The 119,631-nt window shown below is 44.4% G+C and overlaps 1 protein-coding gene, 1 long non-coding RNA gene and 1 pseudogene across 3 annotated transcripts; 2 read left to right on the top strand and 1 right to left on the bottom strand.

Moving 5' to 3' along the window:
* Positions 1 to 33,665: 33,665 nt before the first annotated feature.
* On the top strand, positions 33,666 to 56,475 carry LOC311123174 (thyrotropin receptor-like). Its single transcript, XM_084197439.1, has 11 exons — positions 33,666 to 34,278; positions 36,537 to 36,608; positions 36,903 to 36,977; positions 38,294 to 38,368; positions 43,429 to 43,503; positions 46,856 to 46,933; positions 48,570 to 48,638; positions 49,182 to 49,259; positions 49,531 to 49,719; positions 52,979 to 54,254; positions 54,630 to 56,475. Exons 1-11 carry the CDS (start codon positions 34,106 to 34,108, stop codon positions 54,933 to 54,935), a joined length of 2,466 nt encoding a protein of 821 aa, XP_084053565.1. The 5' UTR covers positions 33,666 to 34,105; the 3' UTR covers positions 54,936 to 56,475.
* A 1,100-nt stretch (positions 56,476 to 57,575) lies between these two features.
* Positions 57,576 to 90,972, bottom strand: LOC311123175 (stonin-2-like; annotated as a pseudogene). The gene is made up of 10 exons: positions 90,959 to 90,972; positions 87,462 to 87,507; positions 87,178 to 87,301; positions 84,989 to 85,009; positions 84,618 to 84,809; positions 67,917 to 69,324; positions 67,335 to 67,667; positions 67,009 to 67,232; positions 64,755 to 64,957; positions 57,576 to 57,665 (listed from the first exon to the last, which is right to left on the bottom strand). The product of its transcript is annotated as a stonin-2-like (transcript).
* Positions 90,973 to 109,328: 18,356 nt separating this feature from the next.
* On the top strand, positions 109,329 to 109,676 carry LOC311123178. The gene is made up of 2 exons (XR_014612568.1): positions 109,329 to 109,413; positions 109,502 to 109,676. It is a non-coding gene; the product is annotated as an uncharacterized lncRNA (long non-coding RNA).
* The last annotated feature ends 9,955 nt before the right edge of the window (positions 109,677 to 119,631 follow it).

The raw sequence follows: 119,631 nt of genomic DNA on the forward strand, positions 1-119,631 counted from the left end.
AGAAATGCTCACTAACAGGGATGTAAACAAATTTGTGCACAACATTTTCGAGAAATAAGCTTTTTGTGTGTATGGAACATTTCTGGGATCTTTCATTTCAGGTCATGAAACATGGGACCAAGACTTCACATGTTGCGTTTATATTTTTGTTCAGTGTAGAATTTCAACCCAGGTCTGGCATGGATGGAGAGCACCAGAGAGTCATCAGACAGAGTTATATCTGGCTATGGCTCTGGCATCACATAGTGATGGATCACGGCATATTCACGTTATAGGTTATGCAAGGGAATGTGTTATTGGCGAGCAGCCTTCTTAGTAACAATACAAACACAACAGATACAAACAGTGAAATGAGTGGTTGTTTTGGATTAATGTCAACAAATGATGTATCCACTTTCGTAACGTATTTGGATAGGAGATGGATGAAGATGGCGGCCCCCATGCACTTACCACAAATTGCTAGTTTTTCTAGTTCGCCGTATTGTACATTGCTCTCTGTTACTATTTTTTGTGTGGTAATTAGCACAGTAAACATGATCCCAACTTTAGCTTCAAGACACTTTGCATGTTGTGTTTATAGTTTTGTTCAGATAGCTAGCTGTACAGTGTATGTTACATATTTTTTCAACTGACTGTTCAGCATTTATCCTTTTCTAGCCACTGCATCCCTCTTCTTCATCCCCCTTCTTCATCCCTCTTCTTCATCCCTCTTCTTCATCCCTCTTCGTCATCCCTCTTTTTCATCCCTCTTCTTCATCCCTCTTCTACTTCATCCCTCTTCTTCATCCCTCTTCTTCTTCACCCCTCTCCTTCTTCATCCCTCTTCTTCATCCCTCTTCTTCATCCCTCTTCTTCATCCCTCTACTTCATCCCTCTACTTCATCCCTCTTCTTCATCCCTCTACTTCATCCCTCTTCTTCATCCCTCTTCTTCATCCGTCTACTTCATCCCTCTCCTTCATCCTTCTACTTCATCCCTCTTCTACTTCATCCCTCTTCTACTTCATCCCTCTTCTTCATCCCTCTTCTTCATCCCTCTACTTCATCCCTCCTCTTCATCCCTCTTCTTCTTCATCCCTCTTCTTCATCCCTCTTCTTCATTCCTCTATTTCATCCCTCTACTTCATCCCTCTTTGTCATCCCTCTTCTACTTCATCCCTCTTCTTCATCCCTCTTCTTCTTCATCCCTCTTCTTCTTCATCCCGCTACTTCATCCCTCTTTTCCATCCCTCTTCTTCTTCATCCCTCTTCTTCTTCATCCCTCTACTTCATCCCTCTTCTTCATCCCTCTTCTTCATCCCTCTACTTCATCCCTCTTCTTCATCCCTCTTCTACTTCATCCCTCTTCTACTTCATCCCTCTTCTTCGTCCCCCTTCTTCATCCCTCTTCTTCATCCCGCTACTTCATCCCTCTTCTTCATCCCTCTTCTTCTTCTTCATCCCTCTACTTCATCCCTCTTCTTCATCCCTCTACTTCATCCCTCTTCTTCATCCCTCTTCTTCATCCCTCTACTTCATCCCTCTTCTTCATCCCTCTTCTTCTTCATCATCCCTCTACTTCATCCCTCTTCTTCATCCCTCTTCTTCTTCATCCCTCTACTTCATCCCTCTTCTTCATCCTTCTTCTTCATCCCTCTACTTCATCCCTCTTCTTCATCCCTCTGCTACTTCATCCCTCTTCTACTTCATCCCTCTTCTTCGTCCCCCTTCTTCATCCCTCTTCTTCATCCCGCTACTTCATCCCTCTTCTTCATCCCTCTTCTTCTTCTTCATCCCTCTACTTCATCCCTCTTCTTCATCCCTCTACTTCATCCCTCTTCTTCATCCCTCTTCTTCATCCCTCTACTTCATCCCTCTTCTTCATCCCTCTTCTTCTTCTTCATCCCTCTACTTCATCCTTCTTCTTCATCCCTCTACTTCATCCCTCTTCTTCATCCCTCTTTTTCATCCCTCTACTTCATCCCTCTTCTTCATCCCTCTTCTTCATCCCTCTTCTTCATCCCTCTTCTTCTTCATCCCTCTACTTCATCCCTCTTCTTCATCCCTCTTCTTCATCCCTCTACTTCATCCCTCTTCTTCATCCCTCTTCTTCATCCCTCTACTTCATCCCTCTTCTTCATCCCTCTTCTTCATCCCTCTTCTTCTTCATCCCTCTTCTTCTTCATCCCTCTACTTCACTCCTCTTCTTCATCCCTCTAATTCATCCCTCTACTTCATCCCTCTTCTTCATCCCTCTTCTTCATCCCTCTTCTACTTCATCCCTTTTCTTCTTCATCACTCTTCTTCATCCCTCTTCTTCATCCCTCTTCTTCATCCCTCTTCTTCATTCCTCCCTTGAGGTGCTTGTGTTGTGGCCGTCCGCTTTGTGTCTAATGAAGAACAAGGAGAGCCTCGACCGCAGGCTGTGTGTGTGTGTGTGTGTGTGTGTGTGTGTGTGTGTGTGTGTGTGTGTGTGTGTGTGTGTGTGTGTGTTCCGATCTCATTGAGCTTGGACAGAATGTTTCAGACATATGAGATTATGTATAAACAGGCCCTTCAGGTCAAACACATGAATCCAGCTCATTCAGATCTGTGCCTAAAACACGGTCCATGTGTTTTCTCAATAAAGCATTCAGTCCACTTTTAATTCAATTTTAATCAGATCTGTGCAACAATTTATCCTTTTAATCCCACTTTTACAAACGGTCTGTCTCACTCGCAATATATCCTATTCCCTCTCCCCCCTCTGTCTGTTTCTCACTATAGTTTGTGACACTTTCTGGTCCACCAGAAGCTTAATTTTTACCACCTTTGTTTACAGCAACAGACAGCCACACAAAGAGACATTAATGGACACTCCTCCCCTCTCATCTTCCATCCGTCGCATCTCTATCCCTCACTCCACACCCCGGATAAAGAATGAGGGAGGACAAGATGGGATCATCTTGTTATTCAACATCAAATGGAATATGTATTCATCCTTCCTCTAAAGTACAAAGCACTCTGGGCCTGTGAGGTTCGTCGGAGCAGGAAGAGACAAGTGATTGTTACAATCCCCCTTTTGTCTCTGTCTCGGCCATGGGAATCGAATGATGAAAGCCGTTGCCAATGCCTCGCTCCAGCTATGAATCACCCACTTGTTCTGTCCCTGTTTTGTGTTAGATGTTATAATGAGAGTTGTTTTGGATGGACGGGGGGACGAGGGGGGGACGGGAGGGGGGGGGGGTGATGGGAGAAGTGGTGATGGGGAGGAGGGGAAGGTTTCTGCTCAATTTCTGGAGCACTTGTCGAGTCACCTCATGGTTCAAGTGGTTGAAATCTTTAGTAGAGAGAGGATTTTTTTGTTTGTTGTTGAGTCAATTCCATTTTGATTCCTGTCGCCATAGGAATTATCGCCATAGTAATTCCTGGAAACTAATAAGTCGCTTTGGATAAAATCGTCTGCTAAATGGCATATTCTACAGCAGGTTGGTCAAAACAATTATTGTGATTGGTTGAGACTCGTTCTAAGCTGGTCTAAAAAAAACAGTTTAGCACGGGTATGACGCAAAAATACTTGTTTACTGTTCCATCTGAAATACAACTGCGCTGTTCTTGATACCAGAGCAAAATACTAAAGACAACCAATAAGGATTTTATTAAACACATTACTTGCTTTGAGGCTAACATTTAGTTTGCAACAACAGGGGTTTGTACAAACGTTGCTGTTTGCCTCTCTGACCTTTGCAACATTGTCAGATTTTTTTTATGTGATCTCCGCTTTCCCATAGAGAATGAACGTGTCAGGACGAGACAGACAGTTTTTCTGATACTGATATTTTTATGGATATATACAAATAAATTTTAATAGAAATGTTAAAAAAATAAATGATGCTAGTTTGCTGTCTCTCCAGCTTCAGTTTGAAGTAATTGTTTGTTAGCTGTGTAGTTGGCTAGCTAGCAAGGGGGATGAGCCTGCAAAGCAACTACACTTGTTCGGCATGGCAACCTGGTAGTCAAACGGACGACCAGTCGGCTTGGCTGGCAACGATGCCATTCGAACAGACGACCAGTCAGCTAGACTGGCACCCTACATTTGTCGGGACTATATCCTTGTGGAAGGATGAAATAGTCTGAATACATTTATCAAACTAAGGTTTTTAAAGAAAATATGTGACTCATTGTTTTTAATATTATGTTTGTTAACCCGTTGCAGAAAAGCAATTGCACACTCAAGGTTGTGGTAAACTACTTTCTTAGCACGGCTGTGCTGTGGTCGTACGTAAGAGGCCCTCTTGAGTACAACTGCTTTATATTATAACACATAGTAAGAGTTTTACAATAAGCTTACCATGGCCAATGTGCACCCATAATACAAGGCAGCTTGGTTCCTTTCCAAACTGCAACCAAAGTAACACCCAAGTTGTAGCACGCTCTGCCCTGCCCTGGACTTGAACTAGCAGCCTTCTAGTTACTGCTCATCCTCTGCAACCTCTTGGTTACCCCAAGAGTGTTATTGAATTTTTGATAACACACCCTCGTCAACAAGTCTAATATCTACTACCTTAATGGCTTCCAAAATGGGACAAGATCTTTCAATGACGTATTAGTAGCTTAGCAACCTTTGTCGTGGTGGAATGTGGTGCAGTCTGGGTGAGTGAATGGCGTAGAATTGACCTAACATTATGTAATGTTACATAGCATGATGGTAAAAAACTGCCCAGTCTTATGTGGAACACTTTCTTTCACAGGATCAGGACAGGACTTGGATGGATTGTGGTTGCCAACCTCAGCTCTGGACCGTCCAAGGTTATGCTGACCTTGAACAATATAATCAGGGCCTGAGTTTTCCCTGTTCAGGGCCCATATCCACAAAGCGTCTCAGAGGAGGAGTGCTGGACCCGTATCCACAAAACAATTTCAGAAAAAGTAATAGGAATCTGGTATTAACCTGTTTTAAGACCCCAAAAAAGTAACACTTTACTTGACACCCAGCATCATAACACATTATTACATTTTAGTCATTTAGCAGACGCTCTTATCCAGAGCGACTTACAGTTAGTGAGTGCATACATTTGTTTTTGTTTTTCATACTGGCCCCCCGTGGGAATCGAACCCACAACCCTGGCGTTGCAAGCGCCATGCTCTACCAGCCGAGCTACACGGGACACAATCATAACCATGTCATAATATGTCTGTTGCTCTGTTGCTGATGACTGGGATGAATGCAGGAGCAGATTTCAGGAGCAGGACAAGACACCCTCTTTTTAACTGATGACTGACATAAGGGCCTGTACGCGATAGGCCTATCTGGGTTATATGATGGTCATAATGATTCTTGACAGAGTCACAAAGTGCATTATATTAGTCCAAGTAAAGTGACACAGGATGGTCATAATGCTTCATGACAGTGTCATAAAGTGTATTTTCTGCAAGTTATTTAAAATATGATGAAAGAAACCATGACTGTAAATAATTAATTACAACAACAACAAAGGACTTAAGAAACAAACTTTCAAACGAAAGGAAACTTATTGGCAGGGACAAAACACATTTTTTAAAATTCTTATGTAGGTGTCATACATAACCAGCCATAAAATAACGCAATATATGTCACAACAGGTGTAAATATATGGGTCATGACAGTGTTATAACCATATCATGACAGGTTATGACAAGTTATGTCAGCTGTTATGACATATTATGACATGGTTATGACCGTGTCATAGCATGTTATGACGCTAGCTGTCAAGTAAAGTGTTACCAAAGAAACTCCCAGCTTAGGTTAGAGGATGTTAAGACACTGCCCAGACAAACTCATAAAAGTTTATCTCAGCTGGTAATCATGACAGTTTGAGGTACCACAAAGCAAAGATGGTGATGACACTCATTGACATTGTTGCAAATGATAGATAATAACATTTACATTACATTTACGTCATTTAGCAGACGCTCTTATCCAGAGCGACTTACAGTTAGTGAATACATTTTTTTTATTTTATTTTTTATACTGGCCCCCGTGGGAATCGAACCCACAACCCTGGCGTTGCAAACGCCATGCTCTATCAACTGAGCTACATCCCTGCCGGCCATTCCCTCCCCTACCCTGGACAACGCTGGGCCAATTGTGCGCCGCCCATGAGTCTCCCGGTCGCGGCCGGCTGCGACAGAGCCTGGATTCGAACCAGGATCTCTAGTGGCACAGTTAGCACTGCGATGCAGTGCCTTAGACCACTGCGCCACTCATAGCCGCAGAAATAGTTTGGGGGTGCTGCGATTCTATTTTCTGGACAGATCTTTTTGCCCGTGCTGGCGCTGCAGAAGGCTATATCGGTCCCGTGCTGGTGCTGCAGGAGGCTATATCGGTCCCGTGCTGGTGCTGCAGAAGGCTGTATCGGTCCCGTGCTGGTGATGCAGAAGGCTATATCGGTCCCGTGCTGGCGCTGCAGAAGGCTATATCGGTCCCGTGCTGATGCTGCAGACGGCTATATCGGTCCCGTACTGGTGCTGCAGAAGGCTATATCGGTCCCGTGCTGGTGATGCAGAAGGCTGTATCGGTCCCGTGCTGGTGATGCAGAAGGCTATATCGGTCCCGTGCTGGCGCTGCAGAAGGCTATATCGGTCCCGTGCTGGTGATGCAGACGGCTATATCGGTCCCGTACTGGCGCTGCAGAAGGCTATATCGGTCCTTGCTGGCGCTGCAGAAGGCTATATATCGGTCCCGTGCTGATGCTGCAGACGGCTATATCGGTCCCGTGCTGGCGCTGCAGAAGGTTATATCGGTCCCGTGCTGGCGCTGCAGAAGGCTGTATCGGTCCCGTGCTGGTGATGCAGAAGGCTATATCGGTCTGCTAATACAGGACTATTAAAGGCCCAGTGCCCTACTTATGTGAGAAAAGTAATAATAAAATTGTTTTATTAATATATTTGTTCTATTCTGATTTTTCAGTGGGTGATGCAGCACTCTCAGCACCACTACTTCCTGCTGCTGTGGATAATAACCAATCGCAATGAGGCATCGCCAGCTGTAAACTCTATAAGCAACACGCTTCAGACAACCATGGTGAATGTGACTCTACATCAAGCTGTCATCAAGGCAAAGGGTGGCTATTTGAAGAATCTCAAATATAAAATATATTTTGATTTGTTAAAAAAAATGTTGGTCACTACATGATTCCATATGTGTTATTTCATAGTTCTGATGTCTTCACTATTATTCTACAATTTAGAAAATAGTAAAAATAAAGAAAAACCCTTGAATGAGTAGCTGTTCTAAAACTTTTGACCGGTAGTGTATATTTTAAAAAATTTGCATATTGCACTGAACAAACAGTATGATGGTTGTTAAAAGCGGAATTTTTATAATATTACCGTTATATCAACACACTCGTCACTTCCATTCAACAGCTCTAAATCGCTTTTGGCACAATAGACATCAATTCACTTGTGTCAAAATGTTTGAAAGATCATTAATCACTGAACACATAGGCATGCCCAATTAAGATATATTTTTTAAGAACATGATATTTAGCTCCAAAAGGATAACTTGAAATAACATGATGCAGGTTAACGAAACAATCTACAAATATGTGATTATGTATTGGCCTAGTATTTAGGCATATCACGTGAATTAGGCTTCATGTAAACTCATTGTGAAAAGCGCAAGAGATACCTACTTTTGCATGTGGGTCTAGATTATTTATGGGTTGATTGCAATTGCCTGTCTATGGTGTAGGAACCACTGACGTTTTCTATTTTGAAGACAACTGCTGGTAACTCTTAACTGGGTAGGACAGCTCATGAGGTCTCCTACATTTCTGTTGACTAGGTGGGACTGGTCTCTTGGTTAGAAACAACCACTGTCCTTCGCCAAAATGTAAGGCAGTAAGGATTGGTCTAAAGTGAGATGATTCAAGGCCTTTGCTGTGGGAGCATATTTTATCAATGTGGCAATGTTTGCGAATGCATCTGTCGCTAAGCAAATACCTAAAGAACTGGACATACTGTATGGAACATTGTGTGGGAGTGAACAGAAATAGAGAGTTAAAAAACATAAAGAGTGAAAAAAAGAGAGAGAGAAAGAAAGAGAAAGAGAGAGAGAGAAAGAGAGAGATAATTTCACTTGCTATGGCAATGTAAACATATGTTTCCCATGCCAATAAACCTCTTTGAATTGAATTAAATTGAACTGAATTGAATTGAATTGAGAGAGAGAGAGAGAGAGAGAGAGAGAGAGAGAGAGAGAGAGAGAGAGAGAGAGAGAGAGAGAGAGAGAGAGAGAGAGAGAGAGAGAGAGAGAGAGAGAGAGAGCTATAGTAGAGAGAAAACACAGCACTGATTGGATTAAAGAAGATTTTATTTTAATCTATTGATGCTTTTTTTTTTATGTTGTAATCTGTGCGTCATGCCTTTGGTATTGCAGTATCTCAAAAGCTGCTTTGTCTTATCTTTCAGTTAAGTCTACAATACTCCAGATTTAACCACAGGATCCTCTGTGACAATGAGAGATATAAACATTACCTCTGTGCTGCACTGTATCAGTACTCTCATATTCCAACTTCCTACTTCCTCCCTCCCTGTCAAACACTAAATTCAACGAATCAGACACCTGTGAACTGTCTATTTTACCCCATTTTCAACCATACAGAAATAGATGAAATGGGACATTTTGTTGGAACTTAAATTTTCTCCCTCTTATCCACAGCTATAGGTGAAAGGCTAAGTAATAAAATCAGGATTTCCATTTGTTTTGTCGGTGACTATGTGAGCAGCAGGGTAAGAGCAGATTATGGGGGTAGAGCAGATTATGATCTTTTGTCTGGGAGGGAGGGAGGGCCTGTAAAGGACATATTTGGGAATAGTTTTAGAGGATTTAGGCTTTTCATGGTAACCAATGAGGTTCTGAGAACTGTCAGGTGCAGAGTTAGGGATTAACATGATCATGTATCTGTGATGGGGATTAACACATTCACAGATGGACCTGTCACAGACAGATGGATGGACATAGAGACATGAAGGGACAGAGTAGTGTGAGAGAAGTCCAGAGTGAGTGAGTAAGTGAGTGAGTGAGTGAGTGAGTGAGTGAGTGAGTGAGTGAGTGAGTGAGTGAGTGAGTGAGTGAGTGAGTGAGTGAGTGAGTGAGTGAGTGAGTGAGTGAGTGAGTGAGTGAGTGAGTGAGTGAGTGAGTGAGTGAGTGAGTGAGTGAGTGAATGAGTGAGTGAATGAGTGACTAAGAGAGAGAGAGAGAGAGAGAGAGAGAGAGAGAGAGAGAGAGAGAGAGAGAGAGAGAGAGAGAGAGAGAGAGAGAGAGAGAGAGAGAGAGAGAGAGAGAGAGAGAGAGAGAAAAAGAGAGCGAGAGAGAGAGATAGAGATGGGACAAACACCAAATTGAGACTCTGCATGCAGAATTCTGCAAAACTATCCTCCGCGTACAACGCAAAACACCAAATAATGCATGCAGAGCAGAATTAGGCCAATACCCGCTAATTATCAAAATCCAGAAAAGAGCCGTTAAATTCTACAACCACCTCAAAAGGAAACGCTTCCCAAACCTTCCAAAACAAAGCCATCACCTACAGAGAGATGAACCTGGAGAAGAGTCCCCTAAGCAAGCTGGTCCTGGGGTTCTGTTCACAAACACAAACCCCACAGAACCCCAGGACAGCAACAAAATTAGACCCAACCAAATCATGAGAAAACAAAAAGAGAATTACTTGACACATTGGAAATAATTAACAAAAAAACTGAGCAAACTAGAATGCTATTTGGCCCTAAACAGAGAGTACACAGTTGCAGAATACCTGACCACTGTGACTGACCCAAAATTAAGGAAAGCTTTGACTATGTACAGACTCAGTGAGCATAGCCTTGCTATTGAGAAATGTCGCCGTAGGCAGACCTGGCTCTCAAGAGAAGACAGGCTATGTGCACACTGCCCACAAAATGAGGTGGAAACTGAGCTGCACTTCCTAACCTCCTGCCAAATGTATGACCATATTAGAGACACCTATTTCCCTCAAATTACAGAAACCCACAAAGAATTCGAAAACAAATCCAATTTTGATAAACTCCCATATCTACTGGGTGAAATACCACAGTGTGCAATCACAGCTGCAGGATTTGTGACCTGTTGCCACAAGGGCAACCAGTGAAGAACAAACACCATTGTAAATACAACCCATATTTATGTTTATTTATTGTCCTTTTTGTACTTTAACTATTTGCACATCGTTACAACACTGTATAAAGACATAATATTACATTAGAAATGTCTTTATTATTTTGGAACTTGTGTGAGTGTAATGTTTACTGTTCACTTTTTATTGTTTATTTCACTTTTGTTTATTATCTATTTCACTTGCTTTGGCAATGTAAATATATGTTTCCCATGCCAATAAAGCCCCTTGAATTGAATTAAATTAAAAGACAGAGAGAGACAGAGAGAGAGAGAGAGAGAGAGAGAGAGAGAGAGAGAGAGAGAGAGAGAGAGAGAGAGAGTAGCCTCCCTACTGTTATTTTATTTTACTGCTGCTCATTAATTATTTGCTATTTTTATTTTTTACTTATCTATTTTTTACTTAACACTTTTTTTATTTTCTTAAAACTGCATTGTTGGTTAAGGGCTTGTAAGTAAGCATTTCACTTTTGTATTCAGCGCATGTGGCAAATAACATTTGATTTTGATTTGAAAGTGAGAGAGAGAGAGAGAGAGAGAGAGAGAGAGAGAGAGAGAGAGAGAGAGAGAGAGAGAGAGAGAGAGAGAGAGAGAGAGAGAGAGAGTAAGGTACTAATCTAGATCATTTAGAAAAACGTCACATATTCTCTCAACATCTCAATTAGTCTCAGATGCACTCTATCACTTTCCCTTGAGAAGCTACCTAAAGATCCTATCAGATATCAGTCAATAGGACAGTTCCCATGCCTTATGAATGCAATCAGGTTGAAAGGGGAAATGTGAATCTATAGAAAGGAAACTAATGCTAATCAATGTGCTGTATAATTTGAAAGAGTAATTTTATAAATTATAGTTAATGAACTGTGCAGATGATATTTTATAAATTATAGTTAATGAACTGTGCAGATGATAAAGACGTACTTTATACAGAAATGGGTTCTCCTTGAGCTCATGCTAAAAACAAGATCTCTTTGAGATGTATATTGCATTAACATATTGATATCTTTTTTTCCCCATACAGTTTTGAAGACTGATATTATTAAATGTTTTTTTTTTTCTGTGCTTTTTTTCTATGCAGACTTGGACACTTTCAAGGTTAATTCATTAAAGTGTAATACAAAGGATACAATTAATGTGTCAGAACGCTGCGTGTGGATGTGGTGCAGGGAATCAAGCGCAGGAACCAGGGTGTTCGTCAACAGACTTTAGTATATCCAAAAACAGGAATGAGTCGCCAACCCAACCGGGTGGCACGAACAATTACGCACAACAACAACAGTGCGAAATACAAGAAAAAAGCGCACGCAGTGCGAACTCTCAAATACAAAGTTATGAGAGAGGAAACTCCTCAATGGCAACAGCTGACAATAATACTCACACATAACACCTGACCCAACACACGATAACTAAATAGGAAACAAAATCAAAGACTAACAAGGGACAGGTGTACAACCAGACAAAACCAAACAAACATGAAACATCGAACGGTGGTAGCTAGTACTCCGGGGACGACGACCGCCGAAGCCTGCCCGAACAAGGAGAAGGAGCAGCCTCGGCCGAAACCGTGACATAATGTTAATTCTAACAGTTGGGCTTAATGCCGTCTACTAAATGTTAATTCTAACAGTTGGGTTTAATGCTGTCTACTAAATGTTAATTCTAACAGTTGGGCTTACTAAATGTTAATTCTAACAGTTGGGCTTACTAAATGTTAATTCTAATAGTTGGGTTTACAGCCGTCTACTAAATGTTAATTCTAACAGTTGGGCTTACTAAATGTTAATTCTAACAGTTGGGCTTCCTAAATGTTAATTCTAACAGTTGGGCTTCCTAAATGTTAATTCTAACAGTTGGGCTTCCTAAATGTTAATTCTAACAGTTGGGCCTACTAAATGTTAATTCTAACAGTTGGGCTTCCTAAATGTTAATTCTAACAGTTGGGCCTACTAAATGCTTTAGACTTTGATCATCTTTGTGTTATATCAACTGAGATGGACTGAAATTGATAGGATCATTAGCTGAATCATGGGTATAGCTTTAGTGCTGGCTAGAACAGAGCCCCCGTCCATCCCTACTACTGTACGCTGAATGTAGTGTTTCCTTACCCCCGCGGGGGTGTCATCAGGTGAATTCAACAAGTGATGACAAAAACAGAGTCCTTTTCAAATAGTTACACACTATAATTGCACCACACGCACACACTCGCATAGACTCCAACTTGCAAGCATGCGTGCATTCACAAGCGCACACACGCACATACACACACAAAGACACACACACACAGACACACACACCTTAACAGTAAACTGCTTATAGCCAATGGGGTTAACTTAACATTGAGAGCGAGACTCTGTGACAGGGAACGGGTCAACAGGTCTGAAACAGGTCCAAAACATTTTTGTTTTGTGGGGTGGACGTTTTTAGAGAGGACGTGGGGTCCAGAATGGCTCTCCTCTCCTCTCCTCTCCTCTCCTCTCCTCTCCTCTCCTCTCCTCTCCTCTCCTCTCCTCTCCTCTCCTCTCCTCTCCTCTCCTCTCCTCTCCTCCTGTCTCCTCCTGACTCTCTGCCAGAGACAGATGATAATCTCTCCAAAATAGAAAGCAGGGTGTGTGTGTGTGTGTGTGTCTGCGGGTGCGTGAAGAGTTAGAGAAAGAGAATGAAAGTGGGCAAGAGAAACAGAAAGGGAAGAGGGTAAAGAAATCTCCACTTGGCCCGGTGGGCCTGCGGGTGGTCCTCTCTGTGAAAGGTTATGTGCCAAAAACAAAACAATGAATGACAAAAATGCAAGGTTTTAAAAGTTGTTTAAATAAAGTAATACGTTTTTAATGGTGAGCGAGCGTTTGGCCTTTTCCTTATTAATGATGATCTCATTTTTGGTTTGCACCCCGACTCATGTTGGTTGAGCGCCCTCCACTCCTTTCCAACCAACCCAGGGGGCATTCCACTGGCTGTCAGTAACAGTGCCAGCTTAGATGAGACATTAATAAAGTTAATATTAAACCTGGGTAGACATTGAGCGTGTTATCAGTCAGGCCTTTATAGAGGGTACGTCTGGCATGGGGGCAAGGGGGGCGGGGGGTTAGGGGGGTCGGGGGGAATGGGACATCCAGAGAACAGTGACAGTAATCGATGGAGGGACTCTGTCTGTCTGGAGGGCAAAGAAGGAGAAAAACAAGGGGTCAATGGAACTAGGCTTCTCTCTTTTCTATTCCTTTTCTCCTCTCTCACTTGTATATTATGGACATGAGTATTGTTCAGCACAAGCTTGTGTCCCGTACGTGTTGATCATCCAAAAAACAACCTGTTTACTTAAATCAGAAGTCAAACTCAAACATTGAGTCCAGTTCAAAAGTTGAATCTGAATTCAATTGTGTTGTCTAGGCCTCAATCTCAAGTGAATGAGAACATTTGGGATTCTGACAAACTGATGTTATTACAAATTATCTTGTTAAAGGGGAAATCTGCAGTTGCTGCAGGACATCAATTTTTTTAAACGTATAAATTAATGATACAGCATATACCCATTGATTTTTAAAGAATATAACTTATAAATGAGTTTAGTTCACCTGTCGTACCCCATCAGAACCCAAAATATAAGCTTGTTTTACTCCAATGTTTGTAAACAATGTAAATGTAAACAAACACTGTATAGCCTCAAAACATGGTGTAAAAATATAATGCTGATATCATGGATGGTATTTAGTATTTAGTATTTATTAGGATCCCCAATTAGCTGCTGCCGAGGCAGGGCTACTCTTCCTGAGGTCCAAACAGGAAACAGAACAAATCTAATACATAATATACATCAATATACACTTACATTATATTATTATTATTACTTACATCAATATACATGGCACTACATTTACATTACAATTTTCAGTAGACGCTCCCATCCAGAGCGACCCACAGCTAGTGCATTCATCTTAAGATAGCCATGCGAGACAAACACATATCACAGTCGGTGCTTGCATCCATAGCTCTGTCTATGAATTTGAGAGCGGTTACAATTCTCCAGGCCTATCCCTCAGCTTTTTACCAAAACCGAGGCGGGGTGAGTGATTTGTTATTGTTTCAACTGCGGATTGGCCCCATCAAAGGGTGACCCACTGTAGTTGTTGCAGAAGAAATGAGGATCTCTTTCACAGTTGAGATGTTACAGTAATATTGACCAAGAAAGACAGGTTTACTTTTGATAAGGGTAATGGTGGGGGGAAACTATTATGACTACTGTGACTAATGGTTAAAAAGGATAAAACACCAAACAACCGTTGCTGTTATACAAGTCATTAGACAATCTAGCTAGATCCAGTATCTCAATATGGAGCAGCATAACATAACACAGTAAATCAGAAATGAGAGCGAAAAACACCCAAGACTCCAAAAAAGGGTTTACAGCATCATATACCATCACAAAGCACTTCACAGCACTCTTTTAAAGTAAGTCTCTTCATATCAACAACTAACTCTGACTTTCATAACTGAGACATGCTAGAAAAGAAAAATACACAAGCTTGAGAATGCCTTCAAACTGAGACACAGACTTCTTCCTCTTCCTCTCCCTCTCCCTCTTCCTCTTCCTCTACCTCTCCCTCTTCCTCTCCCTCTTCCTCTCCCTCTCCCTCTCCCTCTCCCTCTCCCTCTCCCTATCCCTCTTCCTCTTCCTCCCTCCTGTCATTCCTTCCCTTTCCCTCTCATTCAGAGATGACCCCCTGACCTCCAGTGAAACGTTGGAGGTCTTCTTCAGATAACCTTTTCTCTACTTCCTGAAACTCAATCACCCAGCCTTTTGTCCAAGTCTTAGCCAGGAGACAGGGAACAGCCCAATCATTCCGCTCACAATAGACCCTGGAGGACCGAAGGAGGAGGACGGGAGGATAAGTAGACTGCAAGGTCTCGTCTGAAGCAAAGCGTGAACGCCTGATCGTACAATGGAGGTCTGGAACCTGGCTGCACTCAGCCAGCAGACAAGGTCACTTTCCTGTCTGTGAGATGAAATGACTGTTGTCTTTTAAAGGTCAAAGGTCACAAAGGATAGAAGGGGGGTTGGTGATGACAAGGGGGTGACTCTCCATTGTGTGAAGTCAAGATGGCTTTATAACAGTGGTGTGCACAACAAGGCAGGCTGTCTGACAGGTGCATGGATTAGATTAAACCACTTTATAGAATTGTATCATCATAAACATCATAAGAATGAACATGTATAAACATGAAGGCAGAGGTGAACTACTGTATCCTGAGACACACACTGCTGTAGCTAGCCAGTTGAAGGCCTGAAGGTCTGCCAATGGTTGGATAAATGTGTGGATATTTCTCTCTGTTCTGATGCTGAAGACTCTACCATACATCCCATATAGTCAGTCCCCTGATTCAACACAACAAGTTCATCTGGAACAACGGTGTGTGTGTGTGTGTGAGAGAGAAAGAGAGAGAGAGAGAGAGAGAGAGAGAGAGAGAGAGAGAGAGAGAGAGAGAGAGAGAGAGAGAGAGAGAGAGAGAGAGAGAGAGAGAGAGAGAGAGAGAGAGAGAGAGAGAGAGAGAGAGAGAGAGAGAGAGAGAGAGAGAGAGAGAGAGAGAGAGCGAGAGAGAGAGAGAGAACAGGAATGAAAGAGGTGGGAGGTAATGGATGGGTCACTGGGGTAAATATGGCTTAAACAAACCGTCAAAGAATATTGTTTTTTTGCAGACAAGCATTATTATTTGAATTAGAGTATTTGCACAAAGACCTTAGAATGTCGGAGGTTAAGAATCGGGCAACGTGGAGACCTCTAAAACAGATCCAGGGTCAGGTCCTACAGAGAGAGATTAGCCTGTAGCGTAGCCACAACAGACCCAGGGTCAGGTCCTATAGAGAGAGATTAGCCTGTAGCGTAGCCACAACAGACCCAGGGTCAGGTCCTACAGAGAGAGATTAGCCTGTAGCGTAGCCACAACAGACCCAGGGTCAGGTCCTACAGAGAGAGATTAGCCTGTAGCGTAGCCACAACAGACCCAGGGTCAGGTCCTACAGAGAGAGATTAGCCTGTAGCGTAGCCACAACAGACACAGGGTCAGGTCCTACAGAGAGAGATTAGCCTGTAGCGTAGCCACAACAGACCCAGGGTCAGGTCCTATAGAGAGAGATTAGCCTGTAGCGTAGCCACAACAGACCCAGGGTCAGGTCCTACAGAGAGAGATTAGCCTGTAGCATAGCCACAACAGACCCAGGGTCAGGTCCTATAGAGAGAGATTAGCCTGTAGCGTAGCCACAACAGACCCAGGGTCAGGTCCTATAGAGAGAGATTAGCCTGTAGCGTAGCCACAACAGACCCAGGGTCAGGTCCTATAGAGAGAGATTAGCCTGTAGCGTAGCCACAACAGACCCAGGGTCAGGTCCTATAGAGAGAGATTAGCCTGTAGCGTAGCCACAACAGACCCAGGGTCAGGTCCTACAGAGAGAGATTAGCCTGTAGCGTAGCCACAACAGGTCCAGGGTCAGGTTCTATAGAGAGAGATTAGCCTGTAGCGTAGCCACAACAGACCCAGGGTCAGGTCCTACAGAGAGAGATTAGCCTGTAGCGTAGCCACAACAGACCCAGGGTCAGGTCCTACAGAGAGAGATTAGCCTGTAGCGTAGCCACAACAGACCCATGGTCAGGTCCTACAGAGAGAGATTAGCCTGTAGCGTAGCCACAACAGACCCAGGGTCAGGTCCTACAGAGAGAGATTAGCCTGTAGCGTAGCCACAACAGACCCAGGGTCAGGTCCTACAGAGAGAGATTAGCTGAGCAGACGGTCAGTAACCAGCAGCAGAGTGACATTATTGACCAGACAGAGGATGACCTTACAAATACGACAAACATTACAAATATGAATTCTGTCCGTCTGCCCATCCAGTTCCACCAGACAGACTGCATGTGACACTTGGACACACATGGAGCAAACTCGGCTCTCTGTCTAGACATCTGTGCCATTAATAGTCAACGTGCTCCTGCCAACCAACGCAAGACCATACACCACAGGGTTCAATGACGCCAGCCTCCCCTGGCACTCCCTGCTGATGCCTCCCCCAACCCCCCTACCCACGCGCTACAGTAAATCAATGCCTCAACACACGTCATACTGCCAGGGTGAAGTGGTAAATCAATGCCTCAACACACGTCATACAAGTTCTCGTCAATGAGACGCCCAATAAAGGGAAGGGTGAGACACTGTGAGGCACAGATCTAGGATCAGTTAACCCTCTGTAGAGTGAGTGAGTCCCAAATGATTCCCTAGACCCTATGCCCTATGCACTTGTAGGGATGAGATAATTTGCCCTCTGATATGGTGGAAGTTACTGCTTATAGCAATCAAATCTGGTCAGATCTCCACAAGTGCATCGGGCGTAAGGTCTAGGGATCCGTTTGGGATTGGGCCGGTGAGTGACTGGAGCATGTGTCCCTAGTGGGGGTCTGTTTAGCCTAGTGGTGGTCTGCTTTAATGTAGTAGTGGATGTCTGTTAATGTAGTGGTGGTCTGTGGTAGTGTAGTGGTAGTCTGTGTTAGTGTATTGGTGGTCTGTGTTAGTGTAGTGGATGTCTGTTAATGTAGTGGTGGTCTGTGGTAGTGTAGTGGTAGTCTGTGTTAATGTAGTGGTGTTCTGTGTTAGTGTAGTGGTGGCCTGTGTTAGTGTAGTGGTGGTCTGTGTTAGTGTAGTGGTGGTCTGCTTTAATGTAGTAGTGGATGTCTGTTAATGTAGTGGTGGTCTGTGGTAGTGTAGTGGTAGTCTGTGTTAGTGTAGTGGTGGTCTGTGTTAGTGTAGTGGTGGCCTGTGTTAGTGTAGTGGTGGTCTGTGTTAGTGTAGTGGTGGTCTGTGTTAGTGTAGTGGTGGCCTGTGTTAGTGTAGTGGTGGTCTGTGTTAGTGTAGTGGTGGTCTGTGTTAGTGTAGTGGTGGTCTGTGTTAGTGTAGTGGTGGTCTGTGGTAGTGTAGTGGTAGTCTGTGTTAGTGTAGTGGTGGTCTGTGTTAGTGTAGTGGTGGTCTGTGTTAGTGTAGTGGTGGTCTGTGTTAGTGTAGTGGTGGTCTGTGTTAGTGTAGTGGTGGTCTGTGTTAATGTAGTGGTAGTCTGTCTTAATGTAGTGGTGGTCTGTGGTAGTGTAGTGGTGGTCTGTGTTAATTTAGTGTAGTGATGGTCTGTGTTAGTGTAGTCCCTCCCTGTTTGGATCCGTTTGGTTCTGTTTGGTTCCTAGTGAATATCAATCAACCTTGGTCATAGGAACAGCGCTAAGTCATCATAATTAGAGGGAGGATGATGAAGTTGCCTTTAGACATTAACGATGATCTAAGATCAGTTTGTGTTTCTCCATCTCGACCCAGTGGTTATGATGAGAATATGGGACAGTCAATTGATCCAAATCAATAGAATCCCCTGGAACGGAGAGAGCTATCTTATCATGGTACTGCACTATTAAGAATGGCCTAGGAGGTTTTACAAAGAGAGCAAAGCATTGGAGTCTAAATAATTCCCTGGTTGATATGGAGGTAATGGACAACTTTTTCTGTGGTCAGGTTTGGGAGATCATATAATAGGTCTACTGGGCTCGGTGAGTTCCTCACAGGACTGACCGTTTGCTTGCTGACAGTGCCCTCTAGTGGCCAGCGACTGCCATGACTGGGGGGGGACACTGGCAGACTGGTCCATAGGCTATGCATATTCCTCAAACCACTTTTGAGATTTAAAAATTGTTAACGTCAAATTTTTATTAGGCTACACAATAATAACCTGTGAGGATGAGCCCAACGTCCATAATGGATCCGCACATTGTTTATCTCACGCTGTTGCGTGTAGGCCTAGTTAAAGTTGCATTTTTAAACCTATGTGTTAGCAATAGCGCTGCTTTACATTCGTGTGTTAGACCGAGTCATTATGTTGCTTATTTTGCCTAAGAAACACTGTTTTAGTTTGCAACATTTCTACCGCAACTCCATGTTTGGTGTTTTAGGGAGCGGCCGCACATCTCGTGCACTGGTTTACCAGTACAGTGCGTGCACATTGTATGGGATAATCAGTCAATCAATCAAATGTATTTTATAAAGCCCTTTTTACATCAGCAGTTGTCACAAAGTGCTTATACAGATCCCCAGCATGAACCCCCAAAGAGCAAGCAACGCAGATGTAGAAGCACCGTGGCTAGGAAAAACTCCCTAGAAGGCAGGAACGTAAGAAGAAACCTAGAGAGGAACCAGGCTCTGAGGGGTGGTCCTCTTCTGGCTGTGCCGGGTGGAGATTTAAGGGTACATGTGGCCATTAAGGCCAGATTGTTATTCAAGACATTCAAACATTCATAGATGACCAGCAGAGTCACATAATAACCATGACGGCTATAGAGGGTGCAACAGTTCAACACCTCGGGAGTCAATGTCAGCTGGCTTTTCATAGCCAGGCATTCAGTTTCAATGTCGAAATAGAAGTTTCGAGACACAGAGAGAGAGAGAGAGAGAGAGAGAGAGAGAGAGAGAGAGAGAGAGAGAGAGAGCAATATCAGTTGCAGTGACATAACATTAAGCTATGTTTTCTAAGTAGCTGGTCGATAGGGCTGGTCGTATATAGACAACGTGCTGGTCGATAGGGCTGGTCGTACACTACCGTTCAAAAGTTTGGGGTCACCATGAAATGTCCTTGTTTTCGAAAGAAAAGCGATTTTTTTGTCCATTAAAATAACATCAAATTGATCAGAAATACAGTGTAGACATTGTTAATGTTGTAAATGGCTATTGCAGCTGGAAACAGCTGATTTTTTATGGAATATCTACATAGGCGTACAGAGGCCCATTATCAGCAACCATCAGTCCTGTGTTCCAATGGCACGTTGTGTTTGCTAATCCAAGTTTATCATTTTAAAAGGGTAATTGATCATTAGAAAACCCTTTTGCAATTATGTGAGCACAGCTGAAAACTGTTGTGCTGATTAAAGAAGCAATACAACTGGCCCTCTTGAGACTAGTTGAGTATCTGGAGCATCAGCAATTGTGGGTTCGATTACAGAATCAAAATTGCCAGAAACAAATAACTTTCTTCTGAAACTCGTCAGTCTATTCTTGTTCTGAGAAATGAAGGCTATTCCATGCGAGAAATTGCCAAGAAACTGAAGATCTCGTACAACGCTGTGTACTACTCCTTTCACAGAACAGTGCAAACTGGCTCTAACCAGAATAAAAAGAGGATTGGGAGGCCCCGGTGCACAACTGAGCAAGAGGGCAAATACATTAGAGTGTCTAGTTTGAGAAACAGATGCCTCACAGGTCCTCAACTGGCAGCTTCATTAAATAGGACCCGCAAAACACCAGTCTCAACGTCAACAGTGAAGAGGCGACACCGGGATGCTGACCTTCTAGGCAGAGTTGCAAAGAAAAAGCCATATCTCAGACTGGACAATAAAAATAAAAGATTAAGATGGACACTGGACAGAGGAAGATTGGGAAAAAAGTGTTATGGACAGACGAATCTAAGTTTGAGGTGTTCGGATCACAAAGAAGAACATTTGTGAGACGCAGACAAAATGAAAAGATGCTGGAGGAGTGCTTGATGCCATCTGTCAAGCATGGTGGAGGCAATGTGATGGTCTGGGGGTGCTTTGGTGGTGGTAAAGTGGGAGATTTGTACAGGGTAAAAGGGATCTTGAAGAAGGAAGGCTATCACTCCATTTTGCAACGCCATGTCATACCCTGTGGACGGATTTCCTCCTACAACAGGACAATGACCAAAAGCACAGCTCCAAACTATGCAAGAACTATTTAGGGAAGAAGCAGTCAGCTGGTATTCTGTCTATAATGGAGTGGCCAGCACAGTCACCGGATCTCAACCCTATTGAGCTGTTGTGGGAGCAGCTTGACCGTATGGTACGTAAGAAGTGCCCATCAAGCCAATCCAACTTGTGGGAGGTGCTTCAGGAAGCATGGGGTGAATTCTCTTCAGATTACCTCAACAAATTGACAACTAGAATGCCAAAGGTCTGCAAGGCTGTAATTGCTGCAAATGGAGGATTATTTGATGAAAGCAAAGTTTGAAGGACACAATTATTATTTCTATTAAAAATCATTATTTCTAACCTTGTCAATGACTACATATCCTATGCATTTTGCTATATTTCCTATTCAAACTAATTTCATGTATGTTTTCATGGAAAACAAGGACATTTCTAAGTGACCCCAAACTTTTGAACGGTACCATATACAGAAAAAGTGGTGGTCGATAGGGCTGGTCGATAGCGCTGGTCGTATATAGACAACGTGCTGGTCAATAGGGCTGGTCGTATATAGACAACGTGCTGGTCGATAGGGCTGGTCGATAGGGCTGGTTGTATATAGACAACGTGCTGGTCGATAGGGCTGGTTGTATATAGACAACGTGCTGGTCGATAGGGCTGGTTGTATATAGACAACGTGCTGGTCAATAGGGCTGGTCGTATATAGACAACGTGCTGGTCGATAGGGCTGGTCGATAGGGCTGGTTGTATATAGACAACGTGCTGGTCGATAGGGCTGGTTGTATATAGACAACGTGCTGGTCGATAGGGCTGGTTGTATATAGACAACGTGCTGGTCGATAGCGCTGGTCGTATATAGACAAGGTGCTGGTCAATAGGGCTGGTCGTATATAGACAACGTGCTGGTCAATAGGGCTGGTCGATAGGGCTGGTCGATAGGTCTGGTCGTATATAGACAACGTGCTGGTCGATAGGTCTGGTCGTATATAGACAACGTGCTGGTCGATAGGGCTGGTCGATAGGGCTGGTTGTATATAGACAACGTGCTGGTCGATAGGGCTGGTTGTATATAGACAACGTGCTGGTTGATAGGGCTGGTTGTATATAGACAACGTGCTGGTCGATAGGGCTGGAGGTATATAGACAACGTGCTGGTCGATAGGGCTGGTTGTATATAGACAACGTGCTGGTCGATAGGGCTGGTCGTATATAGACAACGTGCTGGTCAATAGGGCTGGTTGTATATAGACAACGTGCTGGTCGATAGGGCTGGTTGTATATAGACAACGTGCTGGTCGATAGGGCTGGTTGTATATAGACAACGTGCTGGTCGATAGGGCTGGTTGTATATAGACAACGTGCTGGTCGATAGGGCTGGTTGTATATAGACAACGTGCTGGTTGATAGGGCTGGTTGTATATAGACAACGTGCTGGTCGATAGGGCTGGTCGATAGGGCTGGTCGTATATAGACAACGTGCTGGTCAATAGGGCTGGTTGTATATAGACAACGTGCTGGTCGATAGGGCTGGTTGTATATAGACAACGTGCTGGTCGATAGGGCTGGTCGATAGGGCTGGTTGTATATAGACAACGTGCTGGTCGATAGGGCTGGTTGTATATAGACAACGTGCTGTTGCATTAGCTCTAATTGGTTATACTCAGTTATGTGTTTTTACAGTTTGGTCCCATGTCTGTATTGATGTTGTTTAGTTTCCCCTGTCCAGACGCTGTCCGTGGTTTGTTACATGTCTTTTATTTATTAAATCATCACCCTGTACTTGTTTCCCGTCTCCCGGCGTCTGTCAAACCGAGATCGTTACAGTCTCTTGCCAGGCCGTCATTGTAAATAAGGATTAATTGACCTGCCTGTTAAAAAATCTGAACAATGCGCCATCATTTCCCTAATGGTAGTAGATGAGTGTGTTATGTAAGTGGAGGAAATGGACAGAAAGAGATGTCACTCACTAACTGTAAGTGGCTCTGGATAAGAGCGTCTGCTAAATGACTAAACATTTTAAAAATGTAATCTCTATAATATACAAAAGTATATGGACACCCCTTCAAATTAGTGGATTTGGCTATTTCAGCCACACCCGTTGCTTGACAGGGGTATAAAATCAAGCACACAGCCATGCAATCTCCATAGACAAACAGGCAGTTTGGCAGTAGAATGGCCTTACTGACGAGCTCTGTGACTTTCAATGTGGCACCGTCAGTTTGTCAAATTTCTGCCCTGCTAGAGCTGCCACGGTCAACTGTGCTGTTGTGAAGTGGAAAAGTGTAGGAGCAAAAACGGCTCCTTCCAGTGGAGAGAAATCTTAACGCTACAGCAAACAATGAATTACATTCTAGACAATTCTGTGCTTCCAACTTTGTGGCAACAGTTTGGGGAAGGCCCTTCCCTATTTCAGCATGACAATGCCCATGTGCACAAAGCGAAGTCCATACAGAAATGGTTTGTCGAGATTGGTCTGGAAGAACTTGATTGGCCTGCACAGAGTCCTGACCTCAACATCGAACACCTTTGGGATGAATTGGAACGCTGAATGCAAGCCAGGCCTAATCACCTGACATCAGTGCCCGACCTCACTAATGCACTTGTGGCTGAATGGAAGAAAGTCGCCGCAGCAATGTTCCAACATCTAGTGGAAAGCCTTCCCAGAAGAGTGGAGGCTGTTATAGCAGAAAAGGGGGGGACCAACTCCATATTAAATGCCCATGATTTTGGAATGAAATGTTCGACGAGCAGGTGTCCACATACTTTTGGTCATGTTGTGTATCTACCTCCTCTGCTTCTCCTCCTGTCAAGAAACTCACCCCATCATGTCCCTGTTGAAAAACATGTCCCCAGTTATATAGTAGTGTTCATGTTAGGGGGGATGTGCATTACAATATGACAACACAGAAATAAGATTTAGTGAATGTGCCCTCGCATTCTGGCTTGAACTGGCTCTCCACTAGAACTGTAAAGCTCTATACTGTGGGGGAAAAAAAGGATTTAGTCAGCCACCAATTGTGCAAGTTCTCCCACTTAAAAAGATGAGAGAGGCCTGTAATTTTCATCATAGGTACACGTCAACTATGACAGACAAATTGAGGGGAAAAAATCCAGAAAATCACATTGTAGGATTTTTTATGAATTTATTTGCAAATTATGGTGGAAAATAAGTATTTGGTCACCTACAAACAAGCAAGATTTCTGGCTCTCACAGACCTGTAACTTCTTCTTTAAGAGGCTCCTCTGTCCTCCACTCGTTACCTGTATTAATGGCACCTGTTTGAACTTGTTATCAGTATAAAAGTATAAAAGACACCTGTCTACAACCTCAAACAGTCACACTCCAAACTCCACTATGGCCCAGACCAAAGAGCTGTCAAAGGACACCAGAAACAAAATTGTAGACCTGCACCAGGCTGGGAAGACTGAATCTGCAATAGGTAAGCAGCTTGGTTTGAAGAAATCAACTGTGGGAGCAATTATTAGGAATTGAAGACATACAAGACCACTGATAATCTCCCTCGATCTGGGGCTCCACGCAAGATCTCACCCCGTGGGGTCAAAATGATCACAAGAACGGTGAGCAAAAATCCCAGAACCACACGGGGGGACCTAGTGAATGACCTGCAGAGAGCTGGGACCAAAGTAACAAAGCCTACCATCAGTAACACACTACGCCGCCAGGGACTCAAATCCTGCAGTGCCAGACGTGTCCCCCTGCTTAAGCCAGTACATGTCCAGGCCCGTCTGAAGTTTGCTAGAGTGCATTTGGATGATCCAGAAGAGGATTGGGAGAATGTCATATGGTCAGATGAAACCAAAATAGAACCTTTTGGTAAAAACTCAACTCGTCGTGTTTGGAGGACAAAGAATGCTGAGTTGCATCCAAAGAACACCATACCTACTGTGAAGCATGGGGGTGGAAACATCATGCTTTGGGGCTGTTTTTCTGCGAAGGGACCAGGATGACTGATCCGTGTAAAGGAAAGAATGAATGGGGCCATGTTTCATGAGATTTTGAGTGAAAACCTCCTTCCATCAGCAAGGGCATTGAAGATGAAACGTGGCTGGGTCTTTCAGCATGACAATGATCCCAAACACACCACCCGGGCAACGAAGGAGTGGCTTCGTAAGAAGCATTTCAAGGTCCTGGAGTGGCCTAGCCAGTCTCCAGATCTCAACCCCATAGAAAATCTTTGGAGGGAGTTGAAAGTCCGTGTTGCCCAGCGACAGCCCCAAAACATCACTGCTCTAGAGGAGATCTGCATGGAGGAATGGGCCAAAATACCAGCAACAGTGTGTGAAAACCTTGTGAAGACTTACAGAAAACGTTTGACCTGTGTCATTGCCAACAAAGGGTATATAACAAAGTATTGAGAAACTTTTGTTGTTGACCAAATACTTATTTTCCACCATAATTTGCAAATAAATTCATTAAAAATCCTACAATGTGATTTTCTGGATTTTTATTCCTCATTTTGTCCGTCATAGTTGACTTGTACATATGATGAAAATTACAGGCCTCTCTCATCTTTTTAAGTGGGAGAACTTGCACAATAACAGCGCCGGAGAAGATGGCTGCCGTTTTACAGCCCTCTAACCATTTGTACTATTATGTGTGTTTTTCCGCGTTTTTTGTAATTTATTTTGTACATAATGTTTCTGCCATCGTCTCTTATAACCAAAAAGAGCTTCTGGAAATCAGGACAGCGATTACTCACCTCGTATTGGACGAAGAGATTTTCTTCAACGAGGCGGCCGCGAAGGATATCATACAGACACCCGACAAGGCCCAAATCCCCGTCATTCGCGTGAGGAAGAGGCAGAGATATCGTGGACGTAGATCGGGGTGCCTTGTAAGGATCCGACGGCGAGCGAGTAAACTGCCTCTTCCATCAATCCTATTAGCCAATCTTCAATCATTGGATAACAAATTGGATGACCTAAGATTACGGTTATCCTACCAACGGGACATTAAAAACTGTAATATCCAATGTTTCACCGAGTCGTGGCTGAACGACGACAATGATAACATACAGCTAGCGGGCTATACGCTACATCAGCAGGATAGAACGGCTGACTCTGGTAAGACAAGGGGTGGCGGTCTGTGTATATTTGTAAACAACAGCTGGTGCACAAAATCAAATACTAGGGAAGTCTCGAGGTTTTGCTCGCCTGAGGTAGAGTATCTTATGATAAGCTGTAGACCACACTATTTACCAAGAGAGTTTTCATCTATATTTTTCATAGCTGTCTATTTACCACCACAAACCAATGCTGGCATTAAGATTGCCCTGAATGAGTTGTACAAGGCCATAAATCAACAGGAAAACGCTCATCCAGATGCAGCGCTCCTAGTGGCCGGGGACTTTAATGCAGTGAAACTTAAATCCGTTCTACCTAATTTCTACCAGCATGTTAAATGTGCAACCAGAGGAAAAAAAACTCTAGACCACCTTTACTCCACACACAGAGACGCATACAAAGCTCTCCCTCGCCCTCCATTTGGCAAATCTGACCATAACTCTATCCTCCTGATTCCTGCTTATAAGCAAAAACTAAAGCAGGAAGCACCAGTGACTCGGTTAATAAAAAAGTGCATACCGCCCCAACAGATCCACAGATGATGCAATCTCTATTGCACTCCACACTGCCCTTTCCCACCTGGACAAGAGGAACACCTACGTGAGAATGCTATTCATTGACTACAGCTCAGCATTCAACACCATATTGCCCTCTAAGCTCATCACTAAGCTAAGGATCCTGGGACTAAACACCTCCCTCTGCAACTGGATCCTGGACTTCCTGACGGGCCGCCCCCAGGTGTTAAGGGTAGGTAACAACACATCTGCCACACTGATCCTCAACACGGGGGCCCCTCAGGGGTGTCTACATCTGGAGAGATCAGGGTAGTGTTGGTGGTGGGGGGGGGCTACTGTCTACATCTGGAGAGATCAGGATAGTGTTGGTGGTGGGGGGGGGGGGGACTACTGTCTACATCTGGAGAGATCAGGGTAGTGTTGGTGGGGGGGGGGGGGCTACTGTCTACATCTGGAGAGATCAGGGTAGTGTTAGTGGTGGGGGGGTTACTGTCTACATCTGGAGAGATCAGGGTAGTGTTAGTGGTGGTGGGGGGGGGGGGGGGCTACTGTCTACATCTGGAGAGATCAGGGTAGTGTTGGTGGTGGGGGGGTTACTGTCTACATCTGGAGAGATCAGGGTAGTGTTAGTGGTGGTGGGGGGGGGGGGGGGGGGGCTACTGTCTACATCTGGAGAGATCAGGGTAGTGTTGGTGGTGTGGGGGGGGGGGCTACTGTCTACATCTGGAGAGATCAGGGTAGTGTTGGTGGTGTGGGGGGGGGGGCTACTGTCTACATCTGGAGAGATCAGGGTAGTGTTGGTGGTGTTGGTGGTGGGGGGGGGCTACTGTCTACATCTGGAGAGATCAGGGTAGTGTTGGTGGTGGGGGGGGGGGCTACTGTCTACATCTGGAGAGATCTGTCATGATTTAACTGGATATGAACCCAAATGCAGACAACTACACCGACCCAGAGAAGGTTTAACAGGTTTATTACAAAGTAAAATTGTCCAGGTTTCCAAAAATAGGGGGGAAGAGCAAGTCCAGGTCTACAGGGAGGGTAACAGATCCAGGTTCTGAGCAGGAGTGGTACCGTAACGTCCTAGTGTCCGGGGTGAGTCCAAAAGGGAAGTCCAGTAGTGGTAAACGGGATGGTGGTGGCAGGAGTGAAGTGGAGGCAGGAGTCAGGTTCCAATAATATGGTTGTCTTGACTATGATCTGACGATGAGTGGCAAGTTTGACCGGGTCTTTAAGGCTGAGGTGATTATGGTGAATGAGCTGCAGCTGGAACCCTGACTCCCGCACACCAGACTTCACTCCTGCAATCAAGAACAGACAGAGGGGAGGGGGAGAGCAGAGAGAGAGCTACCTAGCAGCAGTAGGCCTAACAAGATCAGGGTAGTGTTGGTGGTGGGGGGGGGGCTACTGCCTACATCTTGAGAGATCAGGGTAGTGTTGGTGTTGGGGGGGGGGGCTACTGCCTACATCTGGAGAGATCAGGGTAGTGTTGGTGTTGGGGGGGCTACTGTCTACATCGGGGAGAGAACAGGGTAGTGTTGGTGGTGGGGGGAGCTCCATCAGCTACGACTAGACATCGGTTAATCAAATATTCCCATTCCTGCTCAATCTGGCATGCCTTCTCAAACAGCTACAACTATACGCATTCACGCATCAAGTCTTCTCTTGAGTTGGGCTCGGAGATGGAACATCTGAGATTGTGGTTGTGTGAGGGTGTTTGTGGGTGGAGATATATACAGTGCATTCGGAAAGTATTCAGACCCCTTGAACTTTCACACATTTTGTTACGTGACAGCCTTATTCTAAAATTGATTAAAGTGTTTTTTCCCCCCTCATCAATCTACACACAATACCCCATAATAACAAAGCCAAAACAGGTTTTTAGAAATGTTTGCACATTTCAAAAAAAAACATCAACTGAAATATCACATTTACATAAGTATTCAGACCATTTACTCAGTACTTTGTTGAAGCACCTATGGCAGCAATTACAGCCTCAAGTCTTCTTAGGTATGACACTACAAGCTTGGCACACCTGTATTTGGGGAGTTTCTCCCATTCTTCTCTGCAGATCCTCTCCAGCTCTGTCAGGTTAGATGGGTAGTATTACTGCACAGCTATTTTCGGTTCTCTCCAGAGATGTTCGATCGGGTTCAAGTCTGGGCTCTGGCTGGGCCACTCAAGGAAATTCAGAAACTTGTCGCAAAGCCACTTGTCCTGTTGGAAGGTGAACCTTCGTCCCAGTCTGAGGTCCTGAGTGCTCTGGAGCAGGTTTTCATCAAGGATCACTCTGCACTTTGCTCCGTTCATCTTTGCCTCAATCCTGACTAGTCTCCCAGTCCCTGCCGCTGAAAAACATCCCCACAGAATGATGCTGCCATCACCATGCTTCACCGTAGTGATAGTGCCAGGTTTCCTCCAGATGTGACGCTTGGCATTCAGGGCAAAGAGTTCAATCTTGGTTTCATCAGAGCAGAGAATCTAGTTTCTCATGGTCTGAGAGTCTTTAGGTGCCTTTTGGCAAACTCCAAGCAGGCTGTCATGTGCCTTTTACTGAGGAGTGGCTTCCGTCTGGCTACTCTACCATAAAAGCCTGATTGGTATAGAGCTGCAGAGATCGTTGTCCTTCTGGAGGTTCTCCCATCTCCACAGAGGAAGTCTAGAACTCTGTCAGAGTGACCATCGGGTTCTTGGTCTCCTCCCTGACCAAGGCCCTTCTCCCCCGATTGCTTAGTTTGGCCGGGCGGCCAGCTCCAGGAAGAGTCTTGGTGGTTCCACACGTCTTCCATTTAAGAATGATGGAGGCCACTGTGTTCTTGGAGACCTTCAATGCTGCGAAATTTTTTGGTACCCTTCCCCAGATCTGTGCCTCGACACAATCCTGTCTCAAAGCTCTACGGACAATTCCTTCGACCTCATGGCTTGGTTTTTGCTCTGACATGCACTGTCAACTGTGGGACCTTTATATAGACAGGTGTGTGCCTTTCCAAATCATGTCCAATCAATTGAATTTACCACAGGTGGACTCTAATCAAGTTGTAGAAACATTTCAAGGATGTTCAATGGAAACAGGATGCACCTGAGCTCAATTTCGAGTCTCATAGCAAAGGGTCTGAATACTTATGTAAATAAGGTATTTCATTTATTTATTTATTGTCATAAATTTGCTAACATTTCTAAAAACCTGTTTTCGCATTGTCATTATGGGGCTTTGTGTGTAGATTGCTGAGGACTTTTATTTATTTAATCCATTTTAGAATAAGGCTGTAATGTAGCAAAATGTGGAGAAGGTCAAGGGGTCTGAATACTTTCCGAAGGCACTGAGCAAATAGTGGATTTTGTGTTTATTCATAAACAGTAACGTATTCATTTTTTTTTTCTCCAACAACCGCGGAGAAGGCTGCCAGTTAAGTCTGACTGTTGTTAGCTTGATAGTGTAGTATTGGGTCTGTTCTAGCCATCATGCCCAGCGGTCCTCATTTACGTGAGATGGGGAGAACAGTGCTTCATTTGGGGAAGCAGTGGGGAGGGCGGGTTTCTGTGGGGAAGCAGTGGGGAGGGCGGGTTTCTCTGGGATCGGTTAATAATAATATAATAATATGCCATTTAGCAGACGCTTTTATCCAAAGCGACTTACAGTCATGTGCGCATACATTTTTACGTATGGGTGGTCCCGGGGATCGAACCCACTACCCTGGCGTTACAAGCGCCATGCTCTACCAATTGAGCTACAGAGGACCACAGTTACTGTGTTTTGGTTTTGGTTTCTGCTGCCAGACAAGTTTTATTTTAATTCGTACATGTTTAAGATGTTTTATTTGAAATGCCAGGAAATATTTGCCAGGAAACAATCATGGGAATCAGTCAGATGTTAAAGGTGTCACATTAGTCTCGTGGAATGTGCACTGTCTCGGGCATACGCGCAATAGGGGTATGGTATTTAAGCACTTGAAATCACTTGGTGCTGACATAATTTTCCTGCAAGAAAAGCACATAAAAGCCACGGAGCAGTGGAATCTGAGATCCAACTGGATTTCCCATGTGTATCAATCACCCTTCTCTTCCAAGGCTAGAGGTGTTGCTATTCTCTTTCGTAAAAACATACATCCCTTTTCAACTCTTGTCCATGTCTACAAACCCACACGGTAGGTACGTCATAGTATCAGGGAACATTAACTCTTTCCCTGTTACCCTATTGAACGTCTATGGCCCAAACATTGATGACCCACATTTCTTTCACAATGTTTTTTATTTACTCCCAGAACTTACTACCACTAATCTAATAATCAGAGACGATTTTAATTGTTACCTTGATCTGTATCTTGACAGACTGTCTACACGTAAAAGTTTGGAAACACCTACTCATTCAAGGGTTTTTCTTTATTTTTACTATTTTATAAGTTATATGGAGTGTCTGCGGTTCCGGATTTTTTGGAAACCCGATTTGCCGTGGCTAAAGATATGGAGATTTCTGCGCATTTACAGGATTTTATTTTTATGTAGCTGCTGCCCACTCTTCTGTCTAGGTAGCTGCTGTTCAGTGCTCCGCTGACGCTTCTCCGTCAAACTTCATGTTGTACACAAAGGCTATGGTCGACATGTTCCAATTACTGCATTCCATGCCTCAGTAGGTTATTAAGCATAAGCGCGATTTCATGTTCTTTTTTTCAGGAGGGGAGTAAGGCTACATGCAGTACACACTACACACGCTACATACATGCAGCTATTTACATGTTGTACACAAAAGACATGATCAACATGTTCATAGAAAATCGCAGATTGTCTTTTGCCCCAATGCAAAACGCAAGAGTTGGAGTGTGCCCCTGGCTATCCGTAAAAAAAATGTAAAACGAAAATGGTGCCATCTGGTTTGCTTAATATAAGGAATTTTAAATATTTTATACTTTTACTTTTTGATACTTAAGTATATTTTAGCAATTACATTTACTTTTGATACTTAAGTATGTTTAAAACCAAATACTTTTAGACTTTTACTCAAGTAGAATTTTACTGGGTGACTTTCACTTTTTAGTAATTTTCTATTAAGGTATCTTTACTTTTACTCAACTATGACAATTTAGTAATTTTTCCACCACCTCAGAAGAGGGTGAGTAAAGAGAGAAAAGTGAAGGGAGGTGAAATGTGAGCAGCAGCTTAGAAGAAAATGTCTGCCTAACATAACATGTGATCCATAGCTTTGAGAAAGGGGTTTCCAGGGGGGCGGGAGCGGTGCGAAATCTCAGTATTGGCAGCCATGGCCTTAGCTATATTCTTGAAGAATCAATGGGTGCATATAATGAATTATGAGTCCAAAAATCGATGTAGCTACTGCAGATTGCCCCTTTAAAGGAGACAATATTCTGATTATTGGCTGATCTCTACCAACCCAAAAACATACCCACTCAGTTGACTACTTTAAAATGGTGGAAGCCTTCAATGGCAAGGTCCATTCTAAAATGGCTTATATCCATCTAGAGGCCTCTTTCTACCTCTATGGGACAAACCTCTAGCAAAACAGAATGTCAGCTCGCGAGATCTGGTACCGGTTTCCCAAAAGCATCTTAATAAGTTAAGCAAAGTTGGAAGCACAGAATCGTCTAGAATATCATTGTACGCTGTAGCGTTAACATTTCGCTTCACTGGAACTAAGGGGCCTAGCCCAAACCATGAAAGACAGCCCCAGACCATTATTCCTCCTCGACCAAACTTTACAGTTGGCACTATGCATTCGGGCACGTAGCGTTCTCCTGGCATCTGCCAAACCCAGATTGATTCATCACTCCAGAGAACGCGTTTCCAATGCTCCAGAGTCCAATGGTAGCGAGCTTTACACCACTCCAGCCGACGCTTGGCATTGCGCATGGTGATCTTAGGCTTGTGTGCGGCTGCTCGGCCATGGAAACCCATTTCATGAAGCTCCCGACGAACAGTTATTGTGCTGTTGTTGCTTCCAGAGGCAGTTTGGAACTCAGTAGTGAGTGTTGCAACCGAGGACAGGCAATTTCTACGCGCTTCAGCACTCGGCGGTCCCGTTCTGTAAGCTTTTGTGGCCTACCACTTCGTGGCTGAGGCGTTGTTGCTGCTAGACGTTTCCACTTAACAATAACAGCACTTACAGTTGACCGGGGAAGCTCTAGCAGGGCAGACATTTGACGAACTGACTTGCTGGAAAGGTGGCATCCTATGACGGTGCCACGTTGAAAGTCACTGAGCTCTTCAGTAAGGCCATTATACTGCCAATGTTTGTCTATGGAGATTGCATGGCTGTGTACTCGATTTTATACACCTGTCAGCAACGGGTGTGGCGAAACAGCCGAATCCACTAATTTGAAGGGGTGTCCACATACTTTTGTATGTATTGTGTATATGCAATCGATAGACCTACCTAGTATTAAGCCATTTGGCTACATCTGAGCCACTTCAGTATTCATATCTATTAGGCCTATAGGCTACTATTATCTAAAAGCTCATGTATTTCACTGTAGCCTAACCAATAACCTAGAGGTCAACATATTAGGTCTCTGGCAACACTTGACTTGCTACTTCATGTTTAGTCATTTTTTATTATTTAATTGTAGAATATCTGTAGGACTACCGGAAGCTCAATTCCTGCCTGCGATTATGCTACACTGATTTGTCGAGCAATTACGAAAACCGTTGTCATCATATTCTATTTTTAGGTCACGTTGATATTTTCTATAGAGAACGAACGACTTTGACTTTATTCATTCTTGCTCACAGTTTACACAAACTGAAGAAATTCAGAGTTTACATAATCAAACATTGCATAGAAAATAGCACGACAAAATACTTAGAATACATAACACAAGGCAAACATATACTACTAACAAATACGTAATAGGCTACATAACATTTATTCTCCTGGTGGTAAAACTGTATTGTGTTAAAAAATAAATAAAGATAAAACAAAAATATAACTTTGAATAGCCATCTAAAGAGCTACAGCTTGCTCTTTAGCCTATATTCTGGAATCATTTTCAGCATTGGACAGCTCCTGTAAGGACACAGTTAAGTTTCAGTTTGTACGGAGTGCACTGCGTGGTGTTTGGGAAACGGGTGTGACGTCTTCGGCCGTTATTTTAACAATGCATGGTTAAAACACTCGTAAACCTAAAATCCATCGCTCTCCGGAAACTCTCCGGAAACTGGGCCCTGGATGGTTCGTTCGTATGAATTTACTAATCTCCTGGCCCCAGATCCTACAATCTGTCCTATATGAAAATATTCTTGGAACTATATATCCCCAATAAATTACCTACCATGCTTTCATTGAAAATCCCGAAAAGTCAGAATACAACATAGCAGGCTATGTAGCCTATAAAAATAACTCTCCTTCCCCATGCGTTGTGATTCAGCCATGTTCAACGCACGCAAGTTTCAGATGTAAGAAACGCCCCCGCACCGCATCAATATCAATTTTGACATCGACTTAACTTGGAGGGCTTCGAGGACATGTCTACATGAGACGCGCGATACGGGCGAATACACCTTTCATTTACCTCGACAGTGGAAATTCAACTTTAATATGCCGAATATGCGTTCATAAGCTTGACGCATGACCAAACAATGAAACTTGTCTAGCTCTGGCTTTTTACAAGTGAAGAGGATATCCATTGAATAATATATCTGAAAATGAATCTGATTATTCGTATGTTTATACTGTTCATCGCTTCAGCGGTCAATACAACTGACAATATCGACTTTTGCCCAACTTTTTGCGACTGCACCAAATGGGAAAGTACGAAAACAGTGTCATGCTTCGAAACTGACGTCCTACCTGCATTCCATCCCAGCACCAAAGAGTTGTAAGTACACACGTTTCCATATCTTTCTTCTCTTTCTTTTTATATGACATGTCAGTCAGTCGAAGTGATGCTGATTTAAAGGAATATCTCAGTAAAATAGAAGTTTACTTAATTGACATACAACGAATAATACATGCTAGTGGGGTTTAGTTTAAAGCTAGAGTCTGGGATTTAAAAAATATGTTAAATAGTGATTTCATTTGTTTCTATTTACCCATTGACTCTTGCCTCATGGGCTTAGCGCAACTAACTGTCATTATCATTACCCAACGTACATAGAAGGTATTTTCATCTTCTAAATGGGTATAATCTAATGGATCCAGCTTCTATTGGATACTACGTCGAGAGAACAATCTCTCTCTACAGATCTACACTGACCAGTAACCATCATCCCATAGCCCCAAAATATGTTTTTATTATCTATATAATGTCTACGGATTTGACAGGTCAGTCAATAGTTACTTTGGGTTAGCAATTAATACTTTGTAGTATTAATTTGTATTTGCAGATAACCAAATTAGATATGAAGTTGATTAAAAAAAAAAATACAGTACCAGTCGAAAGTTTGGATACACCTACTCATTCCAGGGATTTTCTTTATTTTTACTATTTTCTACATTGTAGAATAATAGTGAAGACATCAAAACTATGAACAAACACATATGGAATAATGTAGTAACCAAACAAGTGTTAAACAAATCAAAATATATTTTATATTTGAGATTCTTCAAATAGCCACCTTGCACACGCTTGGCATTCTCTCAACCAGCTTCACCTGGAATGCTTTTTCAACAAGTCTTGAAGGAGTTTTCACGTATGCTGGGCACTTGTTGGCTGCTTTTCCTTCACTCTGCGGTCCGACTCATCCCAAACCATCTCAATTGGGTTGAGGTCGGGGGATTGTGGAGACCAGGTCATCTGATGCAGCACTCCATCACTGTCCTTCTTGCTCTAATAGCCCTTACACAGCCTGGAGGTGTGTTGGGTCATTGTCCTGTTGAAAAACAAATTATAGTCCCACTAAGCCCAAACAAGATGGGATGGCATATCGCTGCAAAATGCTGTGGTAGCCATGCTGGTTAAGTGTGCCTTGAATTCGAAATAAATCACTGACAGTGTCACTAACAAAGCACCCCACACCATAACACCTCCTCCTCCATTCTTTACGGTGGGAACTACACATGCAGAGATCATCCGTTCACCCACACCGCGTCTCACAAAGCCACGGCGGTTGGAACCAAAAATCTCAAATTTGGACTCCAGACCAAAGGACACATTTCCACTAGTCTAATGTCCATTACTCGTGTTTCTTGGCCCAGGCAAGTCTCTTCTTATTATTGGTGTCATTTAGTAGTGGTTTCTTTGCAGAAATTCGACCATGAAGGCCTGATTCACACAGTCTCCTCTGAACAGTTGATGTTGAGATGTGTCTGTTACTTAAACTCTGTGAAGCATTTATTTGGCCTGCAATTTCTGAGGCTGGTAACTCTAATGAACTTATCCTCCGCAGCAGAGGTAACTCTGGGTGTTCCATTCCTGTGCCAGTCCTCATGAGAGCTAGTTTCATCATAACGCTTGATTGGTTTTGCGACTGCACTTGAAGAAACTTTCAAAGTTCTTGAAATGTTCCGTATTGACTGACCTTCATGTCTTAAAGCAATGATGGACTATTGATTCTCTTTGCTTATTTGAGCTGTTCTTCCCATAATATGCACTTGGTCTTATACCAAATAGGGCTATCTTCTGTATACCCCCCCCCCCCCCCCCCACCCCCACCTTGTCACAGCACAGCTGATTGGCTCAAACGCATTAAGAAGGAAATAAATTAACTTTTAAGAAGGCACACCTGTTAGTTGAAATGCATTCCGGGTGACTACCTCATGAAGCTGGTTGAGAGAATGCCAAGAGTGTGCAAAGCTGTCATCAAGGCAAAGGGTACCTGTTTGAAGAATCTCAAATATAAAATACATTTCGATTTGTTTAACACTCTTTGGTTACTACATGACTCCATATGTGTTATTTCATAGTTTTGATGTCTTCACTATTATTCTACAATGTAAAAAATAGTAAAAATAAAGAAAAACCCTTGAATGAGTAGGTGTGTCCAAACTTTTGACTGGTAGTGTATATAATAATGTGTTGCAGAGAGATTATGGAGATGTGAAAACTAGTATGGTTACATTTACACACACACACAACACAAATAAAATGAAAAGCACTATACAATGCAATGTATTATTGATGTATTATCACAACAGGTGGCTTGTGGAGACAAGACTGACCTCCATATCTCAGGATGCCTTCGCCAACTTGGTCAACATCTCTCACATGTAGGTTATTGTTTGTAACATATCCACATGCAAATAACTATGTTATATCTGTAGTGGTAAAGGTATAATATCATAGAACTGAACAGCCTGTCATTGATTTTATCACTTCCATACACTTCCATAGGGCCTACAGGGGAATAGCCAGGGATGGATTTACAGCTGGATCTAGGTTCTACTACAGTGTATTTGAGTTCTATGTGTGCACAGGACTGTACACAATCCCATCTGGTCTTGCAGTGAAAAGATTCTAAGTTTCCATTCCATATCCATCCATGTCCATATTTTTCCAATCAGTTACATCTCAGATGATGAAAGCCTGAGGAGTCTGGAGAGGCACTCGTTTCACAAGCTACCTAAGGCTATCCACATGTAAGTAGGGTAGGTGGCCCTGAACAGCGCCCCTTTTTTTCTTCAGAACCCTTCTCTCTCTTATCTCATACATCTATATACCTCAGCTCAGGGTTGCAGCTCATGTTGAGCCTCAAATCTACGAGCCAGAGTTTGTGTTTTAGCCCAACTGCAGCCCCGCCATGTGGTTTGGAATTGGAACAGGAGGTGGCTGAGTCAACAACCGCTGTTAAGCCTGAAAGGTTTAGACAGAGAAATATCAATTACACGACCAAACAAGAGACTGAATAAATATAGCAAAAAAACAAAACATGCATTTACATGAATTCTCAACGGCTGGCACAGAGGCAGGGCCGGATTACCGACCGGGCACGCAGGGCACATGCCCGGGGCCCCGACCTCCAGGGGGCATCCACAGACAGCATAATAAAAAGGCACAAGCCAAAATGTGTAAAACTGCAGGAAATATAAGCTTCAAAACTACACATTTTTCTCTCCGCCCGAAGGCTAAATGTGTAGAATTGCAGGAATGTAGTTTTTAAACAGCAAACATTTATTTCTGCCACCAAGAAGACGGGGTTCTAAAATGTTCTTGCCCAGGGCCCCAGATTTGGTTAGTCCGGCCCTGCACAGATGCTGTTTTTGTTGTGATTTGAATGGTTAGTCTCCCAAACAGCCACAGCAGACAGGGACAGACTCTGGGTTGTGGCTTAAGGGAAGGGAAAGGAAAGGGGGATATCTAATCAGTTGCACAACTGAATACATTCATCTGAAATGCGTCTTCTGAAGGGGCAATCTACAGTTGCTACATCAATTTTTTTTACTTATAAATTAATGATTCTTAATGAATATAACTTATAAATGCCACGAGCTTAGTTCACCTGTCGTACACAATCAGCACCCAAAATATAAGCTTGTTTTACTCCAATGTTTGTAACCAAAGTAAATGTAAACAAACACTATATAGCCTCAAAACATGATTAAAACTATAATTTGGGTATCACGGATGGTCATTCCTTGCATCCATAGTTCTGTCTATGAATTTGAGAGTGTTTGCATTTCTCCAGCCCCATCTCTCAGCTTTTTACTGAAACAGGGGCGGGGATAAACTGATCCAACCCAATCTTTTCTCTTCCTGGGTGATTATGCATAGTCTTGGAGCCTACGTTCCAGGATGGTAGAAATGTGTTTGGCACTGGTAACATGGTAGTAACATTATGGACATTTTGGACTGTGTGCTGTGATGTTGGTTGTTGTTCAAGTGTGTGGGCATCACATTAATTTTACTCTCTGTGTGTGTGTGTCTGTGTGTGTGTGTGTGTGTGTGTGTGTCACAGAGAGATAAGGAGTATCAGGAGCCTGTCATACATTCACCCAGAGGCCTTCAAGGACCTCACAAACTTAAAGTACCTGTAAGTAGGGGAAATTATTTCATTTAATTACCCTTATTTTACCAGGTAAGTTGACTAAGAACATATTTTGATGCAACCGTTAACTGTCATGGCAGCTTCAGACCTTACTCACACCAATTTTTTTAAACGTTCCTATTTTTTAATGGGGTCAGAATCAAAGTGCTCCCTTGAAACCAATGCATAAACCCTGCAGATCGAAAACCGCAACAATATTATTTGTATTTGGATACTCAGAAAAACATTGTAGTCTGTCCTGGTTTTAAAAAAGACCCAACCATTTATCAGCTACCCACACTAACTGTTTAGGGTAGAACGTTCTGCGGTGAAAAAGGTTGATTGTCCCGTTAAGAGAGCTGCAAACCAACTCTGCTTTGGCAGGTGCTACCATAGAAGTAAAGTTAAAACTCAAGAAAAGGAAGAAGCAAAGGACTGTGAAATGGTTTAAAGCATCAACTTCACTTAATTAATTTGATTCCCAGGAGCCCTTTCATAGATGAAGTGTTGTCATGTACATGTTGGTATTCTCCTGCCCTTTTAGAGGAAGATGCATTAGTTTCGGGCTTCACGTAGGCTACGTAATTTAGTATAATTTAATTTAATTATGCCATTTAGCAGACACTTTTATCCAAAACAACTTACAGTCATGTGCGCACCATGCTCCATCAACTGAGCTACCTGGTCCCGTGGTTGTTATGGCAGCACCGCTATGGGGAAAAAAAGTATTTAGTCAACCACCCATTGTGCAAGTTCTCCCACTTAAAAAGATGAGAGAGGCCTGTAATTTTCATCATAGGTAAACGTCAACTATGACAGACAAATTTAGAGAAAAAAATCCAGAAAATCACATTGTAGGATTTTTAATGAATTTATTTGCAAATTATGGTGGAAAATAAGTATTTGGTCACCTACAAACAAGCAAGATTTCTCGCTCTCACAGACCTGTATTAATGGCACAGACCTGTATTAATGGCACCTGTTTGAACTTGTTATCAGTATAAAAGACACCTGTCCACAACCTCAAACAGTCACACTCCAAACTCCACTATGGCCAAGACCAAAGAGCTATCAAAGGACACCAGAAACAAAATTGTAGACCTGCACCAGGCTGGGAAGTCTGAATCTGCAATAGGTAAGCAGCTTGGTTTGAAGAAATCAACTGTGGGAGCAATTATTAGGAAATGGAAGACATACAAGACCACTGATAATCTCCCTCGATCTGGGGCTCAACGCAAGATCTCACCCCGTGGGGTCAAAATGATCACAAGAACGGTGAGCAAAAATCCCAGAACCACACGGGGGGACCTAGTGAATGACCTGCTGAGAGCTGGGACCAAAGTAACAAAGCCTACCATCAGTAACACACTACACCGCCAGGGACTCAAATCCTGCAGTGCCAGACGTGTCCCCCTGCTTAAGCCAGTACATGTCCAGGCCCGTCTGAAGTTTGCTAGAGTGCATTTGGATGATCCAGAAGAGGATTGGGAGAATGTCATATGGTCAGATGAAACCAAAATAGAACTTTTTGGTAAAAACTCAACTCGTCGTGTTTGGAGGACAAAGAATGCTGAGTTGCATCCAAAGAACACCATACCTACTGTGAAGCATGGGGGTGGAAACATCATGCTTTGGGGCTGTTTTTCTGCAAAGGGACCAGGACGACTGATCCGTGTAAAGGAAAGAATGAATGGGGCCATGTATCGTGAGATTTTGAGTGAAAACCTCCTTCCATCAGCAAGGGCATTGAAGATGAAACGTGGCTGGGTCTTTCAGCATGACAATGATCCCAAACACACCGCCCGGGCAACGAAGGAGTGGCTTCGTAAGAAGCATTTAAAGGTCCTGGAGTGGCCTAGCCAGTCTCCAAATCTCAACCCCATAGAAAATCTTTGGAGGGAGTTGAAAGTCCGTGTTGCCCAGCGACAGCCCCAAAACATCACTGCTCTAGAGGAGATCTGCATGGAGGAATGGGCCAAAATACCAGCAACAGTGTGTGAAAACCTTGTGAAGACTTACAGAAAACGTTTGACCTGTGTCATTGCCAACAAAGGGTATATAACAAAGTATTGAGAAACTTTTGTTATTGACCAAATACTTATTTTCCACCATAATCTGCAAATAAATTCATTAAAAATCCTACAATGTGATTTTCTGGAGAAAAAAAATCTCATTTTGTCTGTCATAGTTGACGTGTACCTATGATGAAAATTACAGGCCTCTCTCATCTTTTTAAGTGGGAGAACTTGCACAATTGGTGGCTGACGAAATACTTTTTTTCCCCACTGTACATAAAGTTAATTATACTTTATCATATATAATTTACCGGTCAGTATAAGTGGCTGAATGACAACTTGTTGATTATAATGGTGTGCAGGAGTTCATGGAATGCTGCAGGTACTTCAGATTTTTGAGTTAAAGGGGCACATCGGTACTCCTGATGACATCATAGATATAACTTTTCTTAGGACCTTTTCTGCAAATCACATCAGATTGTATGTCACAGGCTTTGTAAACAAAAGGTGTAGACTAACAGTGAAATGCTTACTTACGGTTGCCTAGCTACCCAAACTCCTAGCCAAACGCTAAATGATGGCAGTCTCAGACTGAAGTATGTAGCGAATGATAGAACTGCAGAAGAATTCAGTTTGAATCGTCAGGCAATACGGGTCCCCTTCCAACAATGCAGAGTTAAAGATAATAAATATAAAATAAAAATAGAAACACAGTGAATAACAATAACCAGTCAAAATAACATGGCTATATACAGGAAGTACCAGGTAATAACATGGCTATATACAGGAAGTACCAGGTAATAACATGGCTATATACAGGAAATACCAGGTAATAACATGGTTATATACAGGAAGTACCAGGTAATAGCATGGCTATATACAGGAACTACCAGGTAATAACATGGCTATATAAAGGAAGTACCAGTTAATAACATGGCTATATACAGGAAGTACCAGGTAATAACATGGCTATATACAGGAAGTACCAGGTAATAACATGGCTATATACAGGAAGTACCAGGTAATAACATGGCTATATACAGGAAGTACCAGGTGATAACATGGCTATATACAGGGAGTACCATTACCGAGTCGATGTGCAGGGGTACGAGGTAATAACATGGCTATATACAGGGAGTACCATTACCGAGTCGATGTGCAGGGGTACGAGGTAATAACATGGCTATACACAGGGAGTACCAGTACCAAGTCGATGTGCAGGGGTACGAGGTAATAACATGGCTATACACAGGGAGTACCAGTACCGAGTCGATGTGCAGGGGTACGAGGTAATTGAGGTAGATATGTAAATATAGGTGACTAGGCAACATAATAGATAATAGACTGAGCTGTAGCAGCAGTATACTGTAGGTAGGGGTAAAGTGACTAGACAACAGGATAGATAATAGACAGTAGCAGCAGTATACTGTAGGTAGGGGTAAAGTGACTAGACAACAGGATAGATAATAGACAGTAGCAGCAGTATACTGTAGGTAGGGGTAAAGTGACTAGACAACAGGATAGATAATAGACTGAGCTGTAGCAGCAGTATACTGTAGGTAGGGGTAAAGTGACTAGACAACAGGATAGATAATAGACAGTAGCAGCAGTATACTGTAGGTAGGGGTAAAGTGACTAGGCAACAGGATAGATAATAGACTGAGCTGTAGCAGCAGTATACTGTAGGTAGGGGTAAAGTGACTAGACAACAGGATAGATAATAGACAGTAGCAGCAGTATACTGTAGGTAGGGGTAAAGTGACTAGACAACAGGATAGATAATAGACAGTAGCAGCAGTATACTGTAGGTAGGGGTAAAGGGACTAGACAACAGAATAGATAATAGACAGTAGCAGCAGTATACTGTAGGTAGGGGTAAAGTGACTAGACAACAGGATAGATAATAGACAGTAGCAGCAGTATACTGTAGGTAGGGGTAAAGTGACTAGACAACAGGATAGATAATAGACAGTAGCAGCAGTATACTGTAGGTAGGGGTAAAGTGACTAGGCAACAGGATAGATAATAGACAGTAGCAGCAGTATACTGTAGGTAGGGGTAAAGTGACTAGACAACAGGATAGATAATAGACAGTAGCAGCAGTATACTGTAGGTAGGGGTAAAGTGACTAGACAACAGGATAGATAATAGACAGTAGCAGCAGTATACTGTAGGTAGGGGTAAAGGGACTAGACAACAGGATAGATAATAGACAGTAGCAGCAGTATACTGTAGGTAGGGGTAAAGGGACTAGACAACAGGATAGATAATAGACTGAGCTGTAGCAGCAGTATATGTGGAGCAGTAGCAGCAATGTATGTTGTGAGTGTGTGTCGTCAATGTGCATGTGTGCGTATGTTATGTGTGTGTAGGCGTATGTACAAGTAATGTGTGTGTGTGTGTGTGTGTGTGTGTGTGTGTGTGTGTGTGTGTATTGGGGTGTCAGTGTAAGTATGTGTGAGTGTATGGGTAGAGACCAGTGTGTGTGCATAGAGTCAGTGCAAGAGAGTTAGTTCAAAAAAGGGTCAATGCAGGTAGTCCAGGAAGACATTTGATTAGCTATTTAGCAGCCTAGTTTAGTAGTCTTATGGCTTGGGGGTAGAAGCTGTTCAGGGTCCTGTTGGTTCCAGACTTGGTGCACCGGTACCACTTCTTCTTATTGTTTTGACTACAGAATGTAGAAAATCACTTTTTTTTTTATCAGTGGAGAAACTGGTACATGGTGCTGGAGATAATGAATGTGAAGTTATTAGCTTGAGCCTGCATGCCCAGTTAGGTGGAATTTAGCCAATCACAGATGTTGATCAATTAGCTCAGTTGGTAGGTCATTAGCAGAGCTAAGTGTGCATGATGCTCGTTTATAACTAGACCCTGCCGTGTCACTCCAAGACCATGGTTAAACTTGCAGGGTTGACTCTCAGAACACTAGATTGAACACTAGAATGGACATTGGCATCCTGGCGACTACACCACGGCCATCTTGGTTTATATTGTATCTCTATGGGTAACCTAACCCTGATGGAGACTGATGCAGTATTTGTTCCACTGCAGGGGGATCTTCAACACCGGCCTGCCCTCCTTCCCTGCTCTGGGCCAGATCCGCTCCAGCCGGGACGACTTCATCTTGTAAGTGTCCGCTTGTCGGTCCTTCTGGCTGGGCTTTAATATTATATCCCCCCCCTGCACACCACCACCACCACCACCCTTTCAGGAGAACATGTCTCAAATGTTCTGCCCTTGATAACATTAATCGACATTATCTACTCCGCTGAGCAAAACTGCTCAGTGTGTGTGTATATGTGTATGTGTGTGTATGTGTATGTGTGTGTATGTGTGTGTGTGTGTGTGTGTGTGTGTGTGTGTGTGTGTGTGTGTGTGTGTGTGTGTAAACCAGGAAGAGCGCTGCGATTGGACAAATGATGGGGATCATACAGATGAAAGGGTTATTTACTGTATAGGAATTGACAGTGGTGGAAAAAGTACCCAATTGTCATACTTGAGTAAAAGTAAAGATACCTTAATAGAAAATGACTCAAGTAAAAGTAAAAGTCACCCAGTAAAATTCTACTTGAGTAAAAGTCTAAAAGGATTTGGTTTAAAATATACTTAAGTATCAAAAGTAAAAGTAAAAGTATAAATCATTTCAAATTCCTTATATTAATCAAACCAATTTACGGATAGCCAGAGGCACACTCCAACATTCAGACATCATTTAAAAACGAAGCATGTGTGTTTAGTGAGTCCGCCAGATCAGAGGCAGTAGGGATGACCAGGGATGTTCTGTTGATAAGTGTGTGAATTGGACCATTTTCCTGTCCTGCTATGCATTCAAAATGTAACGAGTACTTTTGGGTGTCAAGGAAAATGTATGTAGTAAAAAGTACAATATTTTCTTAAGGAATGTAGTGAAGTAAAAGTAAAAGTAGTCAAGAATATAAATAGTAAAGTAAAGTACAGTTACCCCCAAAAACTGCTTAAGTAGTACTTTAAAGTATTTTTCCTTAAGTACTTTACACCACTGGGAATTGAATTATGAATAAAATGTATCTTGTTATTATACTCAAGTCTGAGTACCCTTCATCAGTATGGTCCCATCACCTAACAGTATGGTCCCATCACCTAACAGTATGGTCCCATCACCTAACAGTATGGTCCCCATCACCTAACAGTATGGGTGTAGAAATACTGTATGGAGGGTGTAGAAATACTGTATGGGGGGGGGGGGGGGGGGGGGGGGGGGGGTTGGGGGGGGGTGTAGAAATACTGGTGTAGAAATACTGTATGGGGGTTGTAGAAATACTGTATGGGGGGGGTGTAGAAATACTGGTGTAGAAATACTGTATGTCATGTGTAGAGCATTTCATGAAACAAATGAACTTTGTAGGCCTAATATAGTGGACTTAATAAAAATCTTTACAAATGTAATGGTCATTTCCACCCTCCTCTTCCGTTGACTCACTCTTGTGCGCCACGCTCCAGTTGTAGCCAGTCACTACTTTACCTCGGATGCACGAGGAGACGTACACAATTGCACATCATGAATTAATCTGACTCTGAATAAGTAGTTGTTATCAGCTGTGTGTGCAGGGCAGGCTACTGTCTGGTGAGTAGTGAGCAGCAGCCAAACGGAGCAGTTGCTATGGTTACTCACAGTGCTCTCAGGGCAGGTCTGCCGGTTTTGACTAGCTACTGCAGCCACTTAAAGCCAATCATAGACATGTACTGTAGAAGAAAGGCTGTGGTGCAGAGAGGCATACTCCTGATTTACTATGCAGGACAATAAAAGGAAGGCATGTGATGTATCAGAAATGGTGTAATAGAATTATTGTCAACTTAATATTGTCCTATAATATAAATCCAGTTTATACAGGTTTTATACCAATCTTCTGTATAAATAGCCTCTAAAATATATGTAAACAGAACATAAATGTCCCCAAAAAAAATATTTCTTGGAAAGCTGGGATTGCTTTTATATGATACAATATCAGTACTTGTTGCATTTACAACTTCTCTAAGTCCTATGATCAACTGATTTCAGCCAGTGTATGGCTGTGGATTAGGGTGACCCACCCACACACACAGAAATCTCCCTCCCGCTGCACCGAGCGAGCTAATTGAAGCGCAGGTAGCCTACTCTTTCGCCTCGCGCAATATTTGGCGATCAAGAAACGAGAGACCGCTTGTGAGGTTGTTTTATGAAAATCTGGGAATATTTGGCTAAGGAAACATTTCTGGTTGGTGTCAGTGAATGTGAACAGTTAGGAAGGGAGACCTTTAAAACGGCATTGAGAAAATATGTTGAATGAGCATGAAGAGCCTCACAAGTTTGATGAAATGACCTTATATATTTCAGTCTAATACGGCTATTTACTTACTTTTGTAGCTCTTCGTTAGACGCAGACTTTTTGTAAGTAAGCTAGTTAACTGTCCTCCAAGTTTAGATGGAATTTAGCCCGAAAGGATATGACAAATGTGATTGGTTGACGAAATGACATTGGCCTATATCTGCGCAGAATATCAGATCTCAGCAACGACTGGAGAAATGTTGAACATCCCCAGCACCACATCCTGATATAGCATCTTGTCATTAGCGCAACGTGACCGCAAAAGAGACAGGTTGGAATGTCATTTCTCATCAAATGAAAATGAAGTCTGACTGAAATACGAGACAAATCAACCTTTTTTTTTTTATAAATTAGTGGTGTTTTGATTTGTTGATAAAATGCTGGACATGATTGTTTGGTTGTGGGATGGGGACAAAGGGCCAAAATACAGGATTGTCCCGCACAACCCGGGACATGTGGTCACCCTACGGTGGATTGACTGCATTGTTTGAATGGAATGTTGACATATTGTCAGTTAATAAAAAAAATTAAGAAATTGGAATCATTCCTCTAAAACTGGCTGGCAAGCTAGCTAACAGATGAATTATTTAAATGAACTATTTTACACAATATCTTATCACAGCACTTGCAAACCATGGTTGACCAACTCCCTGACCAAAATGGCTGACCTTTATTTACACTTTTGTCATTTAGCAGATGTTCTTATCCAGAGCGACTTACAGGACATATTTTTTACCTAGTCGGCATGGGGATTCGAGACAGCGACCTGTCGTTTACTGGCCCAACGCTCTTAACCGCTAGGCTACCTGCCGCCACATTTATCCCATCATAAGAAGGTTGATGTCCATTCTAGTATTCTAATTCTAAGCTCCACCCCTTGTCTGTTCACCGTCACCATGGAATTTCTCCTCTTTGTGAAATAATAGGATCTGTAGTTGAGCCAGTGATATAAAACAATGTTTCCAGTCATTGCATCAACATTGTTGCATTACTAGCTCAATAAAGATTGGCCATTGGGACTGGTAGATAATGAACAGAACAGACATTCACCAACAGACATTAATTGTATGTCATTCAGTCCTCTATTTTTCTCTCACTCTCTCTCTCTCTCTCTCGCTCTCCCACTCTCACAGGGAAATTGTGGATAACCTCTTCATCAGAGAAATACCTGCCAACTCATTCAATGGGATCTCAGAGACTGAAATCACCCTGTAAGTGAATAGTGGATTGTTTCATTTGGTTCTGAGTCTGCTGTACGTCATATGTGTATGATTGGAGCTTGGCCTATTTGATGATCCATTTCCTCTGGTAGTTAACATACTAACTCAACAGCTCTGTCCTAATAGGTGGTATCACAAACATTCTCTCAGTGAATTACTATTACAGTGGCGTTTTTCCTATTTTGTTGCATTACAACCTGTAATTTAAATGGATGTTTATTTGGATTTCATGTAATGGACATACACAAAATAGTCCAAATTGGTGAAGTGAAATTTAAAAAATAACTTGTTTAAAAAAATTCTACTAAATAAATAATGGAAAAGTGGTGCGTGCATATGTATTCACCCCCTTTGCTATGAAGCCCCTAAACAAGATCTGGTGCAACCAATTACCTTCAAAAGTCACATAATTAGTGAAATAAAGTCCACCAGTGTGCAATTTAAGTGTCACATGATCTGTCACATGATCTCAGTATATATACACATGTTCTGAAAGGCCCCAGAGTCTGCAACACCACTAAGCAAGGGGCACCACCAAGCAAGTGGCACCATGAAGACCAAGGAGCTCTCCAACAAGGTCAGGGACAAAGTTGTGGAGAAGTACAGATCAGCGTTGGGTTATAAAAAAATATCAGAAACTTTGAACATCCCACGGAGCACCATTAAATCCAATATTAGAAAATTGAAAGAATATGGCACCACAACAAACCTGCCAAGAGAGGGCCGTCCACCAATACTCACAGACCAGGCAAGGAGGGCATTAATCAGAGAGGCAACAAAGATACCAAAGATAACCCTGAAGGAGCTGCAAAGATCCACAGCGGAGATTGGAGTATCTGTCCATAGGACCACTTTAAGCCGTACACTCCACGGAGCTGGGCTTTACGAAAGAGTGGCCAGAAAAAAGCCATTGCTTAAAGAAAGAAATAAGCAAACACGTTTGGTGTTCGCCAAAAGCCATATGGGAGACTTCCCAAACATATGGAAGAAGGTACTCTGGTCAGATGAGACTAAAATTGAGCTTTTTGGCCATCAAGGGAAACGCTATGTCTGGCGCAAACCCAACACCTCTCATCACCCGGTTTTTCCTAAGCATACTGCTAAAGCACCCATCCAACTTGAAGGAGCTGGAGCAGTTTTGCCTTGAAGAATAGGCAAAAATCCCAGTGGCTAGATGTGCCAAGCTTATATAGACATACCCCAAGAGACTTGCAGCTGTAATTGCTGCTAAAGGTGGCTCTACAAAGTATTGACTTTGGGGGGATGAATAGTTATGCATGCTCAAGTTCTGTTTTTTTGTCTTATTTCTTGTTTGTTTCACAAGAAAAAAATATTTAGCATCTTCAAAGTGGTAGGCATGTTGTGTAAATCAAATGATACAAACCCCCAATAAATCCATTTTTAATTCCAGGTTGTAAGGCAACAAAATAGGAAAAATGCCAAGGGGGTTGACTACTTTTGCAAGCCACTGTACATCACGTCAGGGTTTAACAGGTCAGGGCAACCCATCTAGCTACAGCAGATCTCTCTGGCCAGATGGCTGTGTAACAGAAGAAACTAGGAAGATGAGAAGACCATGCTGTAACTCTGTTTGAAACTCTAGTAAATCACCTGTGTTGTTTGGCAGGATGCTGAACAGCAATGGTCTGACGGACATCCAACCCTTTGCCTTCAACGGAACCAGACTGGAGGAAGTGTATGTAGTAATAGTATTGGATTTCTACCAGTAGCGCCTTTTTACCAACTGAGCTCTTTAAATAGTAAAGGGTGAAACTCACCTCATCCACCACCAATGCATGTCAACTATTCTTGTGCCAGAACGCTCACCACACATCACCCAGCATGGTGGCGAGTTGAGTAGCGACCATGTGATTTGACCAGACTATCTGGACGTCTCTTTAGACCATCTGCCTTCTTTTACTGGCAGAAACTCAGGAGGGGGTTATAAAGTATTATAACGGCAGGGGTTATAATGCATTATAACGGCAGGGGTTATAAAGCATTATAACGGCAGGCTTTAAGTAAAGTGTTACCCAACTGTTATACTCAACCTTCCTCTCACTGTCTTTGTGAAGCCGACATCAGTGTGCTAACTTAGCAGTATTAGCTTAGCATTATTAGCTTAGCATTATTAGCGTAGCAGAAGCTGTTCTCATCTCTGTTTCATTAATAACCCTTTCTTCCATTCTGCCCTCCTCTCCGCTCTCTCTTTCTCGTTCTGTCCATCTTTTCTATTTAGGTATCTCTATAGGAATGTGGATCTGGTGCGGTTGGACGAGAGGACATTTTCTGGCGTGATCAGCGGGCCAACTCTTCTGTGAGTTAAAGGCTTTTACTCTTGTTAAGACATCGGAAAGACGTTGGAAAGACATCAAGACATGCAACTGTGCAAAAGTCCACTAAACCCTTTCAGGAGCCTTTTTTAAATCAACTTTGTCTAAAAAGTTTTCCATTGAAAAGTGCAGGAAAACACAGGAGATTTCGCATTCAAACTCTAAACAACCAAAACACATCGTTGTTGTTGGGTTTTGTTGTGAGCTTAGAATAGAAAGTGAGTTCCGCTCCCCTCTTCTGTCCCCCCCCCCCAGAGACGTTTCCGAGTCGAGAGTGAGCTCCTTACCCACAATAGGTCTGGAGGCCGTTCAGAAACTGAAGGCTAAAAACACTTGGGCCCTCAAGAAACTACCCCCCCTGAGGGCCTTCCAGCATCTGCAGAGCGCCGAGCTCACCTACCCCAGTCACTGCTGTGGACTCAGCAAACTGAAGAGGAGGAGAGGGTAAGAAAGACAGAACTTTTACACAACAGACCGGTTTCCCACGCTCCTGTTTACCGCTTATTTCAACGGTGTGTGTGTGTGTGTGTCTGTGTGTGTGTTGGGGGGATGCTGAAGTGGGCTCTCAGAATAGGGAGAGCAAAATAACTTCACACACTACGATCTATAGATGATGTCAAGTGTGGTTTATGAAAACAACGTTAAAAAAAACTTTTTGAGCATGAGTCTCCGTGTGCAAAAGTCCTATTTTTTATATTTTTGCCGTACATATTATTTGACCTTTGAAGTCAGTGGATGTGTGGATATCATCTTTTGCTAGTTGCTTTAATTCAGGACTGCCCAACCCTGTTCCTGGAGAGCTGCGCTCCTGTAGATTTTCACTCCAACGTCAGTAATAACTAACATGGTTCAGCTTATCGACCAGTTAATTATTAGAATCAGGTGTGCTAGATTAGGGTTGGAGTGAAAACCTACAGGACAGTAGCTCTCCAGAAACAGGCCCTGCTCTAATTAAACATTAAGTCCCAGTGTCCATGTATTCATTATTTATCCCAGCCTTACATTATGCAGGAAGGTGTCATCAAGCAACACGTATCCAGCTCATTCACTACTATAGAGCCAGCCTCTCCATATCCGTATACCTCTCCTCTTTTCCTATACATTAAGAATGAGGAGTCATTACTCGTAAGTATCCAGCTCATTCACTACTATAGAGGCAGCCTTTCCATATTCAGATACTTTCTGCTTCCATAAGCTTAATGGTGTGCTCTGATAAAGCCAATAGAGAGAACCTATTTGGAGGTATTTTAGTAGGGCTTTGGTCTTCAGCTGTAATAGTTTGATTCCCCCTATTATGTCTACCAGAACATGCTCTTCCAATCATTCTCACATTTTCTGCCTATTAACATCAGGATCACTTTATTGGTCAATTGCATACAAGGTCCAACCAACATTTTACTTCCGCTTTTAACCCAACCCCTCCGAAAGACACATAGACAGGTTTTTTTCAGAGGTGCGGGGGGGCTGCCACACTGGGCACCCAGGCAGCTTTTTTTTGTGGGGGGGGGGGGGTTACGTGCCTTGCTCAAGGGCACAATAGTAGACAATGACAGCTAGGATTTGATACCAGCAATTCCTCCGGTTGCCAGCTCATTTCCTGCCAGATTTGGTGGCTCGCCTCTCTAACCGCTAGGCTATGAATAGATCATATGAAACGAGTCTAGTGGATGCAACAACAGCAGCCTCATCTCGCTGTGATATTCTCAGATAGATTTAGAGCTTTCAAGAGGAAAAAATACTAAATAATTTTCGTATTTTCGTATTTTCTCTTGGTCACAGATGGACAAAATCACTTTGTGCTTAAAGCTGAAGTTGTAACAAGTCTGCTGGTTAGAAATTATATATGATTTTTTTCATATTTTCTGAATATTTGTACTATTTATTTGAGCTTGCATGCTCAAAAGTGAGTACACCTCAGCTATTTTAACCAGAACATTGAGTTCCAGACCTTTCTAAAACTATGCAGCATTACCAGTTATTGTTTATGGCCATCTCATGAAAAATAATTACTTTTGGGCATGTCTATTTAGGCGGAAATTTAGATTTACCCAAGATCCGATTTGGACCAAAGCCACCCACAGACCCCCCAAACCTCACACCAAGCCCACCCCAATGGCAAGTATACAGTATCAGTTCTCTATGTTTAACAAGTAGTATGAATCTGCGGCTTGGAGTATTGTTTATTCATACAATGTAATGCATTCACAGTGAATTTGGTAATGTTTTTTTCCCCCTGTTCAGAGAAATTAGCCATTGAAGTCACTTGCATTTTCCCGCATAAATTAATATGTACTTACCAGATTTTGCCCACTAGATGCCGCTGTTCCTGCTGCTATTGACACACCCTTTCATCAATTTTGTTGGTCTCTTGTGTTTATTAAAAGGACCCTTTGCAATTTGGGTAGAAAACCAATAGCTTTTGCTCATGATGAAAATAAATAGTGTAGTCATCCTTACAATTCAAGCCAGTCCTCCATGAAAGCAATTCAAACAAATACAAACTGTCCTTCTCTTAGGCTTAATCTGTGTCTAGGAAATGGCCCCTGTGTTTGTAGTTTATTCACTTCAAAAAAGGTCTGGATTAGTTTGACCATTCCTGGTGAACAAGCAAACCATTAGGCTACAGCAGTTCTAATGGTTTCAAAGTTATGGTCTCTGAGGGTCTTCAAATGGTTAAAGTCCCAAATGCTGTATAGAGTTTTGCTGCTGGTAATGGTATTGGGTTGGGTTTAATGGTAAATGTCACTAATCAAACAACATATAGAGATGTTTTGTAACCATTTTATTGAAAAACGTAAGACTGCTGTGAAATGGTTTATAATTGTATTATTTTATTAGGGTTCTCAAGATTTTAGTCACTAGCCCATTTCTCCATCACATTTTTGGGCTTGTAGCAAAAGTCTTCCTATGAGAATTGCACCATAGGGATAGCCCTCTGAGAGCTGCCATTTGTTGGACTATTCGAGAAGAGTTGGGTTAAAGCATTGTGTTGCTAAGAGAAGGACAAATTGAATTGCTTTCATGGAGGACTGACTTGTAAGGATGACCAGTCAATTTATTTTCATCATGAGCATAAGCTATTGGTTTTCTACCCAAAGTTGGAAAACAATGTGTGATCCATTTAATAAACACAAGAGACCAGCAAAATGGATGAAAGAGTGTGACTGTAACAGCAAGAACAGCGGCATCTAGTGGCCAAAACCGAGTACTTTCACACTAATTCATGGGGGGAAATGCAAGAAACTTCAATGGCTAATTTCTCTGAACAGAAAAAAAAATACATCACAAAATGTACTGAGAATAATAGTATGAATAAATAATACTCCAAGCCACAGCTTCATACTACTTGTCAAACATAGAGAACTGATACTGTATACTGACCTTTGGGGTGGGGTTTGGGGGGTCCATGGGTGGCTTTTGACCATGAATCGCTGTTAAGAAAAGGTTTGGTCCAAATCGGATGTTGGGTACCATATTGAATAAGCTTAATTTCTCAGAGTTCAAATAATATTTTAACAAAATAATGTTTCAGGAATGTTAATCTTATCTGTTTCTACCTACAGAAACGATTTCAGAACAATCTGAGATGATGGGTGTCGGAATCCTCCTTGTTGTGCTTTTTGAGGTGGAATGATTCTATACTCATTTAACTTATTAGCTTTGTGGTATGGGACCATGCTCATGTAGAAATGTCATCTTCTAGACACGTCGAGTCCGTCATTTGCAACCTGACCAGCTCTACCAGACGACAGCGATCAACTAGGCCCTCTGGAACCCCCTCTGAGGCCTACGAAGGGCGCGAGCCCTCCCCCCGAGACCGCCAGCACCTGCATCCCACCAGCAGCAGCCCCTCCCCCCGAGACCGCCAGCACCTGCATCCCACCAGCAGCAGCCCCTCCCCCCGAGACCGCCAGCACCCGCATCCCACCAGCAGCAGCCCCTCCCCCCGAGACCGCCAGCACCCGCATCCCACCAGCAGCAGCCCCTCCCCCCGAGACCCCCAGCACCTCCATCCCACCAGAAGCAGCCCCTACCCCTACGACTACCAGTACTACTACGATAACTACAGATGTCCCCCATCCGGCGAGTGCTTCAGCGACGGTCCCTACATAGTGTTCCCTACGGAGGACCCAGACGAAGGCTTCGACTACACCCTGTGTGACGACAACCAGGAGGACCAGGGGGTCCCCTGCACCCCTCTGCCCGATGCCTTCAACCCCTGTGAGGACGTGATGAGCCTGGGCTTCCTGCGGGTGTCTGTTTGGCTGGTTAGCTTGCTAGCCGTCCTGGCTAACCTCTTGGTCCTGTTCATCCTGCTGACCAGCCACTGCAAACTGACCATCACCCGCTTCCTCCTGTGCAACCTGGCCTTGGCAGATCTCTTAATGGGCGTGTACCTCCTGCTCATCGCATCTGTGGACCTCCACACGCGCTCCCAGTACCACCGCTACGCCATCGACTGGCAGACTGGTGCTGGCTGCCAACTGGCCGGGGTGCTCACAGTGTTCGCCAGCGAGCTGTCGGTCTACACGCTGACCGCCATTACTCTCCAGCGCTGGCACGCCATCACCTTCGCCATGAGGCCCGAGAGGAAAGTGCGACTACGCCACGTAGCGGTGCTAATGCTAGCCGGATGGCTGCTGTGCCTGGTGTTAGCTGTGCTACCCCTAGCTGGCGTTAGCAGCTACCAGAGGGTTAGCATCTGCTTGCCCATGGACACAGACTCGACCGCGGCCATGGTCTACGTGGTCACCCTGCTGATGCTGAACGTGCTCGCATTCGTGGTGGTGTGCGTGTGCTATGTACACATCTACTGCATGGTGCACAACCCGCAGCACCCGTCGAGCCGAGGGGACGCCAGCATGGCCAAACGCATGGCTGTGCTTATCTTCACTAATTTCCTGTGTCTGGCACCCATCTCCTTCTATGGCCTGTCCGCTGTGCTGCACCGCCCACTCATCACCGTCACCGACTCCAAGGTCCTCCACATCACTCTTTTCATCCATTTATTCATCCTTATCCAATTTCATCATCCATCCTCTCATCATCATCATCATCCATCCTCTCATCACTTTAATCATCCATCCTCTCATCATTTTAATCATCCATCCTCATCATTTTAATCATCCATCATCTTCATCCATCCTCTCATCAATAACATCCTCATCATTTTAATCATCCATCCTCATCTACATCCATCCTCATCATTTTAATCATCCATCCTCATCATTTTAATCATCATCCATCTTCATCCATCCTCTCATCATCACCATCCATCTTCATCATCAACTTAATAAATCTGCTCATCATCCTCATTTATTTACTCATCTTTTTAATCTGTCTACCCCTTCCAGGTGCTGCTGGTACTGTTTTACCCTTTGAACTCGTGTGCCAACCCCTTCCTGTACGGTATCCTGACGCGGGCCTTCCACGGGGACGTCCTGATTCTGCTGAGCCGTGTGGGGCTGTGTCAACCCCAGGCCCAGTTCTACCGAGGAGCACAGCCCGACATGGGCAAGAGGAGCCAAGGGGTCCCCTGTCCTGGAGCCTACATACCCCAGATCCTGGAGCTCCGCAGAGGCAGAGACCGTAAAGACACCAAGGAGCAGGTCATCAAACAAGCTGGACCCAACGTGTTGCCAAGCACCAGGGAGAATTAGAACCACAGCTGGGAGAGACTGGATTTAGTTGGTTCTCCAGTTGAATGGTGGTTCTCAAACCTTTCATTCAGACAAAACCATGTTTCTGCTCCCAATTAAGGGCTGGATTAAATCCGTATCGCGGAAGTATCACGGAAGATCTGATTTCAAATGTAAAGGTCATTTCCGTATGAGCAGACATATGCAGTGTTTATTGTGAATGCAGTCTCTCCGCAAACACGGGAACATTGCCTTTACATTTCAACGCGTATCTTTCCCAATACTTCGGTGATACAGACTGAATTGAGCCCTTGATCCATGATCTAAGCTTGACTGGTCATGATGACCAACCAGTTAGGAATTGTGGAATCAGTTTGGACATGGAATGTAAATGCGCCTTTTAATTTATATATTGCGTATGTTTTTTTTTATTCATGTTGTATATTGCATTTCTGAGTTGACTAGAATGAAACACACAGCTTGTTTGAGGAACATTACAGAGAACAAACCAAGAGGAGAAACTGAATATGCAAGAACAGCTAAAGGTGTGTAGTAGAGAACCAGCGTGGATCCTCGGACTGTCGGAGTGTGTTAGATTGTTTTACAGGGGCTTTACAGTTTTATTTTACAATGATCATGTTCAATATTGGCCACTATCGGGAGCCACCTTCAGAATACCCACATACATTTATAACTGTCACTTTTCTTGAGAAACATATTCTATTGTTATTTACAATAAAAGTGACTGCAAATGACACAATACATTATTTACCAAGCATCACTATTGGGCACAAAATAATGTAAAACAAAACTGCATATGCATTCAAAAAGTGTGTAGTCACAAGCTTGATGTAGTCATTGCGTGCTAGGAATATGGAATCAAATACTAAAAACTTTTGACTACTGTATTTATACGAGTATTTAGGGGTGTCAATGTTGACCTCTACCTTTTTGAGAAATGTATTACTTGTTAAACAAAATCTCTTTATCTGAGCAATTATATTAGTATAAAAATTTATATAATTTCCCCCTGCTTTTGAACATACAATATAGCTCAGTATTGGAATTATTTATTTTATTAATTAGTGCTCATCTTTATTAAGGGTGCAAATAATTTCAGACCCCACTAAATATTAATACAACACCCACTCCTCCAAACAACTGGTGGAGAGTTTAAAACCCCCCCCCTGAAAAAGCAATACTTAAAATAGATTTTTCCAGTTTGAAGTATCAACAGGTTCATCAAATATACTGTACCCCTTTTAGCAGTCTTGAGTTCCGCAGTTGTATCTGTGGAGAGGAACAGATCGTAACTTAGTGTTGCATGGGGGGGGGATTATTATTGGAACAATTTACAGAGCTCTCTGGAATTAGATGTTCTGGCCCCCCTTGGTCAGTACAGAGTAATGGTCAGAGACCTCTATGTTGATAAAGGTGTCTGTTTTTCTTAATACATTTTGAAATTGTGTATATTGTGTATGTTTGATGTATTTATGAAGGGCTGGTCTGTAAAAGAGACTTTAGTCTCAATAATAATAATGTAAAAAATAATAATAAAATGTACAGGTTGCAGCTAGTGAAATAAACAGTTGCCACGTACAAAACCGCATGGATCATTTCTCAGAACAAGAATAGACTGACGAGTTTCAGAAGAAAGTTATTTGTTTCTGGCCATTTTGAGACTGTAATCGAACCCACAATTGATGATGCTCCAGATACTCAACTAGTCTCAAGAAGGCTAGTTTTATTGCTTCTTTAAAAATCAGCACAACAGTTTTCAGCTGTGCTAACATAATTGCAAAAAGGGTTTTCTAATGATCAATTAGCCTTTAAAAATGATCAACTTGGATGAGCAGACACAACGTGCCATTGGAACACAGGACTGATGGTTGCTGATAATGGGCCTCTGTACGCCTATGTAGATATTCCATTTTTTTTTTAATAGCCATTTACAACATAAAAAAAGTTTACACTGTATTTCTGATCAATTTGATGTTATTTTAAATGGACAAAAAATTTGCTTTTCTATCGAAAACAAGGACATTTCATGGTGACCCCAAACTTTTGAACGGTAGTGTATGTTCTCATTAGCGTATTACAACTCTGTCTGCATCGTAGCGCTGGGACAATAAACCAAAAATGATCGAGAACATACCAAATCACTTATTGCAGGCATTTTGCTGATATCGTTCATTATGGGAAGTAACCTACACTAGAGAAATGTGAAGTTTGAAATGAAATACGTTTTCTAATATGGGTCAAGCCCATCCACTCACAATAACTTATATAAAACTAATAAGAAAAAAAAAGGACAAAACAAGAAGTCAGAACCCCAAATAGCCATTAATCTGCCGAGTTCCATCAATTTAGTAATATCCAGTCTAGGACCAGTCTTTATCCAGTTTACATCTAGACATATCCAGTCTATAACCAGATTATATCCAGTCTTCATCCAGTCTATATCCAATCTACGACCAAAGTCCTGTCTATATTCAGTCTAGATCGAGTCTATGTCAAGTCTACAACCATTGTACGTCCAGTCTAGACCCAGACGTCGGCCAACTCGTCCTTCAGTTCTTCAAAGTGCAAAAAGTGTATTTTGTCCCTCGTCCTGTGAAAAAGGGCAGTCATCAATCCTTCCCTGCCTCAGTCTGTGTGTGTTCACTGCTGTGCACATTCGCCAGGCTGGTCCTGGTCCAGTGTAGGGCTGCTTCTCTCTGAGAGGCAGTCGGTCTTCTGTTCTATGGGCACCTGGGGGGACAGGAGAGGGGACATGGTCAGAGAGGCATGGGGGGACATGGTCAGACAGACCTGGGGGGACATGGTCAGACAGACCTGGGGGGACAGGAGAGGGGACATGGTCAGACAGACCTGGGGGGACAGGAGAGGGGACATGGTCAGAGAGGCATGGGGGGACAGGAGAGGGGACATCGTCAGACAGACCTGGGGGGACAGGAGAGGGGACATGGTCAGAGAGGCATGGGGGGACAGGAGAGGGGACATGGTCAGACAGACCTGGGGGGACATGGTCAGACAGACCTGGGGGGACAGGAGAGGGGACATGGTCAGACAGACCTGGGGGGACAGGAGAGGGGACATGGTCAGAGAGGCATGGGGGGACAGGAGAGGGGACATCGTCAGACAGACCTGGGGGGACAGGAGAGGGGACATGGTCAGAGAGGCATGGGGGGACAGGAGAGGGGACATCGTCAGACAGACCTGGGGGGACAGGAGAGGGGACATGGTCAGAGAGGCATGGGGGGACAGGAGAGGGGACATGGTCAGAGAGGCCTGGGGGGGACATGGTCAGACAGACCTGGGGGGACAGGAGAGGGGACATGGTCAGACAGACCTGGGGGGACAGGAGAGGGGACATGGTCAGAGAGGCATGGGGGGACAGGAGAGGGGACATCGTAAGACAGACCTGGGGGGACAGGAGAGGGGACATAGCTGCAGGAAGTAGGGGTGCTGAGGGTGCTGCATCACCCCCTGAAAAATCGGAATAAAAAAAATTATGTTTAAAACAAAAATAATAACTATTATTCACAAAAGTAGTGCACTGGGCCTTTATTAAACCTGAATTAGCTGACCGACATAACCATTTAGCGCAGGCACCCCAACATCTTCCCGCGGCTATGTAAATACACCTATTTCACTTTTGCATGTCAAAAACCGAATGACCACCACTGCATATGCTGCCACTGTTAGGAACAGATTAGATTATACCATTTAGAACGAGCAGCCAGCTCACAAACGGACGAGTGCACCAGGGAGAACGGAACACGCATGCAGATGCAATAAGTGAAAACACTTGATCTAACTGGGGATAGCTAGCTAACAAAGTCACAAAGCATGAAGCTCTAGCCAGGTAACTTTCATTCTGAAATAACTTCATATTTCCGAGTTACTCAGATATTAGTTTAAAAATACTTGAATTTGTCATGGGACCTAACTAGTATGCTACTTGCTAGATCTCATCAAAAGGTAGATAACTGGTTAATTTGACTCAAACAAATTGACCATACTACTACTCAACGTTTCTCAAAATTACTGTAGCTGGCTAATTAATTTGATCATGCTTTGTGATCCACCTGGTTTTATGTAGTTTTACTCCACACAACATGTCGCCCTGTCACCGGTAGAACCTGATGAATAACATGGAGGAAACAAAATTGGCTTTGCTTTCTGTCCTATCCAAGCAATGTTCACATGGCCCATGCGCCCACGGAGGAGGAGCTGCTGCTGGATGTCACTGAGGGGCAGAGTAGCAAGTAGATGAAAAGCTTGTTTTGAACAATATATTTTAGAAACAGGAAAATTTACACATTTACCACGCTTTTATGAGCATTTAAAAAACATAATCCATGAATTATATATATATATTTGTTTAAAAAAAATAAAAACAACCTAATGGGTGGCCACCGCTGGACAGGGGGGACAACATGGTCAGAAAGGCAAAGACAAGGACACCTACTGCTCAGAATTACTAAAGGTGATCTCTAAAGTCTACAGATCTGTTGTGGAGTCTGAAACCAAGAACGTCAATGAGAGAGATACTGACTACTGATCGTCTTTGGCCACAAGGTGGAGATCGTAGCCCATACTGTGAGATGGATCAGTCATAGGATAGATAAGTTATAGTCTACACTCCCACACACAACAATGGATCCACCTATGTGCCTTTACCTACTATCCATCTCTGTTTAGGGAAAAGAGACGTCGGGTAGTAGAGGGAGGAAAGTCTAAGCAGAGGTTAGTGTTGTTGTTCGTAATCAATCACATTTATTTATAAAGCCCTTTTTACATCAGCAGATGTTTCTGTATAGCACTTTGTGACATACAGAAACTCAGCCTAAAACCCCAAAACAGCAAGCAATGCAGATGTAGAAGCACGGTGGCTAGGAAAAACTCCCTAAAAAGGCAGGAACCTAGAGAGGAACCAGGCTCTGAGGGGTGGCCAGTCCTCTTCTGGCTGTGCCAGGTGGAGATTATAAGAGTACATGGCCGTTTAAGGCCAGATTGTTCTTCAAGATGATCAAGCGTTCATAGACGACCAGCAGGGTCAAATAATAATCACAGTGGTTGTAGAGGGTGCAACAGGTCAGTACCTCAGGACTAAATGTCAGTTGGCTTTTCATAGCCGAGCATTCAGAGGTCGAGACAGCAGGTGAGGTAGAGAGAGAGAGTGCCGAAAACAGCAGGTCCGGGACAGAGTAGCATGTCCGGTGAACAGGTCAGGGTTCCCTAGCCGCAGGCAGAACAGTTTAAACTGGTGCAGCAGCATGACCAGGTGGACTGGGGACAGCCAGGAGTCATCAGGTCAGGTAGTCCTGATCTTAGGGCTCAGGTCCTCCAGGAGGGGAGGGAGAGAGCGAGAATTAGAGGGAGCATATTTAAATTCACACAGAAAACCAGATAAGACAGGAGAATTACACCAGATATAACAGACTGACCCTAGCCCCCCGGCACATAGACTATTGCAACATAGATACTGGAGACTGAGACAGGGGTGGGTCGGGGGACAGTGGCCCTGTCCGACGATACCCCCGGACAGGGCCAACCAGGCAGGATATAACCCCACCCACTTTGCCAAAGCACAGCCCCCACACCACTAGAGGGATATCAACATACCACCAACTTACTACCCTGAGACAAGGCTGAGTATAGCCCACAAAGATCTCCACCGCACAAGCCCGAGGGGGCGCAAAACCGGACAGGAAGAACATGTCTGTGACTCAACTCACTCATGTGACGCACCCCTCCTAGGGACAGCATGAAAGAGTACTAGTAATCCAGTGACTCAGTCCCCGTAATAGCGTCAGAGGCAGAGAATCCCAGTGGAGAGAGGGGAGCCGGCCAGGAAGAGACAGCAAGGGTGGTTCGTCGCCCCAGTGCCTTGCCGTTCACCTTCGCACCCCTGGGCCAGACTACACTCAATCATAGGACCTACTGAAGAGATGAGTCTTCAGTAAAGACTTGAAGGTCGAGACCGAGTCTGCGTCTCTCACATGGATAGGCAGACCCTTCCATAAAAATCAAGCTCTATAGGAGAAAGCCCTGCCTCCAGCTGTTTGCTTAGAAATTCTTGGGACAATAAGGAGGCCTGCGTCTTGTGACCGTAGTGTACGTGTAGGTACAGTGGGGAGAACAAGTATTTGATACACTGCCGATTTTGCCGGTTTTCCTACTTATAAAGCATGTAGAGGTCTGTAATTTTTATCATAGGTACACTTCAACTGTGAGAGACGGAATCTAAAACAAAAATCCAGAAAATCACATTGTATGATTTTTAAGTAATTAATTTGCATTTTATTGCATGACATAAGTATTTGATCACCTACCAACCAGTAAGAATTCCGGCTCTCACAGACCTGTTAGTTTTTCTTTAAGAAGCCCTCCTGTTCTCCACTCATTACCTGTATTAACTGCACCTGTTTGAACTCGTTACCTGTATAAAAGACACCTGTCTACACACTCAATCAAACAGACTCCAACCTCTCCACAATGGCCAAGACCAGAGAGCTGTGTAAGGACATCAGGGATAAAATTGTAGACCTGCACAAGGCTGGGATGGGCTACAGGACAACAGGCAAGCAGCTTGGTGAGAAGGCAACAACTGTTGGCGCAATTATTAGAAAATGGAAGAAGTTCAAGATGACGGTCAATCACCCTCGGTCTGGGGCTCCATGCAAGATCTCACCTCGTGGGGCATCAATGATCATGAGGAAGGTGAGAGATCAGCCCAGAACTACACGGCAGGACCTGGTCAATGACCAGAAGAGAGCTGGGACCACAGTCTCAAAGAAAACCATTAGTAACACACTACGCCGTCATGGTTTAAAATCCTGCAGCGCACGCAAGGTCCCCCTGCTCAAGCAAGCGCATGTCCAGGCCCATCTGAAGTTTGCCAATGACCATCTGGATGATCCAGAGGAGGAATGGGAGAAGGTCATGTGGTCTGATGAGACAAAAATAGCTTTTTGGTCTAAACTCCACTCGCCGTGTTTGGAGGAAGAAGAAGGATGAGTACAACCCCAAGAACACCATCCCAACCGTGAAGCATGGAGGTGGAAACATCATTCTTTGGGGATGCTTTTCTGCAAAGGGGACAGGACGACTGCACCGTATTGAAGGGAGGATGGATGGGGCCATGTATCGCGAGATCTTGGCCAACAACCTCCTTCCCTCAGTAAGAGCATTGAAGATGGGTCGTGGCTGGGTCTTCCAGCATGACAACGACCCAAAACACACAGCCAGGGCAACTAAGGAGTGGCTCCGTAAGAAGCATCTCAAGGTCCTGGAGTGGCCTAGCCAGTCTCCAGACCTGAACCCAATAGAAAATCTTTGGAGGGAGCTGAAAGTCCGTATTGCCCAGCGACAGCCCCGAAACCTGAAGGATCTGGAGAAGGTCTGTATGGAGGAGTGGGCCAAAATCCCTGCTGCAGTGTGTGCAAACCTGGTCAAGACCTACAGGAAACGTATGATCTCTGTAATTGCAAACAAAGGTTTCTGTACCAAATATTAAGTTCTGCTTTTCTGATGTATCAAATACTTATGTCATGCAATAAAATGCACATTAATTCATTTTAAAATCATACAATGTGATTTTCTGGATTTTTGTTTTAGATTCCGTCTCTCACAGTTGAAGTGTACCTATGATAAAAATTACAGACCTCTACATGCTTTGTAAGTAGGAAAACCTGCAAAATCGGCAGTGTATCAAATACTTGTTCTCCCCACTGTATGTACGGCAGGACCAAATCTGAGTTAAGTAGGAGCAAGCCCATGTAGGTTAGCAGTAAAACCTTGAAATCAGCCCTAGCCTTAACAGGAAGCCAGTGTAGAAAGGCTAGCACTGGAGTAATATGATCACATTTTTTGGTTCTAGTCAGGATTCTAGCAGCCGTGTTTAGCACTAACTGAAGTGTATTTAGTGCTTTATCCGGGTAGCCGGAGAGTAGAGCATTGCAGTAGTCTAATCTAGAAGTGACAAAAGCATGGATGAGCGTTTCTGCATCATTTTTTTACAAAATATTTCTGATTTTTGCAATGACACAAAGATGGAAAAAAGCTGTCCTTGAAATATTCTTGATATGTTCGTCAAAAGAGAGATCAGGGTCCAGAGTAACGCCGAGGTCCTTCAGTTTTATTTGAGATGACTGTACAGCCATCAAGATTAATTGTCAGATCCAACAGCAGATCTCTTTGTTGCTTGGGACCTAGAACAAGCATCTCTGTTTTGTCCGAGTTTAAAAGTAAAACATTTGCCTCCATCCACTTCCTTATGTCTGAAACACATGCTTCCAGGGTAGGCAATTTTGAGGCTTCACCATGTTTCATCGAAATGTACAGCTGTCGTCCGCATAGCAGTGAAAGTTGACATTGTGTTTCCGAATGACATCACCAAGAAGTAGAATATATAGTGAAAACAATAGTGGTCCTAAAACAGAACCTTGAGGAACGGCAATTGATTTGTCAGAGGACAAACCATCCACAGAGACGAACTGATATCTTTCCGACAGATAAGATCTAAACCAGGCAAGAACTTGTCCGTGTAGACCAATTAGTGTTTCTAATCGCTCCAAAAGGATGTGGTGATCGATGGTGTCAAAAGCTGCACTAAGGTCTAAGAGCACAAGGATAGATGCAGAGCCTTGGTCTGACGCCATTAAAAGGTTATTTACCACCTTCACGAGTGCAGTCTCAGTGCTATGATGGGGTCTAAAACCAGACTGAAGCACTTCATATACATTATTTGTCTTCAGGAAGGCAGTGAGTTGCTGCGTAACAGCTTTCTCTAAAATGTTTGAGAGGAATGGGAGATCCGATATAGGCCGATACTTTTTTTACATTTTCTGGGTCACGGTTTGGCTTTTTCAGGAGAGGCTTTATTACTGCCACTTTTAGTGAGTTTGGTACACATCCGGTGGATAGGGAGCAATTTATTATGTTCAACATAGGAGGGCCAAGCACAGGAAGTAGCTCTTTCAGTAGTTTAGTTGGAATAGGGTCCAGTATGCAGCTGGAAGGTTTAGAGGCCATTACTATTTTTATGAACGTGTCTAGACATATAGGATTAAAAAACCTGAGTGTCTCCATTGATCCTAGGTCCTGTCAGTTCTGTGCAGACTCAGGACAACTGAGCTTTGGAGAAATACGCAGATTCAAAGTGGAGTCCGTAATTTGCTTTCTAATGATCACAATCTTTTCATCGAAGAAGATCATGAATTTATAATAACAAGGTTATCCTACTGTAACCTATTGTACTGTAGGGCTTTCTTACTGTACTGTTTGTGTTGCCTGGGACGCCATCCACATCAGTCTCAGAGTAGGAGTGCTGATGTAGGATCAGATTTTAGATCATGATGATTATGATGAAATGGACAGATCCTGGATTAGCAGTTCTACTGAGATGCTTTGTGGACCTGGTTAACTGTTGCGGTGTTTGTGGTGATCTGCAGCGACTGTGCTGACTACTGTGTTAGCATCTGTTAGTCAGTGGGAGGCAGAGGGGGTTGCTTATCATGTCTTATGACCGACTTATACACACACACACAGAGAGAGACAGAAACAGCTCCAGCAGCCGAGCTAGAAGGTTACTGAGGACACCCAGCGTGTGTGTTTGTTTGTTTGTTTGTTTGTTTGTTTGTTTGTGTCATTTTACCACGTCAGCCCATTCACAAAAGGCCAGAACAGACCACCCCCCCCACCTAACCCTTCCACCTCCCTGCTCCTCCTCCCTCCCCCTGCTCTCACATAGACCTAGATGGCAGGATAAAAAAACATCCTACAAAGAGAAGGGAGAGCGGTCACACACAGACACACACCCTGGTCCTTTACCTGGTAGGAGTAGTGTGACTTGTAGTTGACCCACTTCTTGACGTCGGTCCTGTCCTCTACAGAGAGGGAGCGGACGGTGGCTTTGGAGGCGGCGGCGGCAGGCATGTCAAACTCTACCTCTAGGTGGCTCTGCAGCGAGGCTGGTACCTCTCGGTCCGAACCCAGCTCCAGACGACAGAAGAAGGTGTGGGGGTGACCCAACGCTGCCAGGAGAAGACACGCATATATTAACTCACACATCAACACACACGTACGCAAACACAAACATTCAACAACGGCGATAACTTAGGGTTGAGTATGATTGTCCTGCTGGTTCATACACACACACACACACACACACACACACACACACACACACACACACACACACACACACACACAAACACACACACACACAGAGAGAAGAAAGCAGGGGGAGCAAACCCTTGCCCTTACCCCTAAACGCCTGTGTATACCTGAAAGCATTGGACAGAACAAGAACAACAGAACACAGGGAACGGGCAACCCAGAGGGGTCAAAACAGGAAGTGCCATGGGTGACATCAGTATGTCAGGGGTCAGAAATAGAGGTCAGAAAGGATATCCTCTGTTCTACACACTGTCTTTGGAGAAGAGGACTGTAGCAGTGAAATGTTAACCATCACACCACCACGGAGAAGAGGACTGTAACAGTGAAATGTTAACCATCACAGCACCATGGAGAAGAGGACTGTAACAGTGAAATGTTAACCATCACAGCACCATGGAGAAGAGGACTGTAACAGTGAAATGTTAACCATCACAGCACCATGGAGAAGAGGACTGTAACAGTGAAATGTTAACCATCACAGCACCATGGAGAAGAGGACTGTAACAGTGAAATGTTAACCATCACAGCACCATGGAGAAGAGGACTGTAACAGTGAAATGTTAACCATCACAGCACCATGGAGAAGAGGACTGTAACAGTGAAATGTTAACCATCACAGCACCATGGAGAAGAGGACTGTAACAGTGAAATGTTAACCATCACAGCACCATGGAGAAGAGGACTGTAACAGTGAAATGTTAACCATCACAGCACCATGGAGAAGAGGACTGTAACAGTGAAATGTTAACCATCACAGCACCATGGAGAAGAGGACTGTAACAGTGAAATGTTAACCATCACACCACCATGGAGAAGAGGACTGTAACAGTGAAATGTTAACCATCACAGCACCATGGAGAAGAGGACTGTAACAGTGAAATGTTAACCATCACAGCACCATGGAGAAGAGGACTGTAACAGTGAAATGTTAACCATCACAGCACCATGGAGAAGAGGACTGTAACAGTGAAATGTTAACCATCACAGCACCATGGAGAAGAGGACTGTAACAGTGAAATGTTAACCATCACAGCACCATGGAGAAGAGGACTGTAACAGTGAAATGTTAACCATCACAGCACCATGGAGAAGAGGACTGTAACAGTGAAATGTTAACCATCACAGCACCATGGAGAAGAGGACTGTAACAGTGAAATGTTAACCATCACAGCACCATGGAGAAGAGGACTGTAACAGTGAAATGTTAACCATCACAGCACCATGGAGAAGAGGACTGTAACAGTGAAATGTTAACCATCACAGCACCATGGAGAAGAGGACTGTAACAGTGAAATGTTAACCATCACAGCACCATGGAGAAGAGGACTGTAACAGTGAAATGTTAACCATCACACCACCACGGAGAAGAGGACTGTAACAGTGAAATGTTAACCATCACAGCACCATGGAGAAGAGGACTGTAACAGTGAAATGTTAACCATCACAGCACCATGGAGAAGAGGACTGTAACAGTGAAATGTTAACCATCACACCACCATGTTTCTCTCATTATTGGTGCAGGGAATTACAGCCCTCAGGATTGACATCGTGTGGACTAAGAGAATGATAGAATGGCTGAGCATGGAGAAAGAGAACACAAAGAGAAGTAGGAGAGAGACAAAGACAGGCCCAGTTGAGTAGAGGGGATGGAGAGAGAGAAAGACAGGCTTGGCCCAGTTGAGTAGAGATGGGGAGGACGGAGAGAGGGGAAAGTGGAAGAAAAGTGAGAGAGGCTGAGGGTAGACAGGAGAGAAAGAAGAAAGGGGGAGAGAAGGAGGGAAGAGAAATACTGTGGGTTTACTATAAAAGCCTGTGGGCTAACAATAGCTGAGTAATATTGTATTTATACAGTAATAACGAAATAGTTATCTGAGTACGACCCAGCAATAACGTCCCCTCTCCTTACCAGAGTTCTTGTCAGGCAGGCGGCTGAGCTTCCACACCACTGCTTTAAAGGCCTGTTCAAACTTGGCCGAGCCCAGGGTTACCCTCATCACCGGCTCTGACCCGGAAGTACTCGCCGTGCCGAAGCTGCCGCCCTTGTTGAAGCTGGCCTTCAGGTGACCTCTCCCCCAACACCCCATCCCGACGGAAGTTCTTGGCCCAGATCTCAGGGATGGAGTAGCGGATCTAGGGATATGCACGATAAGTCAATGTTAGCAAGTTATTGAGGGAAGTGAGGTTCAATAATACAACTGTTTGAGGCACGATATTCCATCATCATCATCTTACCGTCACATTCTCACACGGAATGAGGTTCAACATGTCCCGATTGGACGAGAAGCCCTGTGACATCAGCAGCCAGGACTGCAGGGTGACCTCGGCGCCGCGGACAGAGGTGATGGTGCGCAGCGAGAAGGGGAGGGTCTTCTCGGCGAAAGCCGTGCGGAAGGCGAACAGCTGAAAGCGGCGGCAGGGCGGTGGTGTGAAGACGATTTGGCGTGACGACAGGAACTCTAGTTTGTCTGCGTGTTGGTCGTGAAGCTGACAGTCCCGCAGGCGGATCCAGCGAGTGGTGGTGTTGGGGATGATGTCGTGTCTAGAGACCACCTCCTTACCTTTGACCTGGACGAAAAACATAGGGAGAGGCTTTAATACATTCATGTTTTGTTTACAAAATATAATTTTTACAATTGACACCTAGTCTGAATGAGTGCCTGAATAAGCAGACCATATTCTGATGTGTACACATCTCGCCACCCAAATTCACTATTTGAGCCCGGCCCCTACAGAAAACTCTTTCCCTCTCGCTCACACCTTTGAGCTAACTAGCATGAACCACCCTCCCCTCCCCTCCCCCTCTCCCTGTCGTACCTGGACATCGTTGAGTCCAAGGCGGCAGCCCGCAGACCCGGAAAGGAACGCCAGCACGTGCACACGCGTCACCAGCAGCTGCTTCAGAATCCTCCCATCTCCCGTGGCGACCGTCCCGTAGAACTCGTCCCTCACCTCCACCTGCTCCTCAGTCAACCCCACCCCTACTGGCAACCCCATCGGCCCTGGCAACGCACCGCCAGTCACCACCGGCAACCGCCTCAGCACCTCCAACAGCGCGTGGCGAAAACTCCGGTAGTCATGGTAACAGGTGGTGCCCAGCTTCACCAGCTGCTCGCAGATTGGCTGGTGTGTGACGGGCGACTTTGGCTGGATTCGCCTCTTCTCGGGGTATTGGACCAGTTCCACACTGAGGGTGTGGACGCGGCCGGCTTCATTGTAGTTCTGCAGGCGGTGTTCGGACGCCTCGTGACAAGGGTCAAGTTTTAGCGTCCTGAAGGTTTTTTGTCCAGACTTTTCTCGTAGAACATCTGGAGCACGCCGTCGTCAGACAGACGCACGTCCCCAGTGGCGTGACGACATGATGTTCTTCTTCTCTGGTATACGGAGCAACATGGCCCAGCCCTCCTGGGGGGGGTCATGTGATCTGGGAGGTAGGGGACACTCTCAACCTCTTCTTTCATCCCATCTTCCTCTGCCTCCTCCACTGAGTCATCAGGCAGAGTGGGGCTGCCTGGATCATCTGGGTCTGAGATCTGGAGGTTTCTCAGCTTATCCAGGTCTCGTCTGTCTAAGGTAGGTGTGACATGGCTGATCGTCTCTCCTCCTCCTCGCTCAAACTCAGGGTAGAAGAGGAGAACGGTGTCTTGTTTGGCCTCTTGGCTGTGGGAGCTGTGGGACTGGACGAAAGGAGAGCTAAAGGAGAAGGCACAGGGAGGGCTCTCCCGGTGGTGGGTGGAGCCGTTACTCTGGGTCGTCTGTGATGCCACTTTCTGTTTACTATCGAAGTAGGAAGTAAAGGGGTTGATGGGAGACGGCTGGATGTTGTTGAACTCTTCACACAGGAAAGGATTATTCTTGGTGTAGTGTGTAGTGCTGCCGGAGAGTAGAGGAGCGGTTCTTGGGTCGGTCAGCAGGGTTCTAGGTGGGTTTCTGTCTGGCGTCAGGTGCCGGCTGTTCTGGGTTTGGTTCCAAAGTAGGGGAGGAGAACCAATCAGGTTACTGTTGGTGTCCTGGTAGTGGCTGAGGTTGTCCAATCGGACGTGCGAGGGCCGCTCCAGGCAGTGGAGACGGGGCTGCTTGTTCTCCTGGTCATCGTCGAAGATTACCCAGGAAGTGAAGCATCCGGTAGAGGGGGTTTCTGATTTGCTGCTGGGGAGTTTGGTGTTGGAGGTCCAGCTGACTGAATCCATCTCTATACCTTCATCCTCTGGGAACACTGACGAATCTACACAGACATTTTAATGATATAAAAACTAATTACATTATAAAACCATATAATATGAACAATATACCTAGTATGGAACCATTTCTTGAAACTGAGTGAGACCAAAAATATCAGAGAATATCTAGTTAAAAAGTTAGACCTCTTTATTGACTACCTCATCTCCGTACCCCACACATACAATTATCTGTAATATCCCTCAATCGAGCAGTGAATTTCAAACACAGATTCAACCACAAAGACCAGGGAGGTTTTCCAATGCCTCTCAAAGGCCACCTATTGGTAGATGGATAATAATGAAAAAAAGCAGACATTAAATATCCCTTTGAGCATGGTGAAGTCATTAAGTACACTTTAGATGGTGTATCAATACACCCAGTCACTACAAAGATAAAGGCGTCCTTCCTAACTCAGTTACCGGAGAGGAAGTAAACCACTCCGTGATTTCACCATAAGGCCAATGGTGACTTCAAAACAGTTACAAAGTTGAATGGCTGTGACAGGAGAAAACTGAGGATGGATCAACAACATTGTAGTTACTCCACAATACTAACCTAAGAGTGAGACGAAGGAAGCCTGTACAGAATAAAAAATTATCCAAAATATGAATCCTGTTTGCAACAAGGCACTAAAGTAATACCGCAAAAAATGTTTCAAAGCAATTCACTTTTTTCCTGAATTCAAAGTGTTATGTTTGGGTCAAATCCAATGCAACACATTACTGAGTACCACTCTCCATATTTTTTAGCATAGTGGTGGCTGCATCATGTTATGGGTAGGCTTGTAATCGTTAAGGACTGGGGAGGTTTTCAGGATCGAAAATAAACGGAATGGAGCCAAGCACAGGCAAAATCCTGGAGGAAAATCTAGTTCAGTCTGCTTTCCACCAGACACTGGGAAATGAATTCACCTTTCAGCAGGACAATAACCTAAAACACAAGGCCAAATCTACACTGGAGTGTCTTACCAAGACGATGGTGAATGTTCCTGAGTGGCCTAGTTACAGTTTGACTTAAATCTGCTTGGAAATCTACGGCAAGACCTGAAAATGGTTGTTGAGCAATGATCAACAACCAATCTGACAGAGCTTAAATAATTTTAAAAAGTATCAATTGGCAAATATTGTACAATCCAGGTGTGTAAAGCGCTTAGAGACTTACCCAGAAAGACTCACAGCTGTAATTGCTGCCAAAGGTGATTCTAATATGTATTGACTCAGGGGTATGAATACTTACAGTGAGGGAAAAAAATATTTGATCCCCTGCTGATTTTGTACGTTTGCCCACTGACAAAGACATGATCAGTCTATAATTTTAATGGTAGGATTATTTGAACAGTGAGAGACAGAATAACAACAAAACAATCCAGAAAAACAAATGTCAAAAATGTTATAAATTGATTTGCATTTTAATGAGGGAAATAAGTATTTGACCCCTCTGCAAAACATGACTTAGTATTTGGTGGCAAAACCCTTGTTGGCAATCACAGAGGTCAGACATTTCTTGTAGTTGGCCACCAGGTTTGCACACATCTCAGGAGGGATTTTGTCCCACTCCTCTTTGCAGATCTTCTCCAAGTCATTAAGGTTTCGAGGCTGACGTTTGGCACCTCGAACCTTCAGATCCCTCCACAGATTTTCTATAGGATTAAGGTCTGGAGACTGGCTAGGCCACTGCAGGACCTTAATGTGCTTCTTCTTGAGCCACTCCTTTGTTGCCTTGGCCGTGTGTTTTGGGTTATTGTCATGATGGAATACCCATCCACGACCCATTTTCAATGCCCTGGCTGAGGGAAGGAGGTTCTCACCCAAGATTTGACGGTACATGGCCCCGTCCATCGTCCCTTTGATGGGGTGAAGTTGTCCTGTCCCCTTAGCAGAAAAACACCCCCAAAGCATAATGTTTCCACCTCCATGTTTGATGGTGGGGATGGTGTTCTTGGGGTCATAGGCAGCATTCCTCCTCCTCCAAACACGGTGAGTTGAGTTGATGCCAAAGAGCTCCATTTTGGTCTCATCTGACCACAACACTTTCACCCAGTTCTCCTCTGAATCATTCAGATGTTCATTGGCAAACTTCAGCCGGGCCTGTATATGTGCTTTCTTGAGTAGGGAGACCTTGCGGGCGCTGCAGGATTTTAGTCCTTCACGGCGTAGTGTTTTACCAATTGTTTTCTTGTTGACTATGGTCCCAGCTGTCTTGAGATCATTGACAAGAATCTCCTGTGTAGTTTTGGGCTGATTCCTCACCGTTGTCATGATCATTGCAACTCCACGAGGTGAGATCTTGCATGTAGCCCCAGGTCGAGGGAGATTGACAGTTCTTTTGTGTTTCTTCCATTTGCGAATAATCGCACCAACTGTTGTCACCTTCTCACCAAGCTGCTTGGCGATGGTCTTGTAGCCCATTCCAGCCTTGTGTAGGTCTACAATCTTGTCCCTGACATCCTTGGAGAGCTCTTTGGTCTTGGCCATGGTGGAGAGTTTGGAATCTGATTGATTGATTGCTTCTGTGGACAGGTGTCTTTTATACAGCGGCAGGTAGCTTAGTGGTTAAGAGCGTTGTGCCAGTAACCGAAAGGTCGCTAGTTCTAATCCCCGAGCCGACTAGGTGAAAAATCTGTCGATGTGCCCTTGAGCAAGGCACTTAACCCTAATTGCTCCTGTAAGTCGCTCTGGATAAGAGCGTCTGCTAAATGACCAATTATTTATTATTTATACAGGTAACAAACTGAGATTAGGAGCACTCTCTTTAAGAGTGTGCTCCTAATCTCAGCTCATTACCTGTATAAAAAAGACACCTGGGAGCCAGAAATCTTTCTGATTGAGAGGGGGTCAAATACTTATTTCCCTCATTAAAATACAAATCAATTTATAACATTTTTGACATGCGTTTTTCTGGATTTTTTTGTTGTTATTCTGTCTCTCACTGTTCAAATAAACCTACCATTAAAATTATAGACTGATCATTTCTTTGTGAGTGGGCAAACGTACAAAATCAGCAGGGGATCAAATACTTTTTTCCCCTCACTGTATGTAAATTAGATATTTCTGCATTTCATTTTCAAAAACTTTGCTAAAATTTCTCAAAACATGTTTTCACTTTGTCAGTATTGTGTGTAGATTAAATCAATTTAATCCATTTTGAGTTCAGCCTGTAACAACTAAATATGGAATGAATCCTTTGTGAAGGCACTGTACATAGTGATGTAATGGACGGAGCAAGGCTTTGACTGTGTGTTTATATAGTGTGTGGGAGATGGAGTGTGTGTGCGTGTTGTACAATCACAATAGGATCGCCGACTCATGGAGTTGTGTTTGGTTAAGTCTGTCTGTGTCGGAGGTCTCCATACTGTAGATCCAGGCTCTGTCGTAGCCGGCCGCGACCGGGAGACCCATGGGGCGGCGCACAATTGGCCCAGCGTCGTCCAGGGTATGGGAGGGAATGGCCGGCAGGGATGTAGCTCAGTTGTGGGTTCGATTCCCACGGGGGGCCAGTATGAAATAAAATGTAAAATAAAATAAATAATGTATGCACTCACTAACTGTAAGTCGCTCTGGATAAGAGCGTCTGCTAAATGGCTAAAATGTAAAAATGTAAATGTAGATTACAAACATGCCAAACAGTGGAGGAAAATCACACTTGACCTGATGGAAACCAACTGCTGTAAAAATTGTTAAGGAATTCCTGTAGACCTTTACTCTAGGGCCGTGTTTACACAGGCAGCCCAATTCAGATATTTTCCCCAATTGGCAAAAAAGAGCTGATCCGTTAAAAGTGAAAAACCATCAGAATTGGGCTGCCTGTGTAAACGCAGCCTAGAGTGACTCCAGTCACCCAAGTCATAGACACGTTGACTCGTTACCGCTACCACCTGTATATAGCCTCCTTATTGTTCTTTTATTGTGTTACTATTTTTTACTTTAGTTTATTTAGTAAATATTTTCATAACTCTATTTTCTTAAAACTGCATTGTTGGTTAAGGGCTTGTAAGTAAGCATTTCACTGTATTGTTGTATTCGGCGCATGTGACAAATACAATTTGATTTGAGGTCGACAGGAATTCCTTGACAATAATGCAGCCAAGGGTGAAAATAAATACCAATCGGCACACAGTGTGAAATATCTGTGTGGCCTAGGTTGTCTGTCTGTTTCTGTCTTTACTTTCAGTTTCTATAGATTAGTCTCAAGCCTCCTTGTGAGTGAATTGAATGTACTAGTTGAAATGTTGTTGACAGTTATTGAACACCTACTGAACATCTACAAACTATCTACTTGGGACTCTCCAAATGAAGTGTTACCCTACATTACCCATAATTCACTGCTGTTGGTCTCTCTACAGGAATCCCTGCAAGTACTACTCACTGTCCGCATTCTACTTCCGGTTTCTTAGAATTCTATGGATAAACAAAGGAAACTGGTGAAACAGAGAGTTGCTGAACCGTGATGGCTGTTATCAGGTATCTGTGAGTGGGAAGGAGGAGGAAGAAATGGGTGCCGACAGCACTGGGTGCCGACAGCACCGGACATCGACAGCACCGGAGAAGTATGTGAACTACTGTGGCAGTTGGGAGCTCTAAAGGACAAGTCTCCTCCTGTTGAGACAGAGAAACAGAGAGAAACACAGAGAGAGAGCGAGAGCGAGAAAGAGAGCGAGAGCGAAAGTGCGAAAGCAAGAGAGAAAGAGAGAGAAAGCGAGAGAGAAAGAGAGCGAAAGCGAGAGAGAAAGAGAGCGAAAGCGAGAGAGAAAGAGAGTGAACTACTGTAGATGTGGCTACTTCTGTGGCAGTCGGGAGCTCTGAAGGACAAGTCTCCTCATGTCGAGACAGAGAAACAGAGAGAGAGAAACACAGAGAAAGCGAGAGAGACAGAGCGAAAGAGAGCGAGAGAGAAAGAGAGCGAAAGAGAGCGAGAGAGAAAGAGAGAGAGAGCGAGAGAGAGCGAGAGAGAGAGCGAGAGAGAGCGAGAGCGAGAGAGAAAGAGAGCGAGAGAGAAAGAGAGCGAGAGAGAGAGCGAGAGAGAAAGAGAGCGAGAGCGAGAGAGAGAGAGAGAAAGAGCGAAGAGAGAGCGAAGAGAGAGAGCGGAGAGAGAAAGAGCTAGAGGAGGGAAAGAGAGCGAAAGCGAGAGCGAGAGCGAGAGAGAAAAACAGAAAGAAAAACAGAGCGACAGAGAAAAAAACAGTAAGAGAAATAAAGAAAGACAGAATGACAGAGGGAACCAGCCAGATAATAGATGGAGAGAGGAGAGTATTACTGGGAGAGTGGAAACTTACAGCATCTGACCGGCTGCCAAAATGGTACAGTTTACTAACACACCTCAATGATCGCACACACACACACACACACACACACACACACACACACACACACACACACACACAAACACAATTAAGACCCTGTGAAAAGACAGGCTCCTGTTGCTAAGCGCCAGCTATGTCTAGCCATATAAAGACCACTATGAAGAGGCTGAGGAAGGGGGGGAGAAAACTTCATCAGGACTGAGAAGAGCGGGACCTTAAAAAAAACAACTCTCAATTCAATTCAAAGGGCTTTATTGGCATGGGAAACATGTTAACATTGCCAAAGCAAGTGAAATAGATAAAAAAATTAACAGTAAACATGACACTCACAAAAGTTCCAAAAGAATAAAGACATTTCAAATGTCATATTATGTCTATATACAGTGTTGTAATGATGTGCAAATAGTTAAAAGTACAAAAGGGAAAATAAATATACATAAATATGGGTTGTATTTACAATGGTGTTTGTTCTTCACTGGTTGCCCTTTTCTTGTGGCAACAGGTCACAAATATTGCTGCTGTGATTGCACACTGTGGTATTTCACCCAATAGATATGGGAGTTTATCATGATTGGATTTGTTTGAATTCTTTGTGGTTCTGTGTAATCTGAGGGAAATATGTGTCTCTAATATGGTCATACATTTGGCAGGAAGTGCAGCTCAGTTTCCACCTCATTTTGTGGGCAGTGTGCACATAGCCCGTCTTCTCTTGAGAACCAGGTCTACCTACGGCAGCTTCTCTAAATAGCAAGGCCATACTCACTGAGTCTGTACATAATCAAAGCGTTCCTTAAATTTTGGGTCAGTCAGTGGTCAGGTATTCTGCCACTGTGTACTCTCTGTTTAACGCCAAATAGCATTCCTGTTTGCTCTGTTCTTTGGTAAATTCTTTCCAATGTGTCAAGTAATGATTTTTTTTTTTTCTCATGATTTGGTTGGGTCTAATTGTGTTGCTGTCCTGGGGCTCTGTGGGGTGTGTTTGTGAACAGAGCCCCAGGACCAGCTTGCTTAGGGGACTCTTCTCCAAGTCCATCTCTCTGTAGGTGATGGCTTTGTTATGGAAGGTTTGGGAATCGCTTCCTTTTAGGTGGTTGTAGAATTTAACGGCTCTTTTCTGGATTTTGATAATTAGCGGGTATCGCAATAATTCTGCTCTGCATGCATTATTTTGTGTTTTACGTTGTACACAGAGGATGTTTTTGCAGAACTCTGCATGCATGCAGTCTCAATTTGGTGTTTGTCCCATTTTGTGAATTGTTGGTTGGTGAGGGGACCCCAGAACTCACAACCATAGAGGGCAATGGGTTATATAACTGATTCAAGTATTTTTAGCCAGATCCTAATTGGTATGTCACATTTTATGTTCCTTTTGATGGTGTAGAAGGCCCTTCTTGCCTTGTCTCTCAGATTGTTCACAGCTTTGTGGAAGTTACCTGTGGTGCTGATGTTTAGTCCAAGTTAGAGTTTGTGTGCTCTAGGGCAACGGTGTCTAGATGGAATTTGTATTTGTAGTCCTGGCAACTGGACCTTTTTTAGAACACCATCATTTTTGTGTTCCTGAGATTTACTGTCAGGGCCCAGGTCTGACAGAATCTGTGCAGAAGATCTAGGTACTGCTGTAGGTCCTCCTTGGCTGGGGACAGAAGCACCAGATCATCAGCAAACAGTAGACGTTTGACTTCAGATTCTCTCTCGCTCCCCATCTCTCACTCACTCTCACTCGCCCAGTCTCACCCCATCTCTCTCACTTTCTCTCCCAGTCTCTCCCGCTGTTAGCTTCCTCAGAAGTCAGCAGATGTTGCAGCTAATATGATACAATAGACAAGTTTCTGTTATATCAGCATCACTCTGTCCCACACAACTAAAGTGTCAGATTAAAAAGACACAACAATGACAAGGCTTTTAAGAATGTAACTCAAGTCAAGGACATTTACACAGGAAAGCCTTCCCTGCTGGATCAGTCACTCCCACAGTGCAAACAAAGACAGCAAACCACCCAAAACACACACACACACACCTTGCAAAGACGCATCTAAAAAAAGAGAGATAAAATGTCACTCACCAGTAGTATCACAGTGAAGGAGTGGGTGGTGTGTATGTTGACAGTGAAGGAGTGGGTGGTGTGTATGTTGACAGTGACGGAGTGGGTGGTGTGTATGTTGTCAGTGAAGGAGTGTGTGGTGTGTATGTTGACAGTGAAGGAGTGGGTGGTGTGTATGTTGACAGTGAAGGAGTGGGTGGTGTGTATAGTGAAGGAGTGGGTGGTGTGTATGTTGTCAGTGAAGGAGTGGGTGGTGTGTATGTTGACAGTGAAGGAGTGTGTGGTGTGTATGTTGACAGTGAAGGAGTGTGTGGTGTGTATGTTGACAGTGAAGGAGTGTGTGGTGTGTATGTTGACAGTGAAGGAGTGTGTGGTGTGTATGTTGACAGTGAAGGAGTGGGTGGTGTGTATGTTGACAGTGAAGGAGTGGGTGGTGTGTATGTTGACAGTGAAGGAGTGGGTGGTGTGTATGTTGTCAGTGAAGGAGTGGGTGGTGTGTATGTTGACAGTGAAGGAGTGTGAGCAGGATGGAAGTCTAACTATGGGAGCATCGTTCCCTGGTGCTTCATAGTGCTGGCTGGTCATGTGACCACCAGCCACCCTGGCGCCTGTAGAACTCTCTCTCGTTACGTCTCAATTCACTTTCTCTCTGTCAAACTACCTTTCTTCACCATTTCCATTCCTTTCTCTCCCGCTCTACTTACTTGTTATCTGTTAAATCAGTCAGTCTTTTCATCTAGGCCTCCAGCCGCTGGTTGATGACCTGTGTAGTAGTTAATCTACCTGTTAGCTTTTCTGCCTGGCGCCTCCCACGTGTGTGTGTGTGTGTGTGTGTGTGTGTGTGTGTGTGTACGTGCATGTGTCTAGGCATGAATATATATGCGTGTGTGCACGTGCAAGTGTGTGCACAAGTGTGTGTACGGTAGCGTGCGTTAACCCATGCGGTCAGTTAGAACCATAAGGCTATGGGGTCATCCTAGGGATTTAGGCAGAGTAAGCAGCTTAGATGGTCGCTAGTTACCTTTTAACCGCTGCTACTTAAATCACACGAATGACTGCTAATGACCACAGCATGACCCCTCTACAGTGCACACACACAATAATAATCACACGCTCCGTTTTTGACTAGTACAGTAGGGCTTAGTGTATCCATCAAGTCCAAGATAACTAGAAGACATGTATTTCTCTTCAATTTAACTGAGACCCCCACTGCCCTACAGTTGACTGCTGTTAAATACAATGACTTGGGAGTGTGGTAACGGCGTGCCGTGCACTAAACTGGAGCATGCAGTTATCAGGAGCAAAATGAATGAGAACCTGTAGCGCACTTAGACTGCACTTATCAGCAGTTAACTGACTGTATCTAAATCATCAACTAGAGAAGCCATAAAGTACTTGCATGCCTACAGCCTCTTCTAAACCAGGGACAGGGGAAAGGGAGGTGGAGGTGGAAGAGGAAGGGGGAGAGGGAGGTGGAAGGGGGAGAGGGAGGTGGAAGAGGAAGGGGGAGAGGGAGGTGGAGGTGGAAGAGGAAGGGGGATAGGGGGAGAGGGAGGTGGAGGGGGGAGAGGGACGGGGTCTTTTCTCTTTGCGTCTCCACTGACCATAAACACAGCCTTTGACCCCTGGGCTGGTACTGAAACTCAGAGGTCAAAGGTCAGTCTTTAGAGTAGTGACCCCTTAGGAGGTGGGCCTCTGAGAACATTAGGACGTCCCATGGCTAATCTGTTAGTTCCTCTATAGTACTTCTCTCCACTATAATTATGTCACCCGCCACACACACTTATTGCAATGCATTGTTGAGGAGAAATAGCAAACAAGCATTTCACAGTACCGTGTGCACGTGACCAATAAAACATTGATTTTATTCTATTTAATTTGAAAGTCATGTTCAGGAAAGTGGCACATACTGATTGTGGCGAAAGAAATGTCATGAATACAACTGAAATGATTATTAACTCTACATCTCAGAAAGCTGTGTCTGTTCACCACATTGTGCCCCATTGAATGTGTCAGTGACAGACAGACATGTGCCATACCAAAACAGGTGACCTTGGGGTTGAGCGCAGGTCACCCCAAAGGAAGTGCCATGTTAGGTGTTTATTACAGCAGAGTGACCATTTGTCAACACACACACACACGATGGGTTAGGGTGGGGTAGCATGTTGGGTTAGGGTGGAGGTAGCATGATTGGTTAGGGTGGGGTAGCATGATGGGTTAGGGTGGAGGGTATCATGATTGGTTAGGGTGGAGGTAGCATGATGGGTTAGGGTGGAGGTAGCATGATGGGTTAGGGTGGAGGGTATCATGATGGGTTAGGGTGGAGGGTATCATGATGGGTTAGGGTGGAGGTAGCATGATGGTTAGGGTGGAGGTAGCATGATGGTTAGGGTGGAGGTAGCATGATGGGTTGGGGTGGAGGTAGCATGATGGGTTAGGGTGGAGGTAGCATGATGGGTTAGGGTGGAGGTAGCATGATGGGTTAGGGTGGAGGGTATCATGATGGGTTAGGGTGGAGGTAGCATGATGGGTTAGGGTGGAGGTAGCATGATGGTTAGGGTGGAGGTAGCATGATGGTTAGGGTGGAGGTAGCATGATGGGTTGGGTTGGAGGTAGCATGATGGGTTAGGGTGGAGGTAGCATGATGGTTAGGGTGGAGGTAGCATTATGGTTAGGGTGGAGGGTATCATGATGGGTTAGGGTGGAGGGTATCATGATGGGTTAGGGTGGAGGGTATCATGATGGGTTAGGGTGGAGGGTATCATGATGGGTTAGGGTGGAGGTAGCATGATGGTTAGGGTGGAGGTAGCATGATGGTTAGGGTGGAGGTAGCATGATGGTTAGGGTGGAGGTAGCATGATGGTTAGGGTGGAGGTAGCATGATGGTTAGGGTGGAGGTAGCATGATGGTTAGGGTGGAGGTAGCATGATGGTTAGGGTGGAGGTAGCATGATGGTTAGGGTGGAGGTAGCATGATGGGTTGGGGTGGAGGTAGCATGATGGGTTGGGTGGAGGTAGCATGATGGTTAGGGTGGAGGTAGCATGATGGGTTAGGGTGGAAGGTATCATGATGGGTTAGGGTGGAGGGTAGCATGATGGGTTAGGGTGGAGGTAGCATGATGGGTTAGGGTGGAGGTAGCATGATGGGTTAGGGTGGAGGTAGCATGATGGTTAGGGTGGAGGTAGCATGATGGGTTGGGGTGGAGGTAGCATGATGGGTTGGGGTGGAGGTAGCATGATGGTTAGGGTGGAGGTAGCATGATGGGTTGGGTGGAGGTAGCATGATGGTTAGGGTGGAGGTAGCATGATGGGTTAGGGTGGAGGTAGCATGATGGTTAGGGTGGAGGTAGCATGATGGGTTAGGGTGGAGGCTATCATGATGGGTTAGGGTGGAGGTAGCATGATGGGTTAGGGTGGAGGTAGCATGATGGGTTAGGGTGGAGGTAGCATGATGGTTAGGGTGGAGGTAGCATGATGGTTAGGGTGGAGGTAGCATGATGGGTTAGGGTGGAGGTAGCATGATGGTTAGGGTGGGGGGTATCATGATGGGTTGGGTGGAGGTAGCATGATGGGTTGGGGTGGAGGTAGCATGATGGTTAGGGTGGGGGGTATCATGATGGTTAGGGTGGGGGGTATCATGATGGTTAGGGTGGAGGTAGCATGATGGGTTAGGGTGGAGGTAGCATGATGGGTTAGGGTGGAGGTAGCATGATGGGTTGGGTGGAGGTAGCATTATGTTAGGTTGGAGGTAGCATGATGGGTTGGGTGGAGGTAGCATGATGGGTTAGGGTGGAGGTAGCATGATGGGTTAGGGTGGAGGTAGCATTATGGGTTGGGTGGAAGTAGCATGATGGTTAGGGTGGAGGTAGCATGATGGTTAGGGTGGAGGTAGCATGATGGGTTAGGGTGGAGGTAGCATGATGTTAGGGTGGGGGTATCATGATGGGTTAGGGTGGAGGTAGCATGATGGGTTAGGGTGGAGGGTATCATGATGGGTTGGGTGGAGGTAGCATGATGGGTTGGGTGGAGGTAGCATGATGGGTTGGGTGGAGGTAGCATGATGGTTAGGGTGGAGGTAGCATGATGGTTAGGGTGGGGGGTATCATGATGGGTTAGGGTGGAGGTAGCATGATGGTTAGGGTGGGGGGTATCATGATGGGTTAGGGTGGAGGTAGCATGATGGTTGGGTGGAGGTAGCATGATGGTTAGGGTGGAGGTAGCATGATGGGTTAGGGTGGAGGTAGCATGATGGTTAGGGTGGGGGGTATCATGATGGGTTAGGGTGGAGGTAGCATGATGGTTAGGTTGGGGGTATCATGATGGGTTAGGGTGGAGGTAGCATGATGGTTGGGTGGAGGTAGCATGATGGTTAGGGTGGAGGTAGCATGATGATTAGGGTGGAGGTAGCATGATGGGTTGGGTGGAGGTAGCATGATGGGTTAGGGTGGAGGTAGCATGATGGGTTAGGGTGGAGGTAGCATGATGGGTTGGGTGGAGGTAGCATGATGGGTTGGGTGGAGGTAGCATGATGGGTTGGGTGGAGGTAGCATGATGGTTAGGGTGGAGGTAGCATGATGGTTAGGGTGGGGGGTATCATGATGGGTTAGGGTGGAGGTAGCATGATGGTTAGGGTGGGGGGTATCATGATGGGTTAGGGTGGAGGTAGAATGATGGTTGGGTGGAGGTAGCATGATGGTTAGGGTGGAGGTAGCATGATGGGTTAGGGTGGAGGTAGCATGATGGTTAGGGTGGGGGGTATCATGATGGGTTAGGGTGGAGGTAGCATGATGGTTAGGGTGGGGGGTATCATGATGGGTTAGGGTGGAGGTAGCATGATGGTTGGGTGGAGGTAGCATGATGGTTAGGGTGGAGGTAGCATGATGGTTAGGGTGGAGGTAGCATGATGGGTTAGGGTGGAGGTAGCATGATGGGTTAGGGTGGAGGTAGCATGATGGGTTAGGGTGGAGGTAGCATGATGGGTTGGGTGGAGGTAGCATGATGGTTAGGGTGGAGGTAGCATGATGGTTAGGGTGGAGGTAGCATGATGGTTAGGGTGGAGGTAGCATGATGGGTTAGGGTGGAGGTAGCATGATGGGTTAGGGTGGAGGTAGCATGATGGGTTGGGTGGAGGTATCATGATGGTTAGGGTGGGGGGTATCATGATGGGTTAGGGTGGAGGTAGCATGATGGGTTGGGTGGAGGTAGCATGATAGTTAGGGTGGAGGTAGCATGATGGTTAGGGTGGGGGGTATCATGATGGGTTAGGGTGGAGGTAGCATGATGGTTAGGGTGGAGGTAGCATGATGGTTAGGGTGGAGGTAGCATGATGGGTTAGGGTGGAGGTAGCATGATGGGTTAGGGTGGAGGTAGCATGATGGGTTGGGTGGAGGTATCATGATGGTTAGGGTGGGGGGTATCATGATGGGTTAGGGTGGAGGTAGCATGATGGGTTGGGTGGAGGTAGCATGATGGTTAGGGTGGAGGTAGCATGATGGTTAGGGTGGGGGGTATCATGATGGGTTAGGGTGGAGGTAGCATGATGGTTAGGGTGGGGGGTATCATGATGGGTTGGGTGGAGGTAGCATGATGGGTTGGGTGGAGGTAGCATAATGGGTTAGGGTGGAGGTAGCATGATGGTTAGGGTGGAGGTAGCATGATGGTTAGGGTGGAGGTAGCATGATGTTAGGGTGGGGGGTATCATGATGGTTAGGGTGGAGGTAGCATGATGGGTTAGGGTGGGGGGTATCATGATGGGTTGGGTGGAGGTAGCATGATGGTTAGGGTGGAGGTAGCATGATGGGTTAGGGTGGAGGTAGCATGATGGGTTAGGGTGGAGGTAGCATGACGGTTAGGGTGGAGGTAGCATGACGGTTAGGGTGGAGGTAGCATGATGGTTACGGGGACAGCATGATGGTTAGGGTGGGGGTAGCATGATGGTTAAGGGGGTAGCATGATGGATATGTAACTTTCAAAATACAGAAATCATCCCCATAGGTTGCATTTAGCAAAATGCATGATGTGTGCGTGTGCCCCTCATATTTACATCTTAGTCATTTTAGCAGACGCTCTTATCCAGAGTGACTTACAGTTAGTGAGTGCATACATTTCATACTGGCCCCCCGTGGGAATCGAACCCACAACCCTGGCGTTGCAAGTGCCATGCTCTACCAACTGAGCTACACGGGGCTATTATTCATTCTCTTTCAGAGTCCTAAACCCTTAATACCTTTCCATATGTAGTAGCTAGCTCACCTGGTAATCAGAGCTCTCTTGCGCTGAAGTAGACTGCCCCCTGTAGGTAATGGGAGAGCAGCGCACCCTGGAAACCTAACACTGTCCACCTGGCCAGCTTGTCACTGCAGGAGAGACAGAGTGGGCTCCCTCTGACCAGGCTTCACATCACACTTGGACAGGCTTGTTGGTGGCAGTCTGGGCCACGTACATAGGCATATGGTACGAGGTCTTCCGATTGTAGGCCTGCCTAAGAGTAGAGCAAAACAACTGGCTAGGTACTGCTCTGTTTCAGCTGTTATGGGCAATCTAGCTGTGTTGAGGAGAAGGTACTGCTCTGTTTCAGCTATTATGGGCAATCTAGCTGTGTTGAGGAGAAGGTACTGCTCTGTTTCAGCTGTTATGGGCAACCTAGCTGTGTTGAGGAGAAGGTGCTGCTCTGTTTCAGCCGTTATGGGCAGCCTAGTGTCTTTGCATCAAAGACCTTTGAATCCTTTATGATGTAATGTGATTTGTGGATTTAAATAAAGTATTTAAAATGTGTGTGCTTCTCTTGTCTCCTACACTAGGACTACAGTAGGTTACTCCCAGTCAGAGACAGAAGATAAGGCAGTTTGTCCCATATAGAACCTCTAATTCAACATAGAGGCTGCATCTCAATAGTCTTAAGTGGCTTCCTCTCCTTGTCTCCTCTCCTATATATGTACTGATCTGGAAGCAGACATTTAGGAAGCCACTTAGAGTTCCAGGTGGATATACACCAATATCAGATGAACTCATTCATATCAACAGACACACCCACTTCCTGTTAACAACACTTCTTACTCATGGAAGGATGAATGAAAGAGGAGAGAGAGATTCAATACTTATCTTATGGTGAACACCCCAAATAGAGGACAGGAGAAAATACATTGTAATCAGTACCTCAGAACAGAAGTTCCCTGTGCTGCTCCGGCTCAGCTCTGAAGACAAGCCTATCTAACTCATCAAGAGAAACAACTGTGTCTCTAGAGACAGGCTCTGAAGACAAGCCCATTAATCTCCACAAGATAAATGTACAACTCGCCAAGCTTCTGTCCCTTCTAACCCCCATCTCCATGGAAATGCCTGTGTGTGTGTGTGTGTGTGTGTTCTATCAGTCTGATATTTCTCCCTCAGTCTCTCTCCTTTCAGCTGATCTACAGAATGCATGGACACAGCAAGAACAAACCACATCCTGGCCTTAACACAGCAAACATTCCTATTGGTTCCCATGCATGACTTGCTTCCCTTCTGTGGGACTTGCTGTAGGAAATCAATTCAACATGGACAGACAGACACTTCTATCCATGGCTGCTTTTCTCTGTCCCACCCAATACAAGTCATGTCCTCCTAATCCTTACTGCTTTCTAACTCCACGTCATCCTCAGGGAGAAAGCAGCTGGTCCCTGCTCTCCTCTCAATTATTCCCCCTCTCCTTCCATTTTTTTGTTCTCACCTCTCCCTTCCTCTCCTTTGTTTCTGAAGAAAGGAGTGTCTGAAACTAATTGATCGGAGTCACACACAGACAGAGAATGAGGGGGAAGGAGTGGTCTTGTACGATCAACGTACGCGCGTGTGGGTGTGTCTCACCTAATCATTTATGTGTAGGAAGCAATCTATGACTACCATAGCCCCTCTCAACCCCTCAAGTGGGCTAAGTAAGAGTGAAGGGATGGAGTGGTCTCAGTGTGTGTGTGTGTACTAACTGGGTGACTGGGGACGTGATGACGTGTCATTGGGTGGTTCCTCTGCAATTAGGGAGGGCAGATCACAATACGACTCCTCCATGGTCGAAGAGCTCTGCTCTGATTGGGTGGTCCAGACTGAGCCTGGTTCTGATTGGGTCCAGCTGCTCTCCGAGGGCGGGACAGCACTCCGGAAACTGGCTGTGGAACAGTCTGGTATAATAATAATAATAATAATAATAATAATAATAATAATAATATGCCATTTAGCAGACGCTTTTATCCAAAGCGACTTCCAGTCATGCGTGCATAAATGTTTGTGTATTGGTGGTCCCGGGGATCGAACCCACTACCCTGGCGTTACAAGCGCCGTGCTCTACCAGCTGAGCTACAGAGGACCACAGTGGTATTACCTGACAGGACACACAGGGAAACAGGGTTACACACGGTCACACAAACTCACACGCTATACTTTTTTACAAAACTACACACCAAATCAATGTATAAGAGTCTCATTCAACCTCCTTTGCTATCGATCGTTGGCTGTGGAGTTTTTAATTAACGCTTCATCTGCTCCACCTGAACCTACAATCTACCAGCATGCCTCAGAAATACAGATTCAGTCAGTGAGAAATGGGGGAAATAAATAAAAACTTCCCTTCAGTGTTCATAAAAACAGTTTGACCCTATGAATGTACAGTGAGGGAAACAAGTATTTGATCCCCTGCTGATTTTGTACGTTTGCCCACTGACAAAGAAATGATCAGTCTATATTGTTAATGGTAGGTTTATTTGAACAGTGAGAGACAGAATAACAACAACAAAAATCCAGAAAAACGCATGTCAAAAATGTTATAAATTGATTTGCATTTTAATGAGGGAAATAAGTATTTGACCCCGGCTCAATCAGAAAGATTTCTGGCTCCCAGGTGTCTTTTATACAGGTAATGAGCTGAGATTAGGAGCACACTCTTAAAGGGAGTGCTCCTAATCTCAGCTAGTTACCTGTATAAAAGACACCTGTCCACAGAAGCAATCAATCAGATTCCAAACTCTCCACCATGGCCAAGACCAAAGAGCTCTCCAAGGATGTCAGGGACAAGATTGTAGACCTACACAAGGCTGGAATGGGCTACAAGACCATCGCCAAGCAGCTAAGTTATCATCATCATTATTAATGTGAGAATCAGAACATCAGCCTGAGTTCTACAAATATAACTTTTCTAACAGAATAGAATTAGAAGGGGATTTCAAAACATGCACATTCTGTGCTGAGTATGTTTTTGTCCCTTAGCAACCAAGCCATCCTCAGAGCCGTGGTAGCTGCAATCTCACTGCAGAAACAGAGAGCTGCAGTCTGGAGCCAGCTACAACCTGTGCACAAGCTACATCCAATGACTCTTCGTGAGTGTAAGTAGAATGTAAAACTAAACTATCTATATGTTTCTAAACAATGACAACAAAGAAAGATTGATTGTGTTCTAGTCACTAACGTTACCCAAGACCTGTCCAAACTAGTATGGGGCACAGATACACCCATTAACAATGAAGGAAAGTCTCCGTTAGTTTAAATGCAGTTTTGGTAAGCAAGAATGTCTCCCATAAACAACCACTAAAACCCTTTGGTTTTGTTGAAAAGATGATTCTGTGAGTTTAACATTGGTCATATAGACTACGCAGCCACTCCAGCATTAAACAATGTTTTTCATTTTTCTAAAAAGAGAAGATCTTTTGAGATATCTATCAAAGATCGAGTTCCCTGATCCTTAACCCTTTACTCTGTCTCCAGGTGGGTACGTGTGGTATATTGGCTACTTCTCCGCCCTGATGGTGTGTGTGTTGGTGCTGACTGTGTCATGTGTGTTAGCGCACCGCTTCAGAGACCAGCAGAGAGTACGACACACACACTCCTGGGTGGATGCCATAGAGCAGGGCGCCGTTACCCAGCATCCTCTACTGCACTGGATAGACATCAACCGCCACTTGTCTCTGTCTGTCATTGTCAAGGGAGACGCCAGAGGGAAACAGGATGAAGAGAGAGAAGAGGGGGAACAGAGAGAAGAGGGGGAACAGAGAGAAGAGGGGGAACAGAGAGAAGAGGGGGAACAGAGAGAAGAGGGGGAAGGTAACGATAAAGACAGAGGACAAAGAAGAGTGAAAAGAGAGAGGGGTGAGGAGGAGGAGGAGGAGGGGGAAGAAGAGAAAGAAGTGAGGGAGATGGAGGAAGGTAGCAATAGAGACAAAGGAGAGGAAAGAGTGACCAGAGAGAGGGAGGTGGAAGAGATGGAAGAGGACGTTCGTGTTAAGAGGACTGGGATGATTGGTAGAACAAAACAATACGATGGAGGAGAGGGAAATGATAGAGGAGAGAAACATGTAGATGGAGAGAAGAGAGGGATGTCAAGGAAGAGAAAGAAGAGAAACAGAAGGAGGAGGAGGAGGTGACCAAGTCATCATGATAGGGAGAACCTGTGACCAAAACCTGTGCACTTTTAATAAATGTTATGTATACACAGTGAGTGTGCAATAGTTCCCTTTTTCAATATACGGTACTAGTGAGTGACAGTGGGTGTGTCGTTACCTTTTAACAGAGACTGCGGATTGGGCCAGGGCTTCTCCTCGAATAGGACCAGGCATTCTGCTGAGGGGGGAGGGGCTACCGGCTCCACCCTATGGGAGGTGCTCTGAGAAGGGGCAGGGCTTGGCTTCACAACACACACACATTCAAAAGGGTATCTGCCAAATTCACTCTGTGTTACTGACATCTCCTTGCCAGGTAGATGAGGTTCATCATATATATATATATAGACTTCAACGTCATACTACAGTATATGATTTAAATGCCTTTCACAATGTGATTCGTACCTGCTTGATGCTCGGTACCCAACCAGCTCTCCCAGAGCCCACTCTGCTGGTAGAGGGAGAGAAAAAATTAATTTAAAAAAACAAGAGAAATAAAAAATAACTAGTGAAAAATAACAAATATAATAAATAAATATAAAAAAGGAAAAAAGAAAGAAAGGAAAAAAGAAAGAAAGAGAAAAAGAGTGTGAACCATGAAATCCTTAGCCCAGGGCTACCTCAGGTATGACACCTAGGAGTCATAGCAGATATATTACTCAATCAAAACTTTGGTTAAAAACTCAAGATTACACACGCACACACACTTAGAGTTGTTGACAATACTGTGTCTTGTATGTCTATGGTGAGTGGAGAGAGTCGGTGTGCCTGATGTGCTCTGTGTCAGTGTAACGGTTTTGCTTCCGTCCCTCTCCTCACCCGTACCTGGGCTTGAACCAGGGACCCTCTGCACACATCGACAACAGTCACCCTCGAAGCACCGTTACCCGTCGCTCCACAAAAGCCGCGGCCCTTGCAGAGCAAGGGAAACAACTACTTCAAGGTCTCAGAGCGAGTGACGTCACCGATTGAAACGCTACTAGCGCGCACCGCTAACTAGCTAGCCATTTCACACCGGTTACAACAGGAACCAGATCATTGCAAAAGCCTCAGTTCTCCAGCCCTCGCTCCTAGTCCCACTCAGAGACCCCTGCCTTCCAGCCCCCAGCCCCCAGATCCCGAGTCTCAGCCTACAGAGATAACGTGACCATGATGCTGGACATAAAATAACTTTGTTTCCACAGTATCCTTGATACAAACCCTTGTTACCAGAGTGGGTGTTTCCTGCTTTTATAACCACTTCAGTTCCTATTGAGTTAAGATTCTTATTTTCCCATTGTAATAGACAGTGTTGGCTAGACAAGAGCAATCGCTTCCAAACTGTTACTGATGTGAAGCACCTAAAAGCTTTTCAAAAACATATCCATATCCTTGGCCCAGTAGGAACTGAACCCAACCCACCTGTGTGTCCTGACTCACAACCCCGTCCCGGTACCGGGGAAACACTGACCGTCACACAGGATATTAAATCATGTTTTCCTGAGAATCCCAAATGAAAATTCTCATTAACGAGAGAGTGGGAGTTTTCCTGCTCTTCAAGTACTAGAAGCCCACTTCATTGCCAATCCATTTCCCGTCATAGTGACAGACCAAGGATACAGATCTTTACCAGGACTCAGTCACAGAGCGTGAAGATCCACAGGGGCTATACACTGTATAGGTCACAGAAGTCTTTACAATGTCAGGAGAGGTCAGGGGTGAGGAAAAAAACATCCTCAACTCCGAACCATCACATTCCCTTATTCCACATCACATTGTGAAGGACAGAATAGAAGAGGAAGAGGAAGAGGATGAAGAGAAGAGAGAGGGGGAGGTAGCAGATATAAAAAGAGAGAAAGGGAGCGAGTAGGAGAACGACAGGGCGGAAGAGGGAGGACAGTAACAGGAAACAGTCTCTCTAACTGTCAGATAAACATTACGGACTTATTCTAGCCAGTTTTTTCTTCTTCTTTATTTTTTTCTCTGGAGGACGGCTTTCTGTGTCCTTCCATCTCTTCTGCCAATGTCTCGCTTTCTCACAGGGAGAGAAACTTCTCCAGCTCCCTCCTCCCTCCCTCTGGTGGATTCACTCCCTCTTTCTCTCCCTCTCCCAATCTCTCCATCCGTCTGCTATACAGACCAAGTGCACACCCACTGTCTCTAATGATAATTGACAGCGTATTGGCCATGAAAGAACATCGAAGCTTGCTTTCAAATCAAGCCCACACCCTCAAACTTCCTGTCTCTAAATCAACACTATGGTTCAAAAGATGACATGATTTTTGATGTGACAAGGAAGGTGTCATATCTGAGAAACTGAGGAGTAACAATTTCACACACACAAAGAGAGAGAGCGCGAGACACACAGATGAGTGAAGAGATCAAGATGAGGGTGAGCCTGCCACAGTGCTCTTTTACAGCTCTCGCAGCTCATTGGGCAGGTAGTGAAGCATTCAGATCTGCACTCATATCAACTGCTTGTATACTTCGTATTTTGGCAAATGTAGTACGACATCCGGGAACTTTTGACATACTAACTATATCCATACTATGACCAATAAGCATACTATATACTCAATTTACGTCACAAATAGTATGGTTAGTATGAGTTTTCAAAACACAGCTATTGTCTTCTTTAATTGAATATACTATGAAAGGCATGGGTAAATGACTTGAAGGATAGAGGAATGAGGGATATATGGATGGATAGAGATGTGAGTGAAAGTAGGAATAGAGGGGTGAGAGTATGACAGGATGTGTGAGGAGAGAGGGATAGATGGAGTGAGTAAATGAAGGGAGGAAGGAGAACAGAGGTGGATTGTTCTAGGCCTGGGCACACTCTAACCCCTGACTCAGTGCCTAGACACACACACACACACACACACACACACACACTAGTCCCACTCCCAGCAGTAACACTGTCTCGCAGCTGGGACAGCATTCGGCATAGCAGGGAGGGGTATGACATTTTTTGACTGTTCGAGTACTCGCATTATTATTTTTATTTGTACTGGAGTTCTCGAATGGGAAAGAAAATCTATTTTTTAGAAAACAAGGCATGCATATAAAGATGTTTTACAATTTTGCGCCAAATAGAAATTGTGTGAGCAATCATTGGACCAAAGTGTAATTGTAATTGTTTAAGGGATAAATCAGTGGAGACCACCTATTCCAGATCAATAGGATACACCATATTACATTGTTTAAGGGATATATCAGTGAAGACCACCTCTTCCAGATCAATAGGAGACACCATATTACATTGTTTAAGGGATAAATCAGTGGAGACCACCTCTTCCAGATCAATAGGATACACCATATTACATTGTTTAAGGGATATATCAGTGAAGACCACCTCTTCCAGGGCAATAGGAGACACCATATTACATTCTTTAAGGGATAAATCAGTGGAGACCACCTCTTCCAGATCAATAGGATACACCATATTACATTGTTTAAGGGATATATCAGTGAAGACCACCTCTTCCAGGGCAATAGGAGACACCATATTACATTGTTTAAGGGATAAATCAGTGGAGACCACCTCTTCCAGATCAATAGGATACACCATATTACATTGTTTAAGGGATATATCAGTGAAGACCACCTCTTCCAGGGCAATAGGAGACACCATATTACATTGTTTAAGGGATAAATCAGTGGAGACCACCTCTTCCAGATCAATAAGATACACCATATTACATTGTTTAAGGGATATATCAGTGAAGACCACCTCTTCCAGGGCATTAGGAGAACCCATATTTCTCTATATACTTAGCCAGGGGCAAAATGAGTCATGTCTAAACCAATTTAGGATGGGGCAAAATGCTTGAGCCTGGAAACACAATTTTAAAGTTTGGTACGGATAGTCCCCCTACGTCTTTCCCTCTGAAAACGTATTAATTTTATCCGGGATAGTTTACCTTGCCAGACACATTTTGAAACCGCACTATGAATTTTATCCCAATAGTGCCAGGAACAGTTCTTCTCAAAGAGTGCCAATTTGAAACAGGGCTCAACATGGAGAGATTTAAAAATAAAACAATCTGGGTTACGAACCAAAATCAGTCTTCTTTTCCATTCAATTTAGTTTATTATGCCTGTTTCTTTGGAATTTTCCAAATGGATGAACAATTCCACATTGAACACTGCGTCGTGAGTAAGCATACAGTGCATTCGGAAAGTATTCAGACACCTTTACTTTTTCAAACGTTTTGTTACGTTAATTTCCCCCCCCCTCATCAATCTACACACAATACCCCATAATGACAAAGCGAAAACTGTTTTTTTATAAATTTTTGCAAATGTATTAAAAATTTAAAACAGAAATACCTTATTTACGTAAGTATTCAGACCCTTTGCTATGAGACTTGATATTGAGCCCAGGTGCATCCTTTTTCCATTGATCATCCTTGAGTTGTTTCTACAACTTGATTGGAGTCCAATTGTGGTAAATTCAATTGATTGGACATGATTTGGAAAGGCACACACCTGTCTATATAACATCCCACAGTTGACAGTGCATGTCAGAGCAAAAACCAAGCCATGAGGTCAAAGGAATTGTCCGCAGAGCTCGGAGATAGAATTGTGCCGAGGCACATCTGGGGAAGGGTACCAAAACATTTATGCCGCATTGAAGGTCCCCAAGAACACAGTGGCCTCCATCATTCTTAAATGGAAGATGTTTGGAACCCCCAAGACTCTTCCTAGAGCTGGCCACCCGGCCAAACTGAGCAATCGGGGGAGAAGGGCCTTGTTCAGGAAGGTGACCAAGAACCCGATGGTCACTCTGACAGAGCTCCAGAGTTCCTCTGTGGAGATAGGAGAACCTTCCAGAAGGACAACCATCTCTGCAGCACTCCACCAATCAGGCCTTAATGGTAGAGTGGCCAGATGGAAGCCACTCTTCAGTAAAAGGCACATGAGAGCCAACTTGGAGTTTGCCAAAAGGCACCTAAAGGACTCTCAGACCATGAGAAACAAGATTCTCTGGTCTGTGATGAAACCAAGATTGAATTCTTTGGCCTGAATGCTAAGCGTCACGTCTGGAGGAAACCTAGCAACATCCCTACGGTGAAGCCTGGTGGTGGCAGCATCATGCTGTGGGCAGATCGAGGGAAATATGAACAGAGAAAAATACAGAGAGATCCTTGATGTAAACCTGCTACAGAGCGCTCAGGACCTCCGACTGGGGTGAAGGTTCACCTTCCAACAGGATAAGACCCCAAGCACACAGCCAACACAACGCAGGAGTGGCTTTGGGACAAGTCTCTGAATGTCCAAGTGGCACAGCCAAAGCCTGGACTTGAACCCAATCGAACATCTATGGAGAGACCTGAAAATAGCTGTGCAGCGACGCTCCATCCAACCTGACAGAGCTTGAGAGGATCAGCAGAGAAGAATGAAAGAAAATAAAAATAAAAATCCCCAAATACAGGTGTGCCACGCTTGTAGCGTCATACCCAAGAAGACTTGAGGCTGTAGTCACTGCCAAAGGTGCTTCAACAAAGAACTGAGTAAAGGGTCTGAATACTTACGTAAATGTGATATGTTTTTTTTTATTTGTAATAAACTTGCCAAAATTTCTAAAAACCTGTTTTTGCTTTGTCGTAATGGGGAATTGTGTGTAGATTGATGACGGGAAAAAACTATTTTAGATTAAGGCTGTAACGTAACATAATGTGGAAAAAGTCAAAGAGTCTGAATACTTCCCGAATGCATTGTATGCTTAATGATTATGATAAAAATACAACAAAAAAAACATATTTATCAAACTAATGTTTTTGCATATTTTCAGTGTGGAACCTGTTTATGTTTAGGGGGGGGGGGGTTAAAGCCTAGGCTAACTAACCTGTAAATGGCACAAGAAGTTCGCAAAGTAGCTTAAGTGGAAAATAGACAGGACGCAATTATTCCAAAACTGCAGCTCGTTGTTGGAATAATTGCATTGTAACAGTTGGGATAATGGAACAAGTCGGAGTACAAAGCATTTCTAATCCCTAGAATGTGGTACGTATTCAGAGCCACATCTCGTGCCGGCTCTGTGCGGTCTTAATCTACACAGGAAGCCTGTCCGACCCTAGTGCAGCTGTAAGCAAGAGGGTTGGATCTGCTGGCTACATTCAACAGTGAACCTCAGGACCACCCCACCTATTTCTGCTGAGTCACAGGAACATGCTAAAGTACTAGAACTACTGCTATAGTCAGTCTGAATGGGTGTCTGTCTGTTTACCTGGCTTCAGGCTAGTTTCTGCCTGTGTTGGCATTTAGGCAGGGGTTAAATTGGGCCGGGTCCCGGCACCTATGATCCAAATGAGAGCAAGTGGGAGCTGAGACCCGTACCTTTGGTTATGCGAATTTTGACTTATCTTATGAACATTTTTTTGTCCACATTTAATTTTCCTCAGCCAACAACACAGAGTAAGCAAAAAGCAAAAGCAGACAACCCCATGGTAGAATAGTTTACACGGCATTATGGGCAGGGCCTACGGGGGGCCTGACCCGCCCCACCGTACTTCCTTGCCCGTCCAAATACAATATTGATCATTTATTTGACCGAGACAGAAAGACGCATCAATCTCAGATAAAGCATCCGAGCGAGTGAAACAGCGCCCCTCTGTCGCAGTATGTGCAGACCATGTATCTGATGCTGTGTGGACAAAAAGAGTAGCGGCATGTCGTACTATTTCTGGCCATTTAGGATCAGAGATACATGGGCTACATACAGTAAGACAGAAGTGCGCTGTTTGGCTCGCTCTGATGCTTTCTCCGGTGATAGTTTCAGCAGAGAGGAAGAGGCGACGTGAGAGGGCTCACTCGCCTAAATCTATCCAGAATAAGCCCAATTCATTTTTATGGGCATATTATGCAGACCTAAGCTTGTAGCCTGCCTTCCCGCCTTTGGGACAAAGACTCCCATTGTGGCGGCAGGTAGCTTAGTGGTTAAGAGCGTTGTGCCAGTAACCGAAAGGTCGCTGGTTCTAATCCCCGAGCCGACTCGGTGAAGAATCTGTCCATCTGCCCTTGAGCAAGGCACTTAACCCTAATTGCTGCTGTAAGTCGCTCTGGATAAGAGCGTCTGCTAAATGACAAAAAAATAAAATAAAAAATTAGGTTGGAGATATGAGCATCTCGTCATCGTACAGATCTCTGGTTTCAGCCTCTTGTGAATTGGAAAGGAAAGTTGGCGATTGCACAGTGCACTGTTCGGATGCTGGCTTCCCCTAAAGTAAATTGATGTTTTGCCAAAATTCTATAATTTCTCCTGTCTAAATTAAAATCATCCAAAATACTTCAGGATGACTTAGCCACAGAGGATCATTAGCTTCTTTTAAAAAATATAGCTACGTATTGTTTCAAATCACAAGTGTGTAGGCCTATGCCTATGTGGTAAGCCCACAATGTGGCCAGAGTGTGTGGCAATAGGGCCTAGCTGATTGAGTTACAGCTGTCAGTGAAAAGCATCTAAAATAATGTGTGAAGATTTTTTTTTTTATTGTATTTTGGTTTGAAGTGATCCATGTGAGCATGTGTCTGGTACACTGGTACAGAGGGAGTGCACGCCTGAGCACCCATAGAATTAGCCTACCTGGCCTGCTGCGTGCATATGTAGGAAAGTGGCCATTTGGGATGTCTGATTTCTGATTGTCTTAACTCATCACGTCCACCACTAATAAGCTGAGCTTCTCAGTCCATTTTTTTCTTCACCTCACACAGGAAGTCAACATAAAAATAAAAATAAATGTTTTACATCCTTTGCGAATAATAATAGTTCACAGTATTTTAAAAATAGATGTTTTGTCTATCTGGCTATTACAGGACTATTAAAGGCCCAGTGCACTACTTTTTTTTTTATTCCGATTTTTCAGGGGGTGCTGCAGCACCCCTGGCACCTCTACTTCCCAGGGCTATGGTTTAGGCCTGGCACCTCTACTTCCCAGGGCTATGGTTTAGGCCTGGCACCCCTACTTCCCAGGGCTATGGTTTAGGCCTGGCACCCCTACTTCCCAGGGCTATGGTTTAGGCCTGGCACCCCTACTTCCCAGGGCCATGGTTTAGGCCTGGCACCCCTACTTCCCAGGAATATGGTTTAGGCCTGGCACCCCTACTTCCCAGGGCTACGGTTTAGGCCTGGCACCCCTACTTCCCAGGGCTACGGTTTAGGCCTGGCACCCCTACTTCCCAGGGCTATGGTTTAGGCCTGGCACCCCTACTTCCCAGGGCTATGGTTTAGGCCTGGCACCCCTACTTCCCAGGGCTATGGTTTAGGCCTAGGTATTTGACTTAGTTGATGATAGGGGATGTAGCTCAGTTGGTAGAGCATGGCGTTTGCAACGCCAGGGTTGTGGGTTCGATAAAATAATGTATGTGCTAACTTAACTGTAAGTCGCTCTGGATAAGAGCATCTGCTAAAATGACTAAAATGTAAAATGATGGAAGTTATAGGCCTACTGCTGCATTGGCCTATAGGCTAGCTCTGAGTTCCATGCGCTCATTTCTTTAGCCGCCAATGGATCACAGTGTAGGCTAGCAATGTGTCCATATGGCAGAGGCTGCTGCTCTCTCCTTTGTTGAATTTTAACCATTTTCTATTCAGATTCGTCGCCAAAATGTAAACTCACAAGCTGCCTATGGTCTTTACAATAACACACACCTAAAAAAATACAAATAATGGTGAACCACACAAGTGGTCCCTTGAAACAAACGTGCCCGCCTATGGAAATCAAAAGGACCATCTAACTCAGGGGTGTCAAACGTACGGCCCGCGGGCCGGATCAGGCCCGCAAACGGGTTTAATCCGGCCCGCGAGATGATTTAAAAAAAAATAAAATAAAATAAAATTCAAGTATAAAAATGCGCTGCAATTTTTCAATTAAATAAACTGCTGTTCCAATTGCGTCCACTCGATGGCGCAATAGCAATTGTGTTAAGCAAGCAAACTGTTTATACCGGGGCAGAGCAAGTAGGTCAAGCACGTGCAGCCAATGAGCTACTTTGTTTTGCCCGCGATATTTATTACGGCTTCTACTTTTAACATTATGGGCTTTGGCACCCTCATTGCCCCAATATGTCTCTGTCAAAAAAGAGAAAAGTGGACGCAGAGTGCAGAGTGTTCCAAGAAAAATGGTCATCCTATTTAATCACGGAATTGAATGGGAAAGCTGTATGTTTGGTGTGTTCAGAGCATGTTGCAGTGCTGAAAGAATATAACCTTCGTCGCCACTATGTGAGTCTTCATGCCGACAAATATGACAACTTTCAAGGACAGCGGAGATGAGAGAAGGTGAATGAACTGTTGGCGGGTCTGAAGAAACAGAAGTCTGTGTTTACTCACAGCCGAGACATCAGTGACGCTGCAGTGAAAGCTAGCTACCTCATTGCTAATGAAATCGCAGTGGCTTCAAAACCATTTAGTGAGGGTGAATTTGTAAAAACATGCATGATGAAGGCAGCGGAGATTGTGTGCCCTGAAAAGCGGAAGGCTTTTGCAAATATCAGCCTGACAAGAAACACAGTTGCAGACAGGATTTCCGATCTTTCAGTGGATTTGGACAGCCAGTTGAAGCAAAAAGTAAAGTCATTTATTGCGTTTTCGGTTGCAATTGATGAAAGCACAGACATTACAGATGTTGCACAACTGGCCATTTTTTCATCCGCGGAGTTGATGACACATTGACCGTCACCGAGGAGTTCATGGAGTTGGTGCCGATGACAGATACAACGACAGCAGCTGATATTTTTACCGCACTCGTCGGCGCGCTGGACAGGGTCGGAGTGGACTGGTCCCGCGCTGTCAGCCTGGCTACAGATGGTGCGCCCTCAATGATCGGGAAAAAAGCAGGCGTTGTGACAAAGTTCAGAGAGAAAGTGCAATCTGCAAATGGAGGACGTGATTTTTTGACTTTTCACTGTATTTTGCACCAGGAGGCTTTGTGTTGCAAGTCATTAAAGATGGATAACGTCATGAAGGTGGTCATCCAAACTGTTAATTTCATCCGATCCAGAAGCCTGAATCACCGTCAGTTTGACAGCCTTCTCAGAGAGAAAGACCACATCTATGGCCTGCCATACCACACTGAGGTAAGATGGTTAAGCCGAGGTGCTGTGTGGAGGCGTTTCTTTGATTTACGAGAAGAAATTGAACAGTTCATGGAAGAAAAGGGCAAACCAGTGTTAGAATTTCATTCCGCAGAATGGATGCCGGACCTTGCATTTATGGTGGATGTTACAGAGCACCTGAATAACTTGAACAAACAGCTGCAAGGGCGCAACAAAGTTGTCACGCAGTATTATGACAGCATACGTTCTTTCAAGTTGAAGCTGTCATTGTGGGAGACGCAACTTGCCGGTGGTGATGCAGCTCACTTCCCCTGTCTGAAAAATGTGTGCGAGACCCAACATGTGGCAGACATGAAGCGGTTCAAAGATAAAATAACTGGACTGTTACGGGAGTTTGAGCAACGCTTTCAGATTTGTTTATATGTTTTTATGTTGATGTGCTATTGTTTTTAATTGATTTCATTTTATTTGTATAATTAACCTATTCTTGACTCTGTGGTTCTTGCACTTGTTTGGGGAACAGGATTTCATTATTTGTATCTACATTTCTGCCTGAGAAATGACACCCTGATATAGTTCTATGATCTGTGAAACAGTTCTGTTAATCACTGAGGCATTGTGTGTTTGTGTGTTCTTTTTCTTTAGAATTTTCAAATAAACTTGACGTGTTTTATGATTAATAGTTATGTTGTGCTTGTACTATTTTGGACACACTGTCCTCAGGCTCCAGCTTTATGTTGTATGTTGATCGTATTAAAACAAAGAAAACAATCTGAAGTTGTTGTTTTTAAGTTATATATACCATGATTTTTCCGGTCCTTTTGAATGCTGGCGGTGCTTTCACTCTAGTGGTAGCATGAGACGGAGTCTACAACCCACACAAGTGGCTCAGGTAGTGCAGCTCATCCAGGATGGCACATCAATGCCCACAGTCCTGGTACAGAATAAAAACTTGCTCTCGAAATCTCCTACCCAGTGGGGACCAGTTTTGAGCCTCACATGTTTAGCAAAAAAAAACTATTATGGAGTTAATTTGAATGTTATTTTGGCATTAATACGTGTCACATATCAGTTTGCAAACAATGTAAAAAATAAAATATTGAGTTAATAAAGCCCTATACACACACAGTCTCTTTTTTGCTTTCTTGAGTAAGGCAGCTCCAAAATGCAGGTGTTTCAGCCTAGCTCAGTGCTTTCTGTGGTGGTGGTGGTGGTGGTGGTGGTGGGGCAGCCAGCGGAAAATACAGAGTGTAGGGGTTGGTAATTTTCTCTAGTTGCGCCGTTATTGACTCATTGTTCTGTCACTCATGGGGACACTACGTCACCGCAAAATCTACAGGGAGAGCTAGAAAGTTCAAGCCCCCTTGGGTGCTGCCATAGAGTTACATTAGAAGCCCATCCAAGAAGGCTCAAGGTCATTGGCCACAGATAAAATGACGTCAAATCACGTTATATCTACCACAACTTTGATTGGACTGATCATGTCAACATCATACTTTCAAAATCTTAGCTAGCAAGCTAGACAAGAATAGACATGAATCAAGTCAACAATCTACTGGAAAATCCTTTTCAATGTTTGTCATATGAAGAGAAATTATAGATAAAACGTATCTGTGCTCATCAGCCTTTGGACATAAACATTACACAACAAGTTGGAAATCGCTAATTCAACAATAAGTGGTTTGGAAGGAATCAGTGGCTAACTGCAAGGGTTGCACAGCAATCACTAGCCTGCTATTCAATGGAGGGGGTGTGTGGTCCAAGTCTTGGTTTAAGGGTCTCTTTTCCAAGCTTGCAAAGGATAAACATGCAACACCATGGGCCAGAAAAGGTTGAATACATTGACCATGCTGTCAAGCCAGCATGACTTCTGCCACGTTCAAAAGAACTGGAAACTCTGAAATCTCAGACTTCAGTGAGTTCAAGACAACTGGGAACTCTGAAAAAAATGAGCTCGGACTGGGAAAATACGTTTTGCACGGTCATCCAACTCGGAATTCCAAGTCGAAAACTTGGTCCTCTTTCTAGAGTTTAGACATGACAAAATCTGCCCACAAGAAGGACCGCCACGCCACCTTCCTGTTCAAGTGAGCACAACGGTGAGTCCAAAAATGTATTGTATGCTGCTGCATAAATGATGTAATATGCCAGGGAGATATGTATACTGTAGCTAAGAAAGTAAAACTAAGTGTATGTTGTGTAGGAAGCTGTTAGTAGCCCATGTGCCTCACCCTAATAATTTGGTCCCTTTCCCCCTCATAATTTAGCCTACTGTTCTGACTTGGTGCAGCCTATAGCCTGTTTTAGAGAAATGTCATAATCTAAAATTGTAAGAGCTTCCATTGTCTGCTTATATGTCCCTTTATTTATCATGCGGTTCTGACTTGGTTTACAGGGAGAATACTGTAAGAACGGCCCATTTTCTGAATTCTGTCGCTGTACATTTCAAAAGTGTTGAACAAATAGTTATATTGACTACGTCGTTTTAGCTCGCTCATTAATGTCTTAATCGGAATTACGGATTTCCTCTTATCCGCTCATCATTCCCACATCTCAATTGTCAGTAGAAACCACATTTGTTTAAGTAAGTCAGCCATATCAGCTATGTTTTTTTAAAAGAGCAGTAAATGAGGATGAATGCACTGTTTTGCTGCCAGACAAGGCTCCGCTGATAGCCAAGTGTAGCAGTGGTAAGGTGTTGGGACAGCTTTATGTAGGCCCTAGCAGTTTGTAGGCACCGTTTGCCACCGTTATAGTGTAATTAATGCATTGTTTAGTGTTGTGTTGTGTAGAGGCTTTGCTGGCTGTTCCTACCAGGTTAGGGACAACTTGTCGATCGGCACTCACTACAGTTGGCTCTTTCTTTGTAACAACCCGTTGATCAGCAGGCCGACCTGACTCACTAAATCGCACTTGCACGTAACATTGTATCAAACTCACAACTAATCATAGTCGATTAAACTCAACTCCACAATTTAGGCTCCATCATGTAGTTGTGACTAGTCAGCTGAATCAGACGACCTAGATAAATAGCAACACCTGGCAACAATGTAGCCCTGAAACTTACACCACAGTGTAATATAAATGGGTTCAGGATAAACAAAGAATACAATGTTACGTACCGATTTTGTTTGGTGTTGTATGAGCTGCGCTGTTTCTCTCCGTGTTCCATTGAGCCAGACTGTAGCGGAGAGCGAGACCACAGACCCGGCATGCGCTGCCCTCACCGCCTTTTCCTAACCTTAACTAGTTCTCCTAACCTGCTTTGTAAGATATCCTAAACTGCTACGAAAAGTCACTTCTGCTAGTCAAAACCGGCAGACCTGCCCTGAGACCAATGTGTGTCCACTAAAACAAGTATTTATTATTTATGTAAATAGGAAGTCATGATTATATATTTTTTAATTTTTTTAAACGCTCTTATCCAGAGCGATTTACAGTTAGTGAGTGCATACATTTTTCATATTATCACAACGTTTCAGTGACTTTACGGTGTCTTTATTTTACAATGAGTGAGTTACTGGTTAAAATGTTGCCTATATGTTTTGGTTAAATTACCAGACCTGTAGTTTGCCCTGTGTAAAAAAAAAAACGTAATTTTTTTTTCCTTTGTCAAAATGTATTCCGTATTCCGTATTGCAGTAAGGCTGTTAGGTGTGTTTATAAAAAACGAGTCGTTCTACTGGCAAATTAAATAGATATCTAGCGTCACCTGGTGGGATTGAAATGAAGGACTCTTTATTAACAGCAACGTTGTGTGTAGTCCTCATGAGCCGATAGACTGCGCTAGAGTAATGGCAATGTTTCACGATGTCCATATATTGACTGACACGTTTTTCATATTGCATTCCCGCCAATGCATCCCCCTAAATTCAGCTTTATTGCAAGATTATCTTTTGAGAGGAAATGGGATAGATAGAGTAAGGGTTGCTGTGCAAGAGGGTTAAATAAGGAAAAAAGAGAGGGAGGGAGGAAGGAAGGAAGGAAGGAAGGAAGGAAGGAAGGAAGGAAGGAAGGAAGGAAGGAAGGAAGGAAGGAAGGAAGGAAGGAAGGAAGGAAGGAAGGAAGGAAGGAAGGAAGGAAGGAAGGAAGGAAGGAAGGAAGGAAGGAAGGAAGGAAGGAAGGATAGAGGAATGGGTATGGAGAACCAGGAAGGTGGAAAGGTGTGATACATTTTTGTACTTTAACTATTTGCACATCATTATAACACTGTATATAGACATAATATGACATTTGAAATGTCTTTATTCTTTTGGAACTTTTGTGAGTGTAATGTTTACTGTTAATTTAAAATTTAAAATTTCACTTTTGTTTATTATCTATTTCACTTGCTTAGGCAATGTAAACATATGTTTCCTATGCCAATAAATCCCTTAAATTGAATTGCATTGAATTGAGAGAGAGAGAGAGAGACAGAGAGACAGAGAGAGAGAGAGAGAGAGAGAGAGAGAGAGAGAGAGAGAGAGAGAGAGAGAGAGAGAGAGAGAGAGAGAGAGGGAGAGAGATTTATTCTAAAATTGATTAAATCGTTTTTTTCCCTTATCAATCTACACACAATACCCCATAATGACAAAGCAAAAGCAGGTTTTTAGACATTTTTGCTCATTTATGTACAAAATAAAAAACGGAAATATTACATTTACATAAGTATTCAGACCCTTTACTCAGTACTTTGTTGAAGCACCTTTGGCAGCGATTACAGCCTCGAGTCTTCTTGGGTCTGACACTACAAGCTTGGCACACCTGTATTTGGGGAGTTTCTCCCATTCTTCTCTGGAGATCCTCTCAAGCTCTGTCAGGTTGGATGGGGAGCATCGCTGCACAGCTATTTTCAGGTCTCTCCAGAAATGTTTGATCGGGTTCAAGTCTGTGCTCTACTGGGCCACTCAAGGACAATCAGAGACTTGCCCCGAAGCCACTCCTGCCTTGTCTTGGCTGTGTGCTTAGGGTCGTTGTCCTGTTGGAAGGTAAACCTTCGCCCTAGTCTGAGGTCCTGAGAGCTCTGGAGCAGGTTTTCATCAAGAATCTCTCTGTACTTTGCTCTGTTAATCTTTTCCTAGTTCCTGACTAGTCTCCCAGTCCCTGCCGCTGAAAAACAACCCCACAGTATGATGCTGCCACCACCATGCTTCACCGTAGGGATGGTGCCAGGTTTCCTCCAGACATGACGCTTGGCATTCAGGCCAAAGAGTTCAATCTTGGTTTCATCAGAGAAGAGAATCTTGTTTCTCATGGTCTGAGAGTCTTTAGGTGCCTTTTGGCAAACTCCAAGCAGTCTGTCGTGTGCCTTTTACTGAGGAGTGGCTTCCGTCTGGCCACTCTACCATAAATGTCTGATTGGTGGAGTGCTGCAGAGATGGTTGTCCTTCTGGAAGGTTCTTCCATCTCCACAGAGGAACTCTAGAACTCTGTCAGAGTGACCATCGGGTTCTTGGTAACCTCCCTGACCAAGGCCCTTCTCCCCCGATCGCTCAGTTTGGCTGAGCGGCCAGCTCTAGGAAGAGTCTTGGTGGTTCCAAACTTCTTCCATTTAAAAATGATGGAGGCCACTGTGTTCTTGGGGATCTTCAATGCTGCATAAATGTTTTGGTACCCTTCCCCAGATCTGTGCCTCGACACAATCCTGTCTCGGAGCTCTACGGACAATTCCTTTGACCTCATGGCTTGGTTTTTGCTCTGACATGCACTGTCAACTGTGGGACGTTATATAGACAGGTGTGTGCCTTTCCAAATCATGTCCAATCTATTGAATTTACCACAGGTGGACTCCAATCAAGTTGTAGAAACATCTCAAGGATAATCAATGGAAACAGGATGCATCTGAGATCAATTTCGAGTATCATAGCAAAGGGTCTGAATACTTATGTAAATAAGGTATTTGCAAACATTTCTAAAAGCTGTTTTCGCTTTGTCATTATGGGGTATTGTGTGTAGATGGCTCAGGATTTGTATTTATTTAATCAATTTTAGAATAAGGGTGTAACGTAACAAAATGTGGAAAATGTCAAGGGGTCTGAATACTTTCCTAATGCACCATATCTAGTGCCTCAATGGTAAACAGACTGATCTATGATCAGATTTCTGTTTTCTTTGGTTTGTATTGGCCGATCTGAGATCCTACAGTAGGTCTGTGCCTGAGGGCAACGTCTACCCAGTTCAGTTGTAGCTTGGTTAGCTCATTGCTAGACCCGTCCCCAGTCTATTGCTGCTATGGGCCCTGGTAAAAAGTAGTGCACTAAATAGGGTATAATAGTGTGCCATCTGGGACACAGCCCATTTAAGCCATGGACAGTTGGTGAGACTAGGTCATTGCATAAGGACCAGTGGTGTGACATTGACACTGCCTCATAGGCTGTTGTTAGGGACACCAGCCGTCTGCCTTCTTTACTGTTAGAGTTGTGTTGGATGTGACCCCTACTGCCTTCTTTACAGTTAGAGTTGTGTTGGATGTGACCCCTACTGCCTTCTTTACAGTTAGAATTGTGTTGGATGTGACCCCTACTGCCTTCTTTACTGTTAGAGTTGTGTTGGATGTGTCCCCTACTGCCTTCTTTACAGTTAGAGTTGTGTTGGATGTGACCCCTACTGCCTTCTTTACAGTTAGAGTTGTGTTGGATGTGACCCCTACTGCCTTCTTTACAGTTAGAATTGTGTTGGATGTGACCCCTACTGCCTTCTTTACTGTTAGAGTTGTGTTGGATGTGTCCCCTACTGCCTTCTTTACTGTTAGAGTTGTGTTGGATGTGACCCCTACTGCCTTCTTTACAGTTAGAGTTGTGTTGGATGTGACCCCTACTGCCTTCTTTACAGTTAGAATTGTGTTGGATGTGACCCCTACTGCCTTCTTTACAGTTAGAGTTGTGTTGGATGTGACCCCTACTGCCTTCTTTACAGTTAGAATTGTGTTGTATGTGACCCCTACTGCCTTCTTTACCATTAGAGTTGTGTTGGATGTGACCCCTACTGCCTTCTTTACAGTTAGAGTTGTGTTGGATGTGACCCCTACTGCCTTCTTTACAGTTAGAGTTGTGTTGGATGTGACCCCTACTGCCTTCTTTACAGTTAGAGTTGTGTTGGATGTGACCCCTACTGCCTTCTTTACAGTTGTGTTGGATGTGACCCCTACTGCCTTCTTTACAGTTAGAGTTGTGTTGGATGTGACCCCTACTGCCTTCTTTACTGTTAAAGTTGTGTTGGATGTGACCCCTTCTGCCTTCTCATATACCTTTATTCTCACACACAAGTCCATAAATAGAAAAGTCCATAAATAAAATTGCCACTGGCCAATTGTCAGAAGAAAATAAAATCCCATTGCAAAATAATGCTTTTTAGCCTATTCATTGAGGGAAATACCAGTTGATGTAAATACATTTGATTCGTCATGCTTATCGGTCTGTGGGTTACTTTGCATCATTTAGCGGAATTAAATTGGCGCGTGTGTATATTCGTTATGTATCTTATTAATCACATGTGCACAGCATACAGATACAGAGTCTTTGAGCAGAAAATCTGTCAGACAGCGCTTTTATTAGCACAATCATTTTGCAACAATTCTAAATGCAATCGTGTTTAAAAAAAAGTTTTTGGGGCCACGATTAAAAAGAGCTACTATTTTTATTTCTCAACTGGTAATTGAAGCATGCTTCCCATTCACCATTCAAATGCATAGGCAACAGATGGCAGGCAACTCAAGGCAGGCAACTCAAGGCAGGCAACAGAAGGCAGGCAACTCAAGGCAGGCAACTCAAAGCAGGCAACAGAAGGCAGGCAACTCAAGGCAGGCTTCATCAGCACATCACACTGTCACGCCCTGACTCAGGGGACGCTTAATGTTGAGTCAGGGTGTGTATATTCTTTGTTGTATATATTCTAGGTTGTAGTTCTATTATTGGGGGGGGTACTGTCACGCCCTGACTCAGGGGACGCTTAAATGTAAATGTATATTCTAGGTTGTAGGTCTATTATGTGTAGATCGATGTTGGCCGCTGTGGTTCCCAATCAGAGGCAGCTTTAGCTCGTTGTCTCTGATTGGGGATCATACTTAGGCAGCCTATTGGCACTAGTGGGTTGTGGGATCTTGTTCCATGTGAGGTTTGTTACCTTAGGACTTTACGTGTTGTTGGTTTATTGTTTTGTTGTTGTTTATTCGTTATAATAAACATGTATGTATATCACGCTGCGCCTTGGTCTGACCCGTTCATCAACGAACGTGACACACACACCGGTCAGCTGCTCCACTCCGGAGACAGAACAGTCCGCTCCACCGGTGCCTGATCTAGTTCCGGTCAGCTGTTCCACTCCGGAGCCAGAGTAGTACGCTCCACCGGTGCCTGATCCAGCTCCGGTCAGCTGCTCCTCTCCAGAGCCAGAGCAGTCCGCTCCACCGGTGCCTGATCCAGCTCCGGTCAGCTGCGCCACTCCAGAGCCAGAGCAGTCCGCTCCACCGGGGTCCAGTCCTGCTCTGGTCAGCGGCTCCACTCCGGAGCCAGAGCAGTCCGCTCCACCGGTGCCAAGTCCAGCTCTGGTCAGCGGCTCCAGTCCAGACCATGACGTCAGCCCCTCTCCAGGTTCGGGGTCTCCCACACCAGGGTCCAGACAGGGCCTGGCGTATCGTGGGAGGAAGGAGAGGGGAAGCAGCGCGCCGAGGTCCAGACCAGACCAGGGGCGCAACAGGGAGGCGGAGAGTGACAGGTCGTCACGCCCCGAGCCGGATCCGCCTCCGAGGCGGAATGCCCACCCGGTCCCTACCCTGTTATGTTTATGTTGTGCGGTCGGAGTCCGCACCTTGGGGGGGGGTACTGTCACGCCCTGACTCAGGGGACGCTAAAATGGAAATGTATATTCTAGGTTGTAGGTCTATTATGTGTAGATCTATGTTGGCCGGTGTGGTTCCCAATCAGAGGCAGCTGTAGCTCGTTGTCTCTGATTGGGGATCATACTTAGGCAGCCTATTGGCACTAGAGGGTTGTGGGATCTTGTTCCATGTGAGGTTTGTTACCTTAGGACTTCACGTGTCGTTGGTTTATTATTTTGTCGTTGTTTATTCGTTATAATAAACATGTATGCATATCACGCTGCGCCTTGGTCCGTTCCGTCAATCAACGAACGTGACACACTCACCATTTTGCAATGAGCTGGAGGCCGTATGCATTTTGAAAACCTAAGCTACTTAATTGTTTGAAACCTGAATGTTTTACTACATATTATTAGGCATGTTTTACCTTGCTTCAAAGTAGCCTTTGCAAAATCACACCATATCAGTGGAGGCAATTATTTTATAATTGCCATTGAAACCAGTAGCCTATATCTCTCATGTTCTTTTGGTTTTCAACTTTCTTTAGTTGTCTGGTAGCCAAATGCACATCATGTTAAGAAATAATAGTTTATCAACATTTTAACCTAAACGTTCTGATCTGTTGCATCAGATTAATTCATTTTTTACTTTCTAATGTAGCGTAGACCTTCTGGTGGTATGAATATGGGCTCTATCACCCCAAAACCTTCTGGTGGTATGAATATGGGCTCTATCACCCCAAAACCTTCTGGTGGTATGAATATGGGCTCTATCACCCCAAAACCTTCTGGTGGTATGAATATGGGCTCTATCACCCCAAAACCTTCTGGTGGTATGAATATGGGCTCTATCACCCCAAAACCTTCTGGTGGTATGAATATGGGCTCTATCACCCCAAAACCTTCTGGTGGTATGAATATGGGCTCTATCACCCCAAAACCTTCTGGTGGTATGAATATGGGCTCTATCACCCCAAAACCTTCTGGTGGTATGAATATGGGCTCTATCACCCCAAAACTGGCCCAGTCTGTTTGGGTTATTACTTTCTCGACAAGCTGACCAATAGAATAGGTCAACTTTTCTACTATGGGGGATAGTAGATTGACATAGGCTGATAGACGGCACGTCCATAAGGCTAAGTAAATTTAATTGTCAAAATTATATAGTCTAATTAGCCTACTCCTGTCTATACAAAAATGAATAAAATAATTCAGAATAGGCTACTGAAGCATGACTTGGCCACAGAGGATCCTTATCTTCCCCTAGCCTGTTTTAAATTGCAGTTGAAAGGAAAGTTGGAAAGGCAGTGCGCTAAATTTGGGCAGCCCTCGAGGCAAATACAATATACATTATTGTTGAGTTGCGACTGTCAGTGGAAAGTAGAGATGTCCAACCAGGCATATCGCAATATTTCAAAGTTAAATCGCGGGAAAACATCGTTTGGAAAGCAAATGGCTATTGCTGTAAGGAGAAGACCATGAAAATACTATAATCTGTCTTTTAGTTGTCAAAATTATCAACTTAATTGAGCGAACAACAGTAGGCCTATAGCCTGTCTTAATGGCATCAGCGGAGAGCATCTGCCATACCCCTGGTGAGTGCACACTGCGCATATTCACTCTTTATCATTGTTGGGTCAGTGCTACTTAAAAGTTCGTTTTTGGACAATAATTATATTTGTGTCTCCCCTTCTCATAGGCCTATTATATGGACAACATCGTTTTTATTGATCTGTTTGTCAGTGTCAGCAGAGTATGCTACGCTGTAATTTGTCATATTAAAAAATATTCTGCAAATGTCTCCAGTCATATAAAGTGTAGTAGAATTGCATGAAATGTGTTTTTCCTGTGCAAATAAAAGAAGAAACGTATCTGATATTGCCTATAGCCCAGGCCTCTACACTATACGCGCTCAGCCATGTGTTGCATTGAACAGTTTTTTTTTGTTGCGAACAGTGATTGAGTCATATTATTAGCCTAGGTTATGACTATCCAATCTACTCATCACATTAAGAATAGTAGGCTAACTTACATAAGTCTGCAAATGCAATGATGCATGGAATGCTTTATCATAAAGGTGCAGTTGTCTGGTGAAAATGTGTTTACGCAAACTTGAAACTCACGCGCCGCCTATGCATAGGTTATTGATTCTGCTGTTCATTACTCGTCTTGTTGGCTGAGGAAAAGTAAATGTGGACAGTTATTCTAACAGCTTCAAAGTGTGCGCCATTGGATCCTCGACTTGCATGTTCTGTTAATATGAAGAATCACCATAATCTAAATGTGATTTCTGTCATTCTGTGCCCTAATCAGGTTACTCACCCAATGCATATGGGTCTGGTAAATGTCTCATATGTCCAGTAAATTAAAATGCTGCTTGTCAAATGCCACATAAAGGAAACCCTGACGCACATCCATGCACACACGCACACACACACACACGCACACACACACACACACACACACACACACACACACACACTACTCAAACTCCTCAACTCTACAGCTAATTTCCTCTCTCTACCTCTCCTCTCCTCCTCCTCTGTATTCACTCCACATGCAGCTGATTCATCCTTCTGGTTAACCTACTTTAAAAGCAATTAAAATGCCTAAGGCTCTCTCTCTCTCTCTCTCTCTCTCTCTCTCTCTCTCTCTCTCTCTCTCTCTCTCTCTCTCTCTCTCTCTCTCTCTCTCTCTCTCTCTCTCTCTCTCTCTCTCTCTCTCTCTCTCTCCCCATCTCTACTCCATCTCTCTCTGTTTCCCTTTACCTCTACTTCCATCTCTCCCAAACTTTCTCACTCGCTCACGCTCTAATTCTAGTTTGAACAAGCTTTATTGGCATGGGAGAAGGTGAAATCTACAGTGGCTTGTGAAAGTATTCACCCCCCCTTGGCATTTTTCCTATTTTGTTGCCTTACAACCTGGAATTAAAATGGATTTTTGGGGGGTTTGTATCATTTGATTTACACAACATAGCTACCACTTTGAAGATGCAAAATATTTTTAGTTGTGAAGCAAACAAGAAATAAGACAAGAAAACAGAAAACTTGAGCATGCATAACTATTCACCCCCCCAAACTCAATACTTTGTAGAGCCACCTTTTGCAGCAATTACTGCTTCAAGTCTCTTGGGGTATGTCTCTATAAGCTTGGCACATCTAGCCACTGAGATCTTTGCCCATTCTGACCAGAGTACCTTCTTCCATATGTTTGGGGAGTCTCCCACATGCCTTTTGGCGAACACAAAACGTGTTTGTTATGTGGGCAGCTTGTCTCTCCCTTTTCTGTTTCCCTTCCTCCTTGTTTTGTCCCCTCTTTTTCTGTTGTATGTGTGTTTGTCCCCTTTATGTGGGTGTGTCTGGAGTGGAGCAGGGGGCGTGCTCAGGATCTGCCTCTCCTGTGCAGCTGCGGGTTGTTTCCAGTGATTCCTGCCTACGCAGCTGCATCCTATTCTCTCATCAACCTGCACTACTTATTCCTGGGCATGGCTCTCCACCGGCGCCAGATCGTTGTTCTTACCAGAGCGGTAACTTGGCTCACCAGTAAAGTTATTTTGTCTTTGTCTTTTGCCTGGCTCTCCACTCTCCTTAACCCGTCGTTTGTTTTGTCTTCAGTTCAACATACCTCCCAACCTGCCTGCCTTCCTGCCTGTCGGTCTGCCTGCCTGCCTGCCTGCCTGCCTCAGCCTCTCCTTCCTCCGGAGCCGACTAGCCCACTCTGTTCCTTTACTTCAGTTGTTTTTGGACCAAGACAATTTGAACTTTTATTAAAATATTTTTGTTTCTTCCACTCCCTTTGTCGTGTTGGTTTCTCTGAGTGTTGGGTTGTACCATAGCCATAACAGAACGATCTGGCCATGGACCCAACAGAGAAACAGCACGGGGCAAACCAAGACAGCTTCCAACAAGCTATCCAGGCTCAAGGAACGTTGCTAGGACAGCATGACCAGTTGATTCGGACTCTTGTGGAAGATAATCATCAACTGCTGAACCAGGTGACTCAGTTAACTACACACGTCTCTAAATTGTCTGTTATCAGTTCTCCATCTCTCTCTGACCCCCAGTTTGATGCACCCCAAGTTGTTTCCTCGGACACTAGGCAGGCTTCGTTCCGTCGGGAACCCCCTGTCACGTCGCCTGAACCGTTCAATGGAGAATTGGACAAGTGCCGGGGATTTTTGCTTCAGTGTGACTTGATTTTTCGGCAGAGACCACTGTCATTTTCTACTGATTCATCTAAGGTACATTATGTTCTGGGGCTGTTAAGAGGGAAAGCTCTGGTTTGGGCTGAGGCTGTGTGTTCAGATCAAACTTTGACTGGATTGACTTTTGCTGATTTCTCTGCTAAATTGAAGACTGTTTTTGACCATCCTGACCATGTGGGTAATTCCTCCAAGATACTTTTCAATTTGAGGCAGGGTTCTAACAGTGTGGCAGAGTACTCTATTGAGTTCTGGACGTTGGCAGCGGACTCCAAGTGGAACAATGTGGCACTTCAAGGAGCATTTCTAAACGGTTTGAATGAAGCCATTAAGGATGAACTGGCTGCTCGTGATGAGCCACATGATTTACATTCTCTCGTTTCCCTGTCCATCAAGCTAGACAATCGGTTGCGGGAGAGGCGTCGGGAGAGAGGCGATGGGCCACATCTAGGAGGACGAGTTCCCCAGCCTCCAACCACTCGAGTCTCGCCTCTCCGGAGTCGGCAGCTTCTTGTTCCTGATTCCATCCCGAGCACAGAGGAGGAACCTATGCAAGTGGGTCGAGCTCGACTACCTCCAGCTGAGCGGCAACGGCGCCTCCAGGCGGGTGAGTGCCTGTACTGTGGAGACGCCACACACATTCTGGCTACATGCCCTAAGCGGCCAAAAGACAAGGCTCGCTCGTAACGGTGGGTCTACTTGCGAGCCCAGAGTTAGATCCTGAACCCATCATTCCCCGATTACAAGTACCTGTAACCTTACGTTTCCAGAGTCATTCCCTGCCACTCTCAGCTCTCATAGACTCAGGTGCAGAAGATAACTTTATTAGCCACCAGTTCGTTACACAAGCTCGTATCCCCATGGAGCCACTACCTACCCCCATCCGGGTCACAGCCCTTGATGGGCGCCTCCTCGCGGAGATAACTCATCAAACCACCCCCGTTTCCCTAGTGATTTCTGGCAATCATTGTGAAAGCATTCAGCTAAGAGTTATGTCTGGCTCAGCTACCTCCCTAATCCTTGGCTTCCCCTGGTTGGCTCTTCACAACCCACAAATTGATTGGACACGTCACACCATTTTCAGTTGGAGCACTAACTGCCATTCCGAGTGCCTGAGGTCAGCGGTTCCCCCCACTAAGTGTAACCCAACTCCTCCCTCAGCTCCTCTTGATCTGTCATCTGTCCCCAAAGAATACCATGACTTAGCGGAGGTTTTCAGTAAGGACAAGGCTCTGTCTCTACCACCACATAGGCCTTATGATTGCCCTATTGAACTGCTTCCTGGTGCTCCCTTGCCCTCTAGTCGGTTATACAATCTGTCCCGACCGGAAAGAGAGGCAATGGAGCAGTACATTGGTGATTCTCTGGTCTCGGGCATAATCCGTCCCTCGTCGTCTCCTTTGGGTGCAGGTTTCTTTTTCGTGGAGAAGAAGGACAAGTCGTTACGCCCCTGTATCGATTTCAGGGGTTTAAACAACATAACGGTTAAAAACAAGTATCCCCTTCCACTCATCAACTCAGCTTTTGAACCTCTGCATGGCGCCACAGTGTTTTCCAAGCTCGACCTCAGGAATGCTTATCACCTTGTCCGAATCCGTAAGGGAGATGAGTGGAAAACCGCTTTCAACACTCCACTGGGACATTTTGAGTATTTGGTCATGCCCTTTGGGCTTTCAAATGCCCCTGCGGTTTTCCAAGCCATGGTGAACGATGTTCTTAGGGATTTTTTGAACCGTTTTGTCTTTGTATACCTGGATGATATTCTTGTTTTTTCCAAGTCACCCGAGGAGCATGAGTCACACGTCCGTCAAGTCCTTCAACGGCTCTTGGAGAACAAGCTGTACGTCAAAGCAGAGAAGTGTGAGTTCCACAAACAGTCTACATCGTTCCTTGGATTCATAATTGAGAGCGGGCAGGTGAAGGCGGACCCCGAGAAGATCCGGGCAGTGACGGAATGGCCCACACCCACCACCCGTAAGCAACTTCAACGATTTTTGGGCTTTGCTAACTTCTACCGTAGATTCATTAAGGGTTTTAGTAGAGTGGTGGCACCCCTTACAAGACTCACATCTCCTAAAGTCCCTTTTCGGTGGTCCCCTGAGGCGGAGCAGGCGGTAGGGGTTTTGAAGGAACTGTTTTCCACCTCCCCCGTGTTGATACACCCCAATACCTCTCTGCAGTTTGTTGTGGAGGTGGACGCGTCGGACTCAGGTGTGGGTGCAGTCCTCTCCCAGCGCTCCCCCACTGACCAAAGGCTTCACCCCTGTGCTTTCTTCTCCAAGAAATTGTCACCCACAGAACGGAATTACGACGTTGGAAACCGGGAACTGCTGGCGGTCAAGCTTGCACTGGAAGAATGGCGGCACTGGCTGGATGGAGCTGAATTGCCGTTTGTGGTCTGGACTGACCACAAAAACTTGGCTTACATCCAAGCCACTAAGAGACTCAACTCACGCCAAGCCAGATGGGCCCTGTTTTTTAGTAGGTTTAACTTTATTCTTACATACAGACCGGGGTCAAGAAATGTTAAACCAGATGCTTTGTCCCGCCAGTTTGCTGACCCTTCGGAGACCAGCGAGCCTGAGGCAGTCCTGCCTTCCTCATGCGTCGTGGCGGCTGTTCAGTGGGAGATCGAGTCACTTGTGAAGACTGCACTTGCCACGGACCCGGGACCGGGTGATGGACCTCCCAACCTACTCTTTGTTCCCGAGACGGTCCGGTCTCAGGTGTTGCAGTGGATTCACACCTCCCGTTTTGCTGGTCACCCTGGGATGAGACGCACGTTGACGCTGCTTAGGAGACATTTTTGGTGGCCTTCAATGGAAACTGACGTTCGGGCTTTTGTGGCAGCCTGTTCAACCTGTGCTCGGGGCAAAGCCTCCCATCAGTCCCCTTCGGGGCTGCTGCTACCCCTCCCAGTTCCCAGCCGTCCCTGGTCCCACATTGCCATGGATTTTGTCACCGGCCTACCCAAGTCTGAAGGTAATGATACTATACTTACCATTGTGGACAGATTCTCTAAATCTGTCCACTATATAGCATTACCAAAATTACCGTCTGCCAGTGAGACAGCGGACCTCCTAGTCCAACATGTATTCCGTCCCCATGGAATACCTGTGGACATCGTATCTGATAGAGGCCCACAGTTTACTTCCCGTGTTTGGAAGGGTTTCTGCTCTGCTTTGGGTGCTTCCGTTAGTCTGTCCTCAGGGTTTCATCCCCAGACCAACGGTCAAACAGAAAGAGCCAATCAGAACCTCGAAGCAACCCTTCGGTGTGTGGCTGCTCAACATCCATCATCCTGGGCTAAACATCTGCCCTGGATAGAGTACGCCCACAACTCCCTCACCGCCTCTGCCACCGGTCTTTCACCCTTCGAGGTTACCATGGGTTATCAACCCCCTCTGTTTCCTGCTCAGGAGAAGGAATTGGCTGTTCCTTCGGTTCAGGAGAACCTCCGCCGCTGCCAGAGAGTGTGGAGCGACGCTCGGGAAGCATTGCTTCGGACCACCGACAGGAACAAGACAACAGCGGATAGGAGCAGGACTCCCGCACCTGTGTTTCATCCTGGTCAAGAGGTTTGGCTGTCATCTAAGAACGTACCTCTTCGTACCAAATCACGCAAGCTGTCTCCTCGGTACCTGGGTCCGTTTGTGGTGGAGTCCATTATTAACCCCGCTGCGGTTCGTTTGAAGTTGCCTTCAGCCATGAAGATACACCCTACCTTCCACGTCTCCCAACTGAAACCTGTGTCCTCCAGCCTTTTGTGTCCGCCGGCTGATCCACCTCCACCTGTTCGCCTCATTGACGACCATCCGGCCTACACCGTCAGTAGGCTCCTGGACTCTCGGAGGCGGGGTAGGGGTCTCCAATACCTAGTCGATTGGGAAGGTTATGGACCAGAGGAGAGGTCTTGGGTCCCTAAGCGTTTTGTGTTGGATCCTCAGCTGATCACGGACTTCCATCACGACAACCCTGACAGGCCTGGTGGGTCGCCAGGTGGCGACCATTGAGGGGGGGGTACTGTTATGTGGGCAGCTTGTCTCTCCCTTTTCTGTTTCCCTTCCTCCTTGTTTTGTCCCCTCTTTTTCTGTTGTATGTGTGTTTGTCCCCTTTATGTGGGTGTGTCTGGAGTGGAGCAGGGGGCGTGCTCAGGATCTGCCTCTCCTGTGCAGCTGCGGGTTGTTTCCAGTGATTCCTGCCTACGCAGCTGCATCCTATTCTCTCATCAACCTGCACTACTTATTCCTGGGCATGGCTCTCCACCGGCGCCAGATCGTTGTTCTTACCAGAGCGGTAACTTGGCTCACCAGTAAAGTTATTTTGTCTTTGTCTTTTGCCTGGCTCTCCACTCTCCTTAACCCGTCGTTTGTTTTGTCTTCAGTTCAACATACCTCACCTGCCTGCCTTCCTGCCTGTCGGTCTGCCTGCCTGCCTGCCTGCCTGCCTCAGCCTCTCCTTCCTCCGGAGCCGACTAGCCCACTCTGTTCCTTTACTTCAGTTGTTTTTGGACCAAGACAATTTGAACTTTTATTAAAATATTTTTGTTTCTTCCACTCCCTTTGTCGTGTTGGTTTCTCTGAGTGTTGGGTTGTACCATAGCCATAACAGTGTTTGCTTATTTTTTTCTTTAAGCAATGGCTTTTTTCTGGCCACTCTTCCATAAAGCCCAGCTCTGTGGATTGTACGGCTAAAAGTGGTCCTATGGACAGATACTCCAATCTCCGCTGTGGAGCTTTGCAGCTCCTTCAGGGTTATCTTTGGTCTCTTTGTTGCCGCTCTGATTAATGCCTTCCTTGCCTGGTCCGTGAGTTTTGGTGGGCGGCCCTCTCTTGGCAGGTTTGGTGTGGTGCCATATTCTTTCCATTTGTTAATAATGGATTTAATGGTGCTCCGTGGGATGTTCAACGTTTCTGATATTTTTTTATAACCTAACCCTGATCTGTACTTTTCCACAACTTTGTCCCTGACCTGTTTGGAGAGCTCCTTGGTCTTCATGGTGCCGCTTGCTTGGTGGTGCCCCTTGCTTAGTGGTATTGCAGACTGGGGCCTTTCAGAACAGGTGTATATACTGAGATCATGTGACACTTAGATTGCACACAGGTGGACTTTATTTAACTTTATGTGACTTCTGAAGGTAATTGGTTGCACCAGATCCTATTTAGGGGCTTCATAGCAAAGGGGGTGAATACATATACACGCACCACTTTTCCGTAATTTATTTTTTTCATTTCACTTCACCAATTTTGATTATTTTGTGTGTGTCCATTACATGAAATCCAAATAAACATCAATTTAAATTACTGGTTGTAATGCAACAAAATAGGAAAAAGGGGGGAATGAATACTTTTGTAAGGCACTGTAAATGTTGTCAAGTCAATACCCAGTGCAGTACAATATGGAAATCATGTAAATTAACAGAACAACACAGCATACGAAACACAAAAAAAAAAAAATGCCCTTTCTTTATTTTCGCACATGCGCAGTTGTACATCTCTCATAGGGCATAACTGTACCAGTGTAAGAACACAATTTATAACATATTAGTCTATATGTTAACACCCCCACTTGCTCTTATACTGTACAAGTCGTATTCAACCTAACTATCAACACATTTAGCTTACAGTTATACATCTCACAAATGTCAGTTTACATTCCAAACATATAACCCAATAATTTTTCATTTTTGAACTTCGTTACAGGTTTAGTCAAAACATCTGCAACCATGTCTGCCGTTGGACAATATGCAATACTTATTTTGCCATCACTGAGCGCAGATCGAATGAAATGATATCTGATGTCAACATGTTTACATCTCTGACGACATACTGGGTTCTTTGACAGAGCAATTGCACCTTGGTTATCTTCAAAGATTGTTACTGGTGCATATTGGCACTCACTATCCATCTGGCCCAAATTATCAAAATGATCCTTTCTGTTGCAGTTTGTTTGTTGTAAACACAGTGATCAGCTGGGTTCTGTGTAAAACCATTTTCACTAAGGTGATCATGCAACATTTTGTTCCAGTTCCTTCCTGACTGTTTCAGGCCGTACAGTGACTTGTTCAGTTTGCAGACTAGTTGCTCACCTGTATCTGACCTGACTTCAAAACCCTCTGGTTGCTCCATGTACACTTCACAGTCAATAGGAGCATGTAGATATGCTGTTTTGACATTCATCTGATGTAACTCTAAGTCATACTGAGCTGCTAGCTGCATCAAACAACGTACTGATGTCATATTTGCAGTTGGAGAAAAAGTCTCCTTATAGTCTATTCCTGCCACTTGACTATATCCCTTTGCAACATATCTTGCCTTGTATGTCTCAGTCTCATCTGAATTGTTTTTGACCACATAGACCCACCTGCCCCCCACTGCATTTTTACCCTCTGGCAGTGTGGTCAATGTGAATGTATCATTTTCCCTAAGGGAATCCATCTCCTCCTTCATAGCAGTAGCCCAAATCTCTGATTTTGGTGAAATCATTGGTTATTTGAAGGTTTGTGGTGCATTGCACATTACTCTGTAGCAGTAGTCAACACTAGGTGGTATCTGGTCATCACACTTCACTTTACACTCATAGTCTTTTAAGTACTGTGGCTTCTTCCTCTCTCTGTCTGGATAGCGTGGACTCTGACTATCTGAAGTCTCGATTTGCACATCTTGTGTCTCTTCGGAATTTTGATCTGCCATCTTGGCTTTTGGCATGGGGGATTGAAATCTCTCCCCATGAAGATCATCACTCATTTCCAAATCTGTCTGAGTTTGGCGTTCGACTACACCTTTTGTAACGAACTTGACTAATCTGTTTTTAAGAACTTTTCCAGTGTCTGGGTAGTAGACTAGGTATGCTGGACTATTTTTATCATACCCGACAAAAATACCCTTTTCACATCTTGAGTCCAACTTTTTCTTGTTCTGTCTGTATGCATAGCAAACAGATCCAAATTCTTTCATCTTTGAAAGATCAGGCTTTCTCCCAGTAAACATGTAGTGTGGAGTCTGTCCTACACGCTTATTGTAACACCTATTGTGAATCACTGCAGCAGTCATTACAGCATATGTCCACAATTTCTTTGGTAGGTTGCTCTCAAGTAGCATGCATCTTGCCATTTCAAACAGTGTTCTCCAATTTCTCTCAGCGGTCACATTTTGATGGGGTGAGTAAGGGGTTGAAGTTTCATGTCTTATGGCATTCTTACTGAGCAGTGACTGGAACTCTTTGGCTGTGTACTCTGTGCCATTATCTGACCTGACACACTTTATTTTCCCATAAGGGGCCACATCAGCAATAAACTTCTCAGTAGCTTTTACAGTATCACTTTTTGCTTTTAGGAAATACACAAAAACTGCCCCTGAATAATCATCCGTAAATGCTAGAGTATATCTGAACCCATCTTTCGCCTCTGGCTCAATAGGGCCAGCCAAATCAGTGTGCACAAGCTCAAGAGCTGCTTTTGCCTTTTCATCAGGCTCTCTGTTTCTGCTCTGAACAAATTTTCCCTGTGTGCAGATTTCACAGTTGGGGGTAGATTTGTCAATCTTACCTGTGATTTTCATTCCCTCTGTCACATTTTCTAACTTTGACACATCCTCAAAATTACAGTGGCCAAGAATTTTGTGCCATGTGTGAATATCATAGCACCCATGACATCCATCATCATTTTCATCACTTACAGTGTTAAGATAGTAAAGTCTATCGTACTCCTCGATGTCAAAAGTGGTACCGTTCTTGTGGATGAGCTTGTTACACCCCTGTCGAAAGTTGACTGAAGCTCCGTTGGCTGTCGCTGCTTTAACAGAGAAAATGTCCTGTGGAAACGACGGCACGTACAGCGCCTTCGTCAGCGTTGTTTTCACCCGACGACCCGTGTTGTCTCTCAGGTAAACCTCCGCTGCACCTCTCCTCTCCGCGACACCATTCGTTCTTGTTCCGTCAGCCAGCTCCACGGAATGTTTTTCCGGTTTGAAAGTCTCGTCAAACTCCTTAAACTTCCCGATGTCCGTGACTATATGTGACGTTGCTCCCGTATCAACCATCAGCCCTTTAAGTTCAGTCCACGAACCTGACAGTCACTTATTTTGAATGCAAATGTGTGGCCTTCAGCATCTGTTGCTTGTTTCACATTGTCTCTTCTTTTTCGTCTGCAATTTGCGTCAGTATGAGTGGAGCGCTTGCAAAAACTACACCACTGTCTCCATTCTCTGTGCTCTCCGGTAACTGTACATTCCCGGGCCTTGTGCCCTTTCTGGCCACAGTTGAAGCAGGTTATCTCGGTCCCTTTATCTCTTCCTCTTGGCCAGCTAACTTTAATGTTACTTGCCTTCATCGCGTTGTCGTCAGTGGAAATGGCGCTAAACTTCTCGGTGCTTTCATAGCTCCTCAACTTGGTTTTGAACTTGCCATAAGTTGTCGGCTCGTCACTCTGCGTTATGTGGATGGCAAACGGCTTAAATGATTCGGGCAAACCTTTCAGAATCATTGCAATCAACAGCCCGTCACTTAAAGTCTCTTCAGCATTCCTCAGTGCTGTAATAGCCGTCTCAGCACGAATGATATAATCCGTAACACTTTCGTCACTGGCTTTCTGAAGAGAAGTTAGCTCAGTGTAGAGGCTAATCACACGTGGCTTCCCTTTACCTGCATAATGTTCCCTCAATATCTTCAACGCTTTTCTCCCATCATCTGCTGCTTCTCTCATTATCAGGGAAAGACTTTTATCATCCAAAACCTGTATAAATTCGGCGTAGGCTTCTTTATTTTTCTCTCCGTCTTCTTCATCTTCATCCACGTTCAATATGGTGGCCTTTAGCCCTAGCAAACGCAAGTGTCCCAAAAACTTCGTCTCCCATAACTCGTAGTTTTTTTCATCTCCATCGAAACATAATCTATTCCATCGGCTTCCATGTTCCCTCCTGGGCCCATAACCTGTTGGTGCTGTCATCTTCAGGACAGGAATACCGTGGTAGCAGAGGATGGTTATATGTTAACATATAGACTAATATGTTGTAAATTGTGTTCTTACACTGGTACAGTTATGCCCTATGAGAGATGTACAACTGCGCATGTGCGAAAATAAAGAAAGGGCATTTTTCCCGCGTTCTGGTTGAAACACCAACGATGAACATGTGTGTTTATTCCTCCGTTAAGTAAGCCGGTATTCCTGTCCTGAAGATGACAGCACCAACAATACATATAACAAAAATGGTGGGACCAACAGCAATAATAATAGTAGTAGTGGAAATGGGATTACCATTAACAGCAACTACAACAACAATATTAATGAGAATAACAATACAGTAAAGCAATAGTAGTCGACCAATCTCAACATGACTGAGAAGACACATTACATGCTATGAAAGCCAAAACAAAACAGGATATATGATTGACATTACATTACACTTTTCTCTCTCTCTCTCTCTCTCTCTCTCTCTCTCTCTCTCTCTCTCTCTCTCTCTCTCTCTTCTCTCTCACTCTCCTCTCTCTCTCTCTCACTCTCCTCTCTCCTCTCTCTCTCTCTTCTCTTGTTCTCTCTCTCTCTCA

This window comes from Coregonus lavaretus, assembly GCF_964263955.1.
Source record: "Coregonus lavaretus genome assembly, contig: HAP1_SCAFFOLD_674, whole genome shotgun sequence".
Taxonomy (NCBI): Eukaryota; Metazoa; Chordata; class Actinopteri; order Salmoniformes; family Salmonidae; genus Coregonus; species Coregonus lavaretus.

Coding starts and splice junctions, on each gene's coding strand:
- LOC311123174 (XM_084197439.1), top strand. CDS start 34,106: ATGAATCTGATTATTCGTATGTTTATACTGTTCATCGCTTCAGCGGTC. Junction 49,260..49,530: donor ATCAGCGGGCCAACTCTTCT/GTGAGTTAAAGG, acceptor CCCCCCCCCCAG/AGACGTTTCCGAGTCGAGAG. Junction 54,255..54,629: donor TCACCGTCACCGACTCCAAG/GTCCTCCACATC, acceptor TACCCCTTCCAG/GTGCTGCTGGTACTGTTTTA.